This window comes from Somniosus microcephalus, chromosome 21, assembly GCF_052327205.1.
Source record: "Somniosus microcephalus isolate GS21.2 chromosome 21, FLI_Smic_1.0, whole genome shotgun sequence".
NCBI lineage: Eukaryota > Metazoa > Chordata > Chondrichthyes > Squaliformes > Somniosidae > Somniosus > Somniosus microcephalus.
The window spans coordinates 37,978,202-38,122,380 of NC_141007.1; the positions used below are offsets into that span (position 1 = coordinate 37,978,202).

The 144,179-nt window shown below is 45.8% G+C and overlaps 1 long non-coding RNA gene across 1 annotated transcript; it reads left to right on the plus strand.

Moving 5' to 3' along the window:
* The first annotated feature begins 2,206 nt into the window (after window positions 1–2,206).
* LOC147102710 (uncharacterized) lies at window positions 2,207–60,960 on the plus strand. The gene is made up of 3 exons (XR_015073070.1): window positions 2,207–2,509; window positions 12,282–12,454; window positions 57,301–60,960. It is a non-coding gene; the product is annotated as an uncharacterized LOC147102710 (long non-coding RNA).
* The last annotated feature ends 83,219 nt before the right edge of the window (window positions 60,961–144,179 follow it).

Here is a 144,179-nt window from a genome sequence, read left to right on the forward strand (position 1 = left end):
GTTGGTTAGAACTCGCTGGAGGCGGGACTACAACCCCAAAAGTTGTAGTCCCGCCTCCTACCCGCCTCCTCAATGAAAATCCAGCCCTTAATGTAAACTAAAGTAATGGACAGTAACCTACTATACTATGGCATAATTTCAAGACCGTAGGTTTTTTTTCCTTTTACCTATCTTCATTGCTAACAATTCAAATTTAAATTATTCGTACAATAGTACTCAGGTACTGGTAGGAGCAGGAACAATGACTTAGCTTAGGTCCTTGTAGCATATTGTGATGCGCTTCTGTGTAATTTTAAGTTGTTAACTCTATTACATGGGAGGGGAATGGGAAAGAGCAGAATTGAAATGATTCATCAGTTTATGACGACTGTAATGACTGTCAAAGAACTGCAGTGAAATGGAATTAAGGGCATGTACATCTTAGAAAAAAAACTGCGATGGAGAAACTGAATGGCTGGGATCTGCAGTAACCTTTGTTCGAGTGACAGTCCATTTTAGCCTTTATCTGAATCTGAGAAGCTACATTCCACAAATTTACTACTACAAATATAATGAAAGAGTAATGCAAGCATTGTGCAAATGATAGATTATTTGGAAGTAAAAGTGTTCATAGTTTCCTTTTGCTCAGCTTTGTATTCTAATACATGTTACATGGATAAGAGTACACTTCTCATTTCCTAGGAAGAATTGACCTGTTGTCATGGAGTTGGTTTGGGAGTGAGAGGGAGAGATCGCTTCGGGAGATTGGTTTCCATTTGGCATGAAATACTTATTAGGTATGGCACTGATCTGTGTGTCTATTGCGAAACAGAAGATTTTTGAATAGTATGGCAAACTCAGTGCCTGTGGATAGGAGAAAAATTGATGCCAGTGGCAGGGGGGGGAGGGGGGAACAAGAAGAAGAAATGTAATCCTATTATTTGGACGTCATTGTGCATCAAAATGCTGCAGCACATAGGCCGCGATTTTATTAATGGAGGCGGGTTGGGTGCGGATCAGGTGGTTTCCGGCTTCCAGTCCCGCCCCCAGCTGCATCCGGCCCACAGATGTGATTTTGCCTTGATTGACCTTGTTAAGCCCGCCCTGCGCGCTTCCCGGCCAGTTAAGAGGAAGCCGGTCAGATGACGTCATTTGATGACGCGTCATCTGCTGGTTTTCTTAAAGGGACCATGCACAATTTTATTTTGACAGTTGATTTCTCAGTGTTGACAGCATTGAGGTGCTGCAAACACTGACAATCACTGCACAAAGGTGACCTCTTGCACCCAGGCTCTCTAATGACTTCTTCCATAGGCTGGAATAGATGGCAGCTGCAGGTGAGGTGACAGAAGCGATCTGTCACTGGTGAGAGAAGTTCTCCCAGTGAGGTGGCACTGGACATGGATTTAAAAACTTGTAACCTAAAAAATATGTAAGTGTATTAAAAATGCAGTACCCAACATTTTCTTTCCTCTGAGACTCACCATGTGCAACATTGGATCCTTCACACCACTTCTGCAGCTGTCATCAATCCAGAAACATTACAGCAGACTCACAACACGGACGTCGGGAACCCTGAGCCAGAAGCGGCAAAATTCAAAAATAGGCTGACAACTACTGGCAAGTACCTGTTAATAGGCAGGTAATTGCCTTTCATCCTCTTCCCGCCGCTAGGTGTCGGGTCCATTCGCAAATCGGGGACCCGACACATGGGAAAGTTGTTTGGAGGCGGGTTGACAGCAGGTTTCCTACCCGCTGTCAATCTTTGCTATTTTGACAGCGGACCCACCTCCAAGCCGCCCTCTGAGCGCCGACAATATACAGCCCTACTAACACCAAATCAGACACCAAGCTGGATAAAACTCCTTTGTAATGTTATATTCCTTTTGTTAACTCTCAGCACAAGTGTGAGGGTATATTTTTAAGGTCATTGTAACCTGGTCTCTGACCCACATTCCCTTCAAATGTGGTTCCTTGCTGAGAGTGCTGCATCAGTGAGTTTACTCCACATATTTAACTGTTGAAGTTTTACGATTACTGTTTGGTTGGAGGGCTATAACTAACTAAGCATATACCCTCACACTGGTGATGGATGGAATTCAAGGAATATAATACCACGTGGGAGTTTTATCCAGCTGGCAGACAGTGCGCTCCAGGTTTTGATGTTCTGATAAAGCACCTCCATGGTAAAATATAGGGGGGGATTTTCAACTTGGGAACATCCACTTTATCTGCAAAAAATGAGTTCTAAGTCACTGAATATCGTGTTGCAGCCTCACATGCCCATTTCATGTACAAAATTCACCCGTCACCATTTTGAATCGGGGTTTCATTTAGGTGTCCAGGATACCCACCTGAAATCATTATGAGCCCATTGAATTGACTAATTAGGGTCCTGCACCTGTTTAAGGACTCCAATTCCCTTTCAACACCTATTCAACAATTCTGAATTGGTCACAGAAATCATTGCTGGGAACAGCCTGGAGGGCACCATTTCTCGTGATACCTAGAGGTCATCAGCTACGATTAGGTAAATCACAAGTTCGTTTATTAGACTTCTAGTGCGCTGCTTTTGATTTTTCTTTGCGTGTTTTGGCTGCTGAACTGACAGTAATCTGGTTTGTGAACGTAATTTGCTGAGTCAACAGAGGGTTTTGACCAGCAGCTTCTGTCAAACCCTTGCTTGGTTTCAATGGCTCTGGTGCTTGCACTGCCACTGTAGCTGGAAGAGGAGGAGGTGGCGCAGGCTAGACTCTGAGTAGCATGAGTTGCAGAGAGAGGAGGGCAATTTGCAGGAGGCCTCGCTCACCATGAGTATACAGGCCCAGGTCTTCATACCTGAAGTTCACCGAGGAGCAGAGTGTAAGGCGGCTCCACTTTGCCTCCTTGCAGCTTGCAAGAGGAATGGGAATGTGTTTACGAGTGGCGTGCTGAAGAGTCCTGAACATCTGTTTGTGAGGTTGGAATAGTTTGTCTGGTGCTATGAAGAAGCTATAGGCTTTTCTAAGAGAGGGCGTTAATTATGAGAGCAGTGGCAGAGTTTGGAAGCAGTAACAGGAGGAGGGTGACTGAAGGGTGTTCCAATGATTGGATGAGAGAAATGTGAAGTGGGGGAGGTCAAGAGTTTCATTGTTGCTGTTAGAGTAAAGTGGTGCAGGGCTGTGCTGACAATGATGACAAAACTGTGAATGGGAGTTTTACCTTAGCAGCCTGGGCCAGGTCCTTGAACTTTTCTTTGCACTGCTCCTAGGTCCAAGGAACTAAACTTACAGCCTTTACAAACTCAGTCACTTCAGACCAGGCTTCCGTGGCAGTGTAGCGGTGCACTATTCTCTCATCCGATTGGAGGAGGATATTCTTCCTCCTGCTGACGACCTCCACTAAAGCCACCAGGGCATTATCAGAGAATCCTGACGCTCTCCCAGTTGACAACTTATTGGCATCCAATACAGAAACAGGTGATATGACAAAGGGTCATCAACCTGAAACGTTAACTCTGTTTCTCTCTCCACAGATGCTGCCTGACCTGCTGAGTGTTTTCCTGCATTTCCTGTTTTTATTACAGAAACTGGTATCATCTCACTTCCACAATGAGCACTCTCCCTCCCCTTTTAAGAGGTACAGGCCATCAAGAACTGACATCATGCCATCACCCAAAATCCCTGCCCCAACAGGCGAGCTGTCCAATTTCCAGCGCGATTCGGGCTGACAACCTGCCCATTAAATTTAAATGAAGCACAAACCTGAAAACGGTTCATTGCCTGTGCTAATGTCACTGGGCGAGCCCACCCACTGCGTGCCTGTTTTGGGCACAAGTTGAAAATCTTCCCCCAAAAGGTAAATGCAGGGGAACTTAGTCAGCTTGAAAAATAACAAGCAGAAACAAGGCTAGTAAAAGGTTTTTTTATTGACAAGAAACAAATGACTTGTGTTGAGTTTTTATACTTGTCAAGATGAGAAATGTGTTGGGAAGTGAAAAATGCTGCCACTGCTGTGTACCTTGAGTGCTAGCAAGTCAGTTAGATTAAAAATGGCAGCAGCGGTAAGATTTCAACTCGGGAAACATATGGAAGACTGTATAGGGTAAATGTGCTAATCTAGCGGCTGTGCTCGAAGGGAATACAGGCTGGAGGTAAGGCTGTAACACTGTACTGCTGATTCTCTGACCCATGTCTTCTGGAGCATAGGATCAATGAATTTACTGTTGTGTATATTTTAGACAGAAGGTAATTGGTGACATATTGAAGAGTATAATACTCTACAGGTTTGGGTGACAACCATAAGGAGCTTTCCTTTGGTGGTCAGTCAAACTCTTTTGAATGTCTTGTAGTCCGCACCTAGTTATCTGATATTTGCTATGTAACCTGCTAATGACGCATGCCAGCGCCTCCAGGTCTCTTCAATTACTGTCCTCTGCACCACACTGACTGACTAGTTTCAACACTGATACCGATCGGGTAAATAGCTAGTACAGGAAACTTTCTGGTATCCGGCACGGACAGGACCGACGTGGTGCCGGTTCAGCAACAATTCCGGATAACCGAATGCTATAGTGAAAGATACGGACCTTAGAGCTCCGTATGCTTAGCAACAGCTTCAGAAGAGCGTCCATAAGTTGCAAGCGTCTCTGTAGCTTAGCAACAGCTGCAGCCAAACCCTTGCCTTCCTCAATTTGTTGCTGTGATAGTAATAAAAGTTATAAAAGTTAGCTGAAACCGACTCCTGAATTTTGCCAGTTAACCAACATTTCCGGTTATTTAGGGGCCGGTTAATCGAAAGTTTCCTGTAATATGAACAGCAAACCTACTCCCGAATGATGTTACTGTACCCAATTCAAGAATTATTTTGAGTACCTCTTCAGAAGGGCATGCGGTAGCAGTAGAATTTTAATTTAGCACAGTAGGAATTCTGCAAACGCCCCTGCTATTTCTGCACAGTATTCCGCGAGGCTGACCCACAGCACATTTTGGGGTCAATTTGCTCTGCAGATCATGAAATATGGCAGAAACCAATAGACTCTGGTGCTGAAAAAGCACACCACAGCTTGCGGCTGTGGGAAATCCAATTCACCTCCCTTGGGCTGACTGAATAAAATCACACCAGTGTCTTGATTTATTCAAACCAAACCAACTTACATTGACATTATATGCTGTTGATTGGGAAGCAATTTAGGTTCAAATAAAGTACAGTATACCCAGGAGTTAAAATGAGTCTCAGTGGTTATCTACTAAATTGGTTATGAGTCTATTATTTTTTGCAGTTCAGATAATGACTACACATTCTGGGAAGGTTTTAGTAAAGAACTAAAACATTCTTTTGTATGCACAGCCCCTTCAGGAAATCACAACACAGTGTAGAAGACCAGTTGTAATTTTGTCAGTAATTGACCCATTTAGAATTAGGGTCATTAGTTTTCATTTAGGACAGTAAATGCTTGTTTTTCTAAATCATTTTAAATGTTGTAGTTTTACATTTAAAATGTCACAAAGTCAAAAGAAAAATCGTTGTAAGCCGTGGCTAATTGAAGTGGCCAGCCGTAAAATTGACGGGCTTTAAATTGTTGTATTTTTCAATTCTTTAAATGGCTCAAGGTTGCAATTTTACATAAGAAATTATGTCAAGAAGTCTTTGGGGGAATGGGAACCTTATAAACCATGGATAATTGGTACAACCAGTTATAAAACTTGACAGCGTTCACTAAAGCAGCTTATCCTGCCTCGGCCACTGAAAAGCACTTTGAAGTTTTGATCGTTTTCATCCTCAAGGGATAAATTAGAATTTTTGTCCCTATCAAGGTGAGGGATGTCAGTGGCTAGTGACAGCTTATAGTGCTCCCAGGTCAGGTACAGCACTCAATGGAGGTACAGTACTTCTTTTTCCTGTTGCAATCCACTTTAATTCCCAAATTAAAGCACCCCTTAAATGAGCATTTTCCGTTTCTCAGCTTCTGATGGCCTTTCCCAGTGAATCTGCCAATTTGGTGCAATATTAATGGTGATTTGGCCTCTGTTGCAAATGAATTGAGACTGGCTGAGCTCCTTTCGCTTAGGAACCCTTACAGTCAATAGGGAAAGGTGAATTTCATCTGATTGGTCCCTGATTGATTTGGACCCATGTTGCAGAGGGGCAGAAACATGTGTGCTAACCATTGTGCAAAGCCCCCTGTCATTTTAATGGTTACATGAATTGAAAAGCAGGCTAATATTACCAGCTTCATATCCATGTGTCATCATGGGCGATTTCATCCCTACTTGCTCAGCAGAAACCTGACAGTTGGCAGTTAAAATCGCCCTGGCTCTTACCTGTCCGAAAGCCGCCATGATCGCAACATCTGCACTTTTAACCTGCTCTCCTGAGCAGGCAGCAAGGATACGCGCCTGGAGCTAACAAGGGCCCTTCATTACATATGCATGTTGCGGCCCGATGACATCATTGAGACCCAAATGGGGCAAGGGGGAGGGATTCCAATTCCTGGGACATTGGAACCGGTTCTGGGGGAGGCGGGACCAGTACAAACTGGACGGTTTGCACCTGGGCAGGACCAGGACCGATGTCCTAGGGGGAGTGTTTGCTAGGGCTGTTGGGGAGGGTTTAAACTAGAATGGCAGGGGGTTGGGAACCTGTGCGGGGAGACAGAGGAGAGGGAAGCAAGGATAGAAGCAAAAGACAGGAAGGAGAAAAGCAAATGTGGCAGTCAGAGAAATCAAGGGTTTAAATCAAACATGGCCATAGTAAATAATAATTCTAAAAGATCTAAGAGTGGTAAAAAAAAACAAGCCTGAAGGCTTTGTGTCTTAATGCGAGGAGCATTCATAATAAGGTGGATGAATTAGCTACGCAAATAGATGTAAACGGATATGATATAATTGGGATTACAGAGACATGGTTCCAGGGTGACCAAGGCTGGGAATTCAACAATCAGGGGTATTCAGTATTCAGGAAAGACAGGCAAAAAGGAAATGGAGGTGGGGTAGCATTGCTGGTTAAAGAGGAGATTAACACAATAGTAAGGAAGGATATTAGCACTGATGATGTGGAATCTATATGGGTAGAGCTGAGAAAAACCAAGGGGCAGAAAACGTTAGTGGGAGTTGTATACAGACCCCCGAACAGTAATGCTGAGGTTGGGGCTGACATTAAACGAGAAATTAGAGATGCGTGCAATAAGGGCACAGCAGTTATCATGGGTGACTTTAATCTACATATAGATTGGGCTAACCAAATTAGTAACAATACTGTGGAGGAGGAATTCCTGGAGTGTATACGGGATGGTTTCCTGGACCAATGTGTCGAGGAAGCAACTAGAGATCAGGCCATCTTAAACTGGGTATTATGTAATGTGAAAAGGATTAATTAGCAATCTTGTTGTGTGAGGCCCCTTGCGGCGGAGCAATCATAATATGATAGAATTCTTCATTAAGATGGAGAGTGAAGTAGTTGACTCAGAGACTAGGGTCCTGAATTTAAATAAAGGAAACTACGATGGTATGAGGCGCGAGTTGGCTTGGATGGATTGGGGAATGTTACTTAAAGGGTTGACGGTGGAAAGGCAATGGCAAACATTTAAAGATCGCATGGATGAACTACAGAATTTGTTCATCCCTGTTTGGCATAAAAATAAAACAAAAAAGGTGACTCAACCGTGGCTAACAAGGGAAATTAGGGATAGCATAAGATCCAAGGAGAGGACATATAAATTGGCCAGAAAAAGCAGCAAACCTGAGGATTGGGAGCATTTTAGGATTCAGCCAAGGAGGACAAAGGGATTAATTAAGAGGGGGAAAATAGAGTATGAGAGTAAGCTTTCAGGGAACATAAAAACTGACTGTAAAAGCTTCTATAGATATGTGAAGAGAAAAAGATTGGTGAAGTCAAGCATAGGTCCCTTACAGTCAGAATCAGGGGAATTTATAATGGGGAACAAAGAAATGGCTGACCAATTAAATACATATCTTGGTTCTGTTTTCACAAAGGAGGACACAAGTAACCTCCCAGAGATGTCGGAAGATAGGGTCTAATGAGAGGGAGGAATTGAATGAAATCAGTATTTGTAGGGAAATGGTGTTAGGGAAATTGATGGGAGTGAAGGCCGATAAATCCCCAGGGCCTGATAATCTACATCCTAGGGTGCTTAAGGAAGTGGCCCTAGAAATAGTAGATGCATTGCTGGTCATCTTCCAAAATTCTATAGACTCTGGAACAGTTCCCATGGATTGGAAGGTAGCTAATGTAACCCCACTATTCAAAAAAGGTGGTAGAGAGAAAACGGGGAATTATAGACAGGTGAGCCTGACATCGGTAGTGGGGAAAATGCTAGAGTCCATTATAAAAGATGTAATAGCAGAGCACTTGGAAAACAGTGACAGGATCGGACAAAATCAACATGGATTTACAAAAGGTAAATCATGCTTGACTAATCTACTGGAATTTTTTGAGGATGTAACTGGTAGAATAGGTAAGGGAGAACCAGTGGATGTGGTGTATTTGGACTTTCAGAAGGCTTTCGATAAGATCCCGCATAAGAGATTAGCGTGTAAAGTTAAAGCACATGGGATTGGGGGTAAGGTACTGACTTGGATAGAGAACTAGTTGGCAGACAGGAAGCAAAGAGTTGGAATAAACGGGTCTTTTTCCGAGTGGCAGGCAGTGACTAGTGGGGTACCACAGGGATCGGTGCTAAGACCCCAGCTATTCACAATTTATATTAATGATCTAGACGAGGGAACTAGATGTAATGGGAGTGATTTTCATTCAGAAGTCGGGAAGGAGGCAGGACTACAACTTTTGGGGTTGTAGTCCCGCCTCCATCGAGATGCGGCCAATCCACGCGATTTTAACTTGTTTGACTTTGTTGAGCCCACCCAGCGGGCTCAGCAGGCCAATTAAGGGCCACCCGGCAACAGGTGACGTCACAGACTAAAATTTCATCTGTCAAGACGTTTTGACAGATGAAATATCAGTGTTTCACAGTTGTTTCAAGCTGTCAAACACTGACAGTCTTACTTCTAACCTGAGTCCTTCTAGAAATCTCACCGGCACAGAAAGCTGCAGGCTGTCACTTTTGGTGTGGTGTCGGGACCCCCGAATTTGGGGATTTAACCCCCCGCACGCCTCCAATCCCGACTCCACGGGTCAATGAAAATCGACCCCAATATCTCCAAGTTTGCAGACGACACAAAGCTGGGTGGGCGTGTGTGCTGTGAGGAGGATGTCGAGAAACTCCAGTATGATTTGGATAGGTTGGGTGATTGGCAGATGCATGGCAGATGCAGTATAATGTGGATACATGTGAGGTTATCCACTTTGGTGGCAAAAACAGGAGGGCAGATTATTACCTGAACGGCAATAGCTTGGGAGAAGGGGAAGTGCAACGAGACCTGGGTGTCCTTATGCACCAGTCGCTGAAGGTAAGCATGCAGGTGCAGCAGGCAGTTAAGAAGGCAAATGGTATGTTGGCCTTCATAACGAGAGGATTCGAGTACAAGAGCAAGGATGTCTTGCTGCAGTTGTACAGGGCCTCGGTGAGACCACACCTTGAGTATTGTGTGCAGTTTTGGTCGCCTTATCTGAGGAAGGATGTTCTTGCCATGGAGGGAGTGCAGCGAAGATTCACCAGACTGATACCTGGGATGGCAGGAATGACGTATGAGGAGAGATTGGGTCGATTGGGCTTATATTCACTGGAGTTTAGAAGAATGAAACTTATAAAATTCTAACAGGACTAGACAGACTAGATGCAGGGAGGATGTTCCCGATGGTCGGGGAGTCCAGAACCAGGGGTCACAGTCTAAGGATAAAGGGTAGGCCATTTAGGACTGAGATGAGGAGGAATTTCTTCACCCAGAGAGTGGTGAACCTATGGAATTCTCTACCACAGAAGGCAGTTGAGGCCAATTCATTAAATATATTCAAGAAGGAGTTAGATATATTTCTTAAGGCTAAAGGGATCAAGGGATATGGGGAGAAAGGAAGGACATGGTACTGAATTTGGATGATCAGCCATGATCTCATTAAATGGCGGAACAGGCTCGAGGGGCCGAATGGCCTACTCCTGCTCCTATCTTCTATGTTTCTATGATTATAATTTTAACTCAAACCTGAGTGGGGAATCCACCTCGAGTTCACATCGAGCCAGGGATTCAAGTCATTCAATTTGGACAGTGTTGCAATAATTAAAAAAACGAGACAAGATGCAGTATTAGTGATGTCATTGGCATTAATTATAAATGTTATTTAGTTACAGGGCAGAATGTTGCTGCATTATTTTCATCCCTCTCTTTTGACTCTTTAAATTCAATTTTGCATTCATAGAGATTCTGTGAAGCAAGTGCTATAGACATCCATTTACCATGATTTTGAATGGTTAGAGCTTCAAATGTTAATCATCAAGAGTTGAGTAAAGCATCTGCTTGGTTACTTATTACTAAATAAAATGAAGTCATGTCACTTTTTGTTTCTAAACAGGAGAATAAGTAATTTATAACTATTCAACCTGACAATGCCATTGTGATATCTGGTATTATCAAAACACCTTCTGAATGTTCCATACCATCTGATAATATATATGCTATAGGATCTCTAATGACATTGCTCAAAATGGGCTGGCTAAATTCTTCCATTAGAGTCAAAGATGTCCTTCCCTCACCTGCCACTGACAACAGAGTTTGTCTCCTTCTCTTTCTCGCCCCCCTCCCCACCATTCCCCCACCCCCTTCACCAAGGTGTGCATGTCCTCGCTTTTCTCTTTCCCTCCCCACCCAAAATAGGTCCTTCGTACCCCTTACAACAGGGTACTTCACTCTCTTGCTCGCTTTCTCTCTGCATGTCCCTCTCTGAGAGGGCCTCTCTCCCATACCCTCTCACTCCAGAGGAACTTTCTTGCTGCTCCCACCACCTCAACAGCATCTTATGTTCCTTCTTTGCCTCTTCCCCAAACTGTAGTGCCAACAGTGACTATACTGCAACAGTATTTAATTGGCTGCAATTTGCTTTGGGAAGTCCTGAGATCATGAAAGGCAAGTACTTTCTTCCAAGATAAATAAAGTTAAAAGTTTTTTCATCAGAGTAGGACTCCTTTGCAGTTAGGGCCCCTATTGGTTGTATGAAGAAGGAGGTGAATTTATTTGCATGTACATTGGAGCTCCAGCTACACAATGCTTCCGGGGAAATTTATTTGTAATATCGGAGACAATAAGCAGTATTAGATTGAATGTCTGCATCCATGTGTTATATTCATGACCTGAAATGTTTTCAGTTTTCAAGTTGTTCCATTAGTTAAATGCACAATTCTTGAGTCTGGATTGATTCATCATTTTGGGCTCAAAACTGGTTATTATCCAGTTAATAGATGAAGCTCAAGCAAGTTTAGCGAGAAGCTTTTCCTCAATATCCATCAAATTGTCCAAAGCTCTAAGACATAGATCAGTCCAGACCAGAGGGCTATGGAGGCGGAGTCATTGAATATATTCAAGGCAAAGATTGACAAACGTTTGAACTACAGGGGAATCAAGGGGTATGGGGAGAGAGCGGGAAAGTGGTGTTGAGGCCAAGATTGGATCAGCCATGATCTTATTGAATGGCGGAGCAGGCTCGAGAGGGGCCGATTAGCCTACTCCTGCTCCTGTTTCTTATGTTCTTATGTTCAGTTGTGAGAAGATGCTTCTTTACGAAGCAATTTGAACCAAACCATTCTGTGTGACTGACCATATTCAGTATGATTAGACACCATTACTGAATTACTGAAAAATAGTTTGATTTTTCACTGGTACTTTGTTGATTTCTTTTGTGTATGGCATTAACACTTATGCACATATGCTATTTCAATGCATTACACTTAAATTTAAGCATATGAATAATGTATGAACAGATTGGATTTCTTGTTTGACCTAGCATAAAAGAAATCAATGCAAGTGAAATACAAACACTGGACCACATTGTGAAAGCCCTGCATTAGATTTAAACCTGATACATCTTTGACCATTTTAACATCTTGCAGCAATTTTTAGGTAATGTTTATTAATCTTAAAATTACATTAAATTGTCTTTTTATTTTCTTAGATTTGCTGATAGATGATTCATCTGTTTGTTCTACCTTCCACATTGCACTGTAACTTTTATTACAGTCAATGAGCTGATATTAGCACACAACAAACAGGATTTGTTTATGTAAAGATAATTTAAGCCCCAGTCCATTTCCTTTATTATTGGAAGAATTCAAACATTACTTAATTAAACATTTTTAGTAGTTTAAAATTGCTCCTTGCCAATTTAATCTCTCATTTGTTTTCCTTCCATTTTCTAAGGCTTTCAACTATTGAGCCATAGCCTCTTGGGAGACTTGATGAGACAAATCACAGGGATCTGATGGTTTACATCTGAGAATCCTGAGGGAAACTAGGGAAGAAATAATGGAGGCTCTTGACTATAATTTTCCAAAATTCCATAGAAAAGAAAACTGTCAGAGAACTGGAGGTTGGTAAGTGTGATTCTCTTACCCTCATATCCACAATCCCACCACCCACCCCACCCACCCCACTTTCAAAAAAAGAAGACAGGATAAGCCGGGAAATTATAGGCCAGTCAGTCTTTGTAAATTAGTACAGTCTATAATATGGGATGAATTCACTGAGCACATAAAGAAACATGAGTTAATCAAGGCCAATCAGCATGGGTTTCTGAGGGCAGATCATGTTTAACCAATTTTACAGAATTCTTGGAAGAAACAACTGAGAGGCTAGATGAAGGAAATACAGTTGGTAAGGTTTATATATGGATTTTCAAATAGCATATGATAAAGGTATCACATAAGAGACTTAAGGAAAAGATAATGCTCTATAGAACTAAGGGGAATGTGATCATATGGATGGAGATGGTTGGGGATAGATGTTATTTACCACAGATCTAAATGATCTGGACATAAAATTGATGGCACAGTATCAAAATTTGCAAATTACACCAAATTGGGGAGTATGGCAAATTGTGATGAGGACAGCGAAAGATTGCAGGAGGCCATGGTAAGGCTAGCAAGATGAACATATCGGCAGCAGATGCAGTTCAATGTACAGTTTGGAACAACAACAACAACTTGTATTTATATAGCGCCTTCAATGTAGAAAAACATCTACCGGCACTTCACAGAGGTGTAATCAGAAATAAATGGATGTTTCAGTGCTGTGGCAGGGACGGAAACCTGATTGGAGAGATTCAAACATGGAGTTCCAGGAAGATGGGCATGGATTTGGGGGGTGGCAACATGTTTGAGGACTTCTGAGAAGAAAAATGAGGTTGAAGATGGGGCAGGACAGAGGGTTGAGGGTGGATTTTTTAAGGATGGGAGGTGAAGATGGCAGTTTTGAAAGGGACAGCACCTGAGTAGGGGGGAGCCATTTACGATGTCAGCTAGCATAGGGATGATGCGCTATCAATTCTAATAAAAGGCTGGGCAGAGTTCAGAACAACAGGCTTTTATTAACTACTGAATTGCACTTCAGACAGATCAGGACTATGCCTCTAGTGGACGACCGAATGCCAGGAGCTGCCATGCGGCCGCTGTTATACTCGGTAACCCAGGGGCGGAGTCAGCTGAGGCATAGTCAGGCACAACAGTGAAACAAGAGTGAACGACAACAACAACAACAACAACAGTGAACACAGTGAACTACAGTGGTTTACCACATTCACCCCTCGTTTAAAATTAAGTCCGGCGGGGTGAAGTGTATCAAAAGTTCGAGTAGGCGAGTCTGTCGGGCGGCCTCGTTTGCCGTCGAGATCTTCGTGGCGACGGTTGCGATGGTACAGCTTCCCACGACGCGTCTTGGGCGGGGTCCAGCACCGGCGTATCGTCCCCTTTGGTGTTGGGTGGGCAAGTGGGCTCCGGCTGGTCCTGGGGGCGCGGCATGCCGTCTACTGGGGTGGAATGGACAGGGGTGAGAATTGGGTCTACTGAATTTTGGGCCGTGTCGGAGGGGGTCGTGGTGGGGGGAAATGGTGGCGGGTCAGTGGACCCCGAGGGTGCCAGATCTCTAATGGAGACTGTATCCTCCCGCCCGTCCGGGTATGCCACGTAGGCGTACTGGGGGTTGGCATGGAGGAGGTGAACCTTCTCTACCAGGGGAGCCGTTTTGTGGGACCTTACATGCTTCCTCAGCAGGACGGGCCCTGGGGACGTCAGCCAGTGTGGTAGTGAGTTACTGGATGTGGACCTCCGGGGAAAAACAAACATTCGCTCATGGGGGGTTGCGTTGGTGGCTGTACACAGCAGTGACCGGATGGAGTGGAGCGCATCGGGTAGGACATCCTGCCAACGGGAGGTCGGGAGGCCCCTAGATTTTAAGGCTAGGAGGGCCGCCTTCCAGACCGTCGCGTTCTCTCTTTCAACCTGTCCGTTCCCCCGGGGGTTGTAGCTGGTGGTCCGGCTTGAGGCAATACCTCTCATGAGCAGGTACTGACGGAGTTCGTCGCTCATGAAGGACGAGCCCCGGTCGCTATGAATATAGCTGGGAAAACCGAACAGAGCAAAGAGGTTGTGCAGGCATTTAATGACCGTAGCGGTGGTCATGTCCGGGCAGGGGATGGCAAAAGGGCAACGGGAGTACTCATCAACTATGTTGAGGAAGTACACATTGCAGTCAGAGGAGGGCAGGGGCCCTTTAAAGTCGATACTCAGGCGCTCAAAAGGGCGGGTGGCCTTGATCAGGTTTGCTCTGTCAGGCCTATAGAAGCGCGGCTTGCACTCTGCACAGACTGGGCAGCTCCTGGTCATGGTCCTGACCTCCTCGATGGAGTAAGGCAGGTTGCGGCCCTTAATGAAATGGAAGAACCTGGTGACCCCCGGGTGGCAGAGGTCGTTGTGGAGGCCCCGTAGTCTATCGATCTGCGCGGTGGCGCATGTGCCTCGCGATAGAGCGTCTGAGGGTTCGTTGAGTTTCCCTGGCCGGTACAAGATGTCGTAATTGTAGGTGGAAAGTTCGATTCTCCACCTCAAAATCTTGTCATTTTTGATTTTACCCCTCTGCTTGTTGTTGAACATGAAAGCAACTGAACGCTGGTCAGTAAGCAGGGTAAATCGTTTTCCAGCCAGGTAGTGCCGCCAGTGGCGCACCTCCTCCACAATGGCCTGGGCCTCTTTTTCCACAGAGGAGTGTCTGAGTTCGGAGCCCTGGAGGGTTCGTGAAAAGAAGGCCACGGGTCTTCCCGCCTGGTTGAGGGTAGCGGCCAGGGCAAAGTCGGATGCATCGCTCTCCACCTGGAAGGGGATGGACTCGTCTACCGAGTGCATGGTGGCCTTGGCAATGTCATCTTTTATACGGTGAAAGGCTAAGCGGGCCTCCGCCGTCAGGGGGAAGGAAGTGGACTTGATAAGTGGACGGGCTTTGTCCGCATAATGAGGGACTCACTGGGCGTAATAGGAAAAGAAGCCCAGGCACCTTTTGAGGGCCTTGAGACAGTGGGGCAGGGGAAGTTCCATCAACGGGCGCATCCGGTCAGGGTCAGGACTGATGACTCCGTGTTTCACCACGCAACCAAGGATAGCGAGGCGGGCTGTGCGGAATATGCACTTTTCCTTGTTGTACGTGAGGTTTAGGAGTTGGGCCGTGCGGAGGAACTTATCAAGATTGGCGTCATGGTCCTGCAGGTCATGGCCGCAGATGGTCACGTTGTCCAGGTAGGGAAACGTGGCCTGTAACGCATTCTCGTCGACCATCCGGTCCATCTCCCTCTGGAAGACGGAGACACCGTTGGTGACGCCAAAAGGAACCCTGAGGAAGTGAAAAAGGCGGCCGTTTGCCTCGAAAGCTGTGTACTGGCGGTCCTCAGGGCGGATAGGGATTTGGTGGTATGCTGCCTTGAGGTCAATGGTCGAGAAAACGCGGTATTGCGCTATCTTATTAACCATGTCGGCTATGCGGGGGAGGGGGTATGCGTCCAACTGGGTGTACTTGTTGATAGTCTGGCTGTAGTCGATGACTAGGCGCTGCTTGTTGCCAGTCTTAACGACTACCACCTGGGCTCGCCAGGGGCTGGTACTATCCTCAATAATCCCCTCTTTCAGGAGCCGCGTCACCTCAGATCTTATGAAGGATCTGTCCCCGGTGCTGTATCGCCTGCTCTTTGTGGCGATAGGCTTGCAATCGCGGGTGAGGTTGGCGAACAGGGGGGGGGGGGGGGGGGGGGGTGATTTTGAGGGTGGAGAGACTACAGGTGGGGCGCGGCAGGCAATTTAAAAACTGCTGGTTGCAGACAGTGAGCGGGGGAAGAGGTCCACCATATGTCAAGGTGACACTCTTAAAGTGACAATGAAAGTCCAACCCCAGTAGAACGGCAGCGCAGAGATGTGGCAGGACGAATAGCTTTACATTTTTATATACGGAGCCCTTCACTGAGAGGGTCACTACGCAGTAGCCGCCGACGTCTGCTGAGTGGGATTTCGAGGCCATGGAGATCCGATGGCGCGTTGGCCGGACCGAGAGGGAATAGCGCCGTACTGTATCAGGGTGTATGAAGCTCTCCGTGCTCCCGGAATCAAAAAGGCAAGTTGTGGCGCGGCCATTTACCTGGATGTCCATCGTGGACCTGGCTAGCTGATGGGGTCTGGATTGATCCAGCGTGATGGAGGCCGCTGTGGAGTCGGTAGCGTTGCTGTAGAACCCCGGTGAGGCGGCGGTGGGTGAGTCGGGGGCCCGTTGGCAGAATGGCGGACAAGATGGCGGCGTCGGAGAGGAAGGACAAAATGGCGGCGCCCATGACGATCCCGATCCCCACGAGGCTGGAGGGAGGCAAGCTGGCCGCTCCCACGAATCGCACGCGGCGCTGCTGGAGGTAGGGGTCTTTTGACTTCTGCAGACGCCAGCGTAGTGTCCCTTCTTACCGCAGGCAGAGCAGACCGCGTTTTTCGCCGGGCAGCGCGCCCTGGGGTGTTTGGTTTGGCCACAGAAATAACATTTCTGGCTCGGGCGGGACATCGCTGCAGCAGTTGAGGCCAGGGCCCGTGGCGGCGCCGCGTCCCAAGGTGGCGGCGGCTGCGGCATCCATGAGGCGGCCGCGCGGTCCGGGGAGTAGGCCTCCATGTTCCGGTGGGCTACGTCCAACGAGAGGGTGAGTGAAATCGCCTTCTTCAGGTCGAGCTCGCTACTTTCCAGCAGTCGCTGCCGTGTGTGAGTGGACCTGAGGCCCGCCACGAGGGCGTCCCGGATGAGCTCCTCCGTATGTTCCGTGGCTGTTCCTTGCTTGCATTCGCAGGCTCGGCCGAGTTCCTTCAGCACCCGTATGTATGCTTCTGTGGGTTCCCCGGGCTGTTGTTTGCGAGACCCCAGGAGATGTCTTGCGTAAACATAGTTGACCGGGCGTGCGTATTGCTCCTTCAAGATGTCGATAGCCCCCTGGTAGCTCGTAGCGTCCCGGATAAGGGCAAAAGCTCGGTGGTTTACTTTAGAGTTCAGCACCCTGAGCTTGTCGGCATCGGCGGCGACGGTCTCGCCGGATGCAGTCAGAAAGGACTCAAAACAGTGCAGCCAGTGCGAGAACTTAGCAGTCGAGTCCGGTTCTTGCGGGTCGAGTTCCAGGCACTTGATCTTAAGAATCTGCAGCATCGTTTTTTTTTTTTTTTCAGTAGTTAATAAAATTGATGCGCTATCAATTCTAATAAAAGGCTGGGCAGAGTTCAGAACAACAGGCTTTTATTAACTACTGAATTGCACTTCAGACAGATCAGGACTATGCCTCTAGTGGACGACCGAATGCCAGGAGCTGCCATGCGGCCGCTCTTATACTCGGTAGCCCAGGGGCGGAGTCAGCTGAGGCATAGTCGGGCACAACAGTGAAACAAGAGTGAACGACAACAACAACAACAACAACAGTGAACACAGTGAACTACAGTGGTTTACCACAGGGGACCAGGACGGATAGTTGAGTGGTCAGTAGTTTAGGTCAGGGAATGGGGGTCAAGGAATCAGAAGGTGGGCCTCATGGACGAGATAAGCTTGGAGAGGGCAAGGCCAGATAGGAGAGAAACTAGAGAAAGATACGGGAAGGAGGGGAAGGTGCTAAACAAATGCATTAGTAACGTCTGTTAGCACCTCGCATTTGTTGTTTAATATCAGAGTGGCGAGGGATGAGATTTATCCTTGCTCTCCAGAATGATTCTGAATTAGTGGATGGTTTTGGCAGAGGAGAGTGAGGCCTAATAGTGCTTGATGTGGTCTCACCAGATCTGTTGACAGATGGCTGAACCAGTTTTGCTCCAGATATGCTCAAGCCTACACCCCTTGGACTTAAGGCAACAAAGATGGGGGCCATTCCAGGGGGAATGACCAGGACGGAAGAGAGTAATAAAGGTTTTCATGTGAATCATGAGAACGGCACCAAAGGTGGAGGTGAGGTAATGGTTGAGCAGATTAACGACTGCAGAAGTATTGTGACAAATGGAGAGCCAAAGGGTCACTAGCTGGGACTTGAAAGTGCATAACAGGGGAATTCCATAGTTGCTTGCAAAAGAGGAATATTAAAGGGTATGAAAGTGGGATTAGACTGAAGGGCAAAGAGAGAATTTATGCATTAGCACTGAAGATTCAGTGCAGCCCCATGTCCAGCCTACATTTTACTTGGTGTGAAAGGAGAACATACAAATAGTTTTGAGAGTTGGTGAACAAACATCCAACAGCCCAGTGAGTGAAAGTCAAACCCTGGCCTTTATCTTCCACCAAGTGGGAGCAGCATCACTGACATGGTAGAGAAAGGGTGTTAGGTGTGAAGGTTGGGGCTATTGTGTTGCTGCTTTGGCAGCATTCTGTGTTCCGAGTCATTGGGACATGCATTGTGCTGGCAATCCTTTCTTATCAGCAGGCAGTATTCATTGAAGTCTACCTTGACACTCTCTTTCTCAGTCCTGAGAATGTTTTGTGCATTTTCTCCATGAACTGTGGACATGAGCGATTCCATTCATTCCATTCGCTACCTCCTGCCTTGCCTGCTGCACAGTAGCTTTATTAAGGTCACCCACTGCCCCAAAAATGGCCACTTTCCTCTTTGCCACTTGTTCCATCAGAACCTGTAGGCTCCCTTCAGTGAAGGAGGCAGTTCTCAGTAATCCTCCAGCCAAAACTGTGCAACAACCCTATAAGTGCATAAGCCCTTTGACAGCCTATGCAGTTAGGATTCACCCCGCCCCCACCCCCGCACCCCACTCCCCCCATACCCCTCATGTGATTCAAATCCCTGCACATGTTAAAAATGCCCAAGCAGCATTGGCAAGTTATAGAAATTAGCCCCATGGGACATTTTACTGTATTAAAGGCTCTATGTAAAGGCAAGTTGTCGTTGTTGACCAAGCAGAATCGAGAGGTGTCAGGCCATCGCACAAGCAGTGCAGGGGCATGGATTGTATTTTGCCCCAATCATGGAATTGGTTCCAGAGAGATTATTTTGTGGCTTGGTTTAGAATATGTAAGTAGGTGGCATAGGCATTGCTTATTCGTAACTTGACATATATCTCATCTTAGAGCCCAGGTTTTCTTGCCTCATACTTTGCTTAAATTGGATAAGGTGTTGAGAATTTAACAAAAAAAAGCGTAACTTATGGAGTAGGACTAGATGAACTGCTCTTGCAGAGAGCCAGCACAGGCTCGACGGTCCGAATGGCCTCCTTCTGCGCTGTAATCATTTTATGATTCTAGTAAGTGGATTCAGATAACAAGTAGCTGTCCACAAGTAAAGGTTTATTGGCCAATTATATTTTCAGTTTGCATCAAGTGCAAAGTGATTTCAGCTTCATGTCGATGCAAACTGGTGTGATTTGGGTGCATGGTTCTCCCAATCAGATTGAAGCAGGCGCTGCAAGACCGCATCAAGGGATCGGAGTTCAGCCTCACACCGACAACAGAGCTGTTTAAAAAATTCACAGGTGGTTCGCTGCACCATTTTTAATGGTCTTTATTAACTTCAAAATTTTACTCTGATGAGCAGAGTTCTGCTTGCATGTATTTGGAGGGCTCCATTTTCCCCTTGACAGAGAGCGACGTGCAGCCAACAGTATACCACAGTCTTGATGTACTCTCATTGCTTTAAAGAGGTATCAGTCTCAAACTGGTACCTCTAGTATAACCGCACTCTTAGTCTAGATACTGATGTCTTTAATCTATACTAAATGAGATTCATTTATTTATTCAAAGATATTTCTACAGAATTATTGCATGTATTACATGTACGAGGCCAGGGAGGAGAAATCCAAATCTAATCTCCAAATGAAGCTGTATAATTAATAGACTTTTTAGAAGAATATGTAAACAACTGGCCTGTGTGCACAGTAGTAACATGTATAACAAGTGCTGCATATAATTAGCACTAAACCACGCAGAATTTGTTCCTCTTAGAGAGAAAACAAGCAGAGTTTACATGTCAATATTGTGGCATGATAAATCTAGGACTGACTTATTGATGAATGATTAGGGAGCCTGATAATCACAGCAGACCTGTTTTCTATCACAGTATTTACAAATTACCGTGTAGTGAAAACTGTGGGCAGACTTGAGTGAAAGCAAAATAAACAGACCCAATGATGTACTAACGTTTGCTGCATTCCTTATGCAGATAAAACCATTTTAAATAAGATATGGTTGGCATGTACCCACCCGCTGTGTCACATTGTGGTGAGATGTGGGTTGCTGCCTCGCAGACGCCCATGAGTTTAATTTCCTCATCTTGGACATGCCCCTGAGTGAGGAGGTGAAGAGAGGCTGGTTTTCCTTCTTCCCCATAAGAGTCACCTTCAGGGCATGCCGCATGCTCGATACGAGACGCCCAAAACAAGTGCTCTACTCGGAGCTCCAACACGGCAAGAGAGCCCCAGGTGGACACCCTGAAAGCCTCCTTAAAAAAATGCAACATCCCCACCGACACCTGGGAATCCCTGGCCCAAGATTGCACAAAGTGGAGGAAAAGCATCCGGGAAGGCACTGAACACCTCGAGTCTCTTCGCCAGGAGCAAGTGGAAGCCAAGCGCAAGGAGCGCACGTCAACCCAAGCACCCCACCCACCCGCCCCTTCAACCACCGTCTGCCCCACCTGTGACAGAGACTGTAGGCCCCGCATTGGACTCATCAGTCACCTGAGAACTCATTTTTAATGTGGAAGCAAGTCATCCTCGGTTCCGAGGGACTGCCTAAGAAGAAGAGAAGACTCTGTATCCGGTTGCAGAATGGCAATGAGAGAAGCTCAAGATCGGGTTAGCTTCCCATCCTGTCAGCTGGAAATTGAGGCATGCCAGGGGAAGAACATAAAAGCAGGACTGACAAATTAGAACAGACGGTTATTTATATTATTATCTTAATTTGGCTTAATTTGGGATGTGAAGCATATCGCATGTAATTTATTTATTATGTTAGATATATTACTTAATCTGGGTAAAAGTCCCAAAGATCCAACAAAAATAAATAGTCCTGAGAAGCAAATTATGATATGAGAGTAGTCCAAAGGTCTTTTTTCATATCTGTTGAACACAGTATGAAGTGCGAGTAATTATTACAAAAGAAGTTCCATTCATCTTGCCCAGTTCTGATTACACAGGCCCAGATTTTGTGATAGGAATAACGGTGACACTATCAGCGCTCGCCGTTATTAAGGAGTAAATCGGACAGCAACTTCCGACGTCCGCACATGCGCAGTTAAACGCAGAAATCCGGAAGTTGCTGTCCGATTTGCTCTGTTCATCCACAAGCTTTGCTACACCGGTACCTCACCGAGAGAATCGGCATTAAAACACATGAAGGGTGTGAAGTTGCTGTACTTACCCATTAGTTACCCATTAAACACACCAGAAAAAGTTAGGGTCCAGTCTCTTCCCACCTACATCCGCGACTCTTCCGACAACCTCCGCCACTTTAACAGTTTCCAGTTTCCCGGCCCCAACCGCCTCCTTTTCACTATGGACGTACAATCCCTCTACACCTCGATCCCCCACCAGGATGGCCTGAGGGCGCTCTGCTTCTTCCTTGAACAGAGGCCCAACCAGTCCACAGCCACCACCACCCTCCTCCACCTGGCTGAACTTGTTCTCACATTGAACAACTTCTCCTTTGACTCCACTCATTTCCTCCAAATCAAAAGTGTTGCTATGGGTACCCGCATGGGTCCTAGCTATGCCTGCTTTTTCGTGGGATATGTGGAACACTCTTTGTTCCAGTCCTACTCGGGTCCCCTCCCTCACCTCTTTTTCCCATACATTGATGACTGTATCGGTGCCGTCTCCTGCTCTCACCCTGAACTAGAAAATTTCATTCATTTTGCTTCCAATTTCCACCCTTCCCTCACCTTCACATGGTCCATCTCCGACTCTTCCCTTCCCTTCCTCGACTTCTCTGTCTCCATCTCTGGGGATAGGTTATTGACAAACATTCACTACAAGCCCACTGACTCCCACAGCTACCTGGACTACACTTCCTCCCACCCCGCTTCCTGTAAGGACTCTATTCCATTCTCCCAGTTTCTCCGTATGATGCCACCTTCATACCAGTGCTTCCGACATGTCTTCCTTTTTCCTCAACTGAGGATTCCACTCTACTGTGGTTGACACGGCCCTCGACCATGTCTGTTCTATCTCCTGCACTTCTGCCCTCACCCCTGCCCATCCCTCCCGGAACCACGATAGAGTTCCCCTTGTCCTCACCTTTCACCCCACCAGCCTCCACATTCAACGGATCATCCTCCGCCATTTCCGCCACCTTCAGCGTGATCCCGCCACCAAACGGATCTTCCCCTCACCTCCCCTTTCAGCATTCCGCAGGGACTGCTCCCTCCGCGACACCCTAGTCCACTCCTCTACCACCCCCAGTACCCCTTCCCCTTCGCCCGGCACCTTCCCATGCAAGCGCAGGAGAAGCAACACATGCCCTTATACCTCCCCCCTTCCCACTGTCCAGGGCCCCAAACACCCCTTCCAGGTGAAACAGTGATTTACTTGTACTTCCTGCAATTTTGTATACTGTATTCGCTGCTCACAATGTGGTCTCCTCCACATTGGGGAGACCAAACACAGATTGGGTGACTGCTTTGCAGAACACCTCCATTCATTCCGTAAGGCGGACCCCGAGCTCCCGGTGGCCTGTCACTTTAATTCACCGCTCCATTCCCACTCAGACCTCACCGTCCTCGGCCTCTTGCATTGTTCCATGGAAACCCAGCGTAAGCTCGAGGAACAGCACCTCATCTTTCGATTAGGCACTTTACAGCCCTCTGGAATCAACATAGAGTTCAACGATTTCAGATCATAACCTCTGCCCCTATCACATATATATTTTCCCTTTCTTTTTTTAATCCACACTTTTTTTTTTCTTCCCTCCCACATGGCAGCTGTCCTTCATTCTGCCAGGGCCATTCACACTTCATCTAGAGCCATCCTTTGTTCCTTGAATATCTCTTAATGGCTCTCAATGTCTCTTAATCTCTCTTGCTTTCTATCCTTTCTCTGACTTTCCCTTTTGTTCTTTCATCCCCTCCCCCTTTTCCCCAGCCCTCACTTGCTTTAAAATCTATCCCGTTTCCTGCTTTTTTTCCAGTTCTGACGAAGGGTCTTCAACCTGAAACTTTAACTCTGTTTAACCTGAAACTTTAACTCTGTTTCTCTCTCCACGGATGCTGCCCTGGCATGCTGAGTTTTTCTAGCATTTTCTGTTGTTGTTTAGGGTTGGTGCATTCAGGTGTAAGTGAATTTTTAATGGTGTGATAAGCAACGTTTCCTATAAGCTGCACAGCCGCATAGCTCTCTGCCGGTCCCACGCAGCCCGGGACCTGTTTTCTCAATGTTAAGTTTCGCGCATGCGAAACTGTGAATGGGCTGCGCACCCAAAAAAAAAGAGAATGCTGGTGATAAGTCTTACTGCCAAACAATCTCTCTGGCCCTGAAAATTGAATTTTATAACTGTGGAGTCTCATTCCTTCAGAATTTAATTATTGTTGGAGATTAAAAAAAAAAAAAATTTTTTTAACTTTTTCTTTCCGTCACTTTTATCTCTCTCTGTTAATCTTATCTTCCTTTCCCTCACTTTATTTTGCTTTCTGTACATTATTTTACATTGAATTAAATATTCTAATTTATACTTCCTGGTTTAGACACTGCGTGTCTCAGTGAGAATTCTTCAATCTGATTGGTTGAAAAGACACACTGTTGCTTTCCCTGCTTACCCATGCCACAGATACCCTGTAGAGGGTGTCATGCTGAAAAGGATCTCCAGCAACCGTAAGTTGCCATGCAAAAGCCCATGAAAAGTATGTGGGCAGCTGTAAGCGTAATGAACGCCGAGCACCTTCCCTTTGCCGCTGACCGCAATATCTGGGCCATTATTGTTCAAATTTACTAGATTACACCAGGCCTCCTCCATTTAATCAATGTCCAGCAATATATTCATTAATGAGGTAAATTATTAAATGGAATCTATTGCGCAAAACCAGAGAAAGTTATATTTCTATTAAGTTTACTGATTGCAAACAATTCTTTCTGAATTCCATTTCCGCCATCCTCATCCTCTGGCTCCCTGTATCCCAGTGAGTTGATTACATAATTGTAGTCCTCTCTTTCAAACTACTTCATGGCCTCACCCACCCTGCCTTAGTGATGTCCTCTTATCCTCTGTCCCTGCACACACCTTCCAGTCCTGTAACACTGGGCTTCCCTTTATCCCCTGCTCTCTCCACTCTAGCATTGGTGACCAATGCACTTCTTGCCACTTCTATCTCTGCTGTTACACACCTTCTAAAATTCCCATTCTTTGACCATGCCTTGGGTTCCCCACCCCTGCTCATCCCAATCTTCTCTGTTTTCCCTTTTCCTCTCTTGCTCAGAATCAATAAGAACATAAGAAATAAGAGCTGGAGTTGGCCATTTGGCCCTTCAAGCCTGCTCCGCCATTCTACAAGATCATGGCTGATCTTCTACCTCAACTCCACCTTCCCGCTCTATCCCCATATCCCTTAATTCTCTTCGTTCCCAAAAAATTATAGACCTCTGTCTTGAATATACTCAATGTCTGGACATCCACAGCTCTCTGAGAGAGAGAATTCCAAAGATTCACAACGCTTTGAGTGAAGAAATTTCTCTTCATCTCAGTCCAAAATGGCCTACCCCTTATTCTGAGACTGTGTTTTAGATGCCCCAGTCAGGGGAAACATTTTCCCAGCATTAACCCTGTCAAGCCCCTTAAGAATTATATGGGGGAAGAATTGAGTCGCGCCCCCTTTGGGGCGCTAACTTCGCCGGGGCGCTCATTTTAGTGCCTTGAAAAAATTAGCGCCCCCACGGCCGAAATTCACCGGGAGTGCCCCAAGAGGGAAGCGGGGTGCTACTGGAAGCGCCCCGCCTCCCTCTTGGGGTGCTGCGCGTGAATATCGTGGCGCCACGCTCTGCAGCACTTTGCACCACAGTACTGCAAGCCTTCCTCCCCTTCTTAAAGGGGAGGGGCCTAGTGCAGCTGGGCCACCAGGGATCAGAGTGCTGGCAGAACAGCCCGGCACTCAAGAGAAGTGCCAGGCTCAAGGAGCGCAGCAGGCACTCTGCGGGGGTGCTGCTCAGGAGGCTAGGGACGGCAACGGGGGCAGGTGCTGGCAGGCGGCCAGCAACAAAAATGGCTGCCCGGCACCTTCCCTTTAATTAGTGCCATCCCGGCCACAGGTAGGCCCCCCTGACCCTGTCAGACATAGCATCCGGTGGTAATTCGGGGGCGCTACCGAAGATCGCGGCCGGGGCGTGAGTGGGGCATTAACGATTACCGCCGCCGCTAACCTCCCGCTGAATTTTACGGGAGGCGTTGGCGGCGCCGCGCCCAGGTCCTAGTTGCTTTGTGCCCCCTTAGGGCACTAATGGGAGGCACAAAGAAACCGAATTTTTAGGCCTATATGTTTCAATGAGATCACATCTCATTCTTCTAAACCATAGGGAATATAGACCTAGTTGACTCAATCTCTCCTCATAGGGTAATCCCCTCATCCCAGGAACCAGTCTAGTGAGCCTCCGTTACACTCCCTCTAAGGTAAGTATGTCTTTCCTTAGGTAAGGAGACCAGAACTGTACACAGTACTCCAGGAGTGGCCTTACCAATGCCCCGTATAATTGTAGTAAGGCTTCTTTACTCTTATACTCTAATTTGTAACAAAAGCTAACATACCATTTGCTTTCTTAATTGCTTGTTGTACCTGCATGTTAACTTTCTGTGATTCATGTACAAGAACACCCAGGTCCCTCTGAATGCAAACATTTCCCAGTCTCTCACCATTCAAAAAATATTCGGCTTTTTTGTATTCCATTTGCCATGTTCTTGCTCACTCAGTCAACCTGTCTATATCTCTCTGCAGCCTCTTTGCATCCTCCGCATAGATTACTTTCCCATCTAACTTTGTATCATCAGCAAACTTGGATACGTTACACTCAGCCCTTCATCTAAGTCATTTAATATAGATTGTAAATAGCTGTGGCCCAAGCACTGATCCTTGTGGTACCCCGCTTGTTACAGCCTGCCAACCTGAAAAAGTCCCGTTTATTCCTACTCTCTGTTTTCTGTCTAGTAACCAATCCTTAATCCATGCTAATATATTACCCCCAATCCCATAAGTCCTAATTTTGTGTAATAACCTCTTGTGTGGCACCTTATCGAATATTTTTTGAAAATCCAAATATACCCTGTACTACATCCACTGGTTCCCCCTTATCCACCCTACTAGTTACGTCTTCAAAAAAACTCTAACAGATTTGTCAAACACCATTTCCCTTTTTCCCTTTCATAAAGCCATGTTGACTCTGCCTAATCATATTACGACTATCTAAGTGCCCTGTTACCACGTCCCTAATAATAGATTCTAGCATTTTGCCTGCTACTGATTTCAGGCTAATTGGCCTATAGTTGCCCATTTTTTCTCTTCCTCCTTTCTTAAATAGCGGGGTTATGTTTGCTACCTTCCAATCCTTGGGGACTGTTCTAGAATCTAGGGAATTCTGGAAGATTAATACCAGTGCATCCACTATCTCTGCAGCGACCTCTTTTAAAACCCTAGGATGCAGGTCTTCAGGTCCAGGGGATTTGTCGCCACTTAGTCCCATTAATTTCTCCAGTACTGTGTCTTTACTTATACTGATTTCTTTAAGTTCCTCATTCTCTCTAGACCCTTAGTTCCCCATTAATTCCAGGATGTTTTTTGTGTCTTCTACCATGAAGACAGATACAAAGTATTTGTTTAATGTCACTGCCATTTCCTTTATAATTTCTCTTGTCTCTGCCTGTAATGGGCCCACGTTTACTTTCACTAATCTCTTCCTATTTACATACTTATAGAAATGTTTACAATCTGTTTTTATGTCTCTTGCTAATTTACTCTCATATTCATTTTTCTCTTTCCTTATCAATTTCTTGGTCTTCCTTTACTGAATTCTAAAATCCTCCCAATCCTCAGGCTTACTACTCTTTTGGCAACATTATTAGCCTCTTCCTTTGATCTAATACTATCTTTAACTTCTCTTGTTAGCCACGGTTGGACCACTTTTCCTGTGGAGTTTTTTGGGGGAAAATTCAGTTGGTTTGCACCTCCCGTTAGCGCCTTAAGAGGGCGCTAATGGGGCGCAAATCAACTAGCGCCCGTGCGCGGCAATGTTTGCGCCGCTCACAAAATTAACTAGACATTTTGCGGCGGCGCTAAACACTACCGCCACGATCTCCTGCGCCAGTACGCCCCGGTAGCACCCCGGACCGAATATTGAGTGGCGCCCCCTGTCTTACCGCCTGCCGCTAGCAATGACAGGTTGAGGGGAGCACTTTGCAGTCAGGAAGGAACTAGGGAAGCGCTATTTAAAGGCGACCGTTTTATGCCTTTTTTTGTCGGCGAAATTTTTGCACCATGCATTCTGAGTGAGAGAGAGAGACTGCAGGAGATATTCAAAGCTGTGTTGAGGAGTTTTGGGTATTGAGCAGCACTTTGCAGGTTCTTTCTGATTTGATCTTCCTTGCATCGATTTAAAAGAGAATATGGGGGCTGCACTCTGAGCTGTTTCCCTGAGCCTCTCCTTTGTTCTTTCCAGCAGCATTGATGTACAGGTCTCTCCAGGCTGAGATTCAAGGCTGCAATGAGCAAGGTGTGGATGGAGAGCAAGATCGAGCCTCCCCTTTAAGAACTGGCCGGCACCAGTGTGTCTCTGTTCCATTGCTGACTGACATCACATGAGCTTCGCCAGTGCTCTGAGGTAGTGCCTTGCTCCTCGGCCTTTGTGCCTTAAGACAGGTGTGTAGCACCTGATTTAGCGCTCCAATCACCTCCAGGGGCGATAAAAGCCAAGTTTGCAGTCGGAGGCGATAATTAGCACCAGGCGCTAATCTTTGCGCCCGGCCGATAATTGCACCCCAAATGGGGCGATACTGAATTTCTCCCCCTCTGTGCCTTACAAGAATGTATATTTGTTGTAAATTATGTATTAATTCTTTAAATGCTAACCATTGCTTACCGACCGTCATATCTTTTAATGTAGTTTCCCAACCTACCTTAGCCAACACGCCCCTCATACCTACGTAGTTTGCTTTGTTTAGATTTAAGACCCTAGTTTCAGACTTAACTAAATCATTTTCAAACTCAATAGAAAATTCTATCATATTATGGTCACTCTTCCCTAAAGGCCCCTTGACTACAAGGTTATTAATTAACTCTTTCTCATTGCACAATACTAGATCTAAAATCACCTGTTCCCTAGTTGGTTCCTCAACATACTGATCTAGAAAACTATCTTGTATACATTCCATGAACTCGTCCACCACACTATTACTGCAAATTTGGTTTGCCCAGTCTGTATGTAGATTATAGTCCCCCCTGATTACTGTATTACCCTTGTTATATGCACCTCTAACTTCGGTTGTGCCCCCCTGACCTATCGCTGGACGATATGTCCAACAGGGTCAGGGTGGTGTTTTTGCAGCTGCGGCGGCGCAGGTTAAAGGGCAGGTGTCGGGTGGCCATTTTGTTTTGGCCGACTGCCAGCACCTGCCCCCTTCCCCTTTTTTCTTCGGGATGCTGGCTGTGATTGGTCAGCCCGGCACTCCTCTTGAGGGCTGTTTTCCCAGCACCCCATTCCCCGGTGGTCCAGCAGGGCCCCGGTGCGTACAGCACTAGGCTCCTCTCCTTTAATCGGGGGAGGGAGGCCTGCAATAACGCGTGGCGCTGTTGCACATAGCACCACAAAATTCACTGGTAGCGCCCCAAGAAGGAGGGGGAGTGCTTCCAGTAGTGCCCCGCCTCCTGCTTGGGGCACTACCACTCAATTTATGGCGCAAGGGCGCTAACTTTTTCGGGGTGCTACAAGTAGGGCCCCGGCGAAGTTAGCGCCCCAACGGGGCCGCCACCAAATTTATCCCTGGACTTTTTTGCAGTCTTCATCGTTGTTTCTCAAACCCCCTATTTTCAACATTGAGTTCCCTATAACCAAGTCCAAATCATTTATATACACAATAAGGTACCCAATATGGACCCCTGGTGTACACCACTTCCAGTCCTCCTGTAATCTGAACACTATCTATTTATCCTAATTCTTTTTATTTGTATCCTATTTGTCAACCAACTTTCCATCCAAACTGCCACAATTCCTCTTATACCATACGCCTTTTAAAAAAATCTCTACCAGGTTTCTTGTGAGATGCCTTACTGAATGCCACTTGAAAATCCATATGCATTACATTTACTGTAATCCCTTTATCTAGTCAGTTGGTCACTTCCTCAATACACGCCTTGCCTTTAACAAATACTTGGCTATCCTTGATTAACCCATGTACTTCTACATGCTCACTAATAAGTATGGGTTCATTGATTTATTCAAATCTAAATGCAGATTGATTCCTATTTAATGTCTGTCAATGAGACATTTATTTGACCATTGATCAACATCTCAAATTTTTCTCCAGTTACTTTGTCCTTTTTTTTAGTAGATGCTGTGGAAATTGAGTCCTGTGTGTATGTCCAAAACCATTTCATACAATGAAAATGGTCCTGGACCTGATTAGATAGCGCATCTCAAAAGGTCAAAACACATTTTAGCAATATTGCATTCCCTGACTTTTGCTGGGCATTATTTTACTTCCATCCAAATTAAAGTTGAAGGTCGCAAAGATGGGGAAGGACATGAAAGAGAGACAGTGAAAATTTAAGCCAGAAGGATGACTTTATTACTTTTTATGAAGACATTTTTACACTACTGGAGTGCAGCTGATTGCAGAAGCCTGGGTCCTCATCTGTCAACTACACCCTATGTAGTGTAAACAACCCCAGGTTCATGCTAGGTGGCATCACAAAACCACAGAACGATGGGTCTAGGGTTCTGCATTAGGACACATAAATGCAGGGTGCTAGTCTGGCATGTTTGCTGCCTGGGTCTTCGTATTAATGGGGGAGCTAAGCAGCACTACAGAGACTTGCTCCTGAAATGGAATGTAAAAGCCGGAGAATGGCACAATGAGTACATTTCCGAAATGAGATCCAGGGGGCTAGAAATTCGGTATCTCCCCGGTGGGGGCGCTAACTTTTGAGAAGTTGGAAGTTTAGTGCCAGGTGCTAATCAATCTCGCTGCCCGTTAAATTCAGTCTCAGCGCTCAAAGAGTGCAGGGGAGCGCTAAATCAGGCGCTAATGGCATAGGTGAGTGGCATTAGGCTCCAAGCAATAATGAATATGAGGTGTTGTGTAATCGGGAGTGAGCATTGGTGAAGGCGCCTTCCAACCATTAAAGGGGAGGGTCACTGGAGTCCGCACACCAGACCCCAATAATTCGGGGAGTGCAGAACCGCGATATGCTGTGGGATGAAATGCAAAGTGCTTTTATGGCCCGCAACACTCCGGGGACTAAGCAGCCTTTATTTGGCTGCAGATACATCTTGCGCTCTCTGCCACTCATAACTGACCTTTGGAACGGAAGTTCCTTGACAGCTGTGGCGCATCCCTTTAAGTAGTGCCCTGCCAGCCGGTTGGGTCATGCCTCTGCTCCCTGGCACTGTCGGCGTGAGGCGGTAAGGCGGGGGGTGCTATTGAAGTTTGCAGATCAGGCGCCCAGCGAGCGTTGCACTCTCACTGATGTCATGATCTGCATGGCAAAAGGTGCCGAGGCACTAACTGTTACCACCACCGCTAGCGCCATGTGGCACGGGATTTGCCCCACTGCGGCGCTATTAATCCCATTAGTGCCCCCGCCAGGTGCTAACTGGGAGCGCTAATATGCTGAATTTCTCCCCCCAATGTATAAGTGCAAAAAAAAACAGATTATGCAAATGTATGAATATAACCTGGATCTGTGTCCTCCTTTGTAGCCTGGAATTGTATTGGATCCATGAACTTGTTAATGCAAATAAAGATCTTAGCTCTATTGTGCTTGAAATTAGTCATGCTTGTTTGATGTTCCTTATATACAGCGACAGACATTAAGAATTGAGCACCATGCCTCAGTTCTACATGATTGGAACAGCCATTTTATAACCATGATGATATATTGGCTGATCTTAGAACTGGGAGATGGAAAAGCAAGTAGCTGAGCCATAGTAAATGAGGTCACTGCTCCTGTGGTACTGATATGTGGAAACCTCTGAAGATCTTCTATCTTGTGAAGAGTCCAGGGAAAGGCAATGATAAATCCTGCCTTTATACTGCATCTTTGGCATTCGTAACAAAAGGGAAGTATAAAGATGTGAGTTAATAATCAAGAATTGCCTAACTTGGCTTGGCTTTGCACTGCCACCAGCACTCCATTTTATATAAATAGGTGATTATGAAGACAGCATCTTTGTGGTGGCTACCTAGATAAGAACATAAGAAATAGGAGCAGGAGTCGGCTATTCGGCCTTTCGAGCTTGCTTCGCTAATCAATAAGATCATGGCTGATCTTCTACCTCAACTCCACCTTCCCGCACTATCCCCATATCCCTTGATTACCTTAATATTCAAAAAGGTATCGATCCAAAAATCAATCTAGAGATGCTGAAACATGGGCATGCTCAGAAAAAGGCTGGGAGAGTGAACTGTTACTTGCACACTCAGTGCTGAGAATATTTACCTGTCACTCAGCCATGTGTTTATCTTGTATATAGGATTTAATTTTTTTAAATTATACTCTAGTATTAGTCTGGGCTTGAGTTGTAAAGTTTTTGTAAGACGTATTTATTTTTTTTGAAATCTAATTCAGTTGTCAGAACATTGCTCCGAGCAGCAGTGTTATAAATCTCATCATCATAAAGAAACTACTCATGAAATAATGCTGGACGGCCAGCTGGTGGCGCCGTCCAAGGAGTATAAATACTCGGGCGTGGGCCCAGCTTGTCCAGGGACATTTTGTAAGACAAGGAACTAGTGAAGTACAACTAGGCCTCCATGTTCTGAAACAAGTTGATTAAAGCCTTGCTTTATACTCAAACCAAGTGCGTAGTGAGTTTTATTACGTCAAGCAGCATGGATTGTCCCAGTACAAAATAGTGTTTGCTCCATAGGCCACCAGCTTTTGCTGATGTGCCAGTTTCCTTACACTGGTACAAAACACATTAGTAAAGAGGAGAAAGTGAGAAAATAACTCAAGTTTCCTATTCTTGCTTGTCGTTTGGTAGGCAGATTCAGGTCACAATTTTCTTTGAGGGAAAACATTCAATTATCAAAGTGAACGGTAAGCTGTGCTATGTACATCATGTAGGATTTTCTTTTCAATTCACTGCATGTCAGGAGCATGAGGTAAATGACCCCATTATTTATGTCGAACTCAAATGTACACTGGATTACTTTCAGAATTCAGTGCAAATGTGTTTAAAGTGCTGTGTTTGGAGGCATTCACAGGGTAGATACACCACTGGTCCTTTGGACTACTTGGGAGCTTTTTGAACTTTGTAGGAATTATTTTATTTTAAAGAAAACTGAAAATTTTGCTATTGAATTGCCCAGGATTCAGAGCTCTACTCTCAATACAAAAGCAAAGCACTGCGGATGTTGGGAATCTGAAATAAAAACAGAAAATGCTGGAAATACTCAGCAGGTCAGGCAGCATTTGTGGAGAGAGAGAAACAGAGTTAACGTTTCAGGTCGATGACCTTTCATCAGCATTGGAAAAGTTAAAGATGTAACAAGGTTTTAAACAGGTGCAGGGGCAGGGAAGGGGAGGGTGGGGGGAGGAAAGAACAAAAGGGAAGGTCTGTGATAGGGTGGAAGGCAGGAGAGATTAAATCACAAAAGGTATGATTGTACAAGGCAAAAGGAGATGGTAATGGGACAAGTAAAGAAACAAAAGATGGGTCTAAATGAAGTGTAAATGGGAATGGCAGAATCATCAACAGCTGCCATCTGAAAAAATGGGGGCAGTGGTTATGATCTGAAGTTGTAGAACTCGGTGTTGAGTCCAGAAGGCTGTAAAGTGCTTAATCGAAAGATGAGGTGCTGTTCCACGAGCTTAGGTTAAGCTCCATTTGAACAGTGTAGGAGGCTGAGAACAGAGAGGTCAGAGAAGAGTGGAGTGGAGAATTAAAGTGACAGGCGACCGGAAGCTCAGGGTCATGCTTGTGGACTGAACGGAGGTGTTCTGCAAAGCGGTCGCCCAATCTGAGTTTGGTCTCCCCAATGTAGAGGAGACTGCATCATGAGCAGTGAATACAGTATTCTAACTTGAAAGAAGTACAAGTAAATCGCTGTTTCACCTGGAAGGAGTGTTTGGGGCCCTGGACAGTGGGAATGGAGGAGGTAAAATGGCAGGTGTTGCCTCTCTTGCACTTGCATGGGAAGGTGCCTGGGAAGGGGAAGGGGTGTTGGGGGTGATTGAGGAGTGGACCAGGATGTCGCGGAGGGAGCGGTCCCTTTGAAATGCTGAAAGGGGAGGGGAGGGAGGATGTGTTTGGTGGTGGGATAAGAACATAAGAACATAAGAAATAGGAGCAGGAATAGGCCACTTGGCCCCTCGAGCCTGCTCCACCATTCAATAAGATCATGGCTGATCTTGGGCTCAAAGCCACTTCCCAGCCCGCTCCCCACAACCCTTCACTCCCTTATCTTGCAAAAATCTGTCTATCTCCACTTTAAATGTATTTAATGACCGAGCCTCCACAGCTCTCTGGGGCAGAGAATTCCACAGATTTACGACCCTCTGAGAGAAGAAGTTCCTCCTCCTCTCAGTTCTAAAAGGGCGACCCTTTATTCTGAGACTGTGTCCCGGAATTCTAGATTTCCCCATGAGGGGAAACATCCTCTCTGCATCTACCCTGTCGAGCCCCCTCAGTATCTTATATGTTTCGATGTGCAGGTTAGGTTGATTGGCTATGATAAAATTGACCCTTAGTGTTAGGGGGATTAAATACATGGGGTTACGGGGATAGGGTGGGATATGTGTCGGTGCAGGCTCGATGGGCCGAAATGGCCTCTATCTGCACTGTGAGGTTTCTGTGATTCTGTGATAAGATCACCTCTCATTCTTCTAAATTCCAATGAGTATAGGCCCAGCCTGCTGAACCTTTCCTCATAAGTCAAACCCCTCATCTCTGGAATTAACCTAGTGAATCATCTCTGAACTGCCTCCAATGCAAGTATATCCTTCCTTAAATAAGGAAACCAAAACTGTATGTAGTACTCAAGGTGTGGTCTCACCAATACGTTGTACAGTTGTAGCAGGACTTCCCTGCTTTTATACTTCAACCCCCTTGAAATAAAGGCCAACATTCCATTTGCCTTTTTGATTACTTGCTGTACCTGCATGCTAACTTTTTGTGTTGCATGCACAAGGACCCCCAGGTCCCTCTGAACTGTAGCATTTTGTAATCTCTCCATGTAAATAATAGCTTGCTTTTTTATTTTTCCTGCCAAAGTGGATAACCTCGCACTTTCTCACATTATACTCCATCTGCCAAATGTTTGCCCACTCACCTAGCCTGTCTATATCCCTTTGCAGATTTTTCGAGTCCTCTGCACAACTTGTTTTCCCACCCATCTTTTTATCATCCGCAAACTTGGCTACATTACACTCGATCCCTTCATCCAAGTCATTAATGTAGATTGTAAATAGTTGGGGCCCCAGCACCAATCCTTGTGGCACGCCACTAGTTCCCATTTGCCAGAAAATTACCCATTTATCCCGACTCTCTGCTTTCTGTTAGTTAGCCAATTCTCTATCCATGCTAATATATTACCCCCAACTCCGTGAGCTCTTATCTTATGCAGTAACCTTTTATGTGGCACCTTATCGAATGTCTTCTGGAAATCCAAATACACCACATCCACTGGCTCACCCTTGTCCACCCTGCTTGTTACATCCTCAAAGAAGTCCAGCAAATTTGTTAAACATGATTTCCCTTTCCTAAAACCATGCTGACTCTGTTTGACTGCAGTATGTTTTTCTAAATGCCCTGCTACTGCTTCCTTAATGAAGGACTCCAGCATTTTCCCAACAACAGATGTTAGGCTAACTGGTCTATAGTTTCCTGCTTTCTGTCTCCCTCCTTCCTTAAATAGGGGGGTTACATTAGCGGTTTTCCAATCCGTTGGGACCTCTCCAGAGTCCAGGGAATTTTGGTATATTGCAACCAATGCATCCACTATCTCTGCAGCCACTTCTTTTAAGACCCTGGGATGCAGGCCATCTGGTTGAGGGGACTTGTTGTCTTTTAGACCCTATCGGCTGAAAATTCAGTAGCCTTAGCGCCTCATTTGAGGCGCTAGAGGGCCTTGCGCCGGAGTTATGGCCAGTAGTGAAATTCCCTGGGGCCCTAAATCGGCGTTGCTCCGGTAGCGCTGCGCCGGCACCGATGACGTCATCGGTGTGCGCAGCGTCCCGGTTGCCGTGGTAACCCGCCCGAACTCCAAAATTGAGTTGCGGCCGCCTCGCCCGTGGCAGCCGCAACCAGCGTTTTGTCAGAGGTGCCTTACTGCAGTTAGCGCCGGCGCATTAAAGGCCCCGCGGCGGCCGGCTGCTTTCCCGCCGGCCGCCTGCCCGCCGCTCCCTCCCCGGACTTCTCTCCGCCCCCCCCCCCCCCCCCCCGGAACAGATGCAAGCCCGACACTTGTCCGAGGTGCCGGGCTCATTTTTAAGCAGATTTGCGCGGGCTGCGGCCGGGTGCAGGCAGCTCCTCCTTAACGGAAGGAGGAGGCCTGCACTTCCCCAGCCTGCCGCACCGCATCGGGTGCCGCAGCGCCGGAATTGCGGCGCGAAACGGCAGTTAGCGCCCTTTTCCAGCCGCTAAGACCCTTCAGTAGCGCCGGCAGCCGTTTGGGCGCGGTGCCACTGAATTTTTGGCGCGCGCAGGGGACTTAGCGCCGGCACTAATTTCCGGCGCTAAAGCCCTGGCTAAGCCAAAACCCAATTTCTAGGCCTATATTTTAACGAGTACTATTTCCTTAGTGACAGTGATTGTCTTTAGTTCTCCACTCCCTGTGGCCCCTTGATTATCCATTATTGGGATGTTGTTAGTGTCTTCTACAGTGAAGACAGATGCAAAATATTTGTTCAGAGTCTCTGCCATTTCCCCATTCCCCATTATTAATTCCCCAGTCTCATCCTCTAAGGGACCAACGTTTACTTCAGCTACCCTCTTCCTTTTTATATACCTGTAGAAGCTCTTACTATCTGTTTTAATGTTTCTTGCCAGCTTACTCTCATAATTCATCTTTTCCCTCTTTATTATTTTTTTAGTCACCTTTTGCTGGTTTCTAAAAATTTCCCAATCCTCTGGTCTCCCACCAATCTTGGCAACATTGTATGCCTTCATTTTCAATTTGATACCATCCTTTACTTCCTTAGTTAGCCACGGATGGTGCTCCCTTCTCTTAAAATCTTTCTTTCTCACTGGAATATATTTTTGTTGAGAGTTATGAAATATCTCCTTAAATGTCCGCCATTGCATTTCAACTTTCTTACCCTTTAATTTGTTTTTCCAGTCCACTTTAGCCAGTTCTGCCCTCATGCCATTATAATTGCCTTTGTTTAAGATCAGGACACTGGTTTGGGATACAACTTTCTCACCCTACAACTGAATTTGAAATTCAACCATGCTATGATCACTCTATCCTAGAGGATCCTTTACTATGAGATCATTTATTAATTCTGTTTCATTACATAGTACCAGATCCAAGATAACCTGCTCCCTGGTTGGTTCCATTACATACTGTTCTAGGAAAACATCCCGGATGCACTCTATGAACTCCTCCTCAAGGCTACCATGGCCAATTTGATTTGTCCAATCAATATGGAGATTAAAATCACGCATGATTATTACCGTACCTTTTTTACGGGCCTCCATTATTTGTTGATTTATACTCTGTCCAACAGCATTGCTACTGTTCGGGGGCCTGTAGACTACGCCCACCAGAGACTTTCTCCCCTTATTATTTTTTATCTCCACCCAAACGAATTCTACATCTTGATCTTCTGATCCATTATCACTTCTCACCACTGCACTGATCCCATCTTTTACCAACAAAGCCACCCCACCTCTCTTTCCTTTCTTTCTATCCTTCCGAATCATCATATACCCTGGAATATTCAGTTCCTAGCCCTGGTCGCCTTGCAACCACGTCTCTGTAATGGCGATCAGATCATACCCATTTGTATCTATTTGTGCCATCAGCTCATGTATCTTGTTACGAATGCTGCGTGCATTCAGATATAGAGCTTTTAATTTTGTCTTTTTACCATTTTTCCTTGTTTTGGCCTTTTGTTCTGTTACACTCTTATTTTTAAACATTCTGGCCTAGAAATTCAGTCGCGTTTGTGCCCACTTATTGGCTATAGAGTGGTTTGCGCCGGAAGTTTTTTAGCGCCCGAAATTCAGTTGGTCCCTAACATCGGCGTTAGCCGGTAGCGCTGCGCCGGCACCGATGATGTCATCGGTGTGCGCAGCGCCCCGGTTCCAATGCGATTCCGTGCCGACCGCCAAATTCAGTTGCGGCCGCCTCGCCCGCGTCGGCCGCAAACAGCGTTTGAAAAACGGTGCCTTGCAGCTCCGAGAGGCCGGCGCATAAAGGTGGAGGGGCGGCTGGCCGCTTTCCCGGCGGCCATCTGGCCGCACCTCCCTCCCCGGACTCCTGCACCACCCCCCCGCGGCATTGGTGTCTGACTCCCGCGAGCCCGGCACTTCTCCGTGGTGCCGGGCTCATTTGCCGGGGGAATCCAGCGGCGATCTCACGGCTGCAGGCAGCTCCTCCTTAAGAGAAGGAGGAGGCCTGCAGTACCCCAGCCTGCCGCACCGCATCGGGTGCCGCAGCGGCAGCTGGACGCCTGAAATTGACTTTCATCGCCCCAAGCGAGGCGGCCACACCCTGCAATAGCGCCCGCCTCCGTCTTGGGCCGCCGCAACTGAATTTCAGGCGGGCGCTACGGGAATCCGGGCGAGCACTAAATTTCGGGCGCTAAAGACCTGGCGCGGTGATACCGAATTTTTAGCCCTCTGTCCCTTCCTGTCACACTCTGGTTATTATTTCCCCCATCTCTAGCCTGCTCTATTGCTTTCTCATTTCTTATTGACTTTTTATTTTCCCGCTCACCTGGCTCCTCCCCCCCACTATTTAGTTTAAAGCCCTCTCTACAGCCCTAGTTATTCGATTTGCCAGGACCCTAGCCCCAGAATGGTTCGAATGAAGCCCATCCAAATGGAACAGCTCCCTCTTATCCCAGTACTGGTACCAGTGCCCCACAAATGGAAACCCATTTCTCCCACACCAGTCTTTGAGCCACTCATTCAGTTCTCTGATCTTATTTACCCTATGCAAATTCTCTCGTGGCTCAGGTAGTAATCCAGAGCTTATTGCCTTTGTGGTTCTGCTTTTTAATTTAGCCCCTAGCTGCTCATACTCTCTCAGTAGCACCTCTTTCTTTGTCCTACCTATGTCATTGGTACCTACGTGGACCATGACAACTGGATCGTCCCCCTCCCACTCGAAGTTTCTCTCCAGCCCAGAGGAGATGTCTCACGCTCTCGGCTGCAGAGAACAGTATCTATCCCCCTCACTATACTGCCCCCAATCACTACAACATTTCTTTTTGCTCCCCAACTTGAATGGCTCCCTGTACCATGGTGCTGTGGTCAGTTTGCTCATCCTCCCTGCAGTCCCTGGCCTCGTCCACACAGGGAGCAAGAACCTCATACCTGTTGAACAAGGCCAAGGGCTGAGGCTCCTCCACCACTAACTCCTGGATCCCAATACCTGCCTTGCTTGTAGCCACACCCTCCTGTCCCTGACCATGGGTCAAATTGGAAGTAATTATTCTCGTGGGTGTGACTGCCTCCTGGAATGCTGGTGGTGGTAGAAATTGCAGAGAATGATCCGTTGAATGTGAAAGCTGGTGGCTGAAAGGTGAGGACAAGGGGAACCCTATTGTGGTTCTGGGAGGGAGGGGAAAGGGTGAGAGCAAAAGTGCGGGTTATAGAATGGACCCGGTCGAGGCCATGTCAACCGTGGTTTCCTGCCTTCCCCCCTATCACGGATCTTCCTTTTTGTTCTTTCCTCCCCTCCCCCTCCTTTGCACTTGCTTAAAACCTTGTTATATCTCTAACTTTTCCAGTTCTGATGAAAGGTCATCGCCCTGAAACGCTGGTGGAATTTTCAGGGGTGTCAGCAGGTGGGATCAGTGGCGGGTTGGGTGGGAAAGTGTTTTTTTTTGACAGTGGTTCGGGAACCTGCTGTCAACCTGCCAGAACCTGCTGAGCAGATCCGACAGGCAGCGACAGGCGACCCAATTAAACTCATTATAATATACTTAATAGACCCATAAAAGGCTTTTTTAACTTAATTTTTAACTTAAACTTCATGGCATGGGAACCACGCTGTTCAGGGACCATATCTGTCAACCTGAGGCGGGAGTTCACTTGCCATTCCTCCAGCTGATTATTTGACAGCTTCAAATGTACAGTAAAAGCTCCCACCTGACAGATCATCACTTTGCTCAACCACGAGCTGTTTCTCAGTCCATTTCCAGCCCAGATTCTGCAGGCTTTCCATTTTCCACTCTCCATCCACTCTCACCCCATTGGAAGAACTCTCTCACCATTGACAGAATGCTTCTGTCATCTCTACTTCTTCTGCCATCTAATCCATCAACATGGGTGCCCTTTATACTGTCTCACCTTGGTCCTCAGAATCTGACCACGATGAGCCCCAGCAGCACCAACAACAACATCAACCTTCTCCGCAAACATCTGATGCTGCACAGGACAGAGGGCATCAGCACCCGAGTACATTGCTGCCCGGGATGCCGGGGATGGCCTCACCATGGCCAGATTTACTTCACTTGATTCGCCAGGTTGGCACCATCCCACACCAACACCATAAAGCATCCCTATAATGTCCAAACCATTTCTTTCATACTCACCACCACTGCGGGTGTACCATTATGTCTCACCATCCACTGCAACTCACTAAGCCACTTCCAAAGTTGCACACAAATCTGTCAAAGAACATAAAGGGCTAGATTTTTGTGGAGCCATCAGGCGGGGTTTCAGGCATGTGGGGGGGGGGGAAATCCCAAATTTGGGGGTCCCGACACCATCCCACCCAAAACCCCACCCCACGTAAGTTTCAGGGGCGGCGGGTACCCGCCCCGCACTGGGACCCGCCGAAACCAGGCGGGAAGGGATTAGTGCCAATTAACTGCCTGTTAACAGGTAGTTAACAGGCAGTTTTTAGCCTAATCCCTATTTTGAGGGGTTTCGTGTGGGTTTCCCGACGGCTCCAAACCACGCCAGGTTAGAGCAGGCGGGCCGTCAGGTTGCAGGAGTTGGAGGGGTCGCGATGTTGGCGCTCAGGTGAGTGATGGGTGCATGAGTGCAAAGGTAAGTGTGTTTGGTGTGTCTAAAGTGTGTAAAGAACTTTTACTTACCTGTACTTACCTTCACAGCCTTTCTTCCTGTAGCCGTCGGGAGCACATCACTCAGCCGGAACTGAAAGCTGAATGGCTGCGATCTGTGAAAAGTGACAGCCTTCAGCTTTGAGTGCCGGTAAGAGTTCTAACTGAGTCTGTGCAGAATGACTCATGGTAGAACTCAGACTGTCAGTGTTTCACAGCTTCAAACAGCTGTGAAATACTAATATTTCATCTGTCAAGAACTCTTGACAGATGAAATTGCAGTCTGTAACATCACCTGTTGCCGGGTGGCCCTTAATTGGCCTACTGAGCCCGCTGGGCGGGCTCAACAAGGTCAATCAAGGGAAAATCACGCGGATTGGCCGGACGTTGAAGTAGGCAGGTCAAAAACCCGAAAGGGGAAGTCCTGCCTTCTTCTCGACAGGTTTGGGAAAATCTACCCCAAAGTGTTGAAAATAAAGGTTTCAATGTTTGACAGGACATTAACAGAAACTTTACATGAACATTGGATAAAAGACCCAAGTGGCTACCCTTGCGTGTTGTTAGTTTGTATGATTGCACTAGGATGAGGGTGAGTGCGAGGGGTAGCTAGTGAGATGGGGATGTGATAATGTAGATAGATAGAGAGGGATGGGTAGAGGTGCAAGGTAAGTTGGTGTGAGTAAGGATGTGCAAGAGTAGGGAAGGCAGAGTGATAATAATAATAATCAACTTTATTGTCATTGTTACTGCACAAGTGCAGTACAACGAAATGTAGGCTTGCGGCTCCCGAGAGTGTACATTTAGATTAAGACATTTAAACATTCAACGTACATTTGGCTTGTAATACATTAACATAAACATAACCATAATAAAGTGCATTGGCAGATGTGCAGGCTTTAGAGTTTATTTGTGGAGTTCAGTAGGATGACAGCCCTGGGAAAGAAGCTGTTCCTAAATCTGGTCGTACGGGTACGAATGCATCTGTAGCGTCTCCCAGATGGCAGGAGGGCGAACAGACTGTGGCTGGGGTGGGTAGGGTCTTTGATGATGGTCCGTGACCTCCATAAACAGCGTTTCTGGTATATGTGCTCTATGGTCGGTAGCCGGGTGCCGGTAATGCGTTGGGCAGTTTTGACTACCCGCTGCAGGGCTTTCCGGTCATAGTAGCTACAGCTGCCATACCATACTGTGATACAGTTCGTCAGGATGCTCTCTATTGTGCAGCGGTAAAAGTTAGAGAGAATCAGGGATGACAGGTTACATCCCTTCAGCCTCCTTAGGAAATATAGGCGCTGCTGGGCCTTCTTCACCAGAGAGGAGGTATTGAGGGACCAGGAGAGCTCTTCCGTGATGTGGACGCCGAGGAACTTAAAGCTGTCCACCCTTTCCACCACAGCCCCATTGATGTAGATGGGGGTGTGACTTCCGCCTTTAGACTTCCTGAAGTCCACAATGATTTCTTTGGTTTTCTTGATGTTAAGGGCCAGGTTGTTATCGGCGCACCACTTCACGAGATGCTGGACCTCCTCCCTGTAGGCTGACTCATCGTTGTTGGTGATCTGGCCTACTACCGTGGTATCATCCGCAAACTTGATGATGGTGTTGGAACCATGAACAGCCACACAGTCGTGAGTGAAGAGGGAGTAGAGGAGGGGGCTCAGCACACATCCTTGTGGGGCCCCCGTGTTCAGGGTCAGGGGGGGGCAGGTGTGGTTGTAGTGTATGTACCCGTCTACCTTTAAGAGAACTATTGTATGTAACTGTTCACCTTTAAGAGAACTACTTTAGGTGTGGCACTACTTGTTTGGCTTCTGTATACTGTAATACCGACGGTGACCACACCGGTATATAAGTGTTGTGGCATGATTCCTTGGGCAGATTCGCCCTGACCTTCGAATAGTAAAGACCTGTTTGTTTGTTATTCCGGAAGTCTGTGTCGTTATTAACTGTACAACCCATAGACTTTACAGTGGCGACGAGTCCGATCGTACCCTGCGGCAAGACTACCAAAGCAACTAAAGAGCGTCGAAGAGAGGCAACCGCCCCCGTCGTTCTGCTGGAAGAAAACACGAGGCTGCAGCAATAGAAAGGTGGAAGACTTAGCAACAAAAGCTTCCAGCAGCAACAGGCACTTCACCCTTCTACCACGGTGCGGAGTGAGCCGATCAGCAGGAAACAAGGCGGCCGCGGAGACTGTGAGTAGGGGAAAGTGTAAAGAATATCCGGAGGATAAGGGCTGTGCACTCGACCACGGTCGAGGGGGAGCGGAGCCGGTCAGAAAGTCGGGTCCAACGGCGTCGTGAGACAGCCGGACCGCGATCGGCGGGAAAAAGCCGGGCAGCGACCGAAGCCACGAAGCACTGAGACCGGGAGCTGGCGCGGGAAGAGAGAAACTCAGCCGCAGCCGGGGAGGGAAGCACCGGACTGCGTGAGGGCTGGGAGGCGAACGGGAACAGAGCATGTGGGAGAGGCAGAGCCGACCAAAGGAGGCTGCGCGAGAGCCAGTCCAGCGGCTGAACTGTCCTCCACCAACGGGGTACCCAGTGCCGGTAGAACCGAACGTGCGGGAGAGAGAAAGACAGAGCTGAGTAAGGGGAGCTGTGCGAGAGCCAGCCCAGCGGCTGAACCTGTCCGTTGTGGGGAAAGCGTACCCCTTCCACCAGGGAAGAAACGCGGGAAGCCGCCGTTAGGCGGTGAAGACGACAGAAGCGGGAAACCGCCATTGAAGTGGGCGGGGAGAGAAGGAAAGAGCGGGAAACCGCCATTTTCGCGGGAAAAGCCGCCATCTTAGGGGAAAAAAAACAAAAAAAATAAAAATTGTGTTGTACCCAAGGAAAGGAAGATGCCTAAGCGGGGGGACATCAACGATTTTAATTCTGAGATAGAAGACTGGGCCACGTACGTGGAATGTATTGAGATACATTGTAAGGCTAACAAAATAGCTAAGGATGAAAAAGCTTTAACCTTACTTAACATGATGGGTGCGAAAACATTCGGGTTGTTGAAGCATCTTCTCTCACCAGCTAAACCGGCGGATCAGACTTTCGATGATATTGTAGCAGTGCTGAAGGATCACTTGAACCCCACACCGTTGATATTGGCTGAACGATCCAAATTCTATGCAAGAACACAGAAGAAAGACGAAAGCAACACGGAATACTTGGTCGAACTGCGTAGGCTAGCGGAACACTGCCAGTTCGGAGGGAATCTGACAGAGGCACTGCGAGACAAGTTCGTATGTGGATTGTCCAAAGAAGGGACGCAAAAGCGACTACTGGAAGAGAACGACCTCACACTAGACAGGGCTGTCCTTATAGTTGCATCGCACGAAGCCGCAGCGAAAGGAACGGCGGAAATGCAGCTAAAGGCGGCGGCACTCGGGGTGGACCAAATTACCTCGAGGACAACAAAATGCTATCGTTGTGGGAAGACGACACACGACCAGAATCAATGCTGGTTTAAGAACCAAGAATGTAGGGAATGTGGCAAACTGGGTCACATCGCTAAGGTATGCCGGTCAGGGAAGAAGACCAACAACCAAAGGAAGCCACCACAAGAAAAGTACAACAAGGTACACAAGGTGGCTGAGAAGAGTTCAGATGAACAGAATTCAGACTCAGGCCCAAACAGCCAGGAGCTGGGTAGTCTGAGAATTCACAATGTGAGTAAGGAAGCTGACCTACAAACTATCTGGGTCATACTAAAAATAGCTGGAGCCCAAGTAAGAATGGAGTTGGACACTGGATCAGCTCTATCAGTCATAAATCGAAGGGACTACCACCGGCTATTCTCTCACATACCCTTAAGAAATACCAAGTTCGTATTGCAGACATACACGGGGCATAAGGTATACCCCATGGGGAAGATAAGAGTCAAGGTGAGAGATAGGGGTAAAGAACACCCAAGAATGAACTTGTACGTATTATCTGAGGGAGGACCACCACTTCTAGGACGAGAGTGGATCAAGAAAATAGACATGGAATGGCACTATCTAAAAGCCATAATGAGTGAGGACTCAGTGCAAGCTATCAGCTCAGATTCTGAAACGGATGACGATAAGACCAACTCAAATATGGAAGACAAGGCTAAAATGAACTTGCCGACTATGGTGGAGAAAACGAAGACATGCATAAAGGCTTATGCTACCGAGAAGAATAAAGCTTCAGAGCAGAACTCCAGTTTGACAGAGAATTCTGAGCCTGTTCAAGTTAAGGACTTATCCACGACGGAAGAACACCGAACTCGGACTCAAACTTATTTCAAAGTACGACAACAATTAGAACAGTTGAGTTACCGTCTCGTACAAGAGATGAAAACAATGGAAAAGTTCTGGGACACCGAATGGGAGAACCTGGAAAGACAGCAGAGGCAGCTAGCTCAAGCAAAGAGCGACCATAGAGCCATCGTGACCAAGTACCGATCACATCTCTCTTATGATGTTCAGGAGTTAGAATATTTGCATGATCTAGAGATACAGCATAAAGGCAAACCACGCTACACTGAGGATTTTGTTCTGCAATTGGAGACGGAGCTAGTGCAGGCAAGGTTAAGAGAAGCTGAATCGCAGTGTGCACTTAAAGATATGCAGAAAAAAATCTTGGACATGGAAAAGAGAAACGCTTCTTTACCTGATGTGAATAATGTGGCCATGTTGCAAGAGGAGCTTATAGGGGCGAAACTGAAAGAAGCTAAGCAAAGGATGTTGGAACTTGAAACACAGAACCAAATCAGCAGTAACCAGCTATGTCGAGCAGAGAAGGAGTGCTATGGTCTACATGAGAAGGTGCAATATCTCTCAGCCCAGAATAAGGGACTACTCACTCAGTTAAATGAAAGTAAACGGCAAATGGCTGAGATAGACTGCAAGAATAAAGAAGATTTGATGGCAGTGAGACTTCAAGAGGCAGATAGCATAGCAGCCTTGGCTGAACTCCAACAGGAAATTGCGAAAGAAGCAAATGAAGAGGAATCTTCAGGAAGCCAGGATGTTATTCCAGTTCTTCTCTACGACTCCTTACAAGCAGAGTGTGAGAAGTTGAAAGAACAGTATGAACAGGCCCAGGCTACAATTCTGGAGGGGGTTAACTCGGCAACCTCCGAAAAGCTAGTTTCAGTAGAAGCATATGAACAACTAAAGGTTGAACATGAGCAAGAAGTCCAAAGGCTGCAGGAAATTCTTGATGAGCTCAAGGCCAAGACAGACTCATCGGTAGAAGTTCCATCCATAGATGAGAAATTAGAGGTGAAAGACATGGCAGAACATGAAAGACAAGATGTCCAAGAACTCATAAAAATATTGAAGGAAACCCAAGACAAATATGAGGCGGCAATGACCGAGGTTCAACAACTTGAAGAACAGATTCAACTGGGAATCCTTTCAGTGGAAGAAAAGGAAACTGTAAGAAACACAGAGACTGTAAGAATGGTCCCTGAACATGAGCTAGAGAGCATCAGGGCGCTACTTTTCCGAGCGCTGAAAGCCAAAGTACAAGAGGAACAGAAGGTGGAAGCATTGGAGGAAAAGGTGGATGAAATGGAGAAGACTCTGATCCACAGTGTTCCCGTGGAAGAGTTAACGGTCAGCCAACTCCTTCATATGCTGAGGGAAAAGACTCTGCAATGGGAACAATCTGAACACGAGCTTCAATCTTCAACGGGAAGGAGTTCGGAGCTCTCAAAAGTTTGGGAAATAGCTGACGTTGCAAAACAGACTTTACTGGGATGCCAAAAGTACGCTGAATCACGTCTATGTGAACAACAGAATGTTGAAACAGCTGCTCCAGTAGAAGGATTGAATAGCCCGATCAATCAATCCCCGAGGGAAGGGGAAGTGTTGAAATCACAAATGAGGTCATTAGTGAAGGATTTGCAGGAAACCCAGGAAGAGCGGGATGAAGATGAATGCATGAAGAAGTCTTTTCAAGAAAGATGTCTAGGGAAGGAACCACAGTCAGCTAACGTCCAGATGGGTAAGGAGGAAGTAGAAGGCCCTCTCGCTGGCCTAACTCAGGACGAACCCGAATATTACCATGACCTGTTGAGTGACACTGAATATTACGAGGATGTGGTCTGCCCAGTTTGTGATGAAAACTCCCAAAGTGCCAAAATCAGGATGAAGCACTTAAAGTTGAAGGAACATAGAGAGTTGGTGGCGCTACTGCTGGCAGCTGATAAGGGAGCCCCGAGAGTCTCCAAAAAGCAGAAAAGAAAAAGAAGAAGCAGAAGATGATAACTATCGCAAATATTATCACTTCTACCAGATCATGCGTGGACCCTACGAAAGGAGTTAAATCAGTTGGGAAGTAGGAAAATATCAAGGCAACCCAGTTGTTGTAAAAGTCAGCACTGCTGGTTCAGCAGGACGAAAGTTCAAGCTGTTACGTCAAGAAAAGGATATGGAGGAGTCACGCTAGCAATGTAAACCATCTACACCAAAGAGATGTCGTTCGGACCAAGTCAAGATCAGAGACTGAATCTGTGAACTGTTTCCCACCGAGACTCTGTCTGTAAATTGTTTTATATGAAGTTGAAGATATGTTATGTTTAATGGGGACTCTGTATGTAATAAGCTAAAAAGGGAGGATTGTAGTGTATGTACCCGTCTACCTTTAAGAGAACTATTGTATGTAACCGTTCACCTTTAAGAGAACTACTTTAGGTGTGGCACTACTTGTTTGGCTTCTGTATACTGTAATACCGACGGTGACCACACCGGTATATAAGCGTTGTGGCATGATTCCTTGGGCAGATTCGCCCTGACCTTCGAATAGTAAAGACCTGTTTGTTTGTTATTCCGGAAGTCTGTGTCGTTATTAACTGTACAACCCACAGACTTTACAGTGGTTACCTAATTTGATGAGAGGCACAGGAGGATGAAGGTGAGTGTGGCTTTGTACTAATGTTTCATGATCTAATGAGGTCATTGAAAGGTTTGCACCACTGTAGCCAGATCCTCCTGATGACATCCCTACTTGTGACCTCCTCTGCAATGTGCAACCAGGCAGTGTTAGTCTCCTGGGAAGGTCTCTTCTGCCCATGGGAAGGGAAGAGGACCTCCCTGCATGCCATGGCTCCCTCCATATGCATGTGGAGTCATGCAAGAGCCTGGGTGCAACCCAGCACCTCTGTGCAGTGACTGTCAGTGTTCTGCAGCACTTCAATGCTGTAGAATACTGACAGCACAGATGTCAAAGGTTAGGTGGCCATGGTCCCTTTAAGGAAACTGGCTGATGACGATGTCACCAGACCCGTTTCCTCTAATTGGACTGGGAAATGTGCTGGGTGGGCTTAACAAGCCCAATTAATGGAAATTAATTTTAGGCAACGGAATGGAGCGAGCAGTGGGTCCGCAATCCGCCACCGACATCACCCGCTCTGACCCGCCGAGGTGAGCAAAACCCCAGCCGTTAACTCTGTTTCTCTCTCCACCGATGCTGCCTAACCTGCTGAGTATTTCCAGAATTTACTGTTTTTATTGCAGAACTCTCCTCTTAAATTCAGATTTGCAAAGGCACAGGGCTCTGTTGTTTCTATCCTCAGTGTAACCTGGGAGCAAGAGCAATGATCAGTATAACTCTACTGACATTGGACTCTACTGACATTGATCTGAGGCTGGCAGCTACAGTGTAACTCCTACCTTTACTGTATGCTCAGCTGGGTGCCTTTGCAAATCTGAATGTGAATTCCTCTCAGTCCCATTGTCACATTGATAAAAGGTTGGTGGTTATTTTGGATTTGCACTCTCCCAATTGTGAGGGGGAGTAACCAAACATTATTACTTTGTCCTCTACATTATTATTATATTTTACCTACAAGCTAAAGTATAGTAATGGTGTATACTGGAGAAAACTACTGTACCTCTTTTGGATTGTCCAAGCATGTCTTTGGAAGAGTTTTGAACATGCAGGAGATATGATCTGCATCCCTACCAATGTTGTCAGGCTCAAATTCTAGGTGACTCTCAATTTCTCTGAATGGAGAGAAATAAATGTTAAAGGTAACAGCAGCAGTCTACTGACACGAATCTGAGGCTAGCAACTCCAGTGTAACTCTAGCCTTTATGTATGTTCAGCTGGCCGCAGGTTGTACAATGGTTTGTTTCCGGCGCTGGATTGGAAAATCTCATATTGCTTTATGAGGAGGGCGGATGGAGACTTCCTCAGTTATTTAAACAGTTTTTTTTACATGAATACCCACCTCTGTGGACTTAATGCCTGGTGTTGGTTTTGTATTCATTTGAGGGTTTGCATAACCACTCTGCTTTGTTCTGTAGCTGTAGACAACTTCGGTGTTTCTTTCCAATTACATTTATTCTGGATTTTTCAAGGGGCACTGTCACAAAAAATGGTAAATGCATTTAAGAGTGTATATATGTAACTAGATTAAGAGAAAGAATATTTTTCTTCTTGCACACGCAGATACTAATCTAACTTCAGTACCAAGCCCCTTTCTTCCCATGCCTTGCTCAATCTTTCCAACCTAAATGGGGAGTTATCCAATTCCTAAGGTATTCCACTCGGCAGACTCGCTGGCATTTTATTCCATATATTTGTAATTCTTAGAAGTTAAGCCTTAAGTAAAATCTACCTTGTGATTTCCTAATCTTATAATCACATTCTCTGGTTCTCTGCTCCTCAGATTCTCTGGTTCTCTGGCTTTGCACAAAGAACTTTTCAGCTTCCACCTTATTAATTTCCTTCATAATTTGAAACCATTGAATCGGGCCCTCAATCTTCTTTTATGTAATGAGAACAAATTGAATTTTCTAAGCTTCTATTCACAGCTCCATGACCTAAGCTCTGGAACCACGGTAGTTGTCTTTTGTCCCTTTTCCAATGACCCCATACACTAAAGGGGAAAGTTTTGGCGTGGATAGGGAACTGGCTGTCAGATAGAAAACAGAGAGTTGGAATAAACGGCTCATTTTCTGAATGGCAGGCAGTAACAAGTGGGGTACCACAGGGATCTGTCCTGGGCCCCCAGCTGTTCACAATTTACATTAATGACCTGGATCAGGGAGTCGGATGCAGCATTTCCAAATTTGCAGACGACACTAAACTAGGAGGGGGGGTGGGCTCAGAGGAAGAGACCAGGAAGCTCCAGAGCGATTTGGACAGACTGGGCGATTGGGCGGATAAATGGCAGATGCACTATAATGTGGACAAGTGCGAAGTTATCCACCTTGGGTGCAGGAACGGGAGGGCAAATTATTATTTAAATGGCAATAGATTGGGAGAGGGGGAAGTACAGAGAGACCTGGGTGTTCTTGTACACCAGTCACTGAAGGCGAGCATGCAGGTGCAACAGGCGGTCAAGAAGGCAAACGGTATGCTGGCCTTCATAGCAAAAGGGTTAGAATACAGGAACAGGGATACCTTGCTGCAGCTGTACAGGGCACTGGTGAGACCACACCTCGAGTACTGTGTACAGTTTTGGTCGCCTCATCTGAGGAAGGATGTTCTTGCCATGGAGGGGGTGCAGCGGCGATTCACCAGGCTGATACCAGGAATGGCGGGAATGACCTATGAGGAGAGACTATGTAGTTTAGGGATGTACACACTGGAGTTTAGAAGATTGAGAGGGGACCTCATAGAAGTGTATAAAATTCTGACAGGTCTAGACAGACTGGATGCAGAAGGAATGTTTCCCTTGGCGGGTGAGAACAGAACTAGAGGACATAATTTAAGGATAAGGGCTAAACCATTTAGGACAGAGATGAGGGGGAATTTCTTCACTCAGAGAGTGGTGAACCTGTGGAACTCATTGCCACAGAGGGCAGTGTACGCCAGCTCATTAAATATATTTAAGAGGGAATTAGATATATTTCTACGGGCAAAAGGGGTTAAGGGTTACGGAGAGAAGGCGGGGACGGGATACTGAATTAAAGGATCAGCCATGATCTCATTAAATGGCGGAGCAGGCACGAAGGGCCGAATGGCCTACTCCTGCTCCTATCTTCTATGTATCTATGTACTATGTACAGTAGCCAGAGCTGGTTGCAAGACTCTAAATGCAATCTCACTAATACTCTGTAGATTATCAATATACTTCCTTGGATATCATCAGTACATACCCGGGAATTAGCTTTCTTCAGGACTGGATAAAGATGTGCTGAATGTATAAATTAAAACAGACCCCTATCAGGGCATTGAGGGCTAGAATCCAATCTAGGAGTTCAGATGAAGTTTATAATCCTCTGATGTGTGTCGGTTGTGCTTAACAGCATCATTTGAACCTGCTAATTGGATTACGGCCTTGGAACACTCACCCAGTTATCTGTCATTCCCTTTATTTTTTATGGTAGCAAGCTCATGTTTTAAACAATGTCAAAAGGCACATTAATATTTAAGGGATCCTGTGCAAATGACGAATGAATGGAGACCCGCAAGCTCCCTGCGCCATTCTTCTCTGCCCCAGCGAAAGAAGATATTCCATTCCTGCAAATTTGGCAAAATGCTTTTAATTTCAAATGGAAGCCCAATGGCAGCTAGGAAGACACAAGAAAAATGTTACCATCAGAACTCAAAAGTCAAACAATTTATGTTCGCAGTGCAGCCATCAGCAGAAGAACCATGTGTTTGCCATCAGCTACACTCCCTTAATGTCAAAGTGACTAATACTATCAATGGAATTCCTGTAATATGGCTGTTTTAAGTTCGGTCGTTTACTTCACATAGTAGATTATGGAAATACTACCAAATTAATTAAACGCAGCATGGCACCTTAAAGGTAATCATTTGCGTGAAGCATTGAAATTAATCTTGTGTCTCAGCATCAGTCCTTCATTTTATATTAGCAAAGTCTGACATGCTCACCCTCCTGCCCTGCTTCATAAATCAATGGCTCTTCCCTCCTCCTCCTCCCTATGAACATCCTGATTAGAGCTATTAAAACAGGATGCGATACAAAACCTTTGCCTAATACATGATGATGAGCATTGTGTTCAAGACCACTCTTAAAGAAGCAAAAGCGTTTCACTGTATTACTGGGGCTAACAAGTGAATGGTTTGTGTCAACTCTGTAACTAAATTACAGATAGAGAATATTTTTCTTCTTGCACATGCAGATACTACTCTAACTTCAGTGCCAAGCCCATTTTTTCCCATGCCTTGCTGAATCTTCTCGACCTATATATAATTAGTACGGCTGACTAATTTAGTATTTACTGGGGTTTACACAGAAGGATTCCATGGCTCTAAACATTCACCTAATAGTAATTAAATATCCCAATGAAAAATCATCTGTGAAAAAACAAGGAGTCGGCTTTGATATCAAAAATATTAACTGAACTTTTCAAGAAATACTCCAAGTACAATGCTGTATTCTGTTTTATTTTATCCACTATCCTCTCCCCTGCAATCTTCCGTGTTAATTATAAAATGTGCTTTGCTCACCCATTCCACTGGTGCAATTTGAAATGTTTCACAAGGCCACGTGTGCCCAATCTCCAGGTATCTTACCTAAGGGCAGCACAAGTAAAGGCTTGGGAGTCTGTTGCTTTTCCACTCTCTCAATCAGGATATGATAGGTGGTGCAAAGGAATTGGTGGCTGGGGGTTGGCGGGGGGGGGGAAAGCATCCATTTTTCTTTCTCCGACACTGTTTTTGACATCTGGGAGCACTCGGGACTTGAAGTCACACACTGGGCATTGAACCTTCCTGCTGCAGACATTTCTGTGCAATGTTACCTACCTGGTAAATCTCCCATCACCTGAGCTAATTTTCATAATCCAAAATATTAACAGATTACAAAATGTTGCTTTTTGAATCTGAATGTCAGTTTTAGAGGAACATAATTTCCACTGCACTCTGTCATTAGGGTGAGATCTTTAGTGTAGCAGGGGACTGAAGGAAATGTGTGGTAGGGGACTGAAGGAAATGTGTAATGTTTCATCATTTAAACATTGGCCCAGAAATTGCTGGAGCGGGCCAACCCGCGGTGAGCGCCCATGAATTGGATTTTTATCCTCACCTTTTGAGTCGTATAATTTTTGTGCTGCCAATTGCTGGAAATGCGAATTGATAATGGTGTGGCGAGGCCTACGGTAGATCTGAGACCGACGGGGGATCTGAGGCCGACGGGGGATCTGAGGCCGACGGGGGATCTGAGACCGACGGGGGATCTGAGACCGACGGGGGATCTGAGGCCAACGGGAGATCTGAGGCCAACGGGGGATCTGAGACCAATGGATGAGACCAACGGGGGATCTGAGGCCAACGGGGGATCTGAGGCCAACGGGGGATCTGAGACCAATGGATGAGACCAACGGGGGATCTGAGACCGACGGGGGATCTGAGACCAATGGATGAGACCAACGGGGGATCTGAGACCAACGGGGGATCTGAGGCCAACGGGGGATCTGAGACCAATGGATGAGACCAACGGGGGATCTGAGGCCAACAGGGGATCTGAGACCAACGGGAGATCTGAGACCGACGGGGGATCTGAGGCCGACGGGGGATCTGAGGCCGACGGGGGATCTGAGACCGACGGGGGATCTGAGGCCGACGGGGGATCTGAGGCCGACGGGGGATCTGAGGCCAACGGGGGATCTGAGGCCAACGGGGGTTCTGAGACCAACGGGAGATCTGAGGCCAACGGGGGATCTGAGACCAACGGGGGATCTGAGGGATCTGAGACCAACGGGGGATCTGAGGCCGATGGGGGATCTGAGGCCAACGGGAGATCTGAGGTCTCCTGAACGTCGGGTCCAATGGTTTATCTCCATAACCAATGAAATTTAAGGGAATAGAAAGACACAGTGGGAACGATGGAGAAGGAAATAGGGTGAATTAGAGTCAAATTAGATATGGAAAGAGAAATAAAGTAAGGGAAAGAAAGATTGGATTATGAGAGAGAGAAAGAAAAGGGACAGAAAGGAAAAGTAAAACAAAGAAAACATTTTAATTTTGAAGAACCTGTAGGAACAATTTACTACTTGCAGGAATGAGCCTCCACAGTTTCAGTTGTTCCCTTTCTGGGCCTCCAAGATTGACTGTCCTGTCAGGACCATAAATCACATCATTAACAAGGTCCTGTTGACATGAAATACCAGCTCTAAATGACTGCGGCAAGATTCATTCGTATTTACGGCACAAATCTGGCAATTTCTTGAAATTCATGGGGAGGTTGACGCCGAGATCTCATTTTCACAAGGCACATGGTGGAGTAAATTGTCCAGCAGTTTGTGGTGATTCACAACTCACGGCATCTCCCTCCCTCGTCACAAATCGCGGTTTGTTAGGCGCTCATAATGGCGGTCGACGTGAGCTGGCCATTATTTTTCCAGCAATTTCTGGGCCATCGTTTCCAGCTCAAAGGATCTTCTCCACAGCTGACGCCAGGCTTTACAACAAAAAATTAGATTAATCAAAACAGGAAAAAGTTACTGATTAACGCAGCTCGTCTAAATGTTATCATCCTTACATACTGCTGCAACATGAACTATAATTCCCAATTGAATTAAATCATGACTCATGCCTTAGATGCTGTGCAGCACAATGTAATGTTATTGTTTTAATTATGTTTGGTTCCCAAATAATGAGCAGACAGTATCTGGTGCTGTGCTTTCAAAAGAGCTAAGCTGGGGAAGTTGCTATTTTCACAGAAGTATCTCTGGATGTTGATCTCTAGGTCTTCCCTCGAGTGCATCAGGGGCTCAAGATATCTTTTCATACAACTTTTAGACTTGATGCAACATTTCTGCAAAAGTTCCCCATCACAAAACGTATATGGTACCTTTTCCATTGAGATTGGAGCCCGCACTGCCAGGCAGGTGTGCAGGTGGCAGGTGGGCAGGCATGAAGAGTGGAACAAGAGCTCTTTACGGGACACAATAAGGATTCTATAAGGTGGTGGGACATATTGAGAGAGTGGTTAGCAAAGCATATGGGATCTTGGGCTTCATAAATAGAGGTATTGAGTACAAAAGTAGAGAAGTTATGCTTAACCTTTATAAAGCGCTGGTTAGGCCACAACTGGAGTATTGCGTCCAGTTCTGGTCACCACACTTTAGGAAGGATGTGAAGGCACTTGCGAGGGTGCAGAGGAGGTTTACCAGAATGGTTCCAGGGATGGGGGATCTTGGCTACAAGGACAGGTTGGAGAAGCTGGATTTGTTTTCATTAGAGCAAAGGAGGTTGAGGGGTGATTTGATAGAGGTTTACAAGATTATGACGGGTTTGGATAGGCTAGACGGGGAAAGGCTGTTCCCACTAGTTGCTGGTACAAGGACGAGGGGACACAGATTTAAGGTTTTGGGCAAGAGATACAGGAGGGATGTGAGGAAAAACATTTTTACGCAGCGAGTGGTGAGGACCTGGAACTCGCTGCCGACAGAAGTGCTGGAAGCGGAGACACTCAATGTTTTCAAGGGGAGACTGGATAGGCACTTGAGGGTAATAAACTTGCAGGGCTACGGGGATAGAGCGGGGGAATGAGACTGACTGGATTGCTCCACAGAGAGCCGGCATGGACTCGATGGGCCGAATGGCCTCCTTCTGTGCCGTTATGACTAGGGGAAAATTTTGCTAGCCCTGGGGAGGCTGATATGGAGGCGGGACTGCCGGGAAAATGGCTGAACCCGCTCCCAACCCGCCTCCGTGCCATCTCCCCGGGAGGTGGATCCCCGAGTCACGCAGGGACCCGTCTCCTCGAGGTGGGAAAGGGATTACAACCATTTAACTGCCTGTTAACAGGTAGTTAACAGGCAGTTAAGAGGATTATCCCCATTTTACCCCTGCAAGTGCGGGCTTCCTGACGGCTGCGAACCTTGCCTGGGTCAGCGAGGCGAGCAGTGGATCTGCGGGGGTGAGAGGGATCAAAAGGTCCGCTGTAGAGGTGAGTGATGGTGCAAGTGTGTAGAGGTAAGTATGAGAGGTGAGTGTAAAGTGTTAGAAAAAGTTTCCTTACCTTTGCTTCTTCCTGCAGGCTTCAACCCTTGGGGACCCGGAGGAGCCTCACCTCAACAGCAGAGTTGACAGAATGGCTGCTGCATTCTCAGATGCAGCAGCCATCTGATTTCTGCTGAGGAAAGAGGTTTGGTGAGTCTTCAGTACAAGGGCTCACCTTAGAACAGGGATTGTCAGTGTTTGACAGCTTCTCTAAGCTGTCAAACGCTGACAAATCATCTGTCAAAATTTTTTGACAGATGAAACGTCATACGCTGACGTCCTCTGTCACCAGCTTTCCCTTAATTGGCCAGCTAAGCCCGCAGGGCGGGCTTAACAAGGTCAATCAAGGGAAAGTAGCGTGGGTTGGCCGGACGTTGTTGGGGGCGGGACTGAAACCTGAAAACCAGCAGTTCCGCCCCCAACACGCCCCCATTGACAAAATCCAGCCCATACTCTAATGCAGACTGGCACAATCTTTGCCCTATAAAATCTAATTTCAGTCACGCACTGTCAGGGCTGCAGTTGTGCCCATTGACTCAGCTGGTGCAATTTGGAACGGCTCAATTTTCGCTCATATTGAAGATAGATTGTTGAGCATTCTTGAATATTTTCTTTTATTAAAGCTTGGGTTCAAACTAAGACAGAGACCAGGATATGGGTCGAAGAAAATGTTTGGGTTGCACTGGGATTTCAAGGACAGCTAAGAGCTCCATCAGTACAGAGCAGCAGCAGTTTAATTTTGAGTTCTAAATTTCCAAATTTTACCAATCATTGAAATTAAACTAAAAATGTCTTGTTTTCGTTCACAACATTAAAGAAGAACACATTTTGTAACCCACACATGGAGGAATTGCAGGGAAGATGATGCTGAATAGAATAAAACACAATACATCATTTTATGTGAAGCATTCCTTGAAAAGTTCAATCACTGCCTTTGATTTCGAAGCTTTTTCATTTGGCTGGCAGTGCCAATTTTAAATTCAATAGGGTTTTATTAAAATTTGAGTGGGCGCAGGCTTCTAATATTCTGTTCAAAATAACTGCAAGCTACTTTCTTCAATGAATGAAATTAAATACCATCAAATATATAACCAAATACATATGAAGCCTATAAGGAGATTGAAAATAGTTCTTTGAAGAATGAAGGGTATGACACTTGATTTAATTCCAAGGACATATGATTTCAAAGGAGCTTCTTCTGATAAGGGCAACCCATGAGTTATGAGTGTTTAACAAGGAATATATTGCACTGACAACTATTAATGGCTCCCATTTATTTCCAGGTCTTCATAAATATAGAACTTAGACAACTTGCTGCCGCAATCTAATTCGAAATTCATTTTGTGATGGTAGGATTTGCATGGTTAATTGGAGTAATTTTAATTTCCTCTGATTGTGGTGCTTTGTGCTGTAGGGAATGAGCCACACAATAACCGAATGGGACTTATTTACTGCAATTAAACTGGTGCATCGTAATATTGCTGGATTTTGTAGCGGTTTATCAATGTCAAACTCCGTTTCGTTCCAAGTAATAGGTTGGCTAACTCAGCCAAGGCTTTGTATAACCTACCGTTGCTTAATACTTGTATGTTTAATAACGGAACTGTTTACATTCTTCTGCTTCTTTTGTTTGGAATAGAGACATCAAAGACTGTCCAGTGGGATTTCTGCCTATCTTAGCCGCTCACTGTGGGGATTTGGAATTATCTGTGGGTTGATTGCCATGCGAAAACAGCAAGGATGTTCCTCTTATCAGAACTCGCAATGTCACAGCTTTGTACACTGGTGCAGTTTTTACTCCCATTGAACTTGGGGGGGAAAAGGCCGCAATTCAAATGCTGAAGAAAGAAAGAAAATAAAGCATTTAAAAATGTTGGTTTGCAAGACTCTCCTTGTTTGGAAATAAAATAGGGATTTTGCTTGGCTACGGGTGCATTGCTATGTTTTAATGCACGGGTTGGTGTTAATTGCTGTATTTTATTGCATAAGTTGTGGAAGACTCAATATTTGGGAATGCACAGCATGAGTGAATCCTGCCAGTGTTTGTTGCAAATGATATAAACCCAGTGAAGCATTGCTACCAGTGCACTACTCCAATAACTGTGCATCCATATTTCAATGAGAATAGAATATAACAAAATCAGATTGTGGCCATTGGAAGAGAGGTTCATTATTATGCGATAATTCTCAGGGACAGTGAGTGATATTTTTGTGTGTGTGATGTTTTAAATTTTTCTTTGTTTTACAATTCTCATGTTGATGTTTCAATGTACGCATAACAATCATTAGCTGACTGGTCAACCATTGATGTGTGTAATGTAATTCAGTACTTTCACTTGGGGCATTACTTTTGCAATGATCCACTGTGACACTAGGAAATTGAAAGCTTGCAATCTGCAGAAATTGCATTGAACCTATCCTGGCGAAGGGAATGCTTTTGTTTCAGAAGCAGCTTTGTGTGACAGCTGTTACACAAACGCTCATCGGTTTGCCTCATTTCTGAATTACACAAGATGCTAATTGGCAGATAAAATGGGAGCACTGTTACTGTGGTGTGGAGTTTTTTTTTAAATGTCCTCGGGATAAAAAAGAAGTCTGCTCAAATTCTATTATGCTAGGTGTCAGAGCAATTTTGCATTTCAATAGGTGCTACATCTATTGCAGTGTTTTTTTTACCTTCTCTGTAAAATTTAAACTGAAAACATTTTACAATGGTGATGCATCGAGCTGCACCTCCAGTCATACCTCTGTTTACACTGTTGCTAGGTGACAACACCCTTTAAAGAGGCACTACCATCGCCAAAAAGTAAAAACTTTGTTTGCAAGCAAATAAAGCAATGTAAATGTCATGAAATCACATCTGTTTGATGAAAATGATTTTACTCTATGTTATTAGGTTTAATAGTGCAGGATTCCAACAGTTTGTTTAAATGATGCCATCTATGCAGGAGTGGAAGGCAGACATGAGGAATAAATGACCGTCACACTCCGACTTCGCCGGCCCTCTCACGTTCTCATCTTTTTCAACACAATTTGCAGCAAGAGGGTAAATTCAGGTTTGAGTAGGTAATCCAAATTATAATTCATGTTGCAAACATGGTCTTTCCAAATCAATGGGTTTGTGAATGCAATACTCCTTTAATGGAAGGAAGGTGGAAGTAGAGGGGATTTGGATTATGTTGATCTGAACTGAATCATGTTTAATTTAGGAATTATTGGTTATTCAGAATAGACAGTTGGTAGTCCAGGTGAATTCAGTAGATGTTTGCAAACCTGATGTGCACCCAGTAAAGGATTGTTACTTACATCAGACATTAGTTGTGTCATGATGAAAGCGTGCTCACATCTACACTGAAGATGCTGGACTTTGCTCTTGTCTCTTCAGATTTACGACAGGTTAGGATGATGGATAGGGAGGTTCAATCTAGATTTGAATGTTTGCAAAGCAAATTATTATTTGGATTAACCGGCAATTCCAATCAAAACTTAACTTATTGCATATTGTTCAGAAAAAAAACCAGAGAGCATAAGAGTGATGACTTGAAGTCGGAGTGCGACGGTCATTTATTCCTCGTGTCTTGCTACCACTCCTGCAAAGATGGTATCATTTAAACACTCTGTCAGGATCCTCCATTATTGAGACTAATAACCTACAGTAAAATCTGTCTTAGCATTCATCTAGATATAACATTCCGCCTGCTTATAAAATTCAATAAATCTGAAGGTTGACAAGCTTTTTATTACAGGAAATGGGATGGAAAAAAACTCTCTTATGAGACCAACCTACGTGTCATGACCTCAGCCACCCAGCTTTGTATAGCTGCCAGAACTTGCACCCAGTGATTATGAAGAATGAGTGTATCCTGACTAAAGTGGCCACCAGATGAACAATTAATTCTCCCAACAGTGTGAAAATCTGAACTTTCTCCAGTTTATAGAATCACCAGGGTGAAACTCTGATGGTGGTTCTTGTAGCTGGGCACTTTACTAAGGCCGCAAATTCAATCGCGCTGAGGGGGTGGGTTTGGAGGCGGTCCGCTGTCAAAATCGCAAAGATTGACAGTGGGGGAGACAATTCAGCTACTTAAATGGCTTGTTAAGAGCCAATTTAAGAGTATTTTGAGGTTTACTTGTAATTTTACCTTCTCCCCCACGGGTTACCCGCTGTTCGGGGAACACGCCAGCTCAACCTGGCGTGTTGTGAGTCAGCTCTGATGTTTGTGAAAAGATGACAGCTGCAGAAGTGGTGTCAAGGATGCCATGTTGCACATGGTGAGTTTCACAGCAAAGAAAATGTTGGTTACTGCATTTTAATACATATAGAGATTTCTTTAGCTTACAAGTTTTTAAATCCAACTGTATATCCAGTGCAACCTCATTGGGAGAACCTCTCTCACCAGTGACAGATCACTTCTGTCATCTGACCTGCAGTTGCCATCTATTCCAGCAACATCGGAGCCAATGAAACAATCAGATGGGGAAGTGATAAAGTAGATAGAGAGGGTTGGGTGGAGGTGCAAGGTAAGTTGGTGTCCTGGGGAGGTCTCTTCCGCCCTTGGAAGGGAAGAGAACCTCCCTGCGTGCTGTGACTCCCTCCATAAGCATATGGAGGGAGTCATTGGAGAGCCAGGGTACAAGCATTCACCTTTGTGCAGTGATTGTCAGTGTTTGCAGCACCTCAATGCTGTCAAAACAACTGTCAAACTCCATGTGGACGTGGTCCCTTTAAGGAAACCGACTGCTGATGAGTCATCAAATGACGTCATCAGACCCACTTCCTGTTAATTGGCTGGAGGGCGGGCTTAACAAGGCCAGTCAAGGTAAAATCACATCTGCAGAGCAGAGGCAGCTGGGAGCGGGACCGGAACCCGGAACCCAGCTGACCCGCCCCCATCCCGCCTCCTCCATTAAATTTGCGGCCTAAGTCATTGCCTAGTAACATCTCTGGAAGGACGAATGTATCCTGTAAATGTGTTTGGCTGGTCAGCAAGCTCTGATGATAGAATCTAGAAAATATTCATGCTCACAGTGGAGTCACTTTTTAGTAGCAAGAGGTAGCCACAGTGGTACTGAACACACACTATGACTTATCATTTTTATAGTCGCGTCATTAATATGATGAGGCAGGAAAGAAATCATGTTTAAATTTGAACATTTGTCTTTTAATTGATGCTTAAACCTCCAATGAAAGAACAATTAATAGCAGCTGTTTACATTAATGTGTGTTAAATTTGCTTGGTGCCCAGGCAAATTTCGGAAGTACCGATAAGAATGTTTTAATACTCCATTAAAGTACCAAATTGCTACAAATTTCCACACTAGTTCTTGCATTAACACGAATAATCTCACCTTCTATAAGTCTTATTGAGTGGCAGCACGGTGGCATAGTGGTTAGCACTGTTGCCTCACAGCGCCAGGGACCCGGGTTCAAATCTGGCCTCGGGTGACTGTCTGTGTGGAGTTTGCACATTCTCCCCGTGTTTGCGTGGGTTTTCTCCGGGTGCTCCGGTTTCCTTCCACAGTCCAAAGATGTGTGGGTTAGGTTGATTGGCCATGATAAAAATTGGCCCTTAGTGTTAGGGGGGATTAAATACACGGGGTTACGGGGATAGGGCTTGGGTGGGATGGCTGTCGGTGTAGGGACCGGGTGCTAGGGTTTGGATGATCAGCCATGATCTCGTTGAATGACGGAGCAGGCTCGAAGGGCCGAATGGCCTACTCCTGCTCCTATCTTCTATGTTTATGTTTCATTTGTGTTAATATGGAATTCCAAAAGGCAACAGCCCTTCAGCCGTGCTCCGCAGCAGAAGTAATACCAGCGCACTGCAGACAGCTGTTTCACCTCCGGCAAAAAGCATGGGTAAGGAATGCCACCATTGAGCTATAAAAAGAAACACTGTAGGGATGCAAGATGTATAAAAAGGATAGAGGATTAGCAGAGAGACGAGAAAAAATTGATTGAAGAAAAAGATTAAAAAATGATATCTGGTTCTGCCTCTCTCCATCCACAACAAGACAACATGCAAGCTTTAATAGCTGTTGGAGGAGATTGTTATACTATCTGTGCTCAGTTTGAACCTGGGGCCTAGGTGTGACAGGACCCATAGTATCCTCACTCCTGTCTATTCAAAGTATTTTGCCCAGCCTCTTTTAAACTCTTTCTCCTGTTGCCTTTGTTCCTGCCTGCTTAAACTGCAAATCCACTGGCTTCCCCGTGCCTCTGACAGCCCGGGTGTTACGTGTTCCTTCGGAAGGAACACCTGCTATAGGACAAGACAGCTCTGTGCCACTTTGCCCTCACTCTACAAAGCAGCCCAGCCGAGTAATGAAACTCATCAAATGTGTAACTGGCGGATTAGAGAATCAGACATTAGGGACTCAAACCCACAACCACAGGATTGTGAAGTGAATATCTTAACCTTTAGAAAGGTCCCATTTTCTGCTATCATGAACTGGAAACTGACTGCAGCTATTCATTGCATTTTCTTGTGTAATCCTGATGTTCCCCCATCCCCCATGTCACATTACCAACTGTCATTTTTATTTCCATTCTACCTACTCTACAGTGTTTTCTCTCCTTACCATTTATTTACTCTAAAGCTTTACACAGTATGTCTTTGGTCATCAGATTTGCATATGATGAAGCATCAAATGCATGCAAACATTTTACCTTGCTTCATCACCTTGGAATGGAACATATCAAGAGCCTGCATTTTTTAATTTTGTTCTTCTAGTTTTCTCCTCTCTTCGCCACAGATGCCCGCTGGTTCCTCAATCAAGCGGCCATTCTTCATGTGTGAGCATGGGCAGGTTATTCCTCCATGGGAGAAGGAATCGCAAGCAAAGGTGATCTTGTCCTCATCGCTGTCCACATATGAGCACTTTTCCAGCAGTGGCCGTTAGATAGTGATCACGAGCAGAAATCCTGGCTGAGTTCCACCACCCCTTTCAGCCTAGTGGTACTATGGTTGATCATAAAACCCTGACTGATACCCCAGCTGAGGTCCACTAACTGGACATGCATCTGGGTTAGAAGTGAGACCTTCTGGTTTGTATGCTTCAGTGTCACACTGTGCAGAACAGTTAAATACTAAGCCAAAGGTAGAGCTTGTAATACATTAACATGCTGTAGGTGGTCTCTTAACTCATTCACTGCTTCACCACTTTGACATTCTTTCCATTGGCCATGGGTCAGATTACCACCCCGGTGGCACCATGCCTAAGTATGCACAGATTCAGAAGATAGGTGACTTCCAGCTGTGACAGTCAAACTATATGCAACTGAAAACATCCAAGGGAGGAAAGTTTCATGTTCTTTATTTGTAGAAAAATTGGTAAACATGAGTCTAAACGAGGCATTTACAATTTGCTGTAAGAAGCAAGCAGAGAAAGCTTTTCCCTGTCAGCAACCAAGAGAAAGTCGGGGATTTGCTTGCTGATCAAAGTCACGAGCAGCACTAAAATTATCTACCACAGCTGGAGTGTGCTCATAGTACAGCCCTGTTTTTATCCCCCTGATGTTTCCATAGTTCTAAAGACTTATCTGTGTCATATTGTTTTCATATCGTTGCTTCACACATCACAGTAACGGTTCAACACTTTACAGAGTGTTCTTTTCTGTTGCCTGACTTGCAGTTGACCCGAAACAGTCTCTATGGAAACAACATGATACACAGTGAAAAGTGATACTGAAGATCCCTTGGACCATCATATAAAATACACTTGACTGTCTATTACTATACCCTGCCGTTTGCAACTACTATTGTTTTTCTGATACAAAGAAGTTTGAAAGCTCAGATTTTGGTCCTGAAATGCAACTGAATTCCTCAAAGCTGTACAAATTAAACTACCATGTGTTGTTCAGTGGATAGCTGCGTAATAATGGATCAACTGTGTACTGGACAACCGTCCTGAAAGCTGGTCTGCCGAGCTTTGCTCTGGTACAGTGTAGACTGAGTCCATTATTATTATTGGCTTACAAATGTTATTACAGGAAACTTTCTTTTTACCAGCACCTAAATACAGGTAGACTACCTTTTATCCGAACTTCCGAAAACCGAAACCCTCTAAAAACCGAAGGTTTTTTTGTTCAGCGTAAGTCGTGCGCACGACATGACCAGAGTGGCGCACGATTACGCTGAGCAGAGGGTCAGCGTAAGTCGTGCGCACGGCCCCGACACCCGCCGCCGACCCCCCGCGGACCCCCCCCGCGGACCCCCGCCGACCCCCCCGCCGACCTCGACCCCCGCCGACCCCCCCGACGACCCCCCGCGGACCCCCGCCGACTCCCCCCGCCGACCCCAACTCCCGCCGACCCACCCCGCCGACCCCCCCGCGGACCCTCGCCGACCCCCCCCCGCCGACCCCCCGCCGACCCCCCCGCCGACCCCCCCGCCGACCCCGACTCCCGCCGACCCCCCCGCCGACCCCCCCGCCAACCCCGAACCCGTCGACCCCCCTGCCGACCCCCCGCCGACCCCCACCGCCGACCCCGATGACCCCCATCCCCGACCCCCCGCCGACCCCCCCCGCGGACCCCCGCCGACCCCCCCGCCGACCCACCCCCGACAAATTTCCCAGTCTTATAAAATACCTTCCGAAATCCGAAATTTTCCAAAAACCGAAACACGGCTGGTCCCGAGGTTTTCGGATAAAGGATAGTCTACCTGTAACCGGAAATCTCTCTTAACCGGCAAAATTCAGGAGTAGGTTCAGGTAAGTTTTACTTCATATTAGTGGCCGTGTAACCGGGGTTCCTGGATCTGTGGCCGTGTAACCGGGGTTCCTGCACCTGTTGCCATGCAACAGGGACGCCTGGATCTGTGGCCGTGTAACCGGGGTTCCTACACCTGTTGCCATGCAACAGGGACGCCTGGATCTGTGGCCGTGTATGGGGCTCTCGTACCTTAGTAAGTATACCTCTCTGTAATCCAGACTTTTTGATCAACCGGCACCACGCCGGTCCCGTCGGTGCCAGATAAAAAAGAGTTTCCTGTACTGTTCTTCCTTCTTTGGGCTGCTTTCAGCTTTTCACTGTTTTTGGCAGTGCCCACATGGGGTTGATTTTCCCGCAGCTGTTGGGAAGAAGGCGGGACTACAACTTTCGGGTTTTAGTCCCGCCTACATCGATGTCCGGCCAATCCGTACGATTTTTCCTTGATTGACCTTGTTGAGCCTGCCCAGCAGGCTCAGCAGGCCAATTAAGGGCCACCCGGCAACAGGTGACATCACAGACTGCAATTTCATCTGTCAAGAGTTCTTGACAGATGAAATATCAGTTTCACAGCTGTTTCAAGCTGTGAAACACTGACAGTCTGAGTTCTGACATGAGTCCTTCTGCACAGACTCAGTTAGAACTCTTACCGGTACTCAAAGCTGAAGGCTGTCACTTTTCACAGATCGCAGCCGTTCAGCTTTAAGTGCCGGCTGAGTGATGGGCTCCCGACGGCTACAGGAAGAAAGGCTGTGAAGGTAAGTACAGGTAAGTAAAAGTTCTTTACACACTTTAGACACACCAAACACACTTACCTTTACACTCATGCACCCATCACTCACCTGAGCGCCGACATCACGACCCCTCCAACTCCTTCAACCCGATGGCCCGCCTGCTCTAACCTGGCGTGGTTTGGAGCCGTCGGGAAACCCACACAAAACCCCTCAAAATAAGGATTAGGCTAAAAACTGCCTGTTAACTACCTGTTAACAGGCAGTTAATTGGCACTAATCCCTTCCCGCCTGGGGGTCGGTGGGTCCCAGTGCGGGGCGGGTACCCGCTGCCTCTGAAAGTTGCGTGGAGCGGGGTTTTGGGCGGGATGGTGTCGGGACCCCGAAATCGGGATTTCCCCCCCCCCCCCACATGCCTGAAACCCCGCCTGACGGCTCCACGAAAATCAACCCCAGGAACAGAGAAAACTCCATTGGTGCAGATGTGTTATCGGGCTGTTGGGCTGACAACCCATTGCGTGCTCGAATGTCTGATGCGGGTAATCTCAATTGGGTATGATTATCATCAACTTAGTTTTAAAGCAGCAGAAGTTCAAATCTCAGAACAAAGAGGAATAGATATATAAAATAAAATTCCAATTCTTTTTTGGAGCTGCCATATTGGAAAATTCATGCAGCAAATATTCTATTTTGCCGTGTATAAATTCTCACAATGAAGTTTTTGCAGAGTGCTATTAAATCTTAAATCTATTTTTGAAAAATGTAGAGTTTTTTTTCCCATGCCAGGTGTCTATAACCACAACTGAAACATTTGCCAAACTCTTTGATAGCCATGGCCCCCCTTTAAATTGAACCAACCTGATCTCAAACACTGTGGTCGCCTGTGACATTGTTCAATCCAACAATCCGATATCCTTGCCTATCAGATTGGAGGCACCTCATCAAATCAGCAGCCCTCTGAATTTTGCAATAGATTTCACATTGCACAACTTTGCTTTAAGAAATTCTCCATCATGTTACATTTCTCGACATGTATCCATTTATGGAGACTGATTAATAAATTGCACAGGTGCTGCAAAATGTAAGGATTGGGCTCTTCTAGTCTCTGTCTTTTCTGTGCCAACTGCACAACAGGTGTCAACTACTTTTCTCTGGGTATGTGTTTAAGCAGTGTGTAGATTACAATTCTAGCAGCTAGTTGGGATACAACATCTCAGAACATTCATAAAGTAACAGTAATAATACACGGGATATGACAAACCATCTTATATATCACTCTAATTTGACTTCATTCAAGTAATATTTCAGTATCACACTCCTTTTTAATCAAACAATATTTTCTAAGTTACAAAGTGCATGTTTTGTGACTTCATCATAGAAACATAGAAACATAGAAGATAGGAGCAGGAGTAGGCCATTCGGCCCCTCGAGCCTGCTCTGCCATTCAATGCGATCATGGCTGATCATCCAAATTCAGTACCCGGTCCCTGCCTTCTCCCCATACCCCTTGATCCCTTTAGCCTTAAGAAATATATCCAACTCCTTCTTGAATATATTTAATGAATTGGCCTCTACTGCCTTCTGTGGTAGAGAATTCCACAGGTTCATCACTCACATCAATATGCAAGCTCCATGGTGCACCTTATTCTATAATGTACATTTTCTAAATCCAGTGTAACAGAGAGGATCTTTGCATTTTCAATTATATAAATTGACAGCAATCATTTATATAGCTGTATGACACAGGTTCATATATTATTAATCCTGTGAAGAACAAGCCAAGGCAGGAACTCTCGCAATATAAGGAAGACAGAAACATGAGTCTCTCCTCTTTCAGATGCTAACTAATCTAACGTGCATTCCCAGCAGTTTTTGTTTTGTTATTTCAGGCGCCTCACACAACGATAGCAAAATACTGCAGATGTTGGAAATCCGAAATAACAACAGAAAATGCTGGAAAAAACTCAGCAGGTCAGGCAACATCCGTGGAGAGAAATTTGAGTTGACGTTTCGGGTCGAACCCTTCCTCAAAACTGGAAAGAAAAGAAAATAGATCGAAGGCGGGGCTGCGATCGGACAAAAGAAGTAAAAGAAACAAAAGGGGTAAAAGAGACAATAAAAGGTATTCGAAGCTAGACGAGATTGGTAATAGGCTGAGATTAGGTGTAAAGTGTACTGGCAGGGCAAGAGATAGCTGCCAGGTGTGAGAGAGAAACAAAAGGAAAGTGGGGGGGGGGGGGATTGGAGTGGAAAAATTACAAGTAAAAATGTAATAGGGGCCGAGGTTATGATCTGAAATTGTTAAACTCGATATTGAGTCCGGAAGGCTGCAGTTTCTTGTTTCTTTCTGTTCTCACCTGGCAAATCCAGTAATCACCTCTCTGTAGTTTCACTCACAGTTGGACATGAATCTCTAGAGTAGAAACATTGCTGAAAATACTTTTAGTAAAGGTACGTGCAATTCGTTTTACGGCTTCTCTGACGTCAGATGGGCCCCTGACTTCACTCAAGAGAACAGCACAGCGCTGCCCTTAATGCTGGGCGACTTTTTATTTTTGCTTTGAAGAAAGACATTTTCATAGTTTTCATGAAAGCAAGGATGCAGCAAGAGATTTTAGGGTTATCAACCACTGGACACTTACATATAAAAACTGTCTAAAAATTTGGAAATTGGCAGAGTTGGGTGGGAGGGAGGTTTGGTAAGTGGTTCCTGGCTCTGCCTTTGTAGATCAATGAGAAGGGAGGCTTTGAGACAGTGGGGCTGCTGAAGGCAGCTCCTATCTTTATGGACATTTAGTAAATTAATCTGTAGTGTACACATTTCCCATTTCTAATGAAAACATAAGTGCATTTTTTAAATGCCTTGGAATTTTATAAATATGTGATCTGTACCTTAATGTCTAAAGGATTTGAGATACTGCCTCCATAGCATGGGATATTAATATCTACTAGCTGTTTCATTTTTGAGCTTTAAAGATATTACCAATCAAACACGTTTTACAATGAATGGGAATAATGTTAATAGACTTCAAGCTGTGTAGCACTGGCACTAAAGGGAGTTGGCTCAGCTGCAAAACACAATTGAAATCTCCAGTGTTTAAAAAATGGAAAATGATTCCATCACTGGTGTCCCCTTCAGTTCAAATTCAGTGGCAGTTCAGTGATATTACACGTCCTCATTGTTGAACATAAATCTTGCTCAGACTTGTGCATTGAACACCCATCTTTACAGCTGGCCATTATAGTTTATTTTTTTCCCCTAACTTACAGTTTATCACTCTCCCATTGATGCCTACCAATGCCACATACCAGCTATCGTCAGAGAGGGCCTCTACCAATACAGCTCAGAACTGGCTGGTCCAGGACACTGGATGGCACCGACCACCCTCCTGTTACTGTCCTTTGTCCCCTCTTGCTCTTGAAGGAATTGCCTCCCCGTTGTTGGGTGCATTCCCAGATACCCCCTCCCCCCTCATAAGTAACGTTGGGAATTTACTATGCAAGGAATGTTAGGGTTATAGCTCACAACTATAGATCATCATTTTATAAATTATGACTTGTGCGTTATCTTGTATGACTGAGAATGTCATTGAACACAGATGGTGTTTAACCCTCTGTGTCCACTGGGCTACTTTTTCATCTTTAAGACCATGGGAGATATTTATTGAGATCAAGGGGCTAATGTTGCTTCTCCATCGCAGCGATTAGTTTTAGAATGTGGTAATAAATTAAAAATTAACTACATGCTAACAAATTCCAATTTAACTGGATGTATGATGTTTATTATAGCAGTCTTGAGTATATAAGTAGGTTTAGTATGAAATAGTTAAGCACCTGCTTTGTATCTTTTGCCTTTTTGCAGGATTTACTTGTAATTCAGAACAAATAAGCTTATATTTCACATCATTCTTTTTAACACATCCAAAATATTAATATCTTGAGACATTTGAAAATCACTGAGCTTTGGAATTTAATTTTTTTTAATGTTAATCTCTCCTCTCTGTCAAGGGATTGTTTATCCACATATTTTGTTCAGTGTATGGCTTATTTTCTCTCTCTGTTTTTCAAAGCTGTTTCTCCTCATTATTGGTGAGCGCTCATTCTGGGCTTCAGCTGTTCATTAATGCTGCTTGTGGTTCTGAGCACCTTTCCCGACTCATTTTCGATGGTCCTTACCTGACATGTTCTTCAGCACATGGCTCAGCGGGTAGCACCCTCACCTCGGAGTCAGAAGGTTGTAGGCTCAAGTCCCAAGTCACAGACTTGAGCACAAAAATCTAGGCTGACTCTCCAGTGCAATACTGAGGAAGTGCTGCACTATCGGAGGTGCTGTTTTTTTGGATGAGATGTTAAACCGAGGCCCCGTCTGCTCTCAATTGGGCGTAAAATATCCCATGGCACTATTTCGAAGAAGAGCAGGGGAGTTATCCCCGGTGTCCTAGCCAATATTTATCCCTCAATCACCATCACTGAAACAGATTATCTGGTCATTATCACATTGCTGTTTGGGGGAACTTGCTGGGCGCAAATTGGCTGCCGCATTTCCCACATTACAACAGTGACTACACTTCAAAAAGTACTTCATTGGCTGTAAAGCACTTTGGGAGGTCCGGTGTTCGTGAAACGCGCTGTATAAATGCAAGTCATTCTTTCTCTTCCTATTCTGGAATTTTTCCATGATTTACTATTTAGCTTGATGGTAATTTCGATTATCTCCATATTGTATCTTTGTTTCTGTATTGTTGAAAATGTAAAATAAACAGGTGGAAACTAGACAGTGACATTAATGCAAGATTCATTTTCATTTAATTAATGATAGAACAACAACTTGCATTTATATACAGAGTGGAACCTAAGTAGTCCTTCCTATCTGATTGTGTTGGCAACAGAATGGTGGTTATTCTTGTGCCAGTTGTGAATTATGTTTTTCTTGTATTTTTTTTCCCCTCAAACACTTCTGCTACAAAATGGATGGAGATGACCCAGAATCATTTCACTTAGTACAGTCATCAAAGAGAGAATAGGATTTTCATCTTATCTGTCTATCTAGACTGTATTCGACCATTGTGCTGTCTGTTATGATGCTCAATGGGCGGGCTGGGGGTGGGGTGGGCGGGGGGAGGTGGGTTGGCGCATTTTTATACTACTGTATCAAAATTAACAGCAATAGCCATAAAAATTCACCTTCCACATCCTTGAAATAAAACTGGATAAAAGTACAGATTCTGAAACCATTGTGCACAGTAAATATTCAGACGTTGCTACACTGGTCTACTTCTTTTTCCTATTTACTCTATGTTAATCCAGTGGCAGGTCCCTATTATTGATTTTAATGTAATAGCTCCTGTTGTGTATGTAACCTGTTCCACCTTAAGAGAGCTTAAGCCTGTTCCACCTTAAGAGATGTACTACTTTCTCAGGCTGCTGTAGACGTAATACCGGGGGTGAACACACCGGTATATAAGCACTGTGCAGTAATCTTGTATTCAGTGTAGTCCCTACCTCCAACCAGTAAAGACCTGTTTTATTGTTACTGATTAAGTCTGAGTATTAATTACTTGAACAACTCACAGACTTAACACTGGCGACGAGTCAGGTTCTTACCCTGCGGCAGTTATTCCACGGCGGCTTCATCCACAGACAGGACGTTGAAGAGAGGTTTCAAATCTCACCACCCCACTGGAAGCGACAGGCATTAGGACCCTGAAGCCTCCATCAGCGACTGAAAACTGGAGGACAGAAGACATCGTGCAGCTTCTTTTTCAACCTCGGTGGTGGGTAAGCCGAGCAGCGTTGGCTGCAAAGACAGGGCTGGGGGAAGTCGGAGGTAGAAGGGCCATCGATCGCAATCCCTGATAAGGGCCGCACTCGGGCTGAAAGGCGCAGTGTCGGCAGACACTGAAGGCGCGAGAGCCGCGGTGAAAAGCGCGGGCCATCGATCGCGGCGGAGATAAGGGCCGCACTCGGGGCTGAAGGGAGACGGCGTCGGGGGACGGGTGAAGACCGCCAAGCGCGGGAAAACCGCCATTTTGTGGGCGGAGGACGACGGCAAGAGCGGGAAGCCGCCATCTTGGATAGCAGTAAAAAAAAAAATCTGAGAAATTGCAAATCTGATAAAGTACTACAATGCCTAAACACGGGAATATTAGCAACTTTGATAGTGACATCGAAGATTGGGCCATATATGTTGAACGAGTTAAAAATTATTGTAAGGCCAATAAAATTCGTGAGGCTGATAAAGCACTAACATTATTAAATTTAATGGGTGCGAAGACATACGGGCAATTGAAACACCTGTTATCACCAGATGAACTGGCGGATAAGACGTTCGATGAGATTGTTACTGTCCTGAAAGATCATCTAAACCCCACGCCGCTGATGCTAGCGGAACGATTTAAATTTTACGACAGAAGGCAGCTACAGCATGAAAGCAATGCTGAATATTTGCTGGAATTGCGTAAATTAGCGAAATATTGCCAGTTTGGAACGGGACTGACAGATGCACTACGAGACAAATTTGTGTGTGGTTTATTTAAACAGGATACACAAAAGCGACTGCTCGAGGAGAATGAGCGGACGCTTGAGAAGGCGGTCACTATGGCAGCAGCACACGAAGCCGCAGCGAGAGGCACGGCAGTAATGCAGCTACGGTCACCGGAGCTCAGTGCACACAAATTGGGTGTGAGTTCTGGCAAATGTTATCGTTGTGGAAAGACAACGCATGATCAGAACCAGTGTTGGTTTAAAAACCAAGAATGTAGAACTTGTGGTAGGCTTGGACATATAGCTAGAGTATGCAGGTCAGGGAAGAAGACCAGCAACAAGAAGTCACCGCAAGGAAAATACGCAAAAGTACACAAGGTGGCCGAACAGGAGTCCGATTCAGACGCTAGCAGTAATGACCTGGCTGGCTTAAGCAGTATTGAACTGGCTAGCTTAAGGGTACTCAACGTTGGTAAGGGTGCAGACCTCCAGACAATTTGGGTTACTCTTCAGATAGAAGGAGTCCAAGTAAAAATGGAATTGGACACTGGATCGGCATTGTCGGTCATGAATAAGAAAGATTACAGAAGGTTATTCCAACATATTCCCCTACAGGATACGGAGATTATATTGACAACCTACACGGGGCAGAGAGTGTACCCCATCGGGACAATAAAGGTTGCAGTGGCCAACAAGGGCGAAGGAAGTCAAATAATGGACTTATATGTGCTACCGGAGGGAGGTCCACCACTACTAGGCCGGGAGTGGTTTAGAAACATAAATATGGACTGGCATTCGCTAAAAGCCATAAAGAGTGAGAACCCGGTGCAGATAATCAGCCCAGACTCTAGAACTGATGATGGTAAGACCAACCCATGTGCAAAAGACAAAGTTTCAGCACAGAATTCCACTGAGCAACAACAACATAGTTTAACAGAGAATTCTGAGTCTGTCAAGTCTACTGATATGCACATTTTTGAGGGACACTGGGCTCGAACTCAACTCCATTTCAAACTACAACAGCAATTAGAACAAATGATTCGCCGTTTTGAGCAAGAGATGAATGAAATAAAAAAGTTCTTTGTTACAGAGTGGGAGAATCTGGAAAGGCAACAGAAGCAACTGATGGAGAAAATGGAGCAGGAGCACACCAACCATCTGCGCGAGGAGGCCGAACGAATCAAAGCTGATTCAGGTTCTGAAGGTGCGTGCCATAATCTGGTGTCAGAAGAGTTAACGGTCAGCCAACTCCTTCATATGCTGAGGGACAAGACTCTGAAATGGGAAAAACTTGAACACGAGCTGCGATCTTCAAAGGAAAAGGGTTCGGAGCTCTCAAAAGTCATTGAGATGGCTGATGTGACGACACAGACTGAAATGACTGCAACAGAGCAGCCATTGGATGCCAAAAGTACGCTGACTCACGTCAATGTAGAACAACAGACCGCTGAAACAGCTGCTCCGGTAGAGGGATTGCATAGTCCGATCAATCAATCTCCAAAGGAAGTTGAAGTATTAAAATCACAAATGAGGTCACTAGTAAACGACTTGCTGAAAGCCCAGAAAAAGCTGGATGCAGAGGTACACATGAAGAAGTCTCTTCAGGAAAGATGTCTGGATTTGGAACAAGAGCTGGCTAACGTCCAGCTGGGTATGGAGGAAATAGACGACCCTCTCGCTGACCTGTCGGACGACTCCGAATATTACTATGTCCTGTCCTGCCCAACTTGTAACTTCGACTCCCACCATACAGAAATCATGGAGGAGCACCGAAAGTCTACGGAACATCGGGAGAAGGTGGCTCTACTACGAAAAAAGGAGGAAGAGAAGGAGGAACTGCGCATGCAGCTGGCAGCTGTGGCAGCTGACAATGGAGCCCAGAGAGTCTCCAAGAAGCAGAAAAGGAAAAGTAAAAACAGAAGATGACCCATCTGAACCATTATCACCTCTACCAGATCACACACGTGGTCCCTCCGAACGGAGCCAAATCAGTTCGGAAGTTCAAGCTGTTAAATCCATGAAAGGACTATTGAATGAGTAACGTGAACCGACTACACCACAGAGATTGAATCTGTGAACTGTTTTCCACAGAGACTGAATCTGTGATATGTTACGTTAAACATGAAGTTATATATGTATATATGTTATTACGTTATGTTAAATGGGGGGGATGACTATAAAGCTAAGAAGGGAGGAGTGTTGTGTATGTAACCTGTTCCACCTTAAGAGAGCTTAAGCCTGTCCCACCTTAAGAGATGTACTACTTTCTCAGGCTGCTGTAGACGTAATACCAGGGGTGAACACACCGGTATATAAGCACTGTGCAGTAATCTTGTATTCAGTGTAGTCCCTACCTCCAACCAGTAAAGACCTGTTTTATTGTTACTGATTAAGTCTGAGTATTAATTACTTGAACAACTCACAGACTTAACAGCTCCCATTCATTCTCCTATCAACACCCACAATCTCTGTTTGCAAACAGAAGTGTGTGATTGGAATGACAGCTCAGGATATTACCCATGTTGCTGAGTGGATTGTCATACATTTCATTTAAACATTTTTCAGCAGGAATTTCAAATGCATGCTGTAATATTTCATTTGCATTGTGTATTGCTTACAATGCTGCATTGTGAATCGCTGCAAATGCATCCCGTAAACAGATGATGCTTCTACCTTACGGGAGTATCGAAACACAGTTGTCCCACAGTCAGTGGTATATCCTCACAGTAAACAGACTGACCCCCATTTTGGCCCACTTTGGATCTTCTGATCTGCAGTTGAGAACAACGACCTTCTCCTCTGACCCTTTATATCTAGAGGACTAGAATACAAGCGGGTAGAAGTTATGCTACAGCTATACAAAGCCCTGGTTAGACCACACCTGGAGTACTGTGTTCAGTTCTGGGCACCACACCTTAGGAAGGATATAATGGTCTTGGAGGGAGTGCGGCGTAGATTTACCAGAATGATACCTGGACTCCAAGGGTTAAATTACAAGGAGCGATTACACAAACTAGGGCTGTATTCCCTGGAATTTAGAATGTTAAGGGGTGATTTGATCAAAGTTTTCAAGATATTAAGGGGAACTGATAGGGTAGATAGAGAGAAATTATTTCCGCTGATTGAGAAGTCTAGGACTTGGGGACATAGCCTAATAATTAGAACCAGGCCTTTCAGGAGTGAAGTTAAGAAACACTTCTACACGCATAGGGTGGTAGAAGTTTGGAACTCTCTTCCGCAAACGGCAGTTGGTGCTAGGTCATTTTTGGTCATTTTTAATCGGAGATTAATACATTTTTGTCAACCAAAGGTATTAAGGGATATGGGGCAAAGGCGGGTGTATGGAGTTAGGTCACAGATCAGCCATGATCTCATTGAATGGCGGAACAGGCTCGAGGGGCTAAATGGCCTACTCCTGTTCCTATGACCCGCTAAACACACTGAGATGATTCAATGTGCCAGCGTGCTTGTGTGGGGGTGTAACGTAGCACAACTTCCCGAGCACACTGATACACAGGACGCACTGGTACAGTGTAATTCTCCATCTGGTCTTTTGGTGGGCAATTCCAAGCAAATAAAAAATCTTGTGTTGTCCTTTGCTTCTATTTTTCTGTTTGCACAGAACATGGGTTTTCAAACTATTGCCCTAGAAGGTTCATTAGAAGATCCCTGGAAGCCTGGGAAGTCATCAGATTTTTCTCCCTCTGGGCCCAGGTATACTATATGATTTGAGCAGTGTCTGAGAATTCTGTATTCTATACTTGTTATGTATCAGTTACCTCACTAACACGCTGTTTTTTTTGTTGCTATGAATTTATAAAGGGCTCCGAAATGCTAGCACTGTTTCCCTTTGGATAGCTGACGCTGTCTTTCACAAGCTGGAACTTGGAATCCCTGAAGTGTATTGATTATTTATATTGTGATCCTCTCTGCAGAAGGATATGAAAATTACTGAAAGTGAAAGAAACGAAGGACGTGCATTTATATAGCACCTTCCACAACCTCAGGGTGACCCAACGTGCTTTACAGTGAATTAAATACTGTTGAAGTGTCATCACTGTTGTAATGTGGGAAATATGTACTGACATAGAAGACTCTGGCCTCTAATAGGACAATGGAGGTAAAGGAAATTATGAATGAGAACATAGGTTGGTTACCCATCACTGCACCAACCTAGATTTGCCTTCAGAGTCACTAATGCAGGAGGCTTTCAGTCTCCCACCTCTGAATGGAGACCTATTAAATGAAAATCCCCTGAGCAGTGTGCTGGGCCAAAAAAAAGATGACTGGCAGTAGGCTAAGTGGCTGAAGTATTTTTGTTCAAATTTAATGAAGAGTTAACTTCAAAATAGTAATTACCAGTCACTTGTACCATCATATATTATCACTGGTACTTTTATATTGGACGCAAAGCCATTAGACTCTCGGAGATCCGACAGGCAGTGAAGTAATACAAAAGCAAAAATACTGCGGATGCTGGAAATCTGAAATAAAAACAGAAAATGCTGGAAATACTCAGCAGGTCAGGCAGCATCTGTGGAGAGAGAAACAGAGTTAACGGGCTGGATTTTCCCAGCAGAAGCGGGATGGCGGCGGGAGAGCTGGTTGGCGGGTTCCGGTCCCGCTCCCGGCTGCAGCCGCTCTGTGAAAAGGATTTTCCATTGATTGGGTTTGTTAAGTCCGCCCTGCGGGGTTCCCGACCAATTAATAGGAAGCGGGTCTGATGATGTCATTTGATGACACGTCATCAGCCGGTTTCCTTAAAGGGACCATGGCCATATTGATTTTGACAGTATTGCTGTCAGTGTTCTGAAACATTGAGGGGCTGCAAACACAGGCAAGCACTGCACAGAGGTGCACGACTGTACCCAGGCTCTCCCATGACTCCCTCCATATGCTTATGGAGGGAGTCACAGCATGCAGGGAGGTTCTCTTCCCTTCCAATGGGCGGAAGAGACCTCCCAAGGGCATCAACGCAGCCTGGTTGCACATTGTACAGGAGGACACAAGCAGGGATGTCATCAGGAGGACCAGGCTGCAGTGACGCAAACCTTTCAATGATCTCAGTAGATCACGAAACGTTACTGCAAAGCCACACTCATCCTCATCCTGCTGTGCCACTCATCACATCTACATAACTCTGCCTTCCCTACCCTGCTTCTGCACATCCTTACTCACACCAACTTAGCTTGCACCTCCACCCATCCCTCTCTATCTACATTATCACTTCCCCATCTCACTAGCCACCCCTCACACTCACCCTCATCCTAGTCCAATCATATCAACTAACAACACACAAGGGTAGGAACTATTCATGTAAATTTTCTGTGAATGTGTTGTCAAACATTGAAATCTTTATCTTCAACACTTTGCCTTATTGTACAGATCTGTGCTCACCTTTGGAAGTGTCTTAGTGAGTTGCAGTGAATGGTGAGACATAACAGTATCCCCCACAATGTTGATGAGTGTGAAAGGAATGGTTTGGTCATTGTAGGAATGCTTTACGGTGATGGTGTGGGATGGTGTTAACCTGGTGCATCATGTGGCAGCCAGGGTGCACAGCATCAAGTGAAGTAAATCTGGCCATGGTGAGGCCTTCCCTGGCCTCACGGGCAGCAATGTTGCCGAATGCTGATGCCCTGTGTCCTGTGCAGCATCAGGTGATTGCGGAGAAGGTTGGTGTTGTTGTTGGTGATGTTGGTGTGCCTGGTGATTTTGGTGCTGGGGCTGATTGTGGAGGGATTCAGAGGACCATGGTGAGATTTTTTCAAGGGCACCGATATTGCTGGAATAGATGGCAGCTGAAGTTGAAATGGCAGAAGCGATCTGTCAATGGTGAGATGGCTTACACCAAGGAGGTGACAGTGGATAGAGAGTTAACACCACACACTTACAGCCTCCAAACAGATCAAATGTGTCTTCCAAATCCTGAAATCAGCAACCTCTGACATTTGAAAGTGAACAGATGTGAGAGTTCAGCATTTATACTGCAGTTGCAGCTGTGAACTATGCAGCTCGCTGCTACTCCCGACATACTTACCTGGCGTGATCTCCGAACGTCATAAAACCCATTTAAAATGCGTGAAAATAGGAAAAGGCTGTCAAAATCGCTATTAACAAGCACTTAACAAGGAGTTAAGTGTCTTAAATCCCTGGCCCGCCGCTTGGTGTCAGGTCTGTTCTGAGATCGCAGAACTTTGGAAACTCACATGGAGGCGGGATCGCGGCAGGTTTACAACCCGCCATCAATCAATGCAACTTTAACAGCTGACCCACCTCCGAACCCGCCCTCTGAGCACTGGCAAAATCGCGGCCAATGTTTCAGGTCAACGACCTTTCATTGAAACTGGAAAAAGCTAGAGATATTATCAAGTGCACATGCTTAAAACCTACAGTATAATTACTTTAACATTTTCCAGTTCTGACGAAAGGACATCGACCTGAAACTATGGGCCTGAATTTGCAGTCGGAGGCTTCCCGCGGGCGGATGGCCAGTATGTTTATGGCGATTCTATTTACATAGGGAAACCCCATAAGCACGATAGGAATCACCCAAAAAACACATGTACACAACACTAAAATAAAAAAAATCATTATGTTTAAAATGAATTAAAATACAATTTAATTAAACATTTAAAACAAAAAATTTATTTTTTGAAAAATAAATTTAAATGTTTTAAAGGGGCTAAAAATAACCTATTATTAATTTTAAAGTTTTTTAAATGTTTAAATAATTAAAAATTATTTTAATATTTATTTAAACTCTTACGTTGTTAAAAGAAGGTCCTACGCATCACAGGCCCTGGAAAATCTGGGCCATTAACTCTGTTTCTCTCCTGACCTACTGAGTATTTCCAACATTTTCATTTTTTATAGGCAGCGAAGTAATTTTGTCACAATTCATCCACACCAGACGTTCCCTGGCCAATGACAAAGATATTGGCTTTAAGCAGATCCGGCACGTGCAATGGACGCAATTTTGTACAAATTTATTTTGCAGGGACAACATTGGACCACTTGCCTGCCCTGGGCTGTCTGCCTCACTTGTACAATTCGCCTAATCAGAAAATCTGCAGGGCAAAATCAGAGGAATTCAGTTTGTATAAGCAACGCATACAACAATGTTTACATGGCCAGTGTCTGTGTCTGGGATCCAGAGGCACTAGGCTGGGTGGCAATGGATCAACTGGTGCATTTACATATGACGCCCTTAAAAAGATAATGGCCCAGAAATTCGGGTCTCCACAGGTGAGTACGCACAGGGTACTCACCCGTAGGCCCAATGGAAGTGCCAGTTTCCTGCATGCACTGCGTATGCGCGGGAAACCGGCACTTCCATTCCCCTGAAAGCAGGGGTTCAGAGGTCGAACGCGTGCGCAGGGGAGGCTGCGCGTGCGCATCGAACTTCGTTTTGTTTTTACAGGTTTTTCCGGGAGGGTAAGCCTGCAGAAGTTAGAAATATAAAAAGCAGGTGTAAGGCCTGCTTTTTACAAGGTAAGTGGTGAATTAATTAAAATTAAAATATTTTTTCCACAGGTTTATTATTTTTAAATACTTTAAAGCAAGGTAAGTTTATTTTTAGCCCCGTTAGAAAATAACATTATTTTTTCAAAAATTTAAATTATTGTTTAAAATAGTTATTTCATTTAATTTATAGTTTATTTAAAAAATGTGATTTAAAAAAAAAAATTATTTGAAGATTTAGTGATTTTTGTAAGAAGAAGGGGCCCGTAGTATTTCTAAGTTTGACAGCACTTCCTGTCAGACTTATGAATGGAGCATTCCCTGCTCCGATTGGCTGCCCATGGCCCACGTGATCCCAGGGGACGCATCGAACTAACTGCGCCCCTGGGATACGCAAGCACGGGGGCCCACAGCTCAACGGCCGGCGCGCAAGGTAAGTGCAGATCGGGGGCTTGCACCCGCAGGAAGCCCCCGACCCTAATTTCTGGGCAAAAATCATGTCCAATTCTTTTAAAGTCAATTTGGCTGCTACAGAAAGTGCCCTGCAATATATATACAGGTAATTTCCACTGCAGTGGACTGGCACTGTAGAAATGGTGTAGTTCCCCAGTATAAGTGGACCATAAATTGCATGTGGTTTGAAGTGATACAATATAATAAACTGTTTGATCAAAGAGATTTCAAACACGAACTGAGGAGCAATAGGCTAAATGGCTTCCTCCTGCGCTGTAAAGTTCTACGATTCTGTAAAATGTGTTCAACAAAATGTACCCTCTATAATACATAATGGTAATATCTACAAGTTAGTTCTCAATTAAACTTGTGAACATCATGACGCTTCAATGACAGATGTGGAACACGCGGGCAATTGATATCCCCACCCCCACCCCCCAGCCCAACCCGTACAAAATTAAAACTCTAGGAAAAATAAATCAAATACCAGATAGTAATTTCAAGACTGTAATTTGACACGAGGGATTCTTTTGCAGTTTGACTTTGACTAAGCTCCTCGCTTTAGATTACTTTTTGTAATCACTCCTAGATATTCACTACTTCTCTCTTTCGATCTATATGAATGAACTTTTTCTTTTCCTTTTAAGGTATGGCTGGATTTTTTCCTGCCAGTTTTCTCCCCTTTCCTTCTTTCCTGCAAATATTGTCCCACTGACGCCAGGCATTCTGTACCTCAGCCCAGGGCCCATTCTTTAGGTGTGATCCTAGACAGCAGACAACAGCAGGGTATTTGACTAGTAGGGGAGGGCATCACAAGCAGCTCAGTCCTGTCCTCATCGTCTGTCCACACATGGGCACTTCCAGCATGGGTTTGCTGGATAGTGAGCAGGAGTGGGAACCCAGGCCTATTTCCCCTCCCTAACCCTAGGTGTTCTGAGGTTAACCCCTATCACCATCCAGCTTGACATTAGCTAGCTCAGCTGAGCCCAAGAATCCAACCTGAAACCTCCCTGGTCTGCACAGTTCATTACCTTAACTAGTTAAGCTAGTATGGGAAGTACAGTACAAACATTTCGAGTGCTTTGAATCTTAATCCAGGGATCCACATAAGAACATAAGAAATAGGAGTAGGAGTAGGCCATTCGGCCCTTTGAGCCTGCTCCGCCATTCAATATCATGGCTGATCCTCTGCCTCAACTCTATTCACCGGCCCCATCGCCATATCCCTTGATGCCCTTACTAGTCAGAAATCTATCGACTTCTGTTTTGAATATACCCAATGACTGAGCCTCCACAGCCCTCTGGGGTAGAGAATTCCAAAGATTCACCACCCTCTGTGTGAAGAAATTTCTTCTCATCTCAGTCCCGAATGGCCTACCCTTTATCTTGAGGCTGTGGCCCCTGGTTCTAGACTCCCCAGCCAAGGGAAACATTCACCCAGCATCCATCCTATCAAGCCCTGTAATAATTTTGTATGCTTCAATGAGATCCCCTCTCATTCTTCTGAATTCAAGAGAATACAGGCCTAGTTCACTCAATCTCTTCTCATACGACAGTCCCGCCATCCCAGGAATCAATCTCGTGAACCTTTGTTGCACTCCCTCTGGCAAGTATATCCTTCCTTAGGTAAGGAGACCAAAACTGTACACAGTACTCCGGGTGTGGCCTCACCAAGGCCCTTTATAATTGGAGTAAGACTTCTTTACTCCTGTACTCAAATCCTCTTGTAATGAAGGCCAGCATACCATTTGACTTCCTAGTGGCTTGCTGCACCTGCACATTCACTTTCAGTGACTCATGTACAAGGACACCCAGGTCCCTTTGAACATCTGTATTCCCTAATCTTTCACCAATTAGGAAATACTCTGTCTTTCTGTTTTTTCTACTGCAGTAATACTCTGCCTTTCTGATTTTTCTACATGACAAATATGATTTTCTTGTGTAAAATGTATGTGTGATATTCAGAGATACCTTAATGTATGCCACATATTACAGCATCTTTATGAACAATCCTCTTTATAGAATTATAGAGTCATAAAGGATAAAATTTGACTTAGGTGGTGTCACAAAACAGGCGATATTACATCTGCCGCAAGTTAGGTGCCCCGTCGGTTTTTCAGTTACACTGAAGTCAATAGAACTGAATATTGGGTGGGGCGTATAACGGGCGGCAGATGTGATACTGCCCGCTCTGAAACCCCACCCAAGTCAAATTTAACCCCTATAGAATTTGACAGCACCGAAGGAAGCCATTTGGCCCATTGTGCCTGTGCTGGTTCTCTGAAACAGCTAGCCACTAAGTTCTATTCCCCTGCCCCTTTCCCATAACCTTTTACATTTTTTCCCCAAATATTTATCCACTTCCTTTTTAATACCAACCATGGATTCTGCTTCCACTAGTGTATCTGTTAGACCATTCCATGTCTGAACAATTCTCTGCACAAAAAACAAATCCTCCTAACCTACCCCTTTATTCTTTTAGTGAATGTATGCCCTCCAGTCCTGACCCACCGGCCAGTGAAAATAATTTTTCCCAATTCACTTTATCCCAAATTTTCTCAGATTTGAACCTTCACCGTCTGGGAGAGCACAGCTTTTAACAATAAAAAGAACACTTTCTTTCTTCCGGAGAAATGATTAAACACAATATAAATTGCAACGACCTTCACAAGCTAGTTAATGATTTTCATAGAAGCTATCGTGCTGTAATGCTAATTTTTTGACAGCTGCTTTAATATCATTTAAAATTTGCGAAACCTTCGTGTCTAATCTTATTAGCTGACCTACAGCAATGTAATCTCATATTTGTTCTATTAGCTGCACGGAACACCTTGTCTGTACATGTAAATCTACTTCTCCGGCGAAAAAAAAAACATGGACTTCTTTTGTAAAAGAAACAAACGATGATTAATGTGTTGGTTTTAATTAACATGCAGTGACAGATTAATGGTGCACTTGGTGTGTCTTCTCCTCCCTGCGGGAGTGGGCACTGATAGGACAGGTGGTGAGAAGGGACACGAAATTCAATTTTCTCCTCATTTGCATACATATGACAACCATCTGTGCTAATAACGCCACAACATCTCTATCAGGTATCGCATTAACAAAGCTCCTTTTCAGTCAACATATTTCACAGAAATGGTCAACACTCGCAGCCCAGCTGAACATTCTGGAAAGCAAATTCTTGAATAGTTGACATTGTGTGTGTGTGTGTGTGTGTGTGTGCGTCTATGTAGCTAAGGCCATGTAGAAAAGGAAAGTTTATCTCTCGGAGTAACAAGGCACTAATTTGTGCCTTTGTATTGGCCATGGTCAGCTCTCAGTATCTTAACCCTTTGTGAGCAGGATTTCTTTTTACTCCGTGTCCTGCTGTCAGTTCAATCATCCCAAGCCTATAAGCTATTTATAATGTTAAATATAGCTTTAATTTGGATAAACACACAATTGATTCGAGCATAGAATTATATTGTACCAAACCCATTTCCATTCAATCCCAATATATAGAATTTCTGATCCAAGCATAAAATGCCTCCTAATCATCCTGTATAAACAGCATGCAGGACAGGACTCAATTCATTGCCCTATTTCGTCTATAAACAGCACCACAGCTTCAAAGCACAAAAGACATTTCCCTTAAATACAGGTCCAATATTTTCTGCATTTGTTCTAATTAAATTTCTAGATGAAAGATTTAATGGGTTATATTAGAAATATTTTGCAGATTTGAAGTTAATAGAAACCCTGATCCAAGCTAAACGTTTTCATTATATGATACTAATCTTGGCATGCTAATAATGTGTTTAATGTAGAGTCCCCTTTATTACGGAGTAGAATTAAAGGTATGTGCATAAATGCATAACACTTCTTAACTGCTAATGCTGCAGTTAATAAACCAGAAAATTCCAATCTAAAATTTTCGATTTTGAGTACTGAGCTCATTTCTGCTCCAAGTAGTAATAACTTTTTATCTACGAGGAACATCTTATTGCTGCTTAACTTTCATTTATTAATTTAAACACCCACCGTATATGTAGGGCTTATAATACTGAAGCATGGCATGGGAGTCTGTTATGGATGTAACATGAGCCCACAAATAACACTGTTCAGCTTTACCTAATAGGAGCCCTAATAAAAGAAAACATTCATTTGGAACATAAGCTTTATAGTCAGAATTAAATCGCTGGGAAAATGACTCTTTTTGAAAGACCTGCTGACCCCAGCTGAAGAATTGCCACCAATAGCAGTTTGTTTGGTGCCTGCGCATTTTGCCCCCTCATCGGCAAGATTTTCCAACAGAGGTTTTCTTGGTGTCTGTGTAGATGCCTTCAAACAGCAATGATGCAAGATTGCTGATCGAGCTTTGCTTAGTGCCTTTGCTGCTGCCCCAGGTAACTCCCTCTGTGCAGAAAATTGCAGGCACAAGACCATGTCCCACTACTGCACGGTGTAATACATTGATACAGCAACAAACTATGCCACTTAATCACTCCCAAGATATTGGGTTTTTTGTTGCTCGTGGTCATAATTATGAGAGCTGTTTTGTTCCACGGGAAGCCCCCCCCCTCCCCCCCCGCCCAAACAAAAAAAAATCAAAATCAAAGCAAAGCCAAATACCAGGATGGAAAAATAACCAAGAGTCCTGACAGTAACAGATGTGTTGAGGTACTGGGCTATGAACCTCAGCAACAACATTTTGCTACTGGCTTGCTTGCAGACCAGCAAAATGGAACAGCAATTTTCCAATTAGCATAATATACAAGCCCTAGGACACGCATTGTAAATGTAAGCCCAATGAAATCATGGATCGATAACAAAGCACTAAATTCTGTAATTGCCCGGCTACTGGATTTACTGTTTTAGTTCACTGGGCTTGACAGTTGAACCTACCACCCATTTGTGCTGAGATTCTGCGGGTGTTTTATGCTTACTTAGTGAGGGCGGAGCTGGCCCACTCTACGTTTGCATGTAGAGCATGCGCTGATTTAGAACTCCAAACAATTTATCTTCGGCACATGTAAATGCGATCGATACACTCCATGGCTTGGCGAGGGAAATTCTGCCATGTGTCTGGTTAACGTTGAATGTAAAAAGTTACAACCCCTTGGTATTACCCAAACCTCCTCAAGTGCTGCTGCATACTGTATGATGTCATTGGTTCTGCGTAATCTAAATCAGTTCCTAAAGGATGGCAAATGTAGAGCTGCATGAATTGAACTAAAACAGATTATCTGGTCATTATCACATTGCTGTTTGTGGGAGCTTGCTGTGCACAAATTGGCTGCCACGTTTCCTTCATTACAACAGTGACTACACTTCAAAAGTACTTCATTGGCTATAAAGCACTTTGGGACGTCCTGAGGTTGTGAAAGGTGCTATATAAATACAAGTTCCTTCCTTCCTTCTTTCTTATATTTGAACCTTAAAGATCTGAAATAATGATCTATGCAGCTGAATTTCCTTTGTATCTGACCCTTGCCTGCACAAATCTTCTGGTCTGTCTTGAGCCGGCTGATTTTATGGCAACTAAATACAGATCACGGTAAAACATTTTAATCTGCAGCCAAAGTACATCGATCACATGTTCAGCTTGATTAATCCTTTTGGCAGCCCCAAAATTACGGAATGAGTAAAAGTGCTCTGGCAATTCCTTAGACTTGTGCTTGGAAGGGTATAAATAATCAATGCAATAGCTCTCTGGTATTAATTGGACACCAGGCTTCAGGTTGCTTGTTAAAATTATTTCAAAAAACGTCCTTCTGTACTTCTCCTGTGATGGGATAAGAGTCCTTGCAATTTAATTGGTGCAAATAACATAAAATGTGGCCTGAAAATTTAACATCAGCTCTCAGCTTACAGCTGGTTCAGGTTGCAGCAACTTCTTCCAGCATTCACTGCCAGCTCTGTGCCATGATCAAGGCAGAAAACATGTGTTGACTGTGCTAAAAATTATACCCAATTATACTCTGCATGTTCTCATTCTGTACTGATTAACGGCTAGTGCATTTCCCATTAACTGGGAGTGACGTTGAAGTCATGAAGGAATCCCTGACTTGGGCTCCCTGACTCCCTCTCTGGATTTTATTCTATTGCAATGCAAAGATATCAGCATTAGGTGTAAAATTTCAAGCCAGCTCCATGAATATAGTCTTGGCTCCTCAGCAATATCTTCTACAGCCAAAGAGTCAGCTTTCACGTGTACGTCGGTGATACCCAGCTTTACTTCGCTGACACTTCTCTCGACTACCTCCATATTGCAGTCCAACATCAAGCCTTGGATGAGTCACAACTTCCTCCAGCTCAATATCTCCATTGTATTTGGCCTCCACCATAATCTTTACTCCCTTCCCACTGATTCAGTCCTCCTATCTGACCATATTCAGGATAAAACCAGCCAATTGCTATCTTGACGCCCCGTTTGACTCTGAGTTGAGCTTTAAATCCCTCGTGCTATCCATCACCAAGACCGACTTTTGCAACATTGCCTGCCTCTGCCCCTACCTCAGTTCCTCTGCTCCTGAAACCCTTACACATGCCTTTGTTATCTTCAGAGCTGACCACTCTTAACACTCTCCTTGCTGACTGCCCATGACTTTGCTGACCTACACTGACCCCTTATCGCCCAATGCAATCAATTCAAAATCCATGTCCTTGTCTATAAATCTTCCTCCAGTCTGATATCACATCTCACTCACTCAATTTCTCTGATTCCAGCTTTCTGTGCATTCCAACCACATTCCCCACATTATTGATTCAGTTGCCTCGACCCTATTCTTTGAAACTCCATCCCTAAACTTTTCCACTTTTCCATCTCATTCTCCGCCTTTAAAATTGTGTCTTTAACCAAGCTTTCAGTCATCCCACCTAATCTGGGTTCACTGTCGTTTATCCTTACACATATTTGTGAAGCATCTTTCAGCATTTTTTGCATTAAAATTGCTATGTAAATGCAAGTTTTTGTTGTTTTTATTTATTGTTATACGTTTGACTTTCTGCACAAATAATCCTTTTGGCAGGCCAGAAATGAGAAAATGAGTTAAACAAACTACGTGAGTGGATCAAACTAAGGCAGGGGAAATTTAATGCAAACAAATCTGTAAAGTATTGAAAATAGAAAGGAAAAATGCAAATAAGCATACTCCATGAATGGTGTTGAAATAGCAAAGCATGAAGTTGAAAGAGGCCTAGGAGTCTTGGTACTCTGAATGCTCAACATGTTCAACCAATACAGAACAACAATCAACAAAGCCAATAGAACATTGCCAAAACAGTCGAATAAAAGTCAAAGAAAGTCCTGATTAAACTGCACAATGCTGTGGTCAGCTGCACCTTAAGTGCTGTGTCCAGTTCTAGTTGGTGATAAACAAAGGAGACACTGAAGCATTGGATGCAGTGTAGAGAAGAATCACAAGGCTAATCCGTAGTGCTGGGTGTCTGAATTTGTGGGAAAGACTTCAATGGCTTGGGCGTTATATCCTTGAAAGGAGCTATCTGAGAGCTGGTATGTAAGCTAGTTACAGGAATGGAAAAGTTCATTTGGAATACTATTTCAAATTATACTGTAGGAGTAGCAGACAAGTAAAGGTAAATTTAGGCCTCATATCAGGAAGTTCTTGAAATGGACATCTAGACAGAGCAAGTGAGGCAAAGACCCTGGAATCATTTACGAAACAATTCGATGCAGTAATGGGGAGGGGGAACTGTCGGATCTTTCTGGATGGATGAATTAAGATGCGCTGAATGGCCTTCCTCATCCATAATCTTGTGATCAGTGCAAGATGGGTAAAGGTGAGAGCTCATGAGGGGACAAACCAGAAGAAAATTACACAGCAAAGCTGCATCCTGGTGTTGTTCATTGTGAAGCGTTGACTTTCAAAAATCTGCCAGTTTAATGATTGTGAATTGCTTTTAACTGATTAGCTACTCACCTCTTTTCACCTTGCACTATTCACTGTGGTGCTTTTTTTAATATTCGTTTATGGGATGTGGGCGTCGCTGGCAAGGCCAGCATTTATTGCCCATCCCTAATTGCCCTTGAGAAGGTGGTGGTGAGAAGCCTTCTTGAACCGTAGCAGTCCGTGTTGTGAAGGTACTCCCACAGTGCTGTTAAGGAATGAGTTCCAGGATTTTGACCCAGCGACGATGAAGGATCGGCGATATACTTCTAAGTCAGGATGGTGCGTGACTTGGAGGGGAACTTGGAGGTGGCGGTGTTCCCATGTGTCTGCTGCTCTTGTCCTTCTAGGTGGAAGAGGTTGCAGGTTTGGGAGGTGCTGCCAAAGTAGCCTTGGCGAGTTGCTGCAGTGCATCTTGTAGATGGTACACACTGCAGCCACGGTACGGCAGTGGTGGAGGGAGTCAATGTTTAAGGTGGTGGATGGGGTAACAATCAAGCGGGCTGCTTTGTCGTGAATGGTGTCGAGCTTCTTGAGTGTTGTTGGAGCTGCACTCATCCAGGCAAGTGGAGAGTATTCCATCACACTCCTGACTTGTGCCTTGTAGATGGTGGAATGGCTTTGGGGAGTCAGGAGGTGAGACACTCACCGCAGAATACCTAGCCTCTGACCTGCTCTTGTTGCCACAGTATTTATGTGGCTGGTCCAGTTAAGTTTCTGATCAATGGTGACCCCCAGGATGTTGATGGTGGGGGATTCGGCGATGGTAATGCCGTTGAATGTCAAGGGGAGGTGGTTAGACTCTCGCTTGTTGGAGATAGCCATTGCCTGGCACTTCTGTGACACGAATGTTACCTGCCACTTATCAGCCCAAGCCTAAACGTCATCCAGGTCTTGTTGCATGCGGGCATGGACTGCTTCATTATTTGAGGAGTTGTGAATGGTGCTGAATACTGTGCAGTCATCAGCGAACATCCCCATTTCTGACCTTAGGTTGGAGGGAAGGTCATTGTTGAAGCAGCTGAAGATGGTTTGGCCTAGGACACTGCCCTGAGGAACTCCTGCTGCGATGTCCTGGGGCTGTGATGATTGACCTTCAACCACCACAACCATCTTCCTTTGTGCTAAGTATGACTCCAGCCAGTGCAGCGTTCCCCCCCACCCCCCAACTTCAGTTTTGCTAGGACTCCTTGATGCCACACTCGGTCAAATGCTGCCTTGATGTCAAGAGCAGTCACTCTCACCTCACCTTAAGTTACTGGAATGGTGAGAAAATATTACAATAGATCAAGAATTCAGCACAGAAAAAAATCATCTTAATAATTGTTTTTTAAAATAAAATTGCACTGACCAATAATTAATTGTATCAGCTATTTAAAATATACAAGCACGGTGGCAGATTCCCCCTGTATAAACTATTCTTGTGGTATTCACCAGCCTGTTCATATGATCCAACCTACCTTCAGAGATTATGTCATAATCATGGTTCTGTCCTATGACATGTCAACTTGAATGCCATCTGAAATGAAACACAAGTCACTATCTTATATTACTTATTATAAAGGTCTATCTTATCAATGACACCAGAAACCATTAAGCATAATTAGGGCATTAATCCAATATTGCACTTGGAGCTTGGATGATGTTCATGAAATGCTTGATTTTCGTATTCGTGGTATGATGTAATTTGAATGGCTAAATTTGATTATTGCAATTTAGCTCATTTTGTCTATCTACTGTCCTCTATTGACCCATCAGAAAAGTCGCGAAGACAACATTTGTCTGTTTGGCAGCTTTAGTTGGTTGTAATCCCGCAGCAAAATAGAGTGGGAGCACAACATTTTCAGAATTAAGCCAAGGTACATATTCAACATTTATTTAAAAACGTGGTTTGAAAGAGAGGAGGGAAAAGCAAACATACAGTTCACCTTCTCAATGTGGTATCCTTAATGAAAAATGAATATCCTATAAGTGTCAAAAGAAGATGTGAAGCAGATGTTCAATTGCAAGTGGGCCAACGATGGGTGCAATTAATTGTACAAAGCGACATGATCCTGACAGAAAAAATGATATCAGTGTACGAGGGTTTACACAATTGATATAAAAATAAAAATACTTTCCTTAAATGCACAGCGTCATGTTAGAATGGAGGCGTTGAGCTTCACCACAGTAGTACTGATAAAATAGAGAGTTTCCAGGCTGGAGGTGAGAGGAGTGCCTGATGGGACTTTTACTGACATCGTTTCAAGTCATGGAAATGATAAGTTATAACAGTTTAATGGAATCCACTCAAATGAACATATTGGCTTACAGATTTTACACGACTGCTCTGGCCTATGGCGAGTCTTTCTGTACTGTATGTGATCAAAAGGACTGGTCACTCGTGGAGCTGTTGAGCATAATACCCCATTTACAGTGTCAGAGCAAAATTGTAATGCTTCCCTTTTGCATGACAATGTGGAGAAAATAAGAATAACCTACACAAAGTGACGCAAAGTGGATACCAGAAGATCTGCAATCCAGCAGCGCCCTGCAAACTCTGCATCAGGTGGAATTATTATAAATAAGATAATGGCCTAGAAATTCAGTGGGCTTTGCGCCCAGTTACCGCCCAAAGAGGGCTTCTGCGCCAGTCTGCAAACTTCGGGCGAACTTCATTGACGCGCTAATTGCGGCGGTAGCCGTTAGTGCTGCGCCGCCACCGATGACGTCATCGGTGTGCGCAGTGCCCCGGTACCGCCCCGACACCGGCCCGACCCCCATCTTCAGTAGCGGCCGCCTCTTCCGTGGCGGCCGCTAATAACATTCGGAGACCGGGTCCGTACAGCAGCCTTAGTGGGGCGCTTTAAGGTGGAGGTGCGGCCGGCCGCTTTTTCGGCAGCCGCCTGCCCGCACCTCCTTCCCCAGCCTCCTCCACCCCCCCCCTGCGGCATTGCCGGCTGGTTTCCGGGAGCCCGGCACTCCTCCGTTGTGCCGGGCTCTTTTGCCGGCACTCGCGATTGGGGCTCCGGCTGCTGCAGGCACCTCCCCCTTAAGAGAGGGAGGAAGGCCTGCAGTACCGCAGCCTGCCGCTCCGCTGCGGGTGGCGCTGCGGCCACTAGCGTGCCGATATTCAGTTTCAGCGCCCCAAGCGGGGGCGGCCACACCCTTGAACAGCGGCCGTCCTCGACTTGGAGCGCTGAAGCTGAATATCGGCTGGGCACGAGTGGCTCCACGCCCAGCGGTAAATTCTGGCCGCCAGCAAGCTGGCGGGGCTATAGCTAATTTCTAGGCCAATATATTTCCAGAATTTTCTGTTTTTATTTCAGATTTCCAGCATGCACAGTATTTTGCTTTTGAGATGATGATAAACAGGGTGTAGAATCTTTTCGTGATTGTTACGCTCTCTGTTTTCTGGAACTGCCACCTTTCAGAGCGAACATGATGTACACGAAGATTTCCAATCAGGTCTTTAAATGAAGCGCTGCCATCCTTCAGGTGAGATGTTAAAATTGGGTCCCATGTGCCTATTTTAGTGGTTCGCGTAGACGTTAAAAGATCCCGGGACACTCTTCAAAGAAGAGCAGGAAGTTCTCTGGTCTCCTGGATAGTGGTGTTCCTCCCTCAATCACCCACCACCAAAACAAAATGGTTTGCCTGGTGGCTGGCGTAGAATAACTGCATAGCCACAAACTCTGCACTTCCAAGCTGGGAAACAGGCAGTGCAAGAAGCGCACGTCAACCCAAGCACCCCACCCACCCGCCCCTTCAACCACCGTCTGCCCCAGCTGTGACAGAGACTATAGGTCCCGCATTGGACTCATCAGTCACCTGCAAACTCATTTTTAATGTGGAAGCAAGTCATCCTCGGTTCCGAAGGACTGCCTAAGAAAAAGAAGACGACTTCCAAGTAATTCATTGTATGTGAAACAGTTTGAGATGTTTCTCAGAGACATCATAAGAGGCTACATAAATTTACCTTTTCCTTTTAGCATCAGCCCTCTTTAACTGCATTCCCAAATGGAGATATAAATATTGAGGTGTTTATAGAAATATCTCAGCTGGGAAACTAGCAGTACAGACATTTTTGCACTTTAGATTAACTTTTACTAGTTGATCAAACTGGTATCACTGGGATTTTGAAATTGAAGGGAAGGGGGGAGGGTGCGGTGGGGGTGGGGGGAAATGAGACCCCCTCAGTCATTAGTTTTGCACTGCATGAGTGTGGCAAATAATATTTCTCGTTTGTCAGAGCTGGCAGGTATCCAATTAGTTTATTTTACACTTGTCTTTCTTTCTGATATTTTTCCCCCGTGATTTATGGAACTAGCTGCTATCACATGACTGTATCTTTTCCGTAAGACCCATGTCTTTGTTGCAAGGTGCAGCCCAGCAGCTTATTTGCTTGTTGACAGAGGGAGCATTTTTTATCAGAAATAAAATGTTAGGTTAAAAAAAAAAGTGACAGCAGCTCTCCACTTCGACAACCTCCACCCTCAGCCTCACTCAATATTTCCTTGATTTAGATACAAATTTCTTCAATGCAATGCAATGAATGTTTTTTATTATTCCAAATAAATTTGCTTTACTCCTAATTTCACACCTCTGATGGCTCATTCGGAATTCACAAACCCCATTCCTACATTTTGGTCTCTTTTTGACTCAAAACTGAGTCCATGCCCATTCACACTGCACAATGACTATGTTGTTGCCTTTACTGTACACATGAATTTGGTTTTCACAACAATAAGTTGACTTTTGAAACATTAGTTGGGACTCAGGGGTTGGACAAATGAACAGAGAGAAGATATAGGGTGGGACAAATAGCCGAGCAATGTGATTTCAATGAACTGCAGTCACTAAGGACTTTCACATTGTCCTGTTTCATGGAAAGTCGACAAAGTATAGTTCAAATTAAAATAAAACCCCATTCATACCCCGGGACTGATGATTGAGAAAGTTAACCATGAAATAAACACTGCAGGGCTGAAAATCACCTCTTAGTCCCAGGTGTTATTTTTAGGTCATGTGCAGCAAGCAATATTCCTTAACACTCTAACAGACCAGCGCTTACCTAATATTGTGAACAAAATCAATGCTCTCAATGCTTTATGACATTTACTAAAGACTTGGGGGGAGAAATTCGGTATAGCCCCATTTGGGAAGCTAAAACGTTGAAAGTTGAAATATTTAATCATTCCTGCCTCCCGTGAAATTCAGTTTTAGCGCTCCAAGAAGGAAATGGAGCAGTAAATCAACCGCTAACCACTTCTTTTAGGGCGCTAAAGTCCGAGAGCGGGGCGCTAGCGGCAGAGCGTTAAACAATTTCGAGCGTGTTGGTAACGGCACGCTTTCATCACAGAGGCTGCTTCCCTCGCTTAAAGCGAAGGACCAATGATGCTGCACAAGCTAGTTGTCGTCAGTTCTGTTTTGCAAGGTGACCTGGGCGACTACCATTACAGCCCCAAACACTCTCACAAAGTGGGGGGCTTGGCCATCCTGCACCAATGAAACATTAAAAACTTTGCGCAGGCACCAGACTGGTGCACTGGTGCAAGTAATAAAGGTTGCGCTAGCTGAAAAGCATTCCCTTTAAATACCGCTCCCGAAGCGGCCAGCCGAGTTCTCACCGCCTCCTCTCGCTGGCTTTGTTGGTGCGAGGTGATAAACCAGGGGGCGAGAGTGAATTTTCCATTCGGGGTGATAATGGGGCGCTGCGCACCTTATGACGTCTGCGAGGCGCGAGAGGCCCAGGCGCTAAGAGTTAAGGTACTGAAGTTCGCGGGCATCGCGGCATTCGCCGCGCCCGGGGGCTAACCCCTTAGCGCCCCATTAGCGCCCCCGCCAGGCACTAACATACCGAATTTCTAGCCCTTTAAAGTTTCTCAAAGGGCAAATTTTATGTGGTGTTCTTAATCGGTAACTCTGTGAAATCTATTGAATCTTTTAAGTCTGCAATATGAATTGAAGGACCAGTAGCCCTGTCACCTAACAATTCTATAAATGTGTAGCACTGCCAATGTAATTTTGCTATTGCTTAATGCATGTGGATAACGGGTTAGGGCGAGGGAGAGGAGAAAATTGTCTTGTTAATGAAATGGTAAATGTTGCTAATATTTAATGAGCAACATGCATGTTTTGAGCGTGCAGTGCAGTTTTAGCTTCACAGGAGCATCCTTATATTTGCATTGTCTTCCATCTTATTTAATGAAGGAACTATCTGTCAAAACCCTGGAAATAGGCAGGGGTTGCATCTTTTGAGTAATGGGTGTTTATTGCATGCAATAAGAAAAAGCTTATGAATTTTCACTTCATTTTATTGGGACAGTTTTGATCTTTCCCATTCCCCTCCCCTAACAAAATCACTTTTTGAGGAGGACTTGTATTCAGGACTGTTGCCACAATACAAGACACTTCATCACTTCACCACCTTTGTTTACAAAGGAATAGCAACTATGTAATCGATTATGTCATGTCATTGTGTCACTGATCAAAACTTACACAAGGGTTTTGTTTTTAAAATCAATGATTGAACAATAACTAAGATTAAAAATAAAAGCAATATTTTTTTTATTCGTTCCTGGGATGTGGGTGTCGCTGGCAAGGCCAGCATTTATTGCCCATCCCTAGTTGCCCTTGAGAAGGTGGTGGTGAGCCGCCTTCTTGAACCGCTGCAGTCCGTGTGGTGAAGGTACTCCCACAGTGCTGTTAGGGAGGGAGTTCCATGCACCTGCAGCCCCTGTCCTTCTAGGTGGTAGAAGTCATGGGTTTCGGAGGTGCTGTCAAAGAAGCCTTGGCGAGTTGCTGCAGTACATCTTGTAGATGGTAAAAACTGCAGCCACGGTGCACTAATGGTGGAGAGAGTGAATGTTTAAGGTGGTGGATGGGGTGCCAATCAAGCAGGCTGCTTTGTCCTGGATGGTGTTGAAATTCTTGAGTGTTGTTGGAGCCGCACACATCCAGGTAAGTGGAGAGTATTCCAGCACATTCCTGACTTGTGCCTTGTAGATGGTGGAAAGGCTTTGGAGAGTCAGGACGTGAGACACCCGCCGCAGAAAACCCAGACTCTGACCTGCTCTTGTTCCCACAGTATTTATGTAGCTGGTCCAGTTACGTATCTGGTCATGGTGATACCCAGGGGGTTTTGGCGATGGTAATGCCATTGAATGTCAAGGGCAGTGGTTAGACTCTCGCTTATTTGTGCTAAGTATGACTCCAGCCAGTGGAGAGTTTTTCCCCTGCTTCCTATTGATTTCAATTTTACTAGGTGCCACACATGGTCAAATGCTGCCTTGATGTCAAGGGCAGTCTCTCTCACCTTACCTCTGGAATTCAGCTTTTTTGTCCATGTTTGGACCAAGGCTGTAATGAGGTCTGGAGCCAAGTGGTCCTGGCGGAACCCAAACTGAGCATCAGTGAGCAGGATATTGGTGAGTACATGCCGTTTGATAGCACTGTCGAAGGTAGCTTCCATCACTTTGCTGATGATTGAGAATGTACTGATGGGGCGGCAATTGGCCGGATTGGAATTGTCCTGCATTTTGTGGACAGGACATACCTGGGCAGTTTTCCACATTGTCGGATAGATGCCAGTGTTGTAGCTGTACTGGAACAGCTTGGCTAGAGGCGCGGCTAGTTCTGGAGCACAAGTCTTCAGCACGACATTCGGGATGTTGTCGGGGCCCATAGCCTTTGCTGTATCCAGTGCGTTCAGCTGTTTCTTGATATCACGTGGAGTGACTCGAATTGGCTGAAGACTGGTTTCTGTGATGGTGGGGACCTCAGGGGTAGGCCGAAATGGATCATCCACTTGGCATTTCTGGCTGAAGAAAGTTGCAAATGCTTCAGCCTTGTCTTTTGCACTCACGTGTTGGGCTCCACCATCATTGAGGATGGGGACATTCATGAAGCCTCCTCCTTCCATTAGTTGTTTAATGGTCCACCACCATTCACGACTGGATGTGGCAGGACTGCAGAGCTTTGATCTGATCCGTTGATTGTGGGATCGCTTAGCCCTGTCTATAGCATGCTGCTTCCGCTGTTTAGCATGCATGTAGTCCTGTGCTGCAGCTTCCCCAGGTTGGGACCTCATTTTTAGGTACGCCTGGTGCTGCTCCTGGCATGCTCTTCTACACTCCTTATTGAACCAGTGTTGGTCCCTTGGCTTGATGGTAATGGTAGAGTGAGGGATATGCCGGGCCATGAGGTTACAGATTGTGGTGGAATACAATTCTGCTGCTGCTGATGACGCACAGCACCTCATGGATGCCCAGTTTTGAGCTGCTAGATCTGTTCTGAATCTATCCCAATTAACACGGTGGTAGTGCCACACAACACGATGGAGGGTGTCCTCAGTGTGCAGACGGGACTTCGTCTCCATAAGGACTGTGCGGTGGTCACTGCTACCAATGCCGTCATGGACAGATGCAACTGCAACAGTTAGATTGGTGAGGAAAAGGTCAAGTAGGTTTTTCCCTCGTGTTGGATCTCTCACCACCTGCCGCAGGCCCAGTCTGGCAGCTATGTCCTTCAGGACTCAGCCAGCTCGATCAGTAGTCTCCCACCCAGAGTACATTCTATGCCCTTGCCACCCTCAGTGCTTCTCCCAAGTGGTGTTCAACATGGAGGAGTACTGATTTCATCAGTCGAGGGAGGGTGCTAGGTAGTAATCAGCAGGAGGTTTCTTTGCCCATGCTTGACCTGAAGCCATGAGACTTCATGGGGTCCGGAGTCAATGTTGAGGACTCCCAGGGCCAGTCCTTCCCGACTGTATACCACTGTGCTGCCACCCCTGGTGGGTCTGTCCTGCCGGTGGGACAGGACATATCCAGAGATGGTGATGGAGGAGTTTGGGACATTGGCTGAAAGATATGATTCTGTGAGTATGACTGTGTCAGGCTGTTGCTTGATTAGTCTGTGGGACAGCTCTCCCAATTTAGGCACAAGTCCCCTGATGTTAGTGAGGAGGGCCGGAATTTTCCAGGGTGGTAGCGGGTGCGATCAGTGGCGGATCGGGAGCCCGCTGTCAACCTGCCCCCACACATCTTTCCTCCAGGTATCATAGTCATAGAGTCATAGGCTTGAATTTCCAAGCTCCGTGGAGGCGGGTTTGGAGGTGGGAGTGGTGGAAAATTGCAGAATCGGGGACAAGAACCAATCCCGCCCCCAAGCCGCCTCCATGCCAATGTCCCAGGAGGCGGGGATCTGACCTGTGCTGGGAGCCGCCTCCCCGAGGCGGGAAGGGGATTAGTGCCAATTAATTGCCTGTTAATAGGTAGTTAACAGGCAGTTTTTTGCCTAATCCCTATTTTTAGCCCTGAAGTTTGGGCTGTCCGACGGCTCCGAACCACACCAAGTTAGCGAGGTGGACCGTCTGTCTGCAGGGGTTGGAGGGGTCGAGATGTCCGTTGTGCAGGTGAGTGATGGGTGCATGTGTGCAGAGGTAAGTGTGTGAGGTAAGTGTAAAGTGTTTTAATAAGTTTTACTTACCTTTACTTTCTCCTGCAGGCTTCCTTCTTTCAGTTCTCGGGAGTCCCTCAGTTCACTGGCACAGAAAGCAGAATGGCTGCTGAACTGTCAAAAGCTGCAGCCTCTGCTTTCTGGTCTAGAGAGCTCTCTAACTGACTCTGAGTAGAAGGACTCAAGTTAGAAGACAGATTGTCAGTGATTGACAGCTTCACACAGCTGTCAAACACTGATTTTTCATCTGTCAAAAGCTCGACAGATGAAATGTCAATCACTGACGTCACCAGTAACCAGATGTCCCTTAATTGGCCTGCTGAGCCCGCTGGGCAGGCTTAACAAGGCCAATCAAGGGAAAATAGCGTGGGTTGGCCACAAGTCGATGGAGGCGGGACTACAACCCAAAAAGTGGGAGTCCTGCCTCCATCACGTCCCCATTGACAAAATCCAGCACATAGAGTTATACAGCACAGAAAGAGGCCTTTCGGCCCATTGTGTCCACACCGGCCATCAAGCCCTGTCTATTCTAATCCCATTTTCCAGCACTTGGTCCCTAGCCTTGTATGCTATGGCGTTTCAAGTGCTCATCTAAATGCTTCTTGAACGTTGTGAGGGTTCCTGCCTCTACCACCCTTTCAGGCAGTGAGTTCCAGATTCCAACCACCCTCTGGGTGAAAAAGTTTTTCCTCAAATCCCCTCTAAACCTCCTGCCCCATATCTTGAAACTATGCCCCCTGGTTATTGACCCCTCTACTAAGGGGAAAAGTTCCTTTCTATCTACCCTATCTATGCCCCTCATAATTTTGTACACCTCAATCAGGTCCTCCCTCAACCTTCTCTGCTCTAAGGAAAACAACCCCAGCCTGTCCAGTCTCTCTTCATAGCTGAAGCGCTCCAGCCCAGGTAACATCCTGGTGAATCTCTTCTGCACCCTCTCCAATGCAATCACATCCTTCCTAGAGTGTGGCGACCAGAACTGCACACAGTATTCCAGGTGCGTCTGTCATCACGGAGCTGACCCGACCAGCAGCGGCGGGCGACCCAATTGAAATCATTATCAGGTAGTTTACAGGCACTTAAGAGCCTTTTTTCACTGACATTTTAAAATTTCCCTGCATGGCCACAGGATTCATGCAACTCGGGAACCACGTCTGTCAACCTGAGGCGGGAGTTCCGCGGCCATTGCTCCAGCTGATTACTTGACAGCATCTAATGTACAGTAAAAGCTCTCGCCTGACAGATGATCACTTTCCTCAGGCAGAAGCTGATGCTCAGTCCATTCCCAGCACAGATTCTGCAGGCTGCAAGTCTTTCCAGCAAAGTCTCCATCCAGTTTCACCTCATTGGAAGAACTCTCTCACCATTGACAGAATGCTTCTGTCATCTGTATTTCACCTGCCGTCGATTCCATCAACATGGGTGCTGTTTATAGTGTCTCACTTGATCCTCAGAATTTGACCATGATGAGCCCCAACACCAGCAGCACCAACAACAACACCAACCTTTTCCACAATCACCTGATGCTGCACGGGATAGAGGGCATCAGCACCCGAGCATATTGCTGCCCGGGAGGCCAGGGATGGCCTCACCATGGCCAGATTTACTTCACTTTACGCTGTACACCCATATGGCTGCCACATGATGTGCCAGGTTGGCACCACCCTACACCAACACCGTAAAGCATCCCTACAATGCCCAAGCCATTCCTTTCACACTCATCACCATTGCGGGGGGTACCGTTATGTCTCACCATTCACTGCAACTCACTCAGCCACTTCCAAAGGCGCACACAAATCTGTCCAAGAACGCAAAGCGTTGAAAATAAAAATTTCAATGTTTGACAACACATTAACAGAAACTTCACATGAACATTGGATAAAACACCCAAGTACCTACCCTTGTGTGCTGTTAGTTGGTATGATTGGACTAGGATGAGGGTGAGTGTGAGGGGTGGCTAGTGAGATGGGGAAGTGATAATGTAGATAGAGAGGGATGGGTGGAGGTGCAAGGTGAGTTGGTGTGAGTAAAGATGTGCAGGAGTAGGGTAGGGAAGGCAGAGTGATGGGGATGTGATGAGAGGCACTGCAGGATGAGGTTGAGTGTGGCTTTGTACTCCTGTTCTCTTATCTACACTCTGAAACATTTGCGGCACTGCACCCAGGTCCTCCTGACCACATCTCTGCTTGTGACCTCCTGTGCAATCTGCAACCAGGCTCTTTTGGTCTCCTGGGGAAGTCTCTTCTGCCCATCCGAAGGGAAGAGAACCTTCCTGCATGCTCTGACTCCCTCCATAAGCATATGCAGGGCGTCATCGGAGAAACTGGGTGCAGCCGTGCACCTCTGTGCAGTCATTGTCAGTGTTTGCAGCACTCCAATGCTGTAGTGCACTGACAGCACTATGTTAGATTAAACTTCAAATCTAATGTGGCCATGGCCCCTTTAAAGATCCCGGTTGAAAACGCGTCATGAATGACATCACCAGACCTGTTCCATCTAAATGGGCTGGGTAACGCGCTGGGTGGGCTTAATAGTCCCCATTAAGGGAAAGTCTTTTTCAGCAGCGGCATGGAGCCAGCAGCGGGGTCGCGTCCCCACACGGACACCGTCCGCACCAGACCCACTGAGCTAGGCAGGATTCCGGCCGAGGACTTTGCAGGGTCAGCTGGGCTAGGTGTGCCATTGTCGTGTCCGAAGCCGGTGCCGAGGTCGATGCCGGGTGGTCCGTCCAGTTTTATTCTTATTATTGTTTTTCGTAGCGGTTTGTTTCTACTGAGTGGCTTGCTCGGCCATTTCAGAGGGCAGTTAAGAGTCAACCACATTGCTGTGGGTCTGGAGTCACACACAGGCCAGGCCAGGTCAGGACTGTAGATTTCCTTCCCTAAAGGACATTAGTGAACCAGAGGGGTTTTTACGACAATTCAATAGTCTCATGGTCACCATTACTGATACTGGTTTTTTATTCCAGATTTTTGTTTAATTAACTGAATTTAAATTCCCCAGCTGCCTCTGGGTCATTAGTCCAGACCTCTGGATTACTAGTCCAGTAACTTAACCACTATGCTACCTTTCCTGTGCATTTGTAAAACTTGGCGCAGAAATAATAAATTTATAGGCCCCGATTTTCGGCTTGTGTGGGAAATGGTTGGGTTTCCCCAAATGTGGGGTTTCTGACACACATAAAAAAGTGTCAGTAAGCTCCACGCAATTTTCCCTCAATTGGCCAATTAATTCCCAGCATGTGGGAAGCCTTGCTAACTGTCCAATTCGAGTCAGAAATCCCCACAGTATGATGTCATCATTCGTGGTGCTTTCAAGGTCCATAGCAAGCACTGCATCCTCTGAAGGCTTCCAAACGAACCATACAGGATGACAGAGGAGCCTGCAGCAGCTGTGGCCAGTGCCAGACCCCGAGCTGCCTTCAAATTCAACGAGGCTTCACTGCAGGCATTATTGGATGGGGTTAGGGCCCACAGGGAGGTCCTCTTCCCTAGGTCAGGGAGGAAGAGGCCTCTCACTGAGACCAATGCTGCATGGATGCAGGTGTCAGCAGATGCCAACTCACTGGGAGTCACCAGAAGAACCTTGGCATTACATCTCTAACTCCTTCCTTTACTCCCCCACAGTACTATCCAGAGCCCCCTTCCTTACTGTGGAGGAGGAAGAGGCTGCGCAGCCAGACTCCTCAGAGGAAGCTCCAACCTCTGAGGGCGCAGCGTCAGCAGAAGTAAGTGCACCCAGCACCAGCGCAGACACTCACACCTCGGGGGGACCTTCGGGACATAGAGTAGTGTTGTCACCTGGTGTTTCACAGCTCACAAGTGAGCCTCAGCAGATCCTGGAGACAGGGACAGCAGTGGAGAGTCCTCGTTGGGGGGCGCAGGACTCTGCCAGCTGAGCTCAGCTACGCTGCATGTCGACCCTCTGCCTCTGGGTCCATTCGCAAGAGAAGAGGTGATGGATCTCCATGCACAGATGCAGGAGTCTCTGGCAGGTTTTGTCTCCAGGGTCGCTGCGAGTGTGGAGCGAATGGAGGAGTCCATAGCGACCATGAGCAGAGCCTTTGTGGAGTCACTGGCGCATGAACGCATCACCATGGAAAGGTTGGCAACCTCCATGGAGGAGATAACTCGCCAGGGTACGGAAAACATGGTGAGTGCTCATAAGAGAATGACATCTCTTGAGGAGCGTTGGCCATCTGTTGAACAGAGAAACCAGACCTTCATGGAAGTCCTTCTGAGTAGGACTGCCAGTGCAGAAACGGGTCCCCATGGCCCCCTAAAACGCAGCAAGGTGCTCTCAAGCCACTTCCAAGCGCTGGCCCCTTTTGGCCTGTGCAGCTTCAGGTGAGTGAGCAGCAGCCTGGTGCTCCTGGTGCTCATCCTGCTGTTCCTTGTTCTGCTGCTGCCGTCTCTGCTGCTGGAGATCCTGTAATGGCAAGAAGGGAAGGAAAAAAAGGCGTCCCATGCTTCTCGCAGATGCGCTGAGGAAGCGCTGAGTGAGGGTGGCGAGAGGGGCTTCCCAGGAGATCGCATTGGAGAAGTGTGTGAGGCTCCAACCTTCCACAGCTGTGCCTAAGCCTTGAAGAAGTAGCCCCAAACCTGCAACAACAAGGTCCTTCAACATACAAGTGCTGTCCCTTTAAATCGCAGCTTTCCCTGACCTGCAGCTGATAGCAAGCAAGCCGGCAAGCTTCACGCCAGGTCTCATCAGCGGGGTTCCCCGCAGGCGTGTTTGATGTGGGGAATGCCCCAAAGTCGCAACGGCCCCGGAAAATCTTCCTCAACAAGGTAATTATTGGTCATTAGTGTGCCGACGACCAGTCCCGCCAGCGGTGGCCGGGACTGAAGCGGGTCGCGGGGAAATGGCGGTCCGAAAGTCGGACGGGACAGGGAATCAGGCGGGGGGGGTCCCAACCCACGGGGCAGGGAATCAGGCGGGGGGGGGTCCGGGGTCCCAACCCACTTTTTCAGCGATTTTCGGCCCCCGGCCGCCTGAAAAGCCGCCCAACGGCGGCCAGAAAATTGACCCCATAATGTTCTCAGGATGTCCCAGAGTGTTTTAAAGCCAATGGATTACTTTGTAGTGCAGTCAATGTTGTTATGGAGGCAAACATGGCGGACAATTTGCATACTATGCTAAATTAGCAAAATGCAGCAGAACTGTACCCAGCAAGATGATGAGCAATTACTGTGTTTTTATTTTGTTCTCATCAAAGAGAACAATCAAGGTGAACATGTTAAAGCCTTAATAGAAGAGTTCCCATCTGGGCATCGAGTGTCAGCGTCAAACACTCCCAGGTCAAGTATAGCACTGTTAGATTCAGCATAGCGCTCCCTCTGCTTTGGCCCAACAATGCATCTTAGTCCCTATCTCAGAAGAGCACCCCTATTGCACCAGTGTGACACCCCCCACAACAAGTTAACCAGGTTAGCAACAGTTTGACGCTGGAAGTAGATTGAAACTTCCCCAACTCATTTTATGTGGCATTCTTACAACCAGCAGATAGAGGAAGCTTTTGTCCATCAATCTGGGCTGCAAAAAACTTCAGGAAGACATAGGTTGGAGGAATAGGCAGACAGGTGACAGATGCAATTTAATGTGGATGCATGTAAGGCAATACATTTTAGGAGGAAAAGCAAAGAAACAGGAAGACAATAAAGGGTGTGGATGAACAGAGAAGCCAAGAATTCAATACATAATTCCCTGAAAACGTAGGTGGAAGTAGAAGAGCCAGCCAACAGCATTTTGGTTGTTAATAAATAGTTGCAAAGAATACAAGAATAAAGTAATAATAAATTTGTACAAAACATTGCTTAGGCCAGTTAGAGTACTGTGTGCAGTTTTGGGCTCCCCAGTATAGACAGGACATTAAAGCTTTGGGAATCAAACAGCGTCGATTCATGAGGATGATGTCAGGGAAGTGGAACTACAGTTATGAGGAAGAACATGAGATAATGGAACTATTTCTACTGGATCAGAGAAGGCTAGGAAAAGATTTAATTGAGATATTTAAAATTATGAAAGGTTTTTTGTCAGTCCAAAAGGAAGGACTATTCCCTCTGGTTGGAGAGTCAGTGACAAGGGGTCATTGATTTAAATTTTTTACTAAGGGAATGAAGAGAAAGATTGTGCAGTGGGGTGTTGAAGCTTGGCATGTTTTGCCACAGGGAGTGTTTGAGGCAAAGTCCATTGAATTATTTTGAAGGGAAAATTGGATAAATGTTTGAAGCCGAGAAAAATATAGGGCTATGGGGAGAGTATGAGCAGTGGGATTACTTCTGGATTGCACAAGTAAAGATCCAGCACAGACACGATGAGCTGAATTGTCTCTTTCTATGCTGCAAATTTCGATGGTTTTATGGATTTGGACCCAGGTACCAGATGTGAAAGGCCAGTTCCTAAACCACTACATCAACCAAGTCCTGTAATTACTCTATTCTTGAATCAAATCCCCAATGGTAATCTTACCACAAAGTAATTATTAATGTGACACTTAATGCTACAGTGGTCTTTGGAGATTTCACACTTCAAATTGTCCATGGTTTAGAATGTGAATGTTCAAATAAAATGATTTGCATAAATGAGTGACAATTTTAACGGTACATTTGGCTTTGTGTAATTTCTGCATGTCATTCCTCAAATATAATACAAACAAAACCTTCACATTGTGATATACATCTCCTGTAAATGGCAAAATAATTGAGCAATAATGAATCTAAATATATGCAGTACTGATTAATAAATATGTGCTATTACTTCAGTCAGTCAACCTCACCTGTCCCAACCAAGCCTGCTGCCTATTAGTCACCAATAATGCCTATCTTCAACTTCATTACTCCTATTACGTAATGCTTAGAATCATTCAACTTCTATTCATGACAAAATTAATCAGATTCTTGACAAGGTGTTGTAGCTATTCACGCGTTAATGCCAGCCTGTGACTGCAGAGCAGGCAGGGACGCCAGGAATCTGAACGCTTTTAGCAATGTTCATGCTAGAGTCCTGAGAGCAACCGCGCTCCTCCCAGTAGAATGGACCCCTTGTGGAAACGTTAGCTTAAAATCGGCTAGCTTTACCAGGTAGCTGGGAAATGTGAGAGTGAAATAGGTTCCAGTAAAGAGACGCTCAGCCCTCTTTAAATAATTATTCATTTCAATAGTTTATACACAAAGAGAATGCTTCTCCAGTTGTGCTGAGCAGTAAGAGGACATGAATTTGGAGAAGCACAGCCTTTTCTTTACATTTCACAGCTCACGTTGAGGGGATTTTGTAGTCTTTATGATTGATAATTGTAACCATTTTGGACAGTTTTCCCAATAATAATTACCCCATATACGATATTATCCAGAGTACTGGGTAAGGTACTAAGTACGCCGGCATGTTATGTTGTTCAATAACCACTTAACTTATCTCCATTAAAGTTTCTGAAGACTTCTGTAAACTCTACTCTTATATCGAGCATATGAATCATTCAATTGCTACCCTTTGACTACAGCAGGACGTGAGACTGTAACTGGCATACTGTGAGTCTGCCACTTTTTTTAAATTCATTGATGGGATGTGGGCGTCGCTGGCTAGGCCTGCATTTAGTGCCCATCCCTAATTGCCCTTGAGAAGATGGTGGTGAGCCGCCTTCTTGAACCGCTGCAGTCCATATGCTGTTAGGAAGGGAGTTCCAGGATTTTGGCCCAGCAACAGTGAAGGAACGGCGATACAGGTCCAAGTCAGGATGGTGTGTGGCTTGGAGGGGAACTTGTAGGTGGTGATGTTCCCGTGCGTCTGCTGCCCTTGTCCTTCTAAGTGGTAGAGGTCGCGGGTTTGGAAGGAGCTGTTGAAGGAGCTTTGGCGAGTTGCTGCAGTGCATCTTGTAGATGGTACACACTGCAGCCACAGTGTGCCGGTGGTGGAGGGAGTGAACGTTGAAGGTGGTGGATGGAGTGCCAATCAAGCGGGCTGCTTTATCCTGAATGGTGTCGAGCTTCTTGACTGTTGTTGGAGCTGCACTCATCCAGGCAAGTGGAGAGTATTCCATCACACTCCTGACTTGTGCCTTGTAGATGGTGGAAAGGCTTTGGGGAGTCAGGAGGTGAGACACTCGCCGCAGAATTCCCAGCCTCTGGCCTGCTCTTGTAGCCACAGTATTTATATGGCTGGTCCAGTTCAGTTTCTGATCAATGTTGATAGTGGGGGATTCAGCGATGGTAATGCCATTGAATGTCAAGGGGAGATGGCTAGAGTCTCGCTTGTTGGAGATGGTCATTGCCTGGCACTTGTGTGGTGCGAATGTTACTTGCCACTTGTCAGCCCAAGTCTGAATGTTGTCCAGGTCTTGCTGCATATGGACACGGACTGCGTCAGTATCTGACGAGTCTCGAATGGTGCTGAACAGCGTGCAATCATCAGCGAACATCCCCACTTCTGACCTTATGATGGAGGGAAGGTCATTGATGAAACAGCTGAAGATGGTTGGGCCTAGGACACTGCCCTGAGGAACTCCTGCAGTGATGTCATGTGATTGAGATGAATGACCTCCAACAACCACAGCCAACTTATTCAGCATTTGTAGCTTACACTGATACAGAATACTGTGTAGTAACATGCTCACAAAATCCCATCATAAAAACACAAAAGGGGAGAAATTCGGTTGGCAGTGCCTCCAATTAGCGCCTAAAGAGGCCGAGAAGTGGGGCGTTAGCCAATTTTTGGCCGGGCGCAGTGAACCCAGTGCCTCCTCCCATATTGAGTGGGCATTTTGCGCCGGCGCTAAACCTTAGCACCCGCTCGCGAGCGCAGGCAGATCATGACATCATTTCAGTGTGCAACGCATTTTGGGCGCCCCGGACCGGAAATTCAGTGTTGCGCCCCTCCGTTCCGCCTGGCGCTAATAAGGACTGCTTACCTGGAACGTTCCCCAGTCGCTCTCGAGCTGGGGAGGCGCTCTTTAAAGGGGACTGCACTGGTATAAAAGCAGCAGCCATTTTGGGAGCACAACTTCCTCGAGACTTTCACAGAGTTGCTGAGCTGCACTCTGAGAGCCATTGCACCAGTGAGCCAGCGCTGGCCAGAGGAACTTCAGCCTTCTGACCATCACCTTGCTGCTGGTGAGCATTTACAACGTTAACAATTTCTTGTGCGCTATTATTATGGGGGCTGCATTGGAGGGGAACGTCCTGCTGCTGAACCATCTGGAAAGGGCACAGAGACGCAGGGAGAGAGGGGCAGGAATGGCCAGACGGAGGAGGGCCAACAGACGTCGCCACACCAGACCTTACGCTGCCAGGGTTTTCCGACAGCAGTTCTCTTACTTGAACATGTCAGAGGAGCAGTGTCTTAGAAGGCTGCGCTTCAGAAAGGAGGTGGTGACTGAGCTATGCCACCTGCTTCAGCCAGATCTGCAGCCTCAGATAAGGTGCAGAACCTCTCTGTCGGTGGCTGTCAAGATGACTGTTGCCCTGAATTTCTATGCGAGCGGCTCCTTTCAGGCCGTAACTGGGGACGTCGCCAACATATCGCAGTTTGCGGTGCATTGATGCATCCATCAAGTAACAGATGTCCTATTTAAAAGGAGGCGGCAGTACATCTCCTTCCCTGTGACACTGGAGAAGCAGCGGGAGCGCGCAGAGGGCTTCGCAGCAATAGCGGACTTCCCCATGGTGCAGGGCGCCATTGACTGCACACACGTGGCTTTGCGGGCGCCTGTTTTGAAGCCGGAGGAGTTCCGCAACCGCAAGGGGTTCCATTCCTTGAATGTTCAGCTGGTCTGTGACCACCGACAGCTGATCCTCGCAGTCAATGCGCAGTTCCCTGGCAGCAGCCACGACGCCTTCATCCTGCGCCAGACTTCAGTTGCAGACCTATTTGAGGCCCCAGCTCACCCAGGAGGCTGGCTTCTCGGTGACAAGGGCTATCCTCTGTGCCCATGGCTGATGACCCCGCTCCGTTCGCCCAGCACTCCTGCTGAAGAGCGCTTCAATGCGAGCCATCAGGCGACGAGGAACATTGTGGAGCACACAATCGGTGTGCTGAAGCAGCGGTTCCGCTGTCTCAACCATTCCGGAGGCGCCTTGCAGTACTCACCAGAGCGAGTCTCCCACTTCGTGGTTGTCTGTTGCATGCTGCATAACCTCGCCATCCTACGCACCCAGCCAATGCCACCAGACATTGAAGCACCAGCGGAGGAGGAGGAGGAGGAGGAGGACCAAGACGGGAGGGAGGTACAAACTGGAAGGGCCGTCCGTCAGAGGCTGATAACAAGCCGCTTCTAGGCCCCTCTCACGGAATGCTTGGAGCCATTCGAAGAGCAGGAATGGAACCGTCCGGATAACCCAAAGCCTATGAAGGGCAGTGAATGTAAATAGCAGACATGGCCAATGTAAATAAAAAAAGTTGTTTATTTTGCAAAATGTGCTTCCTTCCAACATGACAAAGCAATGGCTACAGAAAGCAAAACTAACACACTAACACATAAGTGCCTCGCACACCCGGGAGACTATCCAAAACATTACTAACATTCAGACCAACATCCACAGCCTTGATTTCTACAAATAAGACATCTCAGCTGCACCTTCTACTCTTTCCCCCTTGATGGTGATCTACTTCTCTTGCGAGATCGGCCCCTTCCCTCCCTGCAGCTCCTCTGTAATGGGACCCCAGTGGCTGCATCAAGGCTGGGGGAGGCCTGCTGGCTGTCCGAAAGTGCAGATGCCCCTGAGGGACGTCCTGGACGACCTCTGGCTTTGGAGGGCCCGGATGCTGACTGCTCCAACTGTGCATGGGTGGAAGCAGTCTGTCCTGCAGGTGGTGGCAGCTGCAGTGGAGACGTGCCAGCGGTGGCATCAGGAATGCTGACATCCTGAGAGCGGACAGCAGCTCCCTGGTCGACCGACACACTGGCACTCTGACGGGGCAGCACCGCAGCATGCGCACCAATTGGCTGGTCCACAGATTGATGCCCTGCTGTGGTGCTGCAAGGGCCCCGGGTAATCCTGCCTGATCCAGCGAGGGTGGCAGCAGTCATTGGTCGCGTGGCCTCAATATGCGTCTGCATGAGACCAGCGAGTGACTGCGTGGCAGCACTCAGCACTTGCGTGGCAGGTGCCAGTGCTTCGGTGAAGCCCTGGACAGTCCTTTCCAGTGCTGCCCCGAAGCCGTGGACAGTCCTTTCCGGTGATGTCCCGATGCCCTGGACAGTCCTTTCCAGTGCTGCCCCGAGGTCCTGGATAGTCCTTTCCAGTGCTGCCCCAAAGTCCTGCGCACTCCTTGCCTGTGCTGCCCCAAAATCCTGCGCACTCCTTGCCTGTGCTGCCCCGAAGTCTTGGACACTCCTTGCCAGTTTCTCGATGGATTCAGGCATCCTTGTCACTGCAGCCATGAGCTCAGTTTGCCTGGGCCGAGCCTGGGCACTCATTTCTGCGAGGGAACACACCTCTTCTGCGCTCTGTGCAGCAGTACTCGCGGCCTGACTCACCCTCCAGGGAGACGGCCCCCGAGCTTCCCTAACCCCCTTGCGTTGCTGCAGCCCACTGGTTCCTGGAACTGCTTCCTCCTCAGAGCATTCCTCCCCCCGCTCCCCTCCAGGGAAGTAGCCTCCCCAGTCTGCAGAAGGGCTGGCTCGCCTGAGTGTGGCAGGGATGGTCCGGCTTCCTCCTGCTCGTCGCCTCCGGAGTCAGTGGCAGTGGCAGCTTGAGGGCCCAGCTCCCGAGCTGGTGATGCAGCATCTGAAAGCAGGGAGGTTGAAAAGTGGCTTTAGCGAAAGGACAGGGTGGCAGCTGTATTGATTTCTTTGTGGGTTCAATGATGAGACATTTATGAAAGAGAATGAGTTTTAATCTAAAGTCTGTTCAAATCTTTTATACAGCTTTTACAGGAGACACGATGCTGTGATGCAACTAGAACGAAACCGAAACTAAACTCACTGCCTTGCTTCTCTCGGTCACATGCCCTCTGCTGGTCAGGCACAAGCAATCAATACATGCAATCATGCTATTAAGGCATCATAATCGAACAGGCAAATACCATCTCTATTTGCTGATATCATTACATCTCCTTTTCTTAAAACAAAAGTATTTTACTTTTAACTAACAACATGTTTTCTTTGTATTAATCTGCATTTTAACTGTAACACTTAATGAACTTACATTATCATTATCATGATCAAGGTTTTTTAACCTTGCTTTGTGTGTTCCCATGAAATATGTCAATACACTAGAACTTGAAGAAAGAATAAGATAACATTACTTCCTTCTATAACAATAGTCCTTAAATTTGCTCAATGAGTCTCTCAGGAGGCTTCATGTGTCTTGAGGATTTTCTGATTGATTGTCCTTGAATCTGAGTTGTTGCCTCAGATGATTGGTTCTCAGCTGTGTGATCAGGTTGTTCAACAGTATCAGTCTCTTGACCTGCTGTGGCTGGTCCCATGAGAAGATCTCGATGATTTCTTCTCAGAACAGCACCCTCATCTGTCTGAATGGTGTATGATCTTGGTTGAACTTCACTCAGGACAGTTCCCTTCTGAGTCCATGTGTTTGTTTTGTCTTTGAACCTTACTTGGTCACCAGTGTGGAGTTCAGGTAGGTTTTGTGTTCCTCTGTCATAGTAGTACTTTTGCTTTTCTTTCTGTTGCTCTTTGAACTTCCTCACTTTCTCCCCCTCTTTTGTTTTCAGGAGGTTCTCCAGGATGGGTAGGTTTGACCTTAGCCAACGTCCCATCAGGAGTTGGGCTGGTGACATACCACACTCGAGCGGTGTTCTGCGGTATACAAGCATGCTCTGGTAGAAGTCAGTTCCACTGTCTTTTGCCTTGTACATCAGTCTTTTCACTGTCTGGGCCGATTTTTCCACTAGTCCATTGGACTGTGGAAAGTGAGGACTTGACGTTGTGTGGACAAAGTCCCACTCTTTCGCAAAGTGTCGGAAACTTGCATTGTAAAACTGAGGTCCGTTGTCTGTGAAGACCTCGCTTGCCACGCCATGTCTGGAGAATATGGCTTTCATACATGTTATCACAGCATCTGCAGTGGTGGTGTGCAGTCTACAAACCTCTGGATACAGGGAGTAATAGTCTGTGACTACAAGATAGTCCTTCCCTTGACATACGAATAGGTCAGCACCTACCTTCTGGTAAGGTCTGTCTGGTGCTGGGTGTGGCTTTAGTGGTTCTACCGGATTGCTTGCTCGATATTTCAGGCATATTGTGCAGTTTGACACCTCATTTGTCACATCTTGGTTGATTCGTGGCCAGTACATCACCTCTCGTGCTCTTTTCTTACACTTTTCGATTCCCTGATGTCCTCCATGGATCTTTTTTAGCATCTCTCTTCTCAGACTCTTTGGGATAACTATTTTACTTCCTTTGTAGATGATGTCTTCGACCACTGATAGTTCCGCCCTGCAGTTCCAGTACTCTGCTATATCAGGTGAGCAGTCTTGCTTCATGTTGGGCCATCCATCCAAGATGCGTTTTCTCAGTCGTCTCATTGTTTCATCTTTGTTTGTCTCAGTCTTTATGAGCTCCATTTTTGCATCTGCTATGGGCAGTGCACTTGTGATCATGTCCACGTAGGCGTTCACTTTGTCATCCATTGTGGTGTTTGCGGGCTCACTTGGGTCTACAGCTCTGGACAACATGTCTGCTGTATACATCAGCTTACCCGGTGTGTACGCAACATTCAGTGTATAGCGTTGCAGCCTGATCATCATTCTTTGTATTCTAAGCGGACAGCTATTTAGTGGCTTTTGGAACAATGCAATCAAGGGCTTATGGTCAGTCTCTACACTGATTGCTTGTCCTGCCACAAACTGGTGAAATCTTTCACAGGCGTATGTGATGCTGAGCAGCTCCTTTTCTATTTGAGCATATCGCGTCTCCGCGTCTGTCATTGAGCGCGATGCATATGCAATAGGTTGCCAGTAGTCATATTGTTGCAGAAGAATGGCACCGAGCCCACTCTGTGATGCATCTGATGATATCTTGATGGGTCTCGCTGGGTCATAAAACCTCAGAACTGGTTCCTCTGTGAGCAGTTTCTTTAGATCGCTCCATGACTTCTCATGCTCATGATTCCATTCCCATTCTATGTTCTTTTCAGTTAGTCTTCTCAGTGGCGCCATCTTTTCTGAGAGGTTGGATATGAATTTCCCCATGTAGTTGATCATTCCATTAAACCTCTGCACGTCCTTTTTGCATTGTGGCTTTGGCATATTCTCAATGGCGGACACCTTTCTGGGATCTGGTCTGATGCCCTCACTGCTAAGGATATCTCCCACGAATGTCAGTTCTGTCACCCCGAGCTGGCATTTCTCTCTATTCAGCTTCAGGTTTGTTTTCCTTGTTGCTTCCAGCACTTTTTTCAGTCTCTCATCATGCTCAGTTCTCGTGGTTCCCCATACTATGATGTCATCCATTGATGTATCAACTCCCTCCAGGTGCTCATAGATCATATGGATAGTCTTGTGATACACTTCAGGAGCTGAGGCAATGCCAAATGGTAACCTTAGGAATCTGTATCTGCCAAATGGACTGTTGAACGTGCACAGTCTTGAACTTGCTTCATCCAGCTTCATCTGCCAAAATCCTGATGATGCATCTAACTTGCTGAAATATTTTGCATTTGCAAACTGTGCCATGATTTCCTCATGTGTAGGAAGCTTGAAGTGCTCTCTCTTTATTGCTCTGTTTAGATCTCTTGGATCCAGGCAAATTCTGAGCTTTCCATTCTTTTTGTCCACTACGACGAGGGAACTCACCCACTCAGTTGGCTCATCTATCTTCCGAATCACGTTCAGGCTTTCCATCCTGTCCAACTCTGCCTTCAGTTGCTTTTGAAGAGCAAACGGAACTTTTCTGCATGGATGTATGACCGGTGTCATACTTTTATCTACTCTGATCGTGTGTTCTCCTGGAATGCAGCCTAGACCCTTAAATAGGTCGTTGTACTCTTTCATGAGTTCATCATAGACTGTCTCTCCTTCGCTTTCCACAATGAGGACTCTCTTTACCAGGTTCAGTCTCTCACAGACTTTTAAACCTAGTATGGCTTGCACATCCTTTGGCACCACGATTAATGCTAGCATGTGCTCTCTGTCCTTGTGTGTTACTTTGACAATGCATCTTCCTTTCACTGGTATATCAGTACCTGAGTATCCTGTCACTTTCACTTTTATTCCATGTATCTTTGGTCTGGGTCTAATTTTCTTAAAATCAGTCTCTGATATCACATTAACTTGTGCTCCAGTATCCAATTTAAATGGAATGTGTATGTCATTCACTTTTAGTGTCAACATCCAGTCTCTTTCTTCTTTTTTGTTTTCAGACACAACATCTACATTGAACTCCTCTATGTCGCTTTCATCTACTGCATGGACCTTGCTTTGTTGCATTTGGTTCTTACAGCAACGGGCATAATGGTTGTTTTTGTTGTAACTATTGCATTTTTTACCAAATGCCGGACACTTTTTTGGTGGATGCTGTGTACCGCATCGACTACATGACTTTTGATTGTCCCTTTCGTTTTTGTTCACTGGCCACGCCTCTTTTTTCACACTGGCGCTCGTTTTGTTAAACGGTTTGTATCCGTTCTTTCTCACTGCATCCACGTTGCAGCTATTGTCACTGAACAGCTCCTTTGCCTGCAACTTCACAGTCTCTGTAGCCCTACACAGTGCTATGGCTTTTCCTAGGTCTAGATCTTGCTCTCTTAGCAGTCTTTCCCTTAGGCCATTATCTGGAATACCACACACCAGTCTGTCTTTTATCAGCGAGTCTGTCAGTCCCCCAAATTCACACGATTTGCTTCGGTTTCTTAGTTCAGTCACATACTGATCAATAGTCTCAACCGTGTTCTGTACACATGTGAAAAATCTGTGCCTCTCAAACGTCACGTTACGTTTAGGTATGCAGTAGGCCGCAAACTGTTCCATTATTTTATCTAGCTTCATTTTGTCTCCATTAGCAGTGAATGTGAAGTTATTATACACCTCAAGCGCTTCATCACCCACGACATGTAAGAACAGTGACGCTTTTATTTTATTACTTTTCTCGTCAGCTCCGATTGCTGATAAATACAACCCCACATTGTTTGAACCTTCTCCAATTTTCAGCCACATTACCTGTCAACTGAAGCGTCGCCGGTGGGTGTAAACCTTTCATTTTTTCACATTGTTAGCTATTCTCTAATGGTAAGCAACGATGTTCTCTTTTGGCTTGCTAATTTGTGGAGAGCTGATGTAACCAGATCTTTTCTCTTCATCTCTTTCAGTCACTTCTGACACCATGTATTGATTTCTTTGTGGGTTCAATGATGAGACATTTATGAAAGAGAATGAGTTTTAATCTAAAGTCTGTTCAACTCTCTTATACAGCTTTTACAGGAGACACAATGCTGTGATGCATCTAGAACGAAACCGAAACTAAACTCACTGCCTTGCTTCTCTCGGTCACATGCCCTCTGCTGGTCAGGCACAAGCAATCAATACATGCAATCATGCTATTAAGGCATCATAATCGAACAGGCAAATAACATCTCTATTTGCTGATATCATTACAGCAGCAAGGGATGCATGAGTGCTGCAATGCTCTGACATGGGTCCAGAGTGAAAAAGCATGCTGGTGGGGGGAACAAGTGGAAGGAAAGAGTTCAAAAAGGTGATGACCTTACCATCGCTGTACACAATGGGGTCGGCAGCGCCAGTGGTGACAGGACCAATCATCCAGCCTCCAACAATCTGGTGGACTCGTTCCTCCAGGTCCATTAGTGTCTGCAGCTGAGGAGGGCCACCTCTGGTACGAAGCTGCTCCCTCCGGTTCCTGGCCAGCTTGGCCTGCAGGAGAAAGGACGGGAAGTGATGAAACATGCTGGCCTGAGCTGACATCACATGCCCCCCATGGTAGAATAGCCCTTCCGTTATGCATTGAGCTGACATCACATGCCCCCCATGGTAGAATAGCCCTTCCATTATGCATTGAGCTGACATCACATGCCCCCCATGGTAAAATAGCCCTTCCATTATGCATTGAGCTGAATGTGCGTGTGTGTTTCCAGAAAGGGCCATGGGCGCACCCTCTGGCCATAATGTCAGGTGCAGATGGAGGGATGAAGAAGATGGCGAAAAAGGCACTCACCCTAACAACCCGAGTGAGGTCGTTGAACTTCTTCCTGCATTGCACAGGAGTCCTGGGCACCATGCTTCTTGAGGTGACTCTTTGACAAACTTCCCTCCAAGCCCTGCGGTACTCGCTCTGATGAGGCCTCCTGCCATTGTCGGGGTACAGCACAGCTCGCCGGCACTCCACTTCGCCAACCAAAGCATCCAATGCCCCATTGGTAAAGCACTCCGCTCTCTGCCTCACCCTCTCCATATGTTCAAAGTCTGGAACACCACAGAAAGCACAGCACCGATTTTGAGGCCTACAAGGCGCAGAGTGTGGCTGCTGCTCCTAATTGACCCGCCCCTTTAAGAGCTGGCCGGCGCCAGCATGCCTCAGGGTAATCGATTATTGACAGCACCTGCGCTGCGCCCGGCCGCCGACATATTGAGTAGCGCCGCCGGGTTAGCGCCTTAAGACTCCCGTGTAGCGCCTGAATCAACGCTGCAATCACCTTTAGGGGCGCAGCAACCCAATATCGCTCGAGGTGGCGATAAGTTGCGCCTGGCGATAAAATTTGCACAGCGCCAATTCTAGAGCCCCAAACGGGGCTATACCCAATTTCTCCCCCAAAAAGTATCAACATTTGTAAATAAATTCACTATCTGTTTATATTAGGAGGAATTTTAACTCCTGGGCAGGAAGCCAGCGGGATGAACAGGCAGCCCGCCCGGGAGCTGCACTGGGAGTTTCTGCTGGACCTGGCCCTTGGCTGGACCTTATTGACATCCCGCTGCCCAGCTCCCCACCTAAAGCTGGCATCTGGAAGGCACTCGGCGGCTTTCGGCCTGTGCAGAATGGACGGTTCAGAGGTCGTCAGGCCGGGAGTCAGGTAAATTGCGCTGGGAAGGTGTTTAGGAGGTGGTGAGAAGGGGTGGAGGAGCCTGGGGCAGCGGCTGGTCAAACTTTCCTTGTCAGACCTGGAGGAGCACATCTGCACTCTTAACACTCACCTTACAGGACCTCTGCTTCTTTCCCGCCAGGTTTCACCGAGCAGGACGCCCATAGCAGACAACCCACTCACAGCTGGCCGTTAAAATTGCATCGGGGATCCTATCTAAGTGACTTGTGTAAACTTACGCGCCAGAGTCAAATGGGCACTTCAGCCACCTGAAAAAACAATGGCGTGAAATTGGCCACGGGCCGGATCAAGCGGTAAATGCACCACTTCCTTTATAACTCCCATTCTGCCAGGAGGAGGGAATTAAAATTTCCCTTATTGCCTCTGTGGGCAGTCAGCTGCGCAGTGCTTCAGTGTACTGTCCTTTCACTCTGTGACATGTCTTTAAATCCAGCCTTGACAGACAGTGATGAATGTCTTCTCTCGCTCTGTAGCTGTAAGGTTTCCATGTGAAATGACTTTGGAGCCACATGGGTGGGCCCACAGCAATGCTGGCTGTCAGTCAGGTATGGTACATGTCAGGGCTCCACCTGTGTCCTTTGTGGAAACGGATATCATTATGTCACATCTCACCTATGTCGAGCAACCGGCTGGCAAACCCAAGGGATGCAGGTATTGGCTGTCTTTATATAGAATGAGGACAAAGCTCTTTGATCTGTTAAACTCCATAATTTTCAATTCATTGGCATTGTTGGACTAGTTTCCTCTACTTTTGCAATCGCCATCAGGGCAAGTGATTTGGTGTGATGCAGCAGCCCACGACAGACCTCATGAGTTTCTGTACTTACTACACACAGCACCGTTTTGTGTAAAAGAAAGTCCCTGAGACGGTAAGAATGCCAGTGTCTGAGAAACATCAAATCACTTGTCATGCTGCAACAATTCGATGGTTTTTGCAGGACAGTTTGCCTTGTGCGTATCCTGAGCTCAGTGCAAAGAAGCAACCAGTGGCCCCACAGTGCCCTCCTGCGATTGTTGGAATCCGGCGCTACATTTTTAAAAAAATGTCAGCAAGCCAAGATTAAAAATGCAAAAAACTGCATTGCAGAATGTGCCGGACGTAGAGCGCCTGGTGCAAACTTGCTGTCGAGTCTGGCATGGTGAGATTGCAGCTTCTATTTCAGTGGGAGGGGGAGGGGACGCCCTGCCCTGGTATAAGGGAAACAGGGAGACCCCAATGGCCCAGAGTTAAACGAAGCAATTCAGTTAAAGCTGTGAGAAAAGTGCATTCTGTTGCGGCTGTAAAGAAAGATTCAGAGCAGTTGTACAGTGCAGCAATTCACACCTTACTAGCCAACGAGCGTTTGAGCAAGTTGTAGCCCACTAACACTGCACTTCAATCGGCTCTAAAACTTAACAGCTTAGTCACCCTAATAATGCTTTTTTAAAAAAAAACAGGGATTTTTAAGGCTTACGGCTTATTTAAAGAGCAGAGATGGGCTCAGGTGGTGTAATAATTGGCACTGCGGTGTTTCAGTGATGTGACCCATTCAGCTGACTGTTAAGCTGAGTGCAAGCCAGATGTGAGCTGTAGTGAGATGGGGATCAGATGTGTAATAAGCCCGGCCATGTCTGCCTGAGGTGTTGGTAGTAAACAGCATTGAAGAGACCAGTGTGATTTTTCTCTGGTACCTCACAAATTTAGCATTTTTCTATCCAAGTTCCACCAGGAATTAGAAATAAAAGCTGTCAAACCCAGTTTCTCTGTCAATAAACAGCGTAAGCCATTACTGTTAATTAAATAGTGGCGCTATTTTTTTTGTGCATGAATGAAAATTGAGGTTATTGATTTCATCATGTATGAAATCCGATTGATAGGAAAATGAAGACCAATTAAGAAAAACAGCCATTATGCTAACATCCCAGTACCACGTTCAATCCTAACCTTATACAATGCTTTTCATTTTGTTCTTTTTACGAGGTGAGCAAACACTTTTCGTCTCGATGCAGTGTTCGGTTCGATCAAATGAAGTCGTGTTCCTTTACTTACAATTTTTGTTGCAGTGCTTTGTTTTCGCACTTGCCTCTTACTGAGGAGATGCGGCCTTTATGAAATTGGAGACTGTGCTGCAGCAAGCAGCTTGGATCGTTGTATTTTGCTCGAGCCATTGAGGCAGCCTGAGCACGTAGTGATACGTGCCATGTATCAAAGGTGGCGCAAAAAGGACGGCACTTCATAGTGAAGGTGCTGTGTCACCACACTTCATTTTGAAGAAGTAAATTGAAGTCTTCAAATGGCAGCAATGATCAACACAACAATATACCCCATAAAACAGCAATTTAATGCTGCAAAAAAAACAATCATTATTCGTGTCGTGCTAGTGCCAATATGACTGCAGAGAGAAATCATGGCCCAATCATTGCTGTAATGCTTTTGGATATAACCCCTCTACGTTTATCTATTACACTTGAGATGATGCAATGGAATATTTATAAGAGTATATTACAGTATAACACATCAGATACTTGACTTCCAAAGACCACACTGTGATAAAAGTGGAGCATACATAGAGAAAGTTAAGAAGGTGTAGATAAAAAAAAAACTGTCAAGATGTCTCTAATGATTATAAGCCATTATATACAATCAGTTGTTCTATTACAGAAACCTGAAGCTTGAATTAGTGTTCTGTAATTTTTAGATGCCATCTCTTCCAAACTTTGAAGCTGTATGCCTCAGGGTTCAGTGTTTCAAGTCTCAGATGTCTTGCAGAGAAACTGTTTTCACTGGCAGGAGGGTCGGTAACTGGAGGACACAGATTTAAGATAATTGGCAAAAGAACCAGAGGGGAGGTGAGCAATGTTCCCTGTAAGCTGTGCTTTGTTCTGCGCGGCCAGTTTCTTTTAGTGCGTGGTCCCTTTAAATTTCCGCGCATGCGGGTCTTTACATGGATAAGCCGGTGAGCGACCTGCACGGGACCTTTCCTTTATTGCGTGGCCACGCAGCTTAGAGAGAACGTTGGGGGTGAGGAGGAGATTTTTTCTGCAGCGAGTTGTTGTGATCTGGAATGCACTGCCTGAAAGGGCGGTGGAAGCAGATTCAATAGTAACTTTCAAAAGGGAATTGGATTAATACTTGAAAAAGAAACATTTTCAGGACTATGGGGAAAGAACAGGGGAGTGGAAGACTAATTGAACAATTCTTTCAAAGAGCTGGCACCGGCCTGATGGGCCGAATGGCCTGCATCTGTGCTGTAGGATTCTATCAGTGCACGTCTACTTGCACAGCAAAGGCAGAGTAATATTGGTTTACATCAGCTTCGATTTAGTAATGATGTGTGCCGGGAGAGCAGGTCCACAACAGGTACAGGGGAGCCACCGAATTGAGAGAGCAGGCCCTGCAGAACTGCTTCCTCCCATTTAGTTAAAGCCCCAGATATGATGAATATATATTTAACTAAACGCCTACCACAATTCTGCAGCTTTTTTTCTGGATTTGCTTTTTTTTGCCCCTGCGCCTATTTGGAATGTGTGAAAATGCTCTTAAAGTGCCAAAGCCTTTTTTTTTGCGATGATATTTAGAATACCTTTTTAAAATTTTAATTTTGAGATTTTCTTTCTTTTTTCTGAATTTTGCTTATTAATATGTATTTTCAGAACAATGTTTGAGGGCCAATTTTATAATTTACTGCTTACATAGAAACATAGAAGATAGGAGCAGGAGTAGGCCATTCGGCCCCTCGAGCCTGCTCCGCCATTTAATGAGATCATGGCTGATCATCCAAATTCAGTATCCTGTCCCTGCTTATGGTAAGTTTGTTCTTAGAGTGCCTCAATTACAGGGCTGGATTTTACTAACCTCGGCGGGTTCGTGGCGGGCGATGTCGGTGGCGGGTCCCGGCCTCTGAAATGAATTTCCCCTGATTGGGCTTGTTAAGCCCGCCCAGCGAGTTTCCCAGCCAATTAAAGGAAGCGGGTCTGGTGACGTCATTTGATGATGCATCATCAGTCTGTTTCCTTAAAGGGACCATGGCTACCTTTCTTTTAACATTTGTGCTGTCAGTGTTCTGCAGCATTGAGGTGCTGCAAACACTGACAAGCACTGCACAGTGGTTTACGGCTGCACCCAGGATCTCCCGTGACTCCCTCCATATGCTTATGGAGGGAGTCACAACACACAGAGTGGTTCTCTTCCCTTCCCATGGGCAGATGAGATCTCCCTAGGAGATCAACACAGCCTGGTTGCAGATTGCACAGGAGGGCACAAGCAGCGATGTGGTCAGGAGGACCAGGCTGCAGTGCTGCAAACCTTTCAATGATCTCAGTAGATCACGAAATGTTAGTACAAAGCCACATTCAACGCCAACCTGCTGTGCCTCTCATCACAGCCCCATTACTCTACCTTCCCTACCCTACTCCTGTACATCTTTACTCACACCAACTTACCTTGCACATCCACCCATCCCTCTCTCTCTTTCTACATTATCACATCCCCATCTCACTAGCCACCCCTAACACTCACCCTCATCCTAGTGCAATCATATCAACTAACAACACACAAGGGTAAACACTTGGGTGTTTTGTGCAATGTTAATGTAAAGTTTCTGTTAATATGGTGTCAAACATTGAAACACTTATTTTCAACACTTTGCGTTCTTGGACAGATTTGTGTGCACCTTTGGAAGTGGCTTAGTGTGTTGTAGTGAATGGTGAAACATAACGGTACCCACTGCAATGGTGATGAGTGTGAAAGGAATGGTTTGGTCATTGTAGGGATGCTTTATGGTGTTGGTGTGGGGTGGTGCCAACCTGGCACATCATGTGGCAGCCATATGGGTGTACAGCATAAAGTTAACTAAATCCGGCCATGATGAGGCCATCCCTGGCCTCCCGGGCAGCAATGTGGTGTTGGTGTGGGGTGGTGCCAACCTGGCGCACCATGTGGCAGTCAGGGCGTACAGCGTCAAGTGAAGTATATCTGGCCATGGTGAGACATCCTGGGCAGCAATGTTCTCGGGTGCTGATGCCCTGTGACCTGTGCAGCATCAGGTAATTGAGCAGAAGGTTGTTGTTGTTGGTGCTGCTAGTGTGCCTGTTGATGCTGGTGTTGGGGCTGATCATGGTGGGATTTTGAGGACCAATATGAGAATCAAGTGCACCCATGCTGATGGAACAGATGGCAGGTGAAGTAGAGATGGCAGAAGTGATCTGTCAATGGTGGGAGAGGTAATGAGGTCAGACTGCATGGAGACTTGTGGAAAGACTTGCAGAATCTGTAGTGGAAATGCAGTTTAGAGATGCTAGTGGTTAAGGGAACATTTCTCAATCAGCTGGGACCTTTGACTTGACATTTGAAGCTGACTCATCAGCTGATTCAATGACCACTGACCTCCTGCCTCAGTTTCACTGACGAGGTCTAGGCATAGCAGGAAACCGGTGGGCGACCTGCCAAATCCAAAAAGCTGGGAAAAAGCCATTGATAAGTGGCTGTAAACAAGCCACTAATGATCATAATTGCCTCCCCCACCACTGCATGTCGGGTCTGCTCAGTGCTGGCAGACCCGACATTTGGTAAAGGTGCGTGACGGCGGTTTAACAGCGGGGTCCCAACCCGCTGGGGGGAAAAAATTCTTTCCCACCTGACCTGCCACTGATCGCGATTGCCCCCACTGACCGCCCTCCCCCCCGCACCCCGCAAAATCCATCCCACAGTATCAATGATAGCCTATGAAATAAGGCATGCCAGGCAGATAAGCAGGTGCCAGATCAGACCTGCAAACCTTTGTGAACCTATCTACCAATGGCTGAGATCAACTGCTTCAACTTCCGGGTTGGCAGGAAGTCTGTTGCAGAGCTTCGCCAACTTGCAACATAGGGGCAGCACTGCCAGTCTGATTGCCAAGTTCACCACGGTCTTCAAATGTTATGACTCTGTTTCAATCCAGCTAACTCTGCAATATCAATTAATGTGCTGCTTCCACATGAATCAAATAGGTGGTTGATGTGTAGATCAACATGACCTGCAATTTTACCTTGTTTCCCATTGGAGAGCATACAGGTATTCAATGTCACCATACTACTGTTTATCCCATTGTTGGCTGCACTCTGCCCAACCTGTGGGTCAGTAATTGATAATGTTCTCGTCTCAATGGCTTGATGTGTAAAGCCCTTGAAAGGTGTGAGTGTGGCAATGCTTTTGTAGCTTTATTCTGCCTGGTTCCTTAAAATGTGCCATCTTGGCCCATATCTATTCCCAGGTCCTGCAGATACTGTAGACAGCATTGAGCCTGGGCACCAAGTCCTGCCAAGCAAGGTGCACTGCCATGCTCTGAGGAGTGTGCCCTGGAGTGCCAAACAGAACAACCCTCAAATGCATAATTAGTACCCAGCACTAATCCTTTCCTACAGTACCATTGCCCCATTCAGATGCACTAAATTTATATTTCACTGCTAACCCCATTGCCATCACTCTACCCTAATATACCCCTAATCCCCAGGACATTACCACTCAGTATATCCCTAAAAAAACATTTGATTGTGTTTGATGTTGTCTGTTTTAGTAGGTTTAATATAGATTATCACATTATGGCCTAGAAATTCAGTATAGCCACGTTTGGGGCGCTACAGCCGGGCGGCCACTAAAGTTTGCGCCCGGCGCAACTTTGCGCCACCTTCGCCGATATTCAGTGGCATCGCCCCAAGAGGTTGCTGCTGCGCTAAAACAGGCGATGCACGACTATCATTAGGCGCTAAGCCGGCGGCCCGGGGCGATACCCCCGAGGGCGGGCGCAGCGCAGGTGCGGCGAGTTGCTGATTGACGGCAGACACTCTGGCGCCGGTGAGCTCTTAAAGGAGGAGGGTGGATTTGTTTGCCTGCCATGCCCTGCACACTGCAGCCCTGAAGCAAGGCCTGACCACTGCTGCTTGATCTGTACAACGCCCAGGACTATGGAGAAGGCCAATGTTTGCACCCATTGCAGCCCCCATTATATGTTTCCAATCAATGCTATGGCTCTGAAGTTAAAGACAAGTGCAAAGCTGTGGCCTGAAGCCACAAGTACCTGTGCGAGTGTTGAGCCAAACCAGAAAGCTCTCTACCTTTGTCTCTCTGCAAAGATCCGTCTCTCACAAAGAAGGAGGGTTGCAAAATGGCTGCCATTTCTACTGCAGGAGGAGTGCCCTTTAATTTGCGCCCCCCGCGCCCCGCAGCGACTGGGAACCGTTCCCCTCTACCAGTTGCTAGGGGCGCCAGGCGCACAATAGGCCGGCGCCACTGAATTTCCGGTTTGGGGCGCACAAAGGGCGTTGCACGATGAAATGACGTCAGGATCTGCGCGCGCAGCTGAGCGCGCGCAAAGGCTTTGCGCCGCCGCTAAATCTTTACTGAAGTTGGGGAGAGGCGCAGATCGCGCTGCGCCCGGCCGCTAGCCACCTAGCGCCCCACATCTCCTCCTCCTAAGGCGCTAGCGGCTGGCGCGAACAACTGAATTTCTAGGCCTATGTTTTTGACATAATCTGATAAAATGGAGAGACAGAACAATTCTGCATAACTAAAGGATTAAGCAGAGAGGATTAAACATAAAGTCAATCAAAAGAGGAATAATGTGTAAAGTAGGAGGAGTTTAACATAATTCTGAGCATTATTGCCCATTTGCATGGAAAACTGAGGGGCTAAATAATGTCTATTAAAGAATCCTTCACTGCAATGGCACTCTACACCACATGCATTACTAAAACTCCAGTGCACTAATTCTACTTTACCCTGTACAGACTCCATATGGCACTAGCCCTATACTTTGCCATCATCAGTTACATTTAATGGTCTTCAATACTGCTACTAACCAATACCCTATTGCGATAAATAAGAAACCTGTTTTGGACCATTATTATTTTGCCATTGTATTAAAATGTATAATCAGGACTATATTAAAAAATCAAACATTTACTTTACAAAGCACAACTTTCAGCTTAACTGGAACCAAACCATGCTCCTCTGTTTAGGAGCACATCATTACAGAAGTCAATAAAAATAAAAATAGAAAGTGCTGGAAATACTCAGCAGGCCAGGCAGCATCTGTGGAGAGAGAACCAGAGAGGAGGGGAGGAAAGAACAAAAAGGGAAGGTCTGTGATAGGGTGGAAGGCAGCAGTGATTAAATGACAAAAGGGATGATCTCCAACATTTTCCAGTTCTGCCGAAAGGTCATCGACCTGAAATGAGCTGTGTTTCTCTCCCTCCACAGATGCTGCCTGGCCTACTGAGTATTTCCAGCATTTTCTGTTTTTATTTCAGATTTCCAGCATCCGCAGTATTTTGCTTTTGTGTTCAATAAAAATAAACTTTCTTTCTTTATGACCATGGCCCTCATCCACAGTTAGGTGACTTGAGTTCAGTGACTCCTCTTTTGATTCTCATTGCTCCTTTTTCATAGACCCATAATATAAACTGAAAAACATTAAGTTGTGTTAGATAGAAACATTTAGTCAATGCATTGATGAGAGGTTCGAGTATAGGAGTGCAAACTGCTGCTGTCATGATCTGAAGCAATTTCCAGTTTTATTTGTTTTTAACAGAGTGGGACAAAAGTATTATCTCACTGAAACGTATAAAATTCTGACAGGGCTAGATAGACTGGATGTTTCCCCTGGCTGGGGGGTCAAGAATGAGGGGTCACAGTCTCAGGATACGGGGTAGGACATTTAAGACTGAGATGAGGAGAAATTTCTTCACTCAGATAGTGGTGAACCTGTGGAATTCTCTACCACAGAAGGCTGTGGAGGCCAAGTCACTGAATATATTTAAGAAGGAGATAGATAGATTTCTGGACACAAAAGGCATCAAGGGGTATGGGAAGAGAGCGGGTGTATGGTATTGAGATAGAGGATCAGCCATGATCATATTGAAGGCTATATCATATAGGCTTGAAGGGCCAACTGGCCTACTCCTGCTTCTATTTTTCTATGTTTCTATGAATCATGTGGTAGGATATGTATTCTTGTACTACTGTGCCTTTATGAATCACCGTAGTGTATAAATGTAATCTGATGATTAATGTACATGGGGTTCATGATTAGACCATTGGCCCAATGCAATCAACTTTGAGTCAAATTGAGTTTACTGAACAAATAAGAACAAATAAGAGAAAACATGGGGGACGGTTGGGTTTACAAGACATTAAGACAGCACCTCAGGTGGATAAGGTGGATAATCTAATGAATACTGTGTTTTATGGCAAGAGGTATAAAATATAAAAGTTCCGATGTACTGATAAATCAATATAAAAATCAATATAGGAAGGATGTTGAGGCAATAGAGGGTACAGTTCAAGATCTTTTAGAAACCAAAAATTAATTTTTTGTAACATTTTTAACTGATAATCATCAAAGATGGATTATCAGATGGATTAAAGAAAGGTTTTCAGGCTTGGTACCTTTAATCAGTGTCTCCTTGAAGTTGTGAGGTTTTTGTTTTAAGAACAGTGAGATCTGAAAGTGGAATGCTCTTGTTCTGTGCTGATGAGTGGAATAACAGAGTGTGCATCTAAAGATACTTAACAAAAAACACGCTGCTCCAGAAAAGGAATTCATGGTACATGAAGTGCTTTGAGGTGATTTTGTGATATGTGATAAGGCACTGTATAAATGTAAGTCTTTTTCTTTACTAGTCTCTGATCTGACTGGAATCAGCTGTTCTTGTCAGTTTTTTTCCCTCAATCAAATCGGTAAGATGTCCCACCATCGTGACACTTTGTGACTGAAATGTACATAAAACAGATGTGATCCAAATGAATTTTAACAAAATGATCCCCTTTTATCTGTTAATTACTCAGAATTGTTGTAACATTCAGCGATACCAAAACGACAGCAAAGCTTAGTGTCATGCTGGGAGCTTCTGCAGAATCCCAAGGGGCTAGTGAATGGGATCGTTTAACGATGGAAAATGTTTTGGTTCTGTAAGGTGCAAGGGTGATTTAGTACTCAGAGGGTTTAAAGCGATGCATGAGCTTACTGAGCTGTCCAAACGTGCCAGGACCACTCTTGCAGACTTCTTCCCTGGGAGTCATTCATTTTGCATTTGAAAGCTCGCTTAAGTGGACTGTTAAGCCCTCTGCAAGTGAAAAATCATTTACTTTGCAGCAGCATCCTTTGCGTCTGTATACAGTTCGGTATTCTGTCATTAACAGCATCATTTATAACCTGACTATAAGCAATATTCCACGCATTCAAAGCAATAAAATGGAAAATTTGTAATAGGGTCTTTTATTAGCTTCAGCTGAAAAAGGAAAGATTTGTACTTCCAGATTGTAGGCAGTGAGGTAGTAAACCCTGTATGGGAAGGACATTTCACCACTATATTACACTGTCAGAATAAACCGACATCCTGGCATTGAAGAGTGTGAATGCTTCATAATTTTAAACTGATATTCAAATTAACTCGCAGAGAATACATTCTTCCCAACAAAAAAAATGCAGTATTCCTTTTCATTTTCCATTTGATGTTGGAACTTCAGCTACAGGTCACTAGAGTTTGCTTAAAGCCACTGTTAGTTGAGATGATACCATACTCAGAGCGCAGTGAAGAGAACAGCCACGTTGGACAGTACTTACACAGCCATCTGCTCACTGAATGGCTTCAGTCGTGCAGGGAGAGGTTACTCAGGATTACTTGTGTGGCACAAATCATTGTTGCATTGAAAAGGCAAGTGTAGAAAATAAAAACAAGAGTCAGAAATAAACAAAAATGCGAGACAGAATCAAGTAAAAATACTATAGTGAAAGTATACACACACATATATAGGAATTAATTAATGTTCAGGTTGTTTCATTCTCCAGGTTTTGTTTTGGAACCAGTAACTGACACAGCCAAAGATCCAAACCAGCCAGACAACACACACATCTCATCAAGCCACCTGAGCACTCAAACACATTCTTAGCAGGGGAAATTGATACATAGTCATCACAACACTACCAGAGATCAGGTGCCCATTCCTGCCAGGGGAAATGGATGCACACTTGCCATTATATTGACCTGGATCAGATTTCCCCTCCATTCAATCATCAAGTAAGTTTAATTACCGCTGACTAGACTGTGACAAGCATTAAACATTTCTGTCTAAGATTTAGCTTGGTATTGGCTTCTTTAATTCTGTCATGATCTAATTGAATGGCAGAGCAGGCTCGAGGGGCTGAATGACCTAGTCCTGTCCTATGTTCCTATTCTTCTATATCTTATCCAGCACCAAATACCGCTCAGCTGTCACTCCTGTCCTTGCTGATCTACATTGGCTTCCAGTCCCCTAAAGCCTCCAATTTAAAATGATTACCTTGATGTTTAAATCCCTGCATGCCTTGCTATCTCTCTAACCTCTTCCAGCCTCTCAGCCCTCCTCTGAACTCTCATGTACTCTCCTACAATGGAGGAGCAAAGAGAGGGGGGGGGGGGGTGCACAATTCAGGCCTCTTGAGCACCTCACTCTCTTTGCTCCTCCATTGATGGCCGAGGCACCAGTCACCTAGCTCCTATGCTCTGGAATTCCCTCCCACTCTCTTCCTTTAAGGCCCTCCTTAAGCATATGGAGGGAGTCACAGGAGACCTGGGTGCAGCCCTGCACCTCTGTGCAGTGCTTGTCAATGTTTGCAGCACCTCAATGCTGTAGAACACCGACAGCACAAATGTCAAAAGAAAGTTGGCCATGGTCCCTTTAAGGAAACTGGCTGATGATGCGTCATCGAATGACATCACCAGACCCGCTTCCTCTAATTGGCCAGGAAACACGCTGGGCGGGCTTAACAAGCCTAATCAAGGTATATTGATTTCACAGAGCGGGATGGAGACAGCAGCGGGGTCGGGACCCGCCACCGACGTCGCCCGCCACGGACCCACCGAGGTTCATAAAATCACAGCCAAAATGTCCTAAAATGCTTCACAAGAGATGGAAATAGGAAGACGCAGGGTGAGGAGTGGGGTGGGGGGGAGGGGGGGAGGGGGGGAGCGGGAGAGGCGGTGGGTGAGGTTTGGAGATTGAGGTGGTAATCAATGGCATTATCAAAGAGCCAGGTTTTGAAAAAAAGCCTTTTGATCTTTTGATGGACGTAACAGGCAGAGGGATGAAATTGTGAAAGATGAAATCATTTTTTGCAAGAGAGTGGACATTATGAAGGGCGATGCAGAGTGGGTGGATAGAAGGCTACCTGTGAAGGTGGCTGAAGTGGAGGTGGACCAGGACAGAGGAGGGACAGGTTGGAGATTGGAGAAGTTTGCTCACAGAAGGTGAGATAGGCAGGCTGCATTGAGATAGGGGAATGATGCATCATGATTGTTACTTTGAGACAGATTTTGGTGGGAGCCATAGTCCGAATGGTGGAGAATGGAAAGAACAGAACAAGGAAAGCCGTGGGCGCATCCAGAAAGGACTCAATCTTGGGATAATAGCAGAGAGATCATCAGTGGATGAGTGGTGGCAAATGGGTTTGAAATAATATGGTGAGAAATGCGGTGATTGCTATCAGGGGCCAAGAAAGTAGGCTGCGTGACAATAGAAGGAGATGGGACCAGAGCAGAAGAGGTGGAAGTCAAAAGAAAATGAGGAGGAAGAACTCTGTTCCAATGGTTGCAGCCAACATGGACATACAATGGACACACAGAAGTGGTTGTGGGTTACCTATACAAACTGACTTTTGCAAAGCTATGAAAGCCTGCCTTTGAATGCATTTTGGGTGATGTACAAGGCTTAAAGTCTGCTAGTGATCAAAGGAATCTGGGGCCAATAATGGCTGAGGAAATCCAGGCCTGCTTGGTGGAGAGAGGAAAAATATCTGTGACGTGGTGATAGTTCGACAGTCCAAGTTTGAAGGCAATTGAAAAGATACCAGGGCCTGGTGGAAATCAAGGAAGGTCTAGGGCCTGATGGTAGTTTGGAGGATCCAGGGCATGGTAGCAATCAAGGGTGGTTAAAGCTTGCCCACCTAACTAGCAATCATGTTACAAGTAAGGAGTGTGATGGAATACTCTCTACTTGCCTGGAATGCAGCTCCAACAACACTCAAGAAGTTAGACATCATCCAGGAAAAAGCAGCCCGCTTGATTGGCACCCCATCTACCACCTTAAACATTCACTCCCTCCACCACCGGCGTACCATGGCTGCAGTGTGTACCAGCTACAAGATGCACTGCAGCAACTCACCAAGGCTTCTTCAGCAGCACCTCCCAAACCCGCGACCTCTACCACCTAGAAGGACAAGAGCAGCAGGTGCATGGGAACACCACCACCTCCAGGTTCCCCTCCAAGTCACACACCATCCTGACTTGGAAGTATATCGCCGTTCCTTCATCGTTGCTGGGTCAAAATCCTGGAACTCCCTCCCTAACAGCACTGTGGGAGTACCTTCACCACATGGACTGCAGCGGTTCAAGAAGGCAGCTCACCACTACATTCTCAAGGGCAACTAGGGATGGGCAATAAATACTGGCCTTGCCAGCAATGCCCAGACCCCATGAACAAATAAAAAAGAACTAGGTGCAAACATTCAAGCATTAGCGAGAGCTCCTAGCTATTTTATAAAGGGAGCAAGAGAGTACCTCAGTTGCTGATATTGAATCTATTGTGCTGACCTTTGATTACAACCTCCTTTTTTGGTGTTGGTGCTGATTTGCACTGGATGGTTGTTTGACCAATTTCCAAATGTTGCTAATTTGTACAGTGGAACCTCAATTGTCCATTTATCTGAAGAGGGCCCCCTGAAGGAAACTGGCAGATAATCAAGAGGTCCCAAACTTTGGTCTTACCCGTCCCGTATGGTATTGCTATACTTTTGGCACAGGGATGAAAACAAATACAATACAAACAATGCATGACATGCTCGTTACCTTTTTAAAAAAAATAATGGCCTAGAAATTGAGTGGGCTTTGCGCCCATTTTGCGGCACTAGAGGTCATTGCGCTGGACTTACAGCCGGTTCAGAAATTCCCTGGGGCCCTACCATCGGCGGTAGACCGGTTGCGCTGCGCCGGCACCGATGACGTCATCGGTGTGCGCAGCGTCCCGGTTGCCGTGGTGACGGGCCCCAGCACCGAAATTGAGTTGCGGCCGCCTCGCCCGTGGCAGCCGCAACTAAGACTCTGGCAACCGAGTCTTACAGGAGTTTGCGCCGGCGCATTAAGGTCGCGCGGCGGCCGACCGCTTTCCCGCCGGCCGCCTGCCCGCACCTCCCTCCCCGGACTCCTCCACCCCTCCCCCGCGGAACAGATGCTTCTGGGCTGCGAGCCCGGCACTTCCCCGAGGTGCCGGGCTCATTTTTGTGAAGATTTTACCGGCCAGCGGGCGGGTGCAGGCAGCTCCTCCTTAACTGAAGGAGGAGGCCTGCACTTCCCGAGCCTGCCGCACCGCATCGGGCGCTGCAGCGCCGGAATAGCGCCGTAATGCGGCAGGTAGCGCCCATTTTCAGGCGTAAACACCCTTCAGTAGCGCCGGCAGCCGTTTGGGCGCGGCGCTACTGAATTTTTGGCGCTCGCAGGGGGACTTAGCGCCAGCGCTAACTTTCCGGCGCTAAAGCCCTGGCACGGCGCCAACTGAATTTCTAGGCCAATAAGTTAAGCAGAACCCAAACTCCGAATAAATTGAAAATTATGCTAGTTTAGTGTCAAGTATATTTTGAAAAAATCCTTGAGCTAGAAATGATAATCGATCAATAAGGGTTAAAATCCAAAGGGTTGGAATTAGCAATAGCAGAGCTGCACTATGCAGGCATGTTCATGCTTTCCTGTGCATCGAACTGCTGATGCAGTTAAAGATGGTGTCAGGTCATGGTTGATCTCCGGTGTGAGCAGTGGAATCTGATGAGCTGGTGTTGTTTAACACGATGGTAAACATGTGCACCAGTTAATTCCAAGTGGCCAGATAATGAAGAGCTTCGAGACAAGTCAAGGGTGATGAAAACCAGAAATCCACTTAACCAGCTGATTTTCTCTGTGGTACAAGATCAATAATACAAACCAAAGCAGCAGAGATGGCGGGGGAGGGTGCGGAGGCGGGGTGGGGGTGGGGGTGGGGGGTGGGGGGCGGCGGGAGGAGGTGGGTGGGGGGTGGTGTAGAGAGAGAGACAACTCTCCAGCGTTTTCTGTTGTTATTTCGGATTTCCAGCTATCGCATCGAGACAACTAAATAGTTGTGTGCTCCTGGATTCAACGTAACTGGCATCTCCATGTAAATTACACTGACATGTTTATTTAAATTAACAGTCTCTTACACTTTGTTTCTGGAATGGTCAACCATGAGTACGTGAAACATTAATTTTCCATTAGAGGCAGGCATTACATTGGAACCTTATAAGTTGGTGGCACTTGTTCCTCCTGGGTTGATCATGCCTGTGTTCCTGTTGGTGCACTGGAAGGATTTGGCTTTCTGGTTTTCAATTGAAACCAACCTAACCTGGTTTAACCTACCACCCACCCCACCCCCACCCGCCGCCAACCCCCCTCTCCCTCCTCCATGAAAAATGTTGTTTACTTGTTGACACTCAAAAACATCTCAAATGCGTTCTTCCAATTTACAGAGTTCGTTACTTTTAATGATTTTTTTTTTCGGTGTGTTTCTGAGCTTCCTCCAAAGTACTGGAAAAATTAATTGTGCAAGATTATTATTCGCTTCTGATTGCAACACAATTAATGGCTGCAAATGATTGTGTGTTTGGACTGAGCACAGCCAGGCTGAGCGAGGTGAGTACAGTTTAAAGCATTTGCCTCCATTTTTATTATTTGTCAATGAAGCACAAAATGTAAAAATGAAAATAGCTGAAACGATAAAAGTTCAATACAAGCAATGAAAATCATCGGAAATAATCAAAAACTGGAATGCCTAATTAGTGCTTCAGCAACATTAAGCTGAACTTCAGTTTAGACTAAATGCAGCCAAGCTGACACTGGAATCCATCACTGAGAATTGCAGCTCGCTGTTTTTTTCCACATTCCACCCCTTAATTTGAGCTACTGCCACTCATCAGTGACAAGTGAACTTGCAGCTGCAGAACTGATGCGATATGATTTACCACTCCCAAAAAATGATCGGTATGAAATAATTATGATGCTGCCTCTAAAAGCGAGGCCGGCGGAGAAAATGTTTCTGCTGTGATCGCTTGTGGGCTGGGAATTGTGTTCAGCATTCCAGTGTTTGTACAATGCGGTGTGACAATGGCATTTTGTTTTACATCTGCTGCAATGCTGGATATTGTCAGGCTGTTATTAATCCGCTGTGTTTGTCTTAGGACAACCAAACCATTCAAAATGGCTTTTGTTCCACAATCAACTTGCTCTGTATTCATTTAATCCTAGTATAACACAGTTAGAATTTATATATTAGAACAGCCCCAATAACAACTACATTTTCTCAGTAAAACACTCATAAGAAAACCTATTTTGTAGTTAAAGTCGTCGGGTCTGTCATCATAATTCTGGACACCCTCCTTTTCCTGCTGCCGAATGCACCAAATCATTGAAAACCCAGTACAGTACCTGTAATTACAACAAATGGTTAAATGAGAAGCTTTGGCCATGAATACACAAAAAATAATTAGACTGTATTTATTCTAAAGAATAAAACATGGCCAAGAATGTGCTCAGTGTGTAGCACACTCACGTTCAATGTGTAACACACTCGAGTGCAGGTGTAACACACTCACATTCACTACTGTAAATGCTTGCGTTCAGACGCCCCTTCCTTCATTTACATTTTCCCCAAATCCCTCGGGTGACAACAATGCACCTATCTATATCTATATAGATTTTATTATTAGACACGTTGGGCTGGATTTTCCGGAGGGTCAGCGGGTGGGATCGGTGGCGAATCGGGTGGGAAATTTGATTTTTTTGACAGTGGGTCGGGAATCCACTGTCAACCCGCTCCAACGTGCCTTTCCCACAGGTGCGTCTGTGAGCTCTGATCCGACACAACCCACAGAGGCGGGTGACCCAATTTACGCAATCATCTGGTTGTTAAGAGACCCTTAATAATCCTTTTAACCGTACCTTTTCACTTTAACTGCTCGCCCACAGGGTCCACGCTGCTTGGGGATCAATTCAGTGAATCTGAGGCGAGAGTTGAATGGTCATTGAATCAGCTGGTTACTTGACAGCTTGAAATGTGCTTTAAAAGCTCCCACCTCACAGCTGTTCACTTTCCAAGCGTGAAAGCTGTTGCTTATTCCATTTGAAACACAGATTGAGCTTTATGCAGGTTGCAAGTGTTTGGAGCAAACTCTCCATCCAGTGTCACCTAATTGTAACAACCTCTCTCACCAAAATGGTGGCCGCCACGTTCCGCAATGGAAGCGGGCAGAAGTGAGGCAGTCGCCATTTTTTCAGCAAAACCAGCCTTAACGGCTGGCACTACACCTCCCAATTTTGCGGCCTTAGAATGGAAATCCTGCATGTAAATAGTTGCCTGTAACAATATAGTTAAGACAGGACCTGTCGGTAGTGCTGTGGAGCAAGTTTTGAAGTCTCTTCCCCCCAACTCCAGTACCATCTTGGGGGTGAAACTGAGTCACTTTGTGCCTCTTGTTAGCGCCCCCGGGGGAATTTCATACGAATGTGCTAAAGTGAAAATAGTGGCCTAGAAATTTGCTTGAATGCCGGGCTGATCGCACGAGATCACGGCTGCCTTGGTGGTCCAGGTAGATACTTTTTCTATTGCAGACCCTGCAGCAATGGTCCTTCCCTTTAAGGGAGCAAAGGAGCCTTTGAACGCGGCATGTAGATCTATTTTTTCTGAATGCAGCTGGTCCGGCACCAACTGCATGCAGGGCAACCCAATATTGTAGAGGGGGCCTCAAACAGGTGACAGGCCCCTTATTTGAATATGCAGAGGCCCTAACTCCTGTTTTAGGTGTGGGCCCTTGAAGCCTATTTTTTTTGCCTACACCAATATGGCGAACTTGTGGCTTATAACGAGCGTGCACTTCATGCTCACCACATTGGCAGCTTAGGAAGCCGTTTAGTGCCTGAAAAACGGGCGCTGTGTGGTCGAATTTCTAGCCCACTATTTTCACTTTTGCACATTCCTATGAAATTCCTTTGTCCCTGAGTGGGGAGAAAATCTCTATAGGCAACAAAGGAAGTCCAATAGATCTCTTTCTACACTGCCAGAAAATGTGGATGTATACCCCCCACGGGATGCTGGATGCAAATCCCTCACCGGAAATATGCTTATGACTGCTTTCGGATGAAACTACCCATCGCTCCAGGGGAAACTGGATACGGGACCAAATAAAAGTCACTCCCAACTACATACCAACATCATCAGATTTAGAGCATATGAGGGGGAAACTATCAAATGTTAATATGCAATGCCACAGAAGGAACCAGACTGGCAAATCATTCTTCCCTGTATGCACAGTGCTATTTTTTTTAAAGGGAAAGGTGCTTATGAATCTGAAGGTTTTAAAATGGCCCAATCTTTGGATTTTTTCTTTCCGTATATCCAAAATGTTTGGCCTATTTTGGATCTTTTTGAACTTCAACTTCAGGTTCGGCACTGATCCCTAATAGAAACATATACATACATTGTGCATTGAAGAGGCAGATTGTTCAGCAATGCATTGACAACAAGGCACCTTTTTAAAAAGTATTGGAGTATCAGGTAAACTTAAGAAAATTAATACAAGATGCTGAAGACTCACGGTATTATTCTGCGATTAAACGGCATGTGTGTGGAACCGGAAGATGTAGGAGGGGTTCTAAATGAATTTTTTGCATCTGTTTTCACTATGGAGAAGGACGATGTAGACATAGAAATAGGGCGGGGGGACTGTGATATGCTTGAACATATTCACATCGAGAGGGAGGAGGTATTGGTGGTTTTAGCTGGCCTAAAAATGGATAAATCCCCAGGCCCGGATGAAATGTATCCCAGGCTGCTGTGTGAGGCAAAGGAAGAGATTGCGGGGGCTCTAACACATATATTCAGGACCTCTCTGGCCACAGGGGATGTGCCAGAGGACTGGAGAACCGCTAATGTAGTACCATTATTCAAGAAGGGAAGTAGGGAAAAACTGGGGAACTACAGGCCAGTGAGCCTAACATCAGTGGTAGGAAAATTATTGGAAAAAATTCTGAGGGACAAAATTTGTCTCCACTTGGAGAGGCAAGGATTAATCAGGGATAGTCAACATGGCTTTGTCAAGGGAAGATCATGTCTGACTAATTTGATTGAATTTTTTGAGGGGGTGACTAGGTGTGTGGATGAGGGTAACGCAGTGGATGTGGTATATATGGATTTCAGTAAGGCCTTCGATAAAGTCCCGCACAGGAGACTGGTCAAGAAGGTAAGAGCCCATGGAATCCAGGGTGCCTTGGCACATTGGATACAAAACTGGCTTAGTGACAGAAGGCAGAGGGTGATGGTCGAAGGTTGTTTTTGTGACTGGAAGCCTGTGGCCAGTGGGGTACCACAGGGATCGGTGCTGGGTCCCTTGCTGTTTGTGGTCTACATTAATGACTTGGATATGAATGTAAAAGGTATGATCAGTAAGTTCGCGGATGATACAAAAATTGGTAGGGTGGTAAATAGCGAGGAGGGTAGCCTCAGTCTGCAGGACGATATAGATGGGTTGGTCAGATGGGCGGAACAGTGGCAAATGGAATTTAACCCGGAAAAGTGCGAGGTGATGCACTTTGGGGGGACTAACAAGGCAAGGGAATACACAATGAATGGTAAGACCCTAGGCAAGACGGAGGGTCAGAGGGATCTGGGTGTGCAAGTACACAGATCCCTGAAGGCGGCGGAACAGGTGGATAAGGTGGTAAAAAAGGCATATGGGATACTTGCCTTCATTAGCCGAGGCATTGAATATAAGAGCAAGGAGGTTATGATGGAACTGTATAAAACACTGGTTAGGCCACAGCTGGAATACTGTGTGCAGTTCTGGTCGCCACACTACAGGAAGGATGTGATCGCGTTGGAGAGGGTGCAGAGGAGGTTCACCAGGATGTTACCGGGGCTGGAGCGCTTCAGCTATGAAGAGAGACTGGGCAGATTGGGTTTGTTTTCCTTGGAGCAGAGGAGGCTGAGGGGGGACATGATTGAGGTGTACAAAATTATGAGGGGCATAGATAGGATGGATGCTGAGGAGCTTTTTCCCTTAGTAGAGGGGTCAATAACTAGGGGGCATAGATTCAAGGTAAAGGGCGGGAGGTTTAGAGGGGATTTGAGAAAGAACTTTTTCACCCAGAGGGTGGTTGGAGTCTGGAACTCACTGCCTGAAAGGGTTGTGGAGGCAGGAACCCTCACAACATTTAAGAAGCATTTGGATGAGCACTTGAAATGCCATAGCATACAAGGCTATGGACCAAATGCTGGAATATGGGATTAGATCAGACAGGGCTTGATGGCCGGCGTGGACACGATGGGCCGAAGGGCCTCTATCCGTGCTGTATAACTCTATGACTCTATGACTCAAGTTCATCATTTTCGGGATAGTAATCGCACAGGGGATGCACTGAACTTAATCCTGGACTGGGCTGACCATTCTAACTCATACATATTATTTGCTGCAGCAATTCAGAATGAGTGAGTAGCTGCCGCATCACGGTTAGGTCTTGGAATAAATTGTAAGGAAGACTTTGAAAGCCAAGAGTTAAGTGGTGCTCTGCATCCCCCCATAAAGCAAAACAAATGCTTCGGATCAGTTAGGGGCCTTTCCAGATATCTGCTTTCCGATGCTTTTATCTCAAAATGGTTGAGGTTGCCAAGGTCTCATCCATCTGATGCCATTTGAGTCGTATAAGCGCTGGCCAATGAGTAATGTTGAGAAGTTGGACAAATGAATAATGGCACTTTTAGCTTGCCGTCATCATCTGTCCAGAAGCTATTACTGCCCTAAGAGAGTAATTTGGCTGATATAATGTCTAATCGCAGCTGGTATGTCAGGATTTCACACCTCTCCAGCTGTCAGGCCCTAAACTAGTTTGCAACCAAAATTGTGGACCAAAAACCCTGAAGTGCTCTTAGTTTAGATGTTGTTCATCTGACTGATTATGGCTCACTCTATTTAATCCATATTTTTTTCTTTTTCCACTTCCCTGTTTTCAATACTCGAATCATCCATTTTAAACTCTTGAATTCATACAGGGTTTTTTTTGTTGTCTGTGCAATGCTCTCCTGCATAATGCACTGGCTGTTCAGCTGCACTGTGGAGTGTTTAGTTGATAATATATATATAAAATATATACAGTGCTTGTAACTCATAATGTGTTCCAGACATGAAGAAAAATGACAGCGATTTTTGACACCGCACCTTGTCCAGCATTGAGGGACATCTTAATATCTCACTTCTGTTTGTGATGCAAATTCAGGCTTGTTGCAAGTTTCAGCAGAATCCTAATAAGTGGCTAAATATAAAAAGACTTATTCACAGTCCTCTAATTGGATTTCAGACAACAACACCTGCTGACCTTGTAATTCTCTGGCTGGCTATGGATTACCGATACAAACCTCAGTGAGTTCATCCTGAAACAAAACTCCGAAGTGTGAGTGGGCCAGGTAGTATTACACCACCTGACTGCTTTGGGCAGTCCTTACTGTTTTACCAAGTACAGCCCTAATCAATCCTATTCTCAATGCTGTAAGGATAAATATATTTAACAGTGTTTAAATTTGAATATGGGTTGATGCGCTACTGTTCCAACCTGCCCTTTTATTTAAGACTTTAATGGTTTAAAAGACATTTGAAAATAACATCAGTATTTTTACATTTTGTGAACTGCTAGGTTCGACAGTATTCTGGTTTTTTTTTTGCATTTTTTGCTCTCTAACAAGTCAAATAAGGGTTCTGCGCTATGACTGACAAACAAGCTGGCTTCTTGCTGGGATTTGGTGCCCCTGTGCCCAGGGGTTCTGTACGCGCCCAAGAGGCCATTATTCGCGGGTGAGTCTAGTTCCGCTGGCTCAGCACAGTTAGGGGATTAAACGTGGGATCGTCTGTGTGGCTTGGCTACTCACGGGGTGAAGTCACTGAGCTACCAAGGGAGCACACATATGCTGTTGTATAAAAGTCGAGCCATCAATAAGCTTACGAAACAATCTAACACTATTAATGAAATGCATGAGAATTCTCTTTAAATGTATTTCATCAACCTGCTAAAGTAACATAGAAAAACATAGAACATAGAAAAATAGGAGCAGGAGTAGGCCATTCAAGCTTGCTCCGCCATTCAATATGATTATGGCTGATCCTCTATCTCAATACCATATTCCCGCTCTCTCCCCATACCCCTTGATGCCTTTTGTGTCTAGAAATCTATTTATCTCCTTCTTAAATATATTCAGTGACTTGGCCTCCACAGCCTTCTGTGGTAGAGAATTCCACAGGTTCACCACCCTCTGAGTGAAGAAATTTCTCCTCATCTCAGTCCTAAATGTCCTACCCCATATCCTGAGACTGTGACCCCTCATTCTAGACCCCCCAGCCAGGGGAAACATCCTCCCTGCATCCAGTCTGTCTAGCCCTGTCAGAATTTTATATGTTTCAATGAGATAATAACTTTTCCTTTATCTGGTTTGCAAGTAGAGAACTGAACAATGGAATGACTGGGTGACACAATTGTGAGAACCGGTTAGTTTTTATATTCTTTAGTTAAAATACATATAGCTAAGGAGGTTCCATGTTGTTCGATTCTAGCCCTGGTCTGTGCCAACTTATTGAAACTTAGCTGGGATAGCAATAGAGAAGTTTTATTGGCCACAGTACCCCTTAGGTTAAGAAAAGGAAAATTGCCCAGGGTTTCTGCACCCAACTGCGATACTGTGACCCCCGCATGTGTGTGGATGCCAGGTGAGGGCAGGATAGTGGTAGGCCCCAGCCGGATAGCCTGCCCATGCTCATTATCACGATTCACTGGTGAATTGTGGTCAGTTGGTACAAGAGGGTGATCTGTGCCACAAAGCCACGCCCCAGGAAGAGATCCAGTGCCTTCAGGGAGTCGACATATAATTGCGAGGGAAAATATGTAAACTTGTTTGATTTTTTTTTAACCCCTCATTTTCTGTTCCAAGCTTATTCATGTTCTTCCCTGTTCTTTTGCCTTATTCTTGATCTTGTTTCTAGTTCTGGGAGCTTATTTCCCTGGTTAGATTAATAATAGTTGGAGCTTCAATGCTTACCTTCATGGGCCCACTCCCTACCCCTCCCCAACCATCCTCCTCTTCACTCTATCTTTTTCCTTTCTCCTGTACATGTCCAACCAACTTTTACTGGTTTGAGGTTGGTTTGTCTGTAATTGTGAAAGTATCATAGTGCTTCAGATTGCTGATCGCTCTCCCTTTTATCTGATTATATTTACTCATTCAGTCATGTTGTTACAATTACCATTTCTTCTCTACCGGCCATCCTGTTTTCTGCTGCCTGCTTGTACATTGATATGGTTGTGATTTACTTTTTCTAACTTACAGTTGCGTGCTTATGGTTTAGCTTAGAAATTTTCAAAAATATATTTTTTTAAAGTACATACAAATGAACATAAAACACATCATAATAATTGTTGCATCTGCTACATTGAAAGCTTTTCACCAACAACCAGTAAAGGGCCCCTGAGCAATGTCCCCTGTGAGCTGCGCTTTGCTCTGCGGCCTGTTTCTTTTAATGCGCGGTCCCTTTAAATTTCTGCGTATGCGCGGTATTTTCACCGTAGAAGCCGCTGAGTAGCCTGCGCGGGACCTTTCCGATTACTGCACAGCCAGCTCAGAGTGAACATTGCCTCTGAGGCAGAGTTTCCAGAGAAGCGAGGAAGGCGGAATTTCCCCCCAAAAAATGGTTGTTTTTTCTCTACTTAATTAATATCCTGTTGATGAAATCATTTTCTTGGGAATCGTACATAGAATCATAGAAATTTACGGCACAGAAGGAGGCCATTCGACCCATCATGTCTGTGCCGGCCGAAAAAGAGCTATCCAGCCTAATCTCACTTTCCAGCTCTTGGTCCGTAGTCCTGTAGGTTACGGCACTTCAAGTGCATATCCAAGTACTTTTTAACTGTGATGAGTGTTTCTGCCTCTACCACCCTTTCAGGCAGTGAGCTCCAGACCCCCACCACCCAAACCTGTGCATTTTGGTAATTTCGTTCCCGGGCTCTCTCAATGAAGGAATGCTGTATCCTGACTGATCACTCTATTCGCAGGAATTGCACATATTTGGCATTTAACTTTTTGACTGAGTATCTGCTCCTTAGATCAATCCTATCGGAGAGGCAGGAGAGAAAACCCTAATATAACCTGTCACTGAAGTGATTGAATTACGCTGATAGTAATTATATAAACATTTATTTTAAAGCATTTCTGCTAAAAGCACTTTGCTAAATATGTTGAAGGACACCATATACTTTTCGACTCCTACTAGACTTTGTTTTTTCTACCAGTGGGACAATTTTATTACCCAGGTTGCTTTAAATAGTATCTGCATATCACCAGATTTCAGAACATTTTCTAAGTGTACGAATGCTAAACTTCACTGTAAATATTAAGTCTACAGTCCCACAGAATCCCTGTCCTAACCATCACTGTGAGGGTAGCTTCAACGCAGCATTATCTGTTGTTATTTTTCCATTTAAGCCTTTATTGGATTTCCCCATAATAAACATGCCCCCTTGCCCTAAGGGGGAAACTACAGCAGTGTTGGAACAACAAGTGGGCCTGCAATGAACACACTTTGTAATATGTGTAAAATTCCCATGCACCACTACAATCAAAATCAGCAGCACAGATCAACAGGTGGTTTGCATTACGCTCGTGTGTTGCAGGGTTCATTCCGATGGAAGTCTGAATTAATTTTTTAATCTCCTGTGAATGCTGCAGCCCTAAGCTATTCCCAGGAATATTATCCAGGATTGTTTTTCACAATTTTAATATTTAGTAAGAAAGGTTCATTTCTTGTCAGATTTCCACCCATAACTGGAAGTATAAACTTATCTGCACTTCAACCACACTGTCTTAATATTGCAATTATAATTGAAGGTCAATACATCAGTTCATGTTTGACTCGCCTCTATTCAAGAAAGAAATTAGAGACCAGAAGTAATGGTATTGTAGCTGAATTTTAAGCACAAGGCAATGATTGAATGCCATTTTCTTATTTACAACAGTGACTACTTCAAAGTACTTCCTTCCTCCCTTCCTTCCTTCTGTCTGTCCATCTGTCCCTCCTCACCTGTCCATTCACCTCAAACAGGCAGTGTGATACAAAAGAGTTACTTAAGGGGTATGTCATATAATCCTGTTTCTTTAACATTTTGCAAAACTTTTAAAACCAATCTTTGGCGCCAAGCTGTTAAGGTTTGAATGAAATGAAATGGCCACCCTAATGAATAGTGGGCAAATTCAACACGTGCCACACAGATCAGGAAAGTCCCTTGTTCAATCTCTAGACTGTGCTAAGTTGGCTGATCTGGGTCAAGTCTGTACTGGGGGCACTAATACACCCTGGCTGAAAGCAGCTAACTAATCTCTCCTCTGTGCCCGCCCCACACAATTAAACGGGCTGCTAAGATTCACTGCCCAGGCTTACACATGAACAATGAACACTTTAGGGCTGGAGAGGGCCGATGGAACTGTACCCCAGCATGAGTCACTATTTTTCTAAGAGAAATGAATGAAATGGGGTGGGGGACGGGGGACGGGGGGAATGAAATGTGTGGCAGTAGCCAGTGCTCATTGTTGCTTTTACTTATTTATTCAATCATTACAATTCAATGCTTGTTTGGCATTAATTCCATTAATTAACAAATTAATTACAATTCAACAGGGATTTTACCAAAATTATAAAATAAAAAGCATTTAAAAAACATTTAAAGGACGTTGAACAATGACCTCTTTGACCCAAGAGCTGTGACTCACTACTTTATATTTTGTTATTCATTTTTCCTTCCCCTTTTATTTTGCCTTTCTTGCAGATCAGTTAAAATTGAATTTTCAAAAAGCATTTTTTAAAATTAATTGTACCAGTGCGGCCCTGGTGTAAGGGGGTAATTTTAACTTTGGGTGATAGTGTAAAATGGGGGATACGAATCTGGTCACCCATTATATGCCCCACCCGATTTTTTTCTTCCATTGACTTTGTTGTGTATGTGCCTTTAAGAGAATAACTGGTCTCAGACTGCAGTACCGGCAGTGACCACCCCTGTATAAAAGGCGCTAGAGAGCCTCTGTTGTTTAGTTTCGTTTATGCCTTTCACCAGTAAAGATCTGTTTGTTTTCTCTCCTGCTAGTCCGTGTCTCAATCATTCACGGACTTAACACTGGCGACGAGTTAGAAACGAACTTACCTGCAACTCAGCAGCAGCTCCGACGACGTTGTTGAAGGTCGGAGCCAGAAGAAAAAAAAAAAAAAATAGGCCATTGAAACTCGAGAAACGGGCGTCGACCGTCAATCATCGATTTCAAAACTTGCAGGAGAGACTGTCCAGAGCCAGGCTGGGTTCCTCGGTCCGTGGTTTCCCAGCTAATCGGGCTGGTGGCAGGTAGTGCTCTGATCCTTCCTGGGCTGCGGCGGGCTGAAGCTCGATCGGGTAACTTTTCAACGGGGCCGGGCAGCGAGTCGGGAAGCAAGGAGAGAGAGAGAGGGTGGAGCATACAGGGCGCGGCCGGTGTTTCGAAGCTGGGCAGCGTTCGGACCTCAGAAGAGGGAGGGAAGTGTCCCAGAGGGTCCGCTCCACGAAATGACACGGGGATTTGCAAAATGTTATCGCTGCGGCAGAACTAACCATGACCAGAAGGACTGCTAGTCCAAAGACAAAATATGCAGACAATGCGGGAAGATTGGACACATTGCATGAGTTTGTAGGTCTGGGAAGAAGACCAGCGACAACAAAAAGGCTACTAAGGAACCGTACAAGAAAGTACAAAAGATGACGGACAGTAGTTCCGAAGACCAGATGAGCGATAGTGAATCCGGAAACAGGAGACTAAGCTGTCTCAAACTTCACAATGTAATCGCAAAAGAGGATCACCGAACCATTTGGGTCACTCTCACGATAGCAGGGTCCCAAGTTAAAATGGAATTGGATACAGGATCAGCGCTAACCGTCATGAATCGACGAGACTACGAGCGGCTATTTTCACACATACCCTTGAGAGAGACATCCATCATCTTGACGACGTATACGGGGCAAAAAGTATACCCCAGAGGAAAAATAAGGGTGCCTGTCGAATACAATGGCAAGAAAATACGGAAATTGTATCTCTACATACTGCCAAATGGTGGACCACCGTTATTGGGACGGGAATGGATCAGGAAGATAAACTTAGATTGGCATTCCATTCATGCAATGACGGTGGACGGTAAAAAAGATGAAGACGTCACTCCTGGACGATTGTCAACAATCTTAGCTAACGCCAAAGAGGTATTTCAACAAGAACTGGGCACGATTAAAGGCGTAACCGCCTCGATAAAAATAGAAGAGAAGGCAGTTCCCAAGTTTTTCAAAGCGAGACCGGTACCATATGCAATTCGCCCAGCCGTCGAGGCAGAGCTGGAGAATCTGGAGAAGGCGGGCGTGTTGTCTAAGGTCGACTGGAGCGAGTGGGCGACACCCATCGTTCCTGTCATGAAGAAAACGTTAACCAATAAGTCCGGAGAGCCAAGGAAGATTCACATCTGTGGGGATTTCAAGGTGACGGTGAACCCTGTCCTTCGCACAGTACAATATCCTCTTCCAAGGATAGAAGATATCTTCGCCTCGCTGTCTGGAGGGAAGCGTTTTACAAAAATTGACCTAGCACAAGCATATTTGCAGATGGAGGTTGAAGAGTCCTCCAGGAAGTATCTCACGATAAACACTCACAAAGGTCTTTACCGGTATCATCGATTGGTATTCGGAGTAGCATCGGCTCCGGCGATATGGCAAAGAGCGATGGAACAAGTCCTGCAAGGGATTCCGGGGACTCAGTGTTACTTGGACGACATCCTTGTAACAGGTGAAGATGACAGTGAACACCTTAACAACCTAGAACAGGTGCTCACTAGACTACGGCAACATGGGCTGCGAGCCAACTGCCCCAAGTGCAAATTTTTTAAGAAACAGATATCGTATTGTGGCCACGTGATTGATGAAGAGGGGTTACATAAGTCCCCTAACAAAATTGAAGCGGTTGTTAAGGCCCCAGCGCCTGAAAATGTGTCGCAGCTGAGGTCATTCCTCGGGTTGGTGAATTACTATCATAAGTTTTTGCCGAATTTGTCGACAATTCTGCACCCACTGAACGCCCTGCTACGAACGGGGGTAGCATGGAAATGGAGCGATGATTGTAAGCGTGCTTTTCAGAAGAGTAAGGACTTAATCTCTTCATAGGAAGTATTGGTTCACTACAACCCAGCACTGCCAATCAGGCTGGCGTGTGATGCGTCTCCCTACGGCATTGGGGCGGTACTGTCACAGAAATTCCTTGATGGTTCGGAGAGGCCGATAGCTTTTGCGTCACGCTCGGTAACTTCTGCCGAGCGTAACTACACCCAGATTGACAGAGAGACCCTCAGCCTAGTGTGGGGGGTGAAGAAGTTCAATCACTATCTGCACGGTCAAAAATTTACTCTACTAACCGATCATCAACCTCTTGTCTCCATTTTCAACCCTCAGAAGGGCGTACCGATAATGACAGCACAACGGCTGCAGAGATGGTCCCTTTTCCTAGGGGCACACCAATATGACATCGAGTACAAAGGAACTAAACAGCATGGAAATGCTGATGGATTGTCACGTCTACCGTTGCCGACGGTGGAAGAAGAAGACCTTGCAGTGGATCCAATGGAGTTATTCCACTTGACCATAGTCGAATGTCTCCCTGTGACGAATGCAAACATAGAAAAGGAAACACGGAATGACCCGACACTATCACAGGTCTATGATTTAACGGCGAAGGGATGGCCAGCACATGGCGAACCACTGCTGCCAGCATTCTCGCCGAGAAGAGAACAGCTGTCAGCGTGCAGAGGAACCTTGATGTGTGAATCCAGAGTAGTAATTCCACCTAAGTTGACGGATAGAGTGCTCAATGAGCTTCATGAGGGTCATCTGGGTGGGGTAAAAATGAAGAGCTTAGCCAGAGCGTTTGTGTGGTGGCCGGGAATCGATAGAGAAATCGAAGAGATGACCAAGAGCTGTGCAGGATGCCAGAAGGTCCAAAACGCCCCACCACAAGCTCCTCTGCATCCATGGGAGTGGCCCTCATCTCCATGGCAAAGGGTGCACATTGATTTTGCTGGTCCCTTCATGGACTCGATGTTTTTAATTGCGGTGGATGCACATTCAAAGTGGCCAGAGGTAATAAAAATGTCCTCAACCACCACGGAAAAAACTATCACAGTTTTACGAACCATATT